The sequence below is a fragment of the Dermacentor silvarum genome, chromosome 1 (genome assembly GCF_013339745.2).
Source record: "Dermacentor silvarum isolate Dsil-2018 chromosome 1, BIME_Dsil_1.4, whole genome shotgun sequence".
NCBI lineage: Eukaryota > Metazoa > Arthropoda > Arachnida > Ixodida > Ixodidae > Dermacentor > Dermacentor silvarum.
This window is the reverse complement of record NC_051154.1, coordinates 98312461-98456639: the sequence shown is the minus strand read 5'-3', so window position 1 is coordinate 98456639 and position 144179 is coordinate 98312461. Positions and strand designations below refer to the sequence as shown.

At 46.9% G+C, this 144179-nt stretch overlaps 3 protein-coding genes across 4 annotated transcripts in view; 2 read left to right on the top strand and 1 right to left on the bottom strand.

Moving 5' to 3' along the window:
- Window positions 1–30314, top strand: part of LOC125944697 (xaa-Arg dipeptidase-like) — a 208911-nt gene extending 178597 nt beyond the window's left edge. The window contains exons 2-5 of the mRNA XM_049665568.1: window positions 12675–12957; window positions 20261–20561; window positions 25867–26106; window positions 29799–30314. Of these exons, the coding sequence (XP_049521525.1) occupies window positions 12842–12957; window positions 20261–20561; window positions 25867–26106; window positions 29799–30314 (1173 nt within the window). The 5' untranslated portion in view covers window positions 12675–12841. The remainder of the gene's footprint in view (window positions 1–12674; window positions 12958–20260; window positions 20562–25866; window positions 26107–29798) is intronic.
- Window positions 30315–39568: 9254 nt separating this feature from the next.
- On the top strand, window positions 39569–42743 carry LOC119451476 (frequenin-1). The gene is made up of 2 exons (XM_037714488.1): window positions 39569–39810; window positions 42368–42743. Exons 1-2 carry the CDS (start codon window positions 39569–39571, stop codon window positions 42741–42743), a joined length of 618 nt encoding a protein of 205 aa, XP_037570416.1.
- Window positions 42744–49617: 6874 nt separating this feature from the next.
- Window positions 49618–139238, bottom strand: LOC119433330 (diacylglycerol O-acyltransferase 1-like). 2 transcript variants are annotated; one of them, XM_049671528.1, is made up of 14 exons: window positions 138365–139238; window positions 109214–109254; window positions 107396–107481; window positions 106314–106366; window positions 93398–93500; window positions 76869–77012; window positions 76496–76585; window positions 72877–72980; window positions 70026–70106; window positions 67261–67305; window positions 62928–63040; window positions 57379–57532; window positions 53935–53997; window positions 49618–49779 (listed from the first exon to the last, which is right to left on the bottom strand). In XM_049671528.1, the coding sequence occupies exons 1-14, from the start codon at window positions 138584–138586 to the stop codon at window positions 49627–49629; spliced, it is 1452 nt and encodes a 483-aa protein (XP_049527485.1). In that variant the 5' UTR covers window positions 138587–139238; the 3' UTR covers window positions 49618–49626. The 2 variants fall into 2 exon arrangements, with proteins under 2 accessions (XP_049527485.1, XP_037556426.1); XM_037700498.2 differs by having other exon boundaries at window positions 76496–76582; window positions 138365–139235.
- Window positions 139239–144179: the final 4941 nt, after the last annotated feature.

Below are 144179 nucleotides of genomic sequence, written 5' to 3'. Positions count from 1 at the left end.
TAGCTTAATCAGCTCCGAAAGCGCTTTTGCATGTTCTCTGAAGCTGTGATCAAAGCTTCGTGTCGTCCACCGTGTACGATATTTCCGAAAACAGAGGTTTTCAGAAACAAGGAGGCAACGGAGGCAGTTGAAGCAAGCAATGGACGCCTCACCACGTGATCAAACATGGCATGCAGCGCCCACGGGATTGCCGCGAAAAGGGTCAATATATAAGGCTCTTTTCTGGGGCTCTATTCTGAGGCTCTATTCTGGACACGCATGGCGGCTGCACGGCCGCCATTATCCGCCATCTTGGCTGTCTCATTGGCTGTCCAGAGGTCACGTGTTTTGAAATTTGTGCCGGGAAACGGAAGTTTTGCAAAATGCAATTTTGCGTTTTCGTCAGAGTGACGAAACGTGACGTGAGGCTGCAAGTTTTATCGACTAATAATTTTTGTGGTCCTTGGCACCTATATTGCGACTTTATCGCTTTAAAAAGAAAGCGGACGGTAGCGTGCAGAAGCCCGTGCAATGCATCTGCAATTTCGCGAATATGAGGTGGCGTTCCAAGATAGCCGGTATGTCAGCTTGTTGATTGGCTGAAGGAATACGCCGTGAAGAGCGTCACAGAAAGGGCCGTTTCGTAAACGTCAATTTGACGTTGCGTGACGTTGCGCGGGGCCGCCATTGCAGAGATATTCCACCATAATTTGTGGTGCGACGAGCCGCGCGAATTATGGTAATGAGTGGCCATATGCAACGGCGGTCGAGAGGCATGCGTATCGCCGCATTTCCCCTGTCATTTGGGGCCATGAAAATATTTTGTGCACAACGCGTGCTCTTAGCATTTGCATCGCTCTCGGGTGGTGTTGGCATTTGTGATTTGAACCATCATTTTTATTACAAACACGTTTATTTGAAATAATATTGGTTGAAACTAGCAAACTTCTTGCGACTTTTTGCACTTTTCGCTATTGCGTTTGTATTGTAATGAATATTAATGTCTTTTCGCGTCATCAAAGGCTATGACAACGGCGACATTTTAATTTATAAAAATAAATGTACGCAAGGCTTGACGTTTTCTCTCGCGGTGCGAATAAGCAGCGAACTGCAGAAGAGATGGCAGTGCCGGCGCTTGCGTCGCGCAAGCGGATACCTGTGGCGCGCGCAACGCTATCGATGATATTCTTCCGCATCTCGGCCAGACGAGTCGGGCTTAGTCACTTGCGTCTCACGAGATAGCGATAACGCGGCCTAGAGCGTGCGCTCATCATCACTGGTAGGTCGTGTATGTTGCCTCAACGTAGAAAGCAAGCGCGTGGGCACCAATATACGATGGCTCATTCGGTTTACCGACGACACGCATCCTAGCTAATCAAGCAGACGACAGCTTGTGCCTATGCAGACGACGGAAGCGAGAAACGATTTTTATGGAATAATCGTACGCTTTAAGCTAGCTTCTTAATTTTTATTGGGGAGGAATACTGTTTTGCTTTATCAAGAATGCTAGGTTCAATGCCTACATTAAAGTTTCTTAGGCGAAACGTCAAATTTGCGTCACGTTACGAAAGCAAAACGGGGCCATCAGCGCCATTTTGTAAGCGTCGCGCCTACGTCACGCCTCGAAGAAAATGGCGGAATGTCCAGAATAGGGCCTATAGGGGCTTTATGAACCGCAGATGAACCGCCATGTTTTGAACGCATGGGCTTCTATATGGAAGCTTCGCTACCAGGTATATTTACCTTGGAGCGCACGTTTGCGACCGCGCGCGGCCAGATCTGTCGGTGACGATAGTTGGTATCGCAATTCCGGCTTCTTCACCGCTTGTTCACGCAAAGAGAAAGGACGGCACGGCTCTGATAAGGACGCTGAACGGACGCGCACGTGTGCGCCCGGCCGTTTTCTTTTTCTTTTTATTGCGATAGCAATTATATGGACACTTCAACCGGATTTCTGCCGTCGGCGTCGCCGTTGCCGTCGTCGTCGCCGTGAGGTTCCGTATAGATTTCAAGGGCGATAAAATCGTCGCCGCGCGCCGTATGCGCGAGAAAAAACGCGCGGGGGACGCGCGCTATCACGGAGGGCGAACACTCGGCGGAAAGCAAACGCGAAAGGCCGTGGGGGCATGGGAGGGAGGGAGGCAGGGCGGCGCTGTGCTCCGGCACCAAAGGCGTATCTTGCCACTCAATCTCCCACGCGAAAGCAAGAAACGGGAAGAGGGGGGGGAGGGGGGGGGGCAGCTTCTCCTCTGCCAACAACTTCTCTGCCCGGCGGTCGCCCGCACCGTCTCTTATCTCCACACGGCTCTGACCTTTGTATGCGCTGTGCATTCGCCGCTCAGTTTACGTTGAAGCGATATACCGCGCGAACCTGCGCTTGCTGCCAGCGTTTTGACAGTCGTTGGCTGCGGTCATTCAGTGTGATCTATTCATGTTTGCTTGTGCGCGCTGACACCACGATTGTTAATTCAGTTAGTAAAGCAATGTGTACAAGTTTATGCAGCCGATAAAACTACTATCCCTACTCCGAATAGCTCTCTACTAATTTGCTATCGCAATCGATGCTTCGCCTTTCGGGGCGAAACTGCGACATTTTTTTTTCTAAACTTTGACTGTCGTGACAGACTCACCCGTATCGTGCAGCGCACCGTGGCACGGGTTAGTTTTGCTGGCCGCGCGGCAAACACGTTGTCGACGCGTTGATCGAGTGATAAGGCCGTAAAGGAATCAAAGAAAATAACCCCTCAGGCTTTTTCTGCTTATTCACCCAAAGGGGGAAAAGCAGCGAAAGGCTATAGACCGTTTTTTCATGGGCGCTGCCATTGCGTAGGCAGTGGCGCCATCCATGGGCATTTGGAATGCTGGCTTGGGCGAACGCCCGTGTTGTATGCTGTGGTATACGCTCGTGCGGTCTATTTATAAATGATGAGTAACACGAGAACAAGGTGAGAGCAGGAACCAACGTTTCGACAAGTGGACTTAAAGGGCAACTCCTGCGATTTTTCGATGTCAACGGTTGTCGATGAAATTCGCTGGGTCTGTTCCTCTGAATACCTCCGTCATGTCCTAAAAAAGCAGGCTTGAGAGTTGCACAGATTTTTTTACAAATGAATTTAATTTATTGCCTCGAGCACCCTACCTTAGCCCCTCCTCAGTTATAGGCCACATTGTGTATGACGTCAGGAATGGTCCACGCAGAGCACGCCGGGATCATGCAGACGACAGCGACGAGAGCGTGCAGGAGTCGATGATCGTGAGCTAGCGCTTGGCGTGAGATGTTGCTGTCGCGAGAAGTTGTATTCTCTGTGGACGGGCAAGTGATGCGGGGTGGCAAGCGGTGTTGCGTTGTTGGCTGCACGAACTTCAGCCCTCGCCATCCGCAAACACAGTTTGAGCCGATGCCGATCGCGTTCAGCCGAGGTTAAGCCTATCACAGTGGCCGAGTTCGTGCGTCTGCTGCTGGCGGACCAGACCCACTGATATGAAGCTAATTAAGCTATTAGGATGAGGAAAGCTGCTTCTGTAGTTCAGTTTTGACCATACGGATTTGAAATAAACAATTCATCGTTTCGTACAGTGCACACGCAAAAAGCTATAAGCGACAACACGACGCGCTATCAACATCCGTATACGTTGCCGTTCTCGAATGCGGCCAGTCGCACTCGCCGGCGCTTCCCTAAATGAAATGTGACTACGCAAATCCATGGGTGCATTACTACCTATTGTTATGCTGACTCATTATTTCGCTTACGAGGTGCAATGTTTGCCTCGTATCCCAAATGGGCAGCAAGTGGAGGCCCCTTCGATACAGCATGTGTAAACAACCGTCTCGTTCAGCTGCCAACGATGTCATACTTCATGACATCGGCGTTTCCGCGAGAAAACTATACATTCTCTAAATGAACGATCATACGCGCAATGTCCCAATCTATGTCTACTTTACGGAACACTAATTTTGTGCATGAAGAGAATACGAAGAATGATAAGCAGGCTGCACAACGCTTCCCTACTACGGTCTCCCGCTCGCTGTTTCCGAAGGTGTGTGGTCGCACGTATCAGCGCGACCCAGAGTGATGTAACGGTGCTTACATACACAAAATCTACGTGTTTTGATATGTTCTGACATTAATTGATGTCACCGATGTGTGGCTATCTCAAGCGAACGACGTGCGAGTGGTCGCTGTACCTGCCGATGTAAACAAATGCACCGGTCGGTGCTTTGGACTGTCAGCGGCGTTCTTGTGGGATACAAATGCGGAAAGTCGTGCTCCACATCTTACAGTGAGCATGCGAAGCGGTTCCCTGAGAGGGGTAAAACACCTAAAATAGCAAGCAGCACGTATATCAGTGGTTAGGGCTACCCTTGGTCTTCATGTCGCAGCGCGATATGTTGCGCATGGGTGCTGGCTCTAGGGGTGGAGGACGGCGATTCGTGGCTGTTGAATTCTTATGAATCATAACTGTCACTGTTTGACAGATCCGAATAGGTGGTGCAGCTTACATGCAATGTCTCTCGAAGGTCCCCGAAGGTCCGGCGCGGTCGAATATGCTGAGCGTCTGCTCTTCGCCGGTTTCGTTCACCCCGCGGGCGAGACCAGCATGCGTTGCGCGCTTTCCCCGCCGGGGATACATTCGTGACGTCACACGCAGAGGTTCGCTCGCCTGCTTGCTCAGGTTTCGGTTTCGTTTTTGCGCTTTTTTGCCTATTTAAAATTATTTTCGAATTTGAGGAACAATTCTCCTATCAGGTGCGTCACAGGAAGGTCTCGGGAACCTAAATATTTTATTAGCTCGACATGGTAAAAAAATCGCCGGAGTTGCCCTTTAAGACAAGTCCACTTGTAGAAACGTTGGCTCCTGCTCTCACCTCGTTCTCGTGTTACTCATCGTCTTGAATCGCCATCTCGCGCATTCCCCTTGTTTTCCCTATTTATAAATGGCGTCTCCTACCTGGGGGATGGTCCTGTGAGGCGTAGTGAAGGAATTTGTCTGAAGTAATTAAGCGACTGGAGTAACCGCTGGTGTTAGGGCGGACGGAGCACCCAGCGCGAGGTGTGTGCGTTTAATTGAGCTTACAATCAGCCTCGGATATCAGTTAGGTATTTCTGAAAATTCGTTTCACGAATGTTACTGCAGCATTCTCAGCGCTTTAAATCTAAGCACTGGTTTAGCTGCAACGAGTAGTTACGAAACATTTGACGATCCTAACAGCATGGGTACCGTTCTGCTGGAGAATAAGTCGTGCTGTTTACTTTGACAAGCGTTCAAATTGTTATGTGTAGATACAGTGGGCAACTGCTTTGTTTGCTAAGTAAGGCTTCTTCCTACAAATAAAATAGTTTGGTTAATAATATCCGCATACCGTACAGTGTGAATCACGCTTTTCGAGTGGTCGAACGACCAGCTGCAGACTGTAGGCAGTACTAAATGCTGTGTTATAGATCTATTTGTTCTATATAGCGTATTGTCCAAGTGGTCCAAGCATGCGGCACGACCATGCGGAGTCTTATTGCGTCGTTATCCCATGCTCTGTTTTATTTTGCCGCAAAAGGAGGACATATGAGCTCTCTCTTTCTTTTTCAGTCTCCTAAGTTCAGTCATTTACGACGCATTCACCCACGTTACGGAAATTGTGTCCTTACAAATAGCTGTTGGATTCTCTTTATGCGATCCCCTTTGTTTATTGTGCCTTACAGGGCAAAAAAGGCAATACGCACCGATCTAAGCACGAAGCAATTGTGTGTATCATGTTGGTTTGCCAACCGCAGAGCTCGCTGTGTTGAGCAAAGCCTTCGGCCTCTTGCAGGAGGCTAACGTAGACATAGTGATTTGAAGTCTACTAGACTTAAAATGCGTGAGAACGATGCCGGTGGCTGATGCAAATGTTTTACAACAACTCTTCGTCGAGTGAAAACCGATACATCCACCATAGTTCACAACACATACACACACCGCGGTTGATAATGCTCGTCGCATTTTTGCACATCCAAGAGAACTTTCCAGACACTGTAGCTACTGCTGCACCTAAAAGATATACACAGTGGTTGTTCGACGACCTTGTAAGAATCCGCCTTTTTCACGGCCCGACGGCGCATGCGCCCTGCCCTGGCGGATTAGTCGCGAAACGTTTTGGAAGGGTCGCGCGCGCGGCCGCGCGGCCCCATCTCAGGCGAAAGTCCTCCGAAAAAAAAAAAAAAAAAACACTCGGAACGCGCGCTACTGCAAACAATCGTACTGTGTGTACCGCGTTAAAACTCCACTGATAGCTCGACGTCGGTACGGCACTGAAAACGTATGTAGCGTAAGACTGCAACTCCACTTTAAAACAGAAAGCGGCGAGGGCTTCGTCCGGACTGCACAGGGAACCACGTTGCCGCCTTGCATCGATGGCTATAATAGTAAATTTATCGATAAACCCCTGCGTCACACTTGGACGACACTTAAAAACATCACATTGCTGACGAAGACTTCTTGCAGCGTCGGTCCTCGCATGCTGGTAGTGGCAGCGTGTGCCTGACTTCACGCACTTGTGAAGTCTGGCGCGGTAACACTTGGACGATATACGAGACCGACAAGACGCTCACGCGAACGATTGGCCGACTATTCAGCACAGTGTGTCGCTCAGACGATTTTAACATACCAGGCCTACAAGACGCAACAGACGAGCGCGAGTTGTCGTACTGCGACGGGATTTCTTGTCGACGGCTCCGATAAAATAAGGGTTCTGACCATCGTTCGACCGAACCCCGCACGATTGGCCGTCGAATTGATACGATAACGCGATAGACGCAGCGCCTTCGTTTGTACATATAATTAATCGCGCTCAAAGTGAGTTATAACATGCCTATTAAATTGAAATGCACAACATTCAACTCTCGCAAGCCGTGCGCATAAGGTTTGAGCCAATGTTGATCCTGTTCAGCGAAGGTTAGGCTTGGCGCCGTCGAGTTAGTGCACCCGCTGCCGGCAGACCTGAACTGAAAATTAAGCAGCTAGGACGAAGGAAACTGCTTTTATAGTTCAGTTCTGGCCCTAGCAATTTGAAATAAACTACTCTTCGCTTCGTACGGCGCGTACACAATAAGTTGCAAGCGGGAACAGACCGCTCTGCCGAACGGCTGTGCCAACATCTGTATATACGTTACCGTTCCCGTATATAGGCTGCTGGCCGCATTCCCAACGTAGATGGGTGGGTCTTTACGTGTTGTCATGCTGACACATTTCTTAATTCCTGAGATGTACTGTTTACCTATGCGTCAAACGCGAAACAAGAGGCGGTACATTCAGTGCAGCAGCATAAACAACCGCCTCGCTTAGTCATATATCAACGGTGTCAGCGATGTCATCCGTGTTTTCGCGGGAGAACAACACGGCCTTTAAATGAGCGCTTATGCGAGCACAGTTTTCTCTAATAATGCTTTAGGACACGCGCAAACTATATGTATGATGAAGTTAAAGAAAAGCGAGAATCAGTAATAAATTACCAACCCGATATATGTAACTGGATCACACTCGCCGTTTAAGTGGCTCAGCCGCTCATACTGACTAGTCTCACGGTGAAACAACGCGGCTCATATACGCAGATATGTGTGTTTTATTCTACGTTTTTACATTATTTCATATCAGCGATGCACCTTTTCCCCAATATTTGACACTAACAACTATCTGTGGCTGTAGATGTCGATGTAAACAAGTGCACCACTTTGCTAAATCCGACACGGAAGGCTGCGCGCTCGAAGACTTTTTATTTATGCGAAATGTCTAAAGAATGTGTAAAATGAATTTAAAAAAAAAGCGAGGTGCAAGTGCAGAAGTCAGGGACAACAAACTCCAAAGCAGGCGCGGCGGCAGACGGAACTCAGCGTGCCTTTATCGGCCACAGTGTAAACGAAACAGCGCACTCAGGCCAGCTCACCCTATATATATATATATATATATATATATATATATATATATATATATATATAGTTGGTGAGAGCTACGTGGCTTCCAGGAACGACATGGTGCCCCGGCAAAGTCATTAATAATTATTCGCGATCCACGAAACGCACAACCGATGCGCTCAACATGGGCGCAGGTACACAAATCAACCAGCGAAAGCCCCGGCACCCTACCAAAACGTTTCCAGCGGCGTGCGGCAGAGGGCAGCACAGGAAAATGAAAAAGGCGGATTGACATCTCGTAAATTGCACTCAGAACTAGCTAAAAAAAACCTCCGAATCGTTCCGCAGCGCGCGACCGGCAACACATTCAAGCCGCGCTGGCTCGCACAAGCCAGAGAGGAGGGAAGTCTCGTCGCGAGCCCTTTCCTCCTCGCCCGATGAAAAGGTGCATATGATGCGACGTAAACGGATTGCATATTGCTTGTTAAAGTCGCATGGAATGTAACGCTGCGCGTCGGGCACGCGCATTTTAAATCTTTTTCACTTTCACGCGCACGCCCAAGCATGTCGCACATTTTCGGACAAAAACATCTAAAAAAGTTCTCGAGTTAGACGCTCTCAAGACGTTCACCAAAGTATACTCCGGTGACGCCAGAGGTGGGCTGTTACAACAGCTGAAACACAATAGTATATTTGATTAACCGTACTTCCTGCTACATAATGTTTCCAAGAACATCTGTTTAACGTCTTCGCATAGACCAAGACGTCTATAGCCGTTTGTAGCCGTTCCGAGAAGTTTTCAAGACGTTTCGTGGGGAGCCCTTACGAGTGCCGAGCGTCCCAAGGAGATGCCTCCGGGTGCCCATTTGACTACGATCGATTATTTCTCCGACACCGTCTCTTCCAACGCCGTCCCTTCAGAGTCTTACCCCTATCGAGGCCTACTCCAATGCCTACGCCTCTTAGGCCTACGTCTCCCATGCCTACGTCCGTGAATAATACTGTTCCGATGCCTGCTTCTCCGAAGAGTATTTCTTCAATTCCCCTACCATGCTCTCTCGAGGGGGGAGAAGAGGCGACGCAGTGAACTTAGCTGCCGGACTTGTCGGGTGACGGATCAACCGAGCCAGATGTGGCTCCTGTGGACTTAAACTGTGCCGTACTTATACGAGCGCCATGCGGTCATGCACAACGCAGCCTTCTAAGACGACGGGCCCATGCACTCATACCCCATGCTTCTGCCTATGGACATCGGTCCACAATGTCCAAACTACTACGTGAACCACGGGACGCTACTACTCGTTCATCACTTCCAGCGTCGGCTAGAAGTCCCCGTACCAGCGGGCCTGGGTGCTCCGACTTGCGAGTGCGTAAACCATCTGCGGCTTGTGCAGAGGACTTGGATGGACGGGCAATAAGACGCCGGAAGGCTTGGGATCTGTTTGTACACCACGTTACTTAACTTTATTGTGGTGTGCACTTTCTTTGCAGTGTGTACTTTGCAGTGTGTACTTTCTGTGCAGTGTGTGTTTTCTTGCAGTGTGTAAATTGTTGCCTTGAGTCTTGTTGCATGCAGCTGCCGTTTATACTTATGCATGTTCTTTTCCTTTCAAGGGGGGGATGATGTGATGTCGTGCATGCATCCGCCGACTGTCACGCTCCAGAGCGGGAGTGACCAAGCGCTGCTAGCGTCACCTGGTGGTATGCCTATTTATACCGGTGTCACCATGATTAAACGGGGATTGCACGAGGGGTTCTTCGACTGTTCACTTGTCCTTCATTCCGTGTCGTCGGCCGACGGCCTGCGGCGCTATCCCCTGTTGCATACGGACCCTTTCCCGGAATCACTCAAGTTTCCCCACCACCCCAAAAGGCCGTCGCATTCCAATTATGGTGCGCCGAGGCGCATCAATCGCGCTACTGGACCCGTCAGACAGGTTGGCGACACCCCCCCCCCCCCCCTCATGCGAATCACGTCAAGCTATTGCCTCTCATCCTGCTTGACTCTTCCCGAAAGTGCAACGATAGACGGGCACGGTTCCAGGTAGGAGGCCTTGGTCGAGAGCAAAGTGGTTTTGCAGCACTGGAGGGTCGTTCCGAGAACATCCCGTCTCCTTCAGCTGAGCGCTTCCAGGCGAGGAGGCAACGCCGGAGGCAAATCAACCACCGGACAATGGAGCCCTCGGCGCGTCCCCATTGGCCGAATATGACGGCACTTGCACGGACCAATACCAGGGGAGGAAAATGACGACACCTGAGCTGGCTCGACGATTGGCCAAAAATGACGGGACCCCGAGGAACCTCAATGGAATCCAAGGAATTCCGAGAGACTCCGAGAGACCAAAGGGGTTAAAAGAGTGACAACTCGAGGAGAGGGACATTCCTCTCCTTGCCACGGGCCGCAGCGTACGATTTGCTGCCGGCCGTCGCTCACTGTGTGACTGTTCATTACTTTGTATATTAGCACTGTAAATAATGTAAATAAACCTCCATTTCCCAAAGTCCGTCCTCGACGTCCCCTGGCTCCCGCACTCAACGGCAAGATCTAATACACCCTTGTTCTACGGCGGCGCCTCCGCCGCCGCCCGGGCCGCCGTCGACGACATAACACGCACCAGCTCGAAGGGGTCGTCACAATTGTCTTCACTGCTGGCATAGTAGTGCATGGTGTCGTCGCTGTCAGTGTCGCTCGCGGCACCGTTGCGCGTCTGGAGGCAGCCGCCGCGGGCACTGCCGAGTCCCGTGGACGCGCGTGAGACGCCATCTGAATAGCAGCTAAGCAGGAAGCAGCAATTCACTGGTAAAGTCAAATAAATTCACAAAAAGTGTAGAGCTGAAAGATTCGGCGTTTTGCTGTTGTTGTTCCTCTTCACAAGGTGGCATATACCCATCATGGGGGATCAGAGTTCTGCTTTCTTTATTTGTTTGTTTGTCCTGTATGACTGGCTCATACCCACTATGGTGGATTGAATTAGAACGCGATTAGTAATTCCGAGAAAGCAACGGAGATAAATGGGAAATAATTAAAAGAATAGAAAATAGCAAATAAATATAAATTTAGCTAAAAAATCTTCCTGAAAGGCAAATCGTCGCCCGCCACCCCCCGCCTTCAAGAAAAAGAAATAAAAAAAGCAGTAGTTCGAAAAAAGACTGGGCGAGCTCGATCCTTCTTGATGATTCCAGCCTCACTTGGAGGTGTGTCACTTTGGCGCTCTCTGGTGCGATCCCCTTTCTTCTTTATTTATTTAGCTTGCGTCAGATGGAGCTGCATATATTTATAGGATATACGAGGAAGCGCGTTGTAAGGACTCATGTATAAAAAAGAAGCAATGATGGACGGACGGTGGTGGGTGCAGGCAGTTGCTGATCGAGGGTAGCCTTGGGGTTGAGCTTAGAGACAATTCAGGGCTAGTCGGAACCATTAAGTTACACCTGTGAGACCAATTAGGGAACAGTGCTCTACGTTCTACTGTGACACTAGTGGATGCAGTGCAGCAGGTGATGATGATGACCTCAGAAACTGCGGCCCATACCTACTGTGGGTGATTGACAATATAATCGGGTAGCGTGAGCTAAGAGAATCGAAGGGTCTTCGATTTAAATAATTTTGTTTATGAAACTTAGAAACAAGGTGCAAAAAAAAAAAGATAAATTGAGAGCACTCTGTGCAGAATAATAACAATAAGAAAAAAGCAACAAAAGATATGACAAGCAACGAAAGAGAAAATAAAAAGCGATGAGACTGAGCAAGTAGACGGCGGGCTTCAGTGACGAACTTTACCGTCGCAGTGTGACGGCGACTGCGACCAAGAACTGAAAGAAACCAAAAAGAGGTTTATGACGTTGCTTTTCTACATAAATTATGTATATTTTTTACTTCTGACGATCTTGCATGTAACAATGGCGAGGCTTTACAAAAGACATGGCTACCATCTTACATTCGATTTATTCTAAAAAAAGATTTTTTTATTTAGTTGCTCCTTCCGAATGCACGATTCTTGATCTATCCCCCATTGTGAGTTGCACGATCCCACTTGGCACCGAACAACCAACATATCATCATCGCCATAAAGCCCCAACCGTTTTGAAGAGAGCCATGCTGAAGACGTAGGGCTGCGCTCCTCTGAGGCAAGTCTTTCACATCGAGCAGATGGGTTCGATCAGGTGGCATGGTTCTAAGTACATGTGGGGGGCGCTGGCAATATGCCTGAATCCGTCTGGAGCTACTACCAGACGACAGAGCTCTCGGTCAAGAATGACGGCTCGCGGGAGTCATCAGTGCCTAAATATCTCTCCGCCCGCGATATACTGATTAATCCTTCCAAGTGTGTCTTCCCCTCAATCTTTGTCGGGAGAAGAAAGTGTTTCTCCGGAGACTTGGGGCTGTGGCGGCCTTGTCACTTACCGTCATTTGGACCTGGAGTCTACCATCCGAAGATCATGTGAAATATCCAAAGTATTTTGGTCTTGTATCTGTAGCGGATGATCATCATCTTTGGACATGCGCCCTGGGACAAAGACGGGGCTCTTTGGGCGGTCGCGTTACAATGTAGCCAACCTGACATCAGCGATAGCTTATTACATTAAAGGAGAAATTTTACGAGGAGGATAAAAGGACAGATTTGATAAGTCACTCCTGTGTTTTTTTTTACCAAAATGGCAACTTTTTTATATGTTTTCTTCATTATGATTGAGAGAAACCTTGTAAAAAATTTTAAAAAATGAAGACAGAGGTTGAGTATGTTTTGTTACTGAAAGTTCACTGCGTGTCTGGGTTCTTACCTTTATTGATGCTTCCGTGTTTTGATGCAGGTTTCAATGCCTCTCCCGAGCTCGGGTGAGGACCGCGACGTCGAGCGCTACATTGGGGCGTACAAATTCGCCGCATCGCTCGCAGAGGCTCGCCCTTCGCGGTCTCGCAACGGTGCCTTTGACAATGGATCCCGTGGCGCGCTGCGTCGTTGAAGCGGTGGACGTGAATGCCAAATTGCTCAACGACGTGCAGGCAGCCATCTGGAGGGTGCCGGAAGTGCGTTTCGAGGAAAAAAAAGCGCATGACCTGCTTACGGAAGAGTTTTACAAGGCAGGATTCCGGGTAAGAGGCTCGGGCGCCAGCGTCTCACCTTTGTTATTCTACATTTCCTAGCGTGTATCCGCTACTCCGCGTAGCTATAGGTGAGCCGCCGGAGCAGCCAGCGACGAGTCTCAAGAGACTGAAACAGGCAAAGCACGCGTTTGTTCACTTCACGAATTTCGCAGTCGTCAAGCAACCGCCTTCGCGTGCACACTGTAAAAGATGACGATGCCGCTACAGCTTCACCTTCAGAAGTCTACGACATGTGGCAAATTAACTATGCCGAACCGCCTAGTTTCAAGTGAGTCGGCGTTCCCGCACGGCAGTTTCAAGTGAGTCTGCGTTCCCGCGGGGCTCGTCCACCCGTTCAACATGCCAAATTTCGGCAGTCTCGAGCCATTCGAGGGGGGAGGGAACGACTGGCCCTGCTATGTGGACCGACTCGAAGCATTTTTCGTGGCGAACGATATCGCCGAAGACAAGCAAACGTCCGTATTTATCAGTTGTTGCGGGCAGACGACGTATGCGTTACTTCGCAACTTGGTAAAACCCGACAAGCCGAGTGACAAAACCCTCGAACAGATTCTTTTGGTTCTTGGAAACTACTATTGCCCGAAGCCGTCTGCAGTCGTGCAGCGTTTCCGTTTCAACTCCTGAGTTCGCGCGGAAAGCGAATCTATGAGCGGGTTCACTGCAGTGCTGAAAAGCCTCTCTGAGCATTGCAACTTCGCTGCCGAACTAGAAAACATGATACGCGACCGTATTGTGTGTGGTGTGAACAACGCAGACATTCAAACACGATTGCTGGAAAATGCGGAGCTCACTTTGCAGGATGCCGTGCAGACAGCCCTAGCAATGAAAGCAGCAAAAAAGGATGCCGGGGAGATTGCACAAGCTAACCCTAACGGCACCTTTTCGACCCACCGCGTCTCGTCAGGCTCCGTGGCCGTCACCTGCTATCGCTGCGGGGGTGGACACCTTGCATCCGAATGCAAGCATGTGAAGACCGTCTGTAGTTACTGCCATAGACGGGGTCATCTGGCGAAAGTTTGCAACACGAAACGAAAGGACGGCCAAGCCCGAAGCAGCAGTCCTCATAAGCAGCGTTCGTCCACTGCACGAAGTTCGCAGTCGTCAAGCAACCGCTTTCGCGTGCACACTGTAAAAGATGCCGCTACAGCTTCGCCTTCAGAAGTCTACGACATATGGCAAATTAACTACGCCGAACCGCCTCCGCCGTTGACAGTCACCGTTGATGTGTGCGGCAAACCGCTCCGCATGGAAGTGGACGCGGGGGCAAGCGTCTCCGTCATTGCAATGTCGCGGCTTCTACAGTTTCTGCCTTCGGTTAATGTGCAGCCGTCGCAAGTGTTTCTGCGAAGCTATTCCGGGGAACTGAAAAAGTTCAAGGCAAGACTGATGTCCTTGTGAAGTTTCATGGCAAGGAGGCGGATCTACCCATTTTTCTGACTGGGGACAGTTCACCTACTCTGCTAGGACGCAACTGGATGCGCGAGCTGGGCATGGGCCTCTCCAATGTTGAAGTAAATATACATGCACTTTCTGACATCAAAACCTAGTCCAAGACTTTGCAGAGGTGTTCGAAGAAGGTCTTTGTATGTTCAAAGGTGCTAAAGCGTCATTACATGTTCCTTCTGATGCCCCACCTCGGTTCTTCAAGCCTCGCCTTCTGCCATATGCCTTGACAGATGGAGTCACACAAGAAATACAACGATTAAGGAGAGATACAATCCTCGTCGCCAGTTGATACGATTGGGTATGGTTCATTGAATGTGAGCCATGTTGGCTCTTGAAGTGCAGCCACCGAAGAAACAGACCAAGCACGCCTAGTAGTTGGCCCGCTAAGCGCAGCTACTGAAGAAACAGGCCAAGCACGCCTAGTCTTGATGAACTCACGTTTTATTGCGTCTGAACGCCGACTACCGCGGCCACTTATCACTTGCCCGCTAGGCATGGCGCAACAGCAACACAAAAAGGCAGCGCTGCTTGGGGGCGCTGCATTCCGGCAACTTAATCACTTTCATTTTCACTTCCGCACACCTGTCTCAAGCATGGAATTTGTCATTTTTGTGGGCGCATATAGGCACCGTATCAATCTTTTTTTTCGCCTCCAGAATCATGGAAGCTTTGGTGCTAAATTTCCGGGACACATGACACAAAACTGCAAGCCTGCTGTTTCCTAGTTAGGTGATAACACTGTAGCGGCCGTGAGAGGGCCACAACGTGCAGGCAAGGGCGAGCAGCGAGCGCACCTCCGAAACCTTTCTAGCCACCATACCGGTTACACCCCTGCCCCCGTCCTCCACTCTCCACCAATGGTGACGAGTGGAAAGGGCGAGAAGCCCTAAGGGTGGCTGAAGCAAAAGTAAAATAAAACCAGTCAGTTGACAGTTGTGATTCACGCCGTCGAGTCGTACGTCTCTCTATTCTCCGCGCGTACTCGCGTCACAACAGTGGTGACCCGGACGAGGCTTAACGACAACCACATATCGATGCTATGGAGACTTCAGCCGACGCACCAGCCATCTCCGCCGTCGACGTTAAGCTACCACCATTTTGGACAGCCGACCCAGAACTCTGGTTCCTGCAAGTGGAATCGCAATTCGCCGCCCGACGCATTACTACCGACCAGACAAAGTACCACCACGTGGTCGGCAGCCTTCCACCTACAACAGCGAGCGAAGTACGAGATTTACTGGTCGCTCCACCTGCAGTGAACGCATACACAACGCTCACGCAACTGCTCATCAGCCGCCTCACGCCATCAGAGCCTCAGCGACTGCAACAGCTGCTACACGGCGCTGAGCTCGGCGACCGGACCCCTAGCCAATTGTTGCGCCACATGCAAGAGTTGCTCGGCACGACGACCACCGACGTGGACAGCAGGCTGCTTCGGTAGCTCTTCCTGCAACGGCTCCCCACAAACGTTTGGATGGTCCTCGCCTCAGCTGCCGACAAACAGCTTTCTCAGCTGGCCGAACTCACCGACTTAGTAACGGCAGTGACTTCGCCATCGATCGCGGGGTGCAAACAGACATGGGACTCAGCACATCAGTGGCGCACCTACGGGGGGGGGGGGATTCGGGGGTTGTAACCCCCCCCCCCCCTGAGGCCGATTTGAGTACTGCAACTAAGATGTAAGACGCGCAATCGTCTGCACACTCGCAAAAACGCATTCTTTAACAATTTTCCGCGAAGAAATTGAAATTAGCGCTGTTTAGAGGGTATTGGCAAACTGTCAACCCCCCCCCCCCCCCCCCCCCCCCCTGGCAGAGATCCTGGGTGCGCTACTGCCGCACATCTACCAACGAGTTGCAGGACATAAGGGAGCAGATCTCTCACCTCGCCGACACCGTAGCAGCCATACGGGACGGCAGCGCGCGTGCGGAGCACCAGCGTGCCACAGCGCAACCCCAGCAACTGCGACAGAGAATCTGTTGGTACCACAGGAAGCACGGCAACGCGGCCCGCAAATGTATACCATCTTGCGATTACGCGAGAAACGACCGCAGTCGGCACTGAGGGCGACCAGTGTTCCGGATACCCCAGAGCGTCGTCCTTCAGTGTTCTTTCTCACCGACCGTGACAGTGGCCTGCGATTCCTCGTGGACACCGGTGCTGAGGTGAGCGTGGTGCCGGCTTTGTTAACAGAGCTCCGTGTCCCCAGTGCGTCTACCCTTCAGGCGGTCAACAATACCACCATTTCCACTTACGGATATCGCTCGCTGCCACTGGATTTAGGTTTGAAGAAAACATTCCGATGGATTTTCATTGTGGCAGAGGTGAAATTCGCTATCCTGGGAGCAGACTTCCTTCGGCACTTTGGTCTTCTCGTCGATGTGCGCAACAGACGACTCCACGATCCTGTGTCGCAAGCGACTGTGCAGTGCAACCCCTCAAAACACCCTCCGTTGAGTCCTACGCTGCTCGGGCCGGCCGGCGCCGAACATTTTGCTCGCATCCTGCACGAATTTACTCAACTGACGAGGCAGCCGGCTCTGCGGCGAAGCACGCGGTATGCCACTATATCTCCACCAGCGGCCCGCCCGCGCACGCGCGGCCTCGTCGTCTGTGCCCGGAGAAGTAGAAAGTCGCCCGGCAGGAATTCGACCACATGCTGGAACTGGGGATTATCAGGCCCTCATCGAGCCCTTGGGCATCTCCACTTCTAATGGTCCCAAAGTCGACACCGGGAGACTGGCGCCCATGCGGAGACTACCGTGCGCTAAACCGGGTTGCGACACCAGACATGTACCCGGTACCGCATGTCCATGACATCACGACGAGTCTGCATGGTGCTACCATCTTCTCAAAGATAGACCTAGTGCGGGCATACCATCAATTCCCGTTGCTCCGGAGGATGTCCCGAAGAGAGCCATCGCGACGCCCTTCGGACTATTCGAGTTCCTTCGGATGCCGTTCGTCCTCCGAAATGCAGGTCAGACTTTCCAGAGATTCATGGACGGCGCCTTACGCGGCCTCAACTTCTGCCACGCTTACCTTGATGACCTGTTCGTTGCAAGCGGCACACCAGAAGACCATATAAAGCACCTGCGCATCGTTTTCCAGCGCTTAGTCGAACACGGGGTAGTCGTGAACATGGCCAAATGCGAGCTTGGTGTACCCGAGCTGTCGTTCCTAGGACACATAATTTCTAGCTCAGGAGTTCGGCCTCATCCCAGCAAGGTTGAAGCAGTGCAAGGATTCCCGCAGCAAATAGAAAGCGCCAGCTGCGAGAATTTCTGGGTTTAGTGAATTTCTACCGCCGTTTCATCCCCCACTGCGCCCAAATCCTCCAACCTCTTCACAACCTGCTGGCCACTTCACGAAACTGCTCGGACACCCTTTCCTGGTATTAAGAGCCAAGCGAAGCGTTCCGCAAGATCAAGGACGCCCAGGCAAACGCCGCACTCCTTGCATAACCTAGGCCCGGCATTCCGCAGTGTGTGATGGTCGATGCCTCCGACACAGCCGTCGGTGCTGTCTTACAGCAGCTCGTCGATGGAATCTGGCGCCCGACATCGTTTTTCTTGAGGAAGCTAACCCCCCTGAGCGCCGCTACAGTACTTTCGGGAGAGAACAGCTGACCATGTACGCGGCCATCCGACATTTTCGCCACTTTATGGAAGGTTTAGAATTCTTCGTCCTTACTGACCACAAGCCGCTTACCTACGCTTTCCATTCACTAAGCTCCGACGGTGGCACGTACACAGCGAGGGAATTGCGCCACATGTCATATATATCTAAATTCACGACAGACATCCGCCACGTCAAGGGGGGCGACAACGAGGTGGCAGAAGCCCTTTCCCGGAACCCTATAAATGCCATTGTGTCCACACAGCAGGTTGATCTCTCCACTTTGGCAGCAGCTCAACGTGAAGACGGCGAGCTAAAGAGCCTGTTGACCGCAACCACTGCCCTGAAGCTGCAGTGGCTGCGGATTCCCGGATCCCAAGATAGAATTTGCTGTGACATAACTATTGGCAATGCTTGCCCGTTTGTGCCTTCCAACCTCCGTCGCCACGTGTTCCAATCGCTGCACAGACTCTCTCATCCAGGGATTAGAGCCACACAGAGACTGGTGACGGCAAAGTTTGTCTGGCCATGCATTAATTGTGACGTCGGGCGCTGGGCACGTGATTGTGTAGCCTGCCAGCGTTCCAAGATACAGCGACACACCTTGACAGCACTGGGAGCACTCACAACCATGCATGGACTCCCGATTCGATCATGTTCACCTGGAGATTGTTGGCCCACTACCACCCTGCCACGGACAGACTTATCTGTCCGTGGTGAATCTATCCACGCATCTGCTGACATGCGTGGATAGATTCACCCGTTGGGCGGAGGCCATCCCTATCGTGGACATCACCGCTGAAACGGTTGCCAGTGCCTTCCTGTACCATTGGGTTGCCGGCTTCGCGGTGCCTTCCACGATCACAACGGACCGTGGCCGGCAGTTTGAATCCGCCCTCTTCACTAACATCACTCAGCTCATCGGTGCCACTCGCATGCGTACAACGGCGTACCATCCCATGAGTGATGGCATGGTGGAGCGCTTTCACCGTCAGCTTACTCACAGCAACCGAAGAACACAGCTGGGTGGAGGCGCTCCCGCTCGTCCTTTTGGGCATACGGTCCACTCTAAAAGCAGACATTGGCTGCAGCGCGGCGGGGCTGGTCTATGGCTCGACACTCAGGCTGCCAGGGGAGTTATTTGTGCACGGCTCAGACGAGACACCTGCGGCTTCCATTGGTTACGCACTTCGTCTACGCGATATGATGAGCAAACTTCGTGCTGTGCCCCCGCGGTATCCAGGGACGCGAGCTGTACATGTCGACCCGCGGCTCACATTGTGCCCATACGTGTTTGTGCGACATGACGCTATTCGGCGGCCTCTTCAACCACCATATGATGGACCGTTTAAGGTCCTCCGCCGTGGGGACAAGCATGTCACCATCGATAAATGCGGCCACCAAGAGGTTGTGTCGCTTGACCGTTTCAAGCCCGCACACATGGACAGTGACGCCGCTGCGGTATACGCAACGTACGCAAAGTGGACGGTGCTCAAGAGCCCCTACTCGCCTGGACCTTTGATCACTCCGTTCGGCAACCCACTAAGGGGGGAGTGCTGGAGCGGCCGTGAGAGGGCCACAACGTGCAGGCAAGGGCGAGCAGCGACCGCACCTCCGAAACCTTTCTAGCCACCATACCGGTTGCACCCCGCGCTCCCGTCCTCCACTCTCCACCAATGGTGACGAGTGGAAAGGGCGAGCAGCCCCAAGGGCGGCTGAAGCAAAAGAAAAATAAAACCAGTTGACAGTTGGTATTCACGCCGTCGAGTCGTCTCTCTCTCTCTTCTCCGCGCGTACTCGCGTCCGAACAGCACTCTTCGGCGAAAATTACCATTGTCTGTGTATAGATTCCAGACAACGAAATTGAGATTGAGGCCGCATTCACAAAGCTTTTCGTTCGTAAGTGCAGTCTTCGTTAATATGCCCAGAATCGCGATTGGCCGTCGGGTGCTATATGAACTGTGGCCGAGCGGTATACTTTCAAAACTGCTGCCAAATGGGTGGCCGTTGCGTGTGCTGTTCACGCACCATTCAAGTGCGAAACGGGCTCGCCGGGAACAGGCTCCAGCTTCCTTTGGCCGCCATGGTTTTGGATGATGCGCCACATGTAAACGGCGTGACACAGTATTACCGTGTTACTCTGGGAAGCGCGATGTACTTCGATATATCATTGAAGCAATTATCGATGGCGTGCGTGCGCTTTGTTCCATAGCGTCCCTTTGCGCAGCGGCGCCGCTTCCGCATGCCGTGGAAGAGACAGTGCCTGCGTGCAGGTGACACCCAGCTACGTCCTGCCGACGGGCTTTCGGGCCGAGTACTCGCGGCCCGGCGTAAGCGGCCCGTGCATGTGCTTCCTGGCCGAGTACGACGCACTGTCCGAGGTAGGCCACACGTGCGGACACAACCTCATCGCCGAAGCTGCCCTGGGCGCTTCACTGGCGCTGAAAAAGGCGCTCGAAACGACACCAGATCTTCCAGGCCGCGTCGTCTGCCTTGGGACGCCAGCCGAGGAGGGCGGCTCCGGCAAGGTGCGTGGCCAAATTATGCAACAGTAAAGCGCCCAGTTACCCTGAAATGCACCTTTCATCTTTCCTTTACTGTGAATCAGTCCTTTACACAGTCAATGAAAGCCCCCACAATTGGTCGGTTTGGTCGTACGCGAAAGGAGGGCAGTGATAAGACTTAAAAGAAGTGCGCTGCACAATCATGAATGAATGTTCGAGTAATGACCCGATGTATTTTCACCGACAAGGGTGGACAGTGCGTCTTTGGCAAATGGTAACTGAATTAAGGATGTCAACGTCCCAAAGCAACTCAAGAGCTACGAGAGGCTCAGTAGTGGTGTACATCCGGATTAATTTCGACCACCTGGGATTCTTTTACTAACATCCAAAGCACGGCCCACGTGCGCTTTGGCATAACGCCCCACCGGAGGGCGGCCGCTGCGTTCGGACCGATCCCACCGGCCAGTTTCACGGCGCCACCGCTGCCGCGGTGCATACTGGTACTTGTAGTCATCAGGCAGCTCCAGTCGCCCGGAGTGCTTGTGCGTCCTGTTTCCGAACGATTTTTGGCAATTTTTATGGTTCGTGTAAGCCATCGTGAGATGGGAGGATTCACCTGCTGCGTTCCTGGGTGCTACAACAACCACACAAGGGACAAAGGCTTCGGATTCTGTGTTTCCTAAAGAGCGAAAGCTTCGAGAGACGTGGATCCAACGGATTAATAGGTGCTTCTGGCAATACACAGCGCGAGAAGAAACACGGGGACGAATAGCGGCCGCATTTCGATGGGGGGCGAAATGCAAAAACACCCGTGTACTTAGATTTAGGTGCATGTTAAACAACCCCACGGGGTACAAATTATTCCGGAGTCCCCCACTTCGTCGTGCCTCATAATCAGATCGTGGTTTTGGCACGTAAAACCCCATATTTAATTTTTATTTAACCTTTTTTTTTCATTTGTGAGTCTCTTATATTGAGAATAATCTGTATATTTACTGCTGTTTATGTTCATTTTTTTTTAAATCAAAACAAACTCCCCTCTGTAATGCCCTCGGGCCCTGAGGGTATTGTAAATAAATAAAAAAATTGAGTGTTATAAGACTGAAATACATGGCTTTCTTCTTTTATATTCACCTGCCAGCCTGAAGTTCCCGAGAGCTCAGATGTGCCACCCGAACATGAGCAAGAGGCCTCTGCCATCGCTAGCAGCGACAGCGATGATACTGTCTTAAATCGACCAGTACGAATCACTGATAAAAGTATATCGCGGCTGCTCATACTCCTGGAGAGCTGCGCGTATTCACGTGGGCTAAAGAAGGGACGCTCGCCTCACGCCACGCAGTCGGAGTTTTCGAAGCAGCAAGCGTACCATTCGCTCGAATGCGAACGAAAAGTTAGCGTAGCTTGCACTGGAGGCGCAATGCTCTTCAGCGGAGCTGGTGGGTACCTACGAGTCCTGGCTTTTGGGCTAGGTTAAGCACTTCCAAGTCATCCCCAGCATTTCCCGGCATTTATTGATTATTTGTTGATTTTAGATTAGCTATTGATTGGCTATCAATTGGTTATCGCAAGGTATTGGCCACGTATCTGGGCTAGGCTGAGCACTACCAAGTCATTCCCAGCATTTCCCGGAATTTATTGATTATTTTTCGATTATCAATTAGCTATCGATTGGCTATCGAGTGGCTATCGCAAGGTATTGGTCACGTATTTGGGCTAGGCTAAGCACTACCAAGTCATTCCCAGCATTTCCCGGAATTTATTGATTATTGATCGATTAGCTATTGATTGGCTATCGATGACTCGGCGATGATTGGTTATCGGCGCTTTTAGCTGTTAAAAACGCCGATAGCCAATCAAGCTTACCTAAGAACTAGATATCGCTGTTACCGAAGTCTGCAAGTCGTGCGCGAAACCCATGTTGGTAAGCACCATTAGGGCACGAAAGTTTCATGCGCCGCATTTCAAACCTGTCTCCAACAGGTATACAAATCCTATTATGTCCATCGCTAAGCAAACATAACGTTGCAGTCACTGAGATGCACGTGTGCAAAAATAGTAAAGCAAAACGACCGCGTACATCAGCATGTACACTGTAAACGAAAATACCCCCACATCGGAATTATAGCAAGGTGATGTGCCCTATATACTCCCATCCTTGAATATTTACTGCGACGTATGGGAGGAATACAACGGCATCTCCCTCGTTTCACTCCGCTCACTACCTGTGGGAGGATAAGGGCGGACATGACGTGATTCCACTCCGCCTTCAAAATTTAGTTCTCCGCGGGAACTCCGCACAGGGAATTTTAAAAAACTCCCCCGCCGGAACAGGTTGGTCACGTGGTGCTTCCCATAAGGCTATGCGCCGCGCGAGCGACCGGCCGCGTTCGGCGGGGTCGGCGGTGCTCATGGCTGACGGTTTGTTTACATCTGTGAAGTGTTGTTCCGTACCAGTGTTTCGCCGATTTTCTTTCCTATACTTCCTTCCAGAAAGTGTTATAGGCCTGTCTGAAGCTCACTGTATCTCATCTTTATGTACGTTAGCTGTGATCACTCTGCTGCCAGCGATGAATGCAAGACCAACGATTTCAAGTGCGGAAAAAGGCTTAGGGATATCATGAAGCTGCCAGTTGACCCGTGATGTCGGCTCAGGTTTCTGGCTGTGCTTTCGTGTTGCGTGACCTTGACTTGTGTTCTTCAGTGCGTGAAATACCACTTTTATGTCCTTTTGAGTATATGCTGACAACGTCCGGTGTAAAGTGCCGCGTAACAATGGCAACAGCAGCCGCTGTTCGAGGGACCACGTCCGTCATAGCCGCACATGAATGCCATATTCCGACTTCGTTACTGTGCTGTGCTGCCAGTAAGTATAGACCGTGGTGCAAGCAATTCTTTTTATGAACCTGTGTACGGATATCCTCGCCCAGGAAATACGGTAGGACGTAGGTACGCACTGTGAATAAAGCTTCTTACTGAGTGATGTCAATCGAATTGTTGTCGCGCAGTTCTGTTTTGATGACGTCGTTGCTTCGGATATTGCATTAACATCATGCTCCGTCAAAGATAATGCTTTAGGAGCATACCTGCTGGCTCCGAGCGTGATGATTCGTTTGCCAGATCAGTGACATATATATAGCTCCGTTTCACAACCGAGAGACATTGCTTGGACGCGGAGCAAGTAGTGCGGTAAAAAAAATGTATGCCTACGCAATTTTCGGTGTTACGTGGGCTGCTACGGGTCATGCTCACATGTAATAAATTGTTGTCCCGCCACAATTCTTTCGCACGAAGCTAATTTTGTTATGAAGCACGCGCACGTACGTTTTTCTTGCGTACTGTAACTAACGCACTACTTTTAGGCCGCGGACGCCGGCAGTGTGCGAAGTCGCTTCAGCACTCACAGAATGGCATTCTAATTTTGAAAATTTATGCCACTAAAGTCGTTTTTTCACTATTCTGAATTAACAGTTTCGTGTGCATTTAGGTTTCATGTTGCCTTCAGAGAGGCAGATCTCATATGTGCGAGCCTGTGAGTCGTAATTCTGAAAACAGTACAGCTGCTCGCTAGGCCGTTTCGAGGCACAGAAAATCGTGGCTATATATACTGGCAAGGTTAGTTGTTGCATGTAGTGTGTACGATGGATGTTTTTGCAAGTTGCTCATCCGATGTTTTTCTCAAATGTTTGTTTATCTATGTCATGGTTTGTTGGTCTCGTTCACTTGTTTCGCAGAATTTGACTTATTCTTGTGCGTATATTTCGGAATTTGAGCCACAGCCTCTACATATAAAATTATCCACGCAATTTGACGTGATAGTTTTTTTATACTCCCGGTGCAGCTCGAAAACCTCCGTCCAGCCCGAAATAAAAATGACAGGAAAGAAAACTCCCCTGGCACCACGCAAAAATTCCGTCCGCACGGAGTAAAAATTATACTCCGATCATTCGGAGCATAATAAACTCCCAACCGGGGGGTCGCTAGAGGACAAGCAGTATACTCCCACCTGAGAGTTATTTCCGTTTACAGTGTACATACAAAGCTCGAACAAATACGATACTTAACGCGTAATCAGCGGGTAACAACCGAAATGAAAGAGCAGCTGGTACTTTTCAACGTTCGCCTCGCATGCTGCAATGAACAGCCGATGTAATTTCTTAAAATACATGACGAATTTTTCTGGGTGGTGAAGTCGCAGAGATGTATGGGAAGCTCGTACGCAGTACTCGACGAGCGCGGACTGCGGTGGTGCGGTTGACCAGTTGACTACAACCAAGATGGTGGCAGTGCGACTTCCAGCAATCCGGTGCATGCGCAGATCGGTCGGTGGGTTCGGTCTAACCGGCTACCTCGTACTGAGCAGCTGAACGCCATAACCACTGAGTCAACGCGGTATAGATCATCGACAAAAGGTGTTTCGAATGATCTAGAAATTAAAAGGTGATTGGAATGCATGGTATATCTCTAAGTAAGAGCAGGCTCCAATCACGTGGGTGCCTGTCGCTAAACCGGAATGGCTCGCACGACAAAAGGCTGTTTTAGAATACGGTCCCCCAAAGATAGGGGGCCCCTAATGATTAGTATCTTGCCACAGCGCATGCGCCGAACCCAAACGGTATATATGTTTGGTTTTTGGTTTTTGTTAACCCATACGCTACATTTTTAAAATAGCGGGGGTGTTCCAAAAGCCCCAAACCTGCTTTACGTCGTCTCAACGTAGCCGCGAACATCTCAGAAACGCGTCAACGCCTTCTTATTAAAAATAAACTCAGGTATATTGTCATCCTGTAAAATATTACGGATTGCATTATTTAATTTTTTCTTTCTTTTGCTTTACGTTTTCGTTTTGCTTCAGCGTGCAGGAAGGGCGCTGCAATCGTGTGACGCTAACGCAAGCCGGGGAAGCGCATATTGGAAAACTAGAAGGCACAGCGCCTTCGTTGAACGCGATTGACTGAAACGCCGCCGTCGACGCCCTTTGCAACCGCTGTGAGAGTATACGCCGCACAACCTAACGCCTTTTACGCTAACCCAACCTAGTGTGGGCGACACGCAAAGGCAATAATCCTCACGGCGTGACATCAGTGTCGTCGGCGGCGTTTCAGCCACTCGCGTTCAAGCGCGGTTTCTAAGGCGCCTTCTAGATTTTCAATATACGCAGCTGGGAACCCTATTCTAATTAATGCACCTTCCTGGCCGGGCAGACCGCGAACGCAAAGCGGTCGCTTGTTGGGGCACCCTAAGCTCTAGACGCCTATTCTAAATCTCCCTATAATGCCGCTGTGCCGCACTATTCTCGCAAGCGCTAAATCGCCTGCTCTACGTGCAGCTGCTCATGGTCAAGGGTGGCGCACTGGCCGACGTGGATGCGGTGATAATGGTACACCCGAGCTCGGTGAACGACGTGGCGCCGCCCTACCTGGCCGTGGGCAAAGTGCATGTGCGCTACACGGGCAAAGCGCTGTACGTAGCGAGCGCTCCTTCCCACCCCGTGAATGCCCTGGACGCCGCGGTGACCGCCTACACCGCGGTGGCCGCCATGCGCCAGCACATGAGGCCCACTTGGAAGGTCGGCAACGTCAGCTCTCAGTCGAGAACTCCAAATGGTTTTAGACGGATGACGCGAGCGCGGAGTGACCGATATATGCATCACGACACCGTGATGACCATAAGCGTTATGGCCGCATGAGCTTTCGTCTCTGAGCTGCACTCGTCAGCTTCGCAGTGGCAGCTAGGTAGATATACCTGGTAGTGAAGCTTCCATAGAAGCCCATACGTTCAAAACATGGCGGTTCATCGGCGGTTCATGGGGCTTAGCGCCATCTGTGTGAGGAGGGAACACTTCCGGTGGAAGAAAAAATACTGTAACGTCATATCCGTTAAAAACAGAGGTGACGTCATTTTGTTCTCAAAGGCGCGAAATTTGTTTTCGGAAGCCTGCCATTACAGCTGTATATTCAAATTCCCCGCTATACGATTTGATGGGCGTTCCGAGCTTTCAGTGCGGAAAGCGATGCAGGAAAAGGTCAGCCGTACGGGTGACGAAATCGCATCCCTGCACAGAACATATATATACTTTCTTTGGAGGCCGACGAACGCTTTAGGCCCTAGAGTGCTCGTCCTATCGTTGGACGCCAAGCCCGTCGGCCAGCGCTGTCGCACGAAAACAACTAAATTAAACAATTATCTGGCGGTCGCAACTTAACTGCTTTTGACTGAACTGGTTAAGAAACGATGAAACTACCCGCTTTACAAAATTTAGACAAACGTTGGCAAGCAAAACAACACAACATGTGAGGGGGGCGTATTTTAACAGGTGAACTTTACGAGCGCGCCTTTCTGCACACCTCAAGAGCTGCATTGCATTACAAGTGATAGCGGCGTGAACGCCCGCCGCTATCGATGGGTGCTCTTACGGTTGGCGCTAAAAAAAGGTATCTATTGATAATGATCTAGTAAAACAGAATTGTCTCTTCTTTTCTCGCCATGCGTATATAAATCGATTAGGAACTTTATTTTCGTTGAATGAATCTAACTGTGTCTCTCTTTAAACGCTTTTTCTTTCCCACTGTTTGTTCCCTCCAAACATAGTGGCGCTTCAATCGCTGCTCCCATAACCACCCTTGCTGATGTCGGTGACAATTCGTTCTGAACCGCCTTTCGCCCGAAGCTTCGCGACCTATGTGAATCGACCTTGGTGGCAGCGTGCGTCGCCACGGGGTAAAAATGAACTGGCCTATCAACTGCTGCTCAGTCAGTGATACGTCAAGTACCTGTCTGCGCTTAGAAAAAAAAATAAAAATTAAGTAACGAGAACATTTGTACCGCCGACGCATCCTATTCGTCGGCGCTGGCTTTCCAGCTGGAAGCTTCTTCCGTCCGCCATGTTGTTCATAACTTGGTCCAACACTGTTTACAACGAAGTGCACGGTCAGCCTAACAACGTGTTTCAGCTACATAGTGCCTAAAATGATGCTGTGAAATCGCAAGCGAACCGTGCGCTTTGCTCACCACAGCTAACAAAGAAATATGGGTCCTCGGTCTAGCAGCGCGATGCTACGTTTCTGCCAATCCTTTTCTTTTTTTCTTTTTTGCTCTGTGCTATCTATCGTGATGTAGAAATGGCGTGGACGACCCGAAGTTGTGTACTCCGCCGCCCGCGGGAGGACGAAGATATCGCTACTCAGCCATGAAAGCAAGCATATCAAAGAAATTCAGTGTTCACGTGCTCACTCCAAGGAGGCTAGGAAACTATGGCGTTTTTGTTCGCGGTCGGACAAAGCGGGTGACAGGACGTGACTAGAATTGTGACTGCAGAAATGTCGTTTTGCATTGTTTGGTTTACTCTGCTCTCGTGGCTTTCAAACCGATAAGCAAGGAGGGCGTAGTCATCTGCTTTAGCATTATCGGTGCCCGCGCATTTTACAGCGAAGCTGGTGAGTTCCGCAATGGTTTTCATGTGGTGAAGGCCGAAGTGCGACAACGAAGTCAATACCAAATGTATTGACCCTTTCCGCGGAGCAGTTTGTTTTAGAGAAACGAGATGGCGCTCACGGCGGCGCGCCATACCTCTCCTCAGCGACCGCGCACGAATACGAAACCATTACCGCTTCTACCTTTCTTGTGTGCGACCAGCTGTCGGAAATGCAACTGAGTTTTCCCTAACACACTGTGCTTCAATCATGCTAGATTGAATCATGTGGATTAAAGACGTGTGCAGTAGTTGGCTGCAAAAATAGTGACTGGCATGTTAGGGAATAGAATGAATCTGTGTGGCCAAGTTCGCGGACCGCTGCTGCAATTGTCCGAACGTGTTACGGGCACTTCGTGATGTACGGCTTTCCTCGAGGCTACAGAAATTTGCTCATCCGCCAGCCTTGTATCGCTAACCTTCAAAGAAAGGGCTTCATCCCCAGAACGTCGGCAAGAGTGAGTACCACTCGTTAAACAATGACAAAGGGAGTAGCGCCGCTTCCTCTCATAGTAAGTTTCGCGCACGTTATCTATACACATCTGTCCCAAATGGCAGGAAAACTTACGCCCACTCTATCGCCAACGTATCAAGAATAAGTGAATGGGCGCACACTTGAATATATGCGCACAATAAACGACGGACTACACCTATGGCGCACGAATGGTCGAAGCTGAATGTTTCGTGACGGTCCACAAGAGTAAGCGAGTTACTAGCTGTAATATATATTTGCTACAAGGTACACAATGTACAAAACAGCTACGTTTCAAGCCTCGTGCGCAGCAGGAACAAATCTATCGGAACTGAGCACACCCGCGAGCGATTAGGCATAAAATAATCAGATAGTGGCCGCACCGAGGAACTTCACTGAGTCAGAAACTGACAAGCCACTGCTTCAAAATATTTGCCGAATAAAGAACAAAGAGCAAAACACACTAATCCTGACTGAATTCATAATCGGAAAGCTTGAATAGCTTGGAATACATATTTAGCCCCGCTTTTAAAACAAGCACCATATATGCTGCTTGTGCCGTTTGGACATAGCCTAATCAACTCCGACAGCGCTTTTGCTTGTTCTCTGAAGCTGTGATCAAAGCTTCGTGTCGTCCACCTAGTCACCGTCTACGTTATCTCCGAAAACAGAGGTTTTCAAAGCCGCGCCGGCGTCATACACTTCCATTGTAAACAAGGATGCAACGGAGGCAGTTTAGGCAACCAATGGACGCGTCACCACGTGATCAAACATGGCAGCGCCCACGGGATCGCCGCGAAAAGGGTCAATATGCACCGCGGCATGTGTCAGAGGCCCCCAGTTTGCTTTGAAACGTAATGATCGATGAATGTAAAATAAAAGTTACCTTGCGTATATGGCTCATTCGAATACGCACCAACTGATATGTAAGCTTTTTCTTTCGTTTTTTTTTTAACCAGTAACCCGTCATTTTTGTTTCTCACCGCGCGTTATACCGGCTCCACGTTGGAGGTCAACTTTCACCGCTGCAGCTGCACAGGCTCCTATAGAAGTCTGTGCAGCTGCGGCGGTGAAATCTGACGCCGTGATGCTGCAAAGCAGCCTATGTGGGAGCCGGGAATCGAAATCGTGACTCTCTGGTCTGCTGCAGTATGTCCCAATGCTGATGAAGTACTGCAAAGTAGGAACGATGTGTATAACGATTAAACCACACAAAACGCTACATTTTTTACAAAAGCACAGTCAGATTTGGTCGAAGAGATATCGAACGACCTGGAATAACCGGAGACAGCCTGAGAGGGCACGTGACATATTGCAGGTGCACGGCGTAATCACCCGCGCTGGCTTGGTGGCGAACGTGATCCCAGACGAGACGGAGCTCTTCTACTATTACCGGGCGCCCAATGCGTTGGAGCTGGAGCAGCTGCGGCGACTGCTTGAGAACTGCTTCCAGGGTGCTGCCGTATCCACTGGCTGCACCCTCGACCTGGACTGGCAGGGCGGCTACGAGGCGCTGCTCACTAACGGGCCGCTGGCCGACGCGTTCCGCAAGAGCGCTGCGTCGCTGGGCCTGCAGCTCGAACCCAAGAGCTTGTCTAAGTTCCACTTCATTGCTTCGTCAGACATGGGCCACATGTCCCAGCGCGTGCCCACCATCCAGCCCACGTTCGCCGTCTGCTCGGCTCCCAACCATAGCCGGGACTTTGCCGCGGCCGTGTGCCACAAAGAGGCGCAGGGCCCAACACTGCTCGTGGCCAAGGCCATGGCACTCACGGGCCTCGAGCTCTTCCGCGATCCCCGAGTTCTTGAAAGAGGTCCGAAAGAGATTCTCTGAAGGACTTGCGTTCTACAACCCTCTGCCATGATCATCACATACATGCCGCACCGAGAGGAAGAATCCCTGTACCAAAGATACACGTTTGTTCCGTTTTCGCTTCCCCCTTGGACTGCCGTCGCAGTTAGCGCGGGCTCTCGGAAACGGACGCGAGTTTTCGTGTGGCACCTTCCACCACTTGATATACAATCGGAAGCATCCATCGGAGGCACCGCGTAAGCTCTGTAATAGGCGAACAGCGCTATTCGTCGAGCAACTGTATAAAAAAATGTCTTGAAAGATAGGGGCCCCTAATTATTAGTGTCTCGCCACAGCGCATGCGCCGAACCCAAACGGTATGTTTGGGTTTGGGTTTTTGCTCACCCATACGCTAAATTAAAAAAAATGGCGTCACTCAGTCATGACACGTCTATATATTCTTCGAAGCCTGCGATGTTGTCATGTTTCAGGTCTACTTCAAGTTTCAAGTAGTCCTTACACTCGCGCAGGAAATCGTCTGACGTATGTGATTGCACAAGTGCTATAGCAGACAGTACTCGAGAGAAAAAAAAAGCCCCTTAGATATCCCGCCAATATATATGTATATATATATATATATATATATATATATATAGATGAAGATAAAGAAGTCGCCGTTACGCCCGAAATGCTTCTATTGCGATAGCAAATGAGCAGACAGTTACACGAAGTAAGGATGGTATAGTTTCATCGGCTGTATAAACTTGTAAACATTCGCTTACTAATAAAACTAACAAGCATGGTGTCACGCGCGCACAAGCTTCTTCTTTCTTTCTTTCTGGGGTTTTACGTACCAAAACCAGTTCTGATTATGAGGCACGCCGTAGTGGAGGGCTCCGGAATAATTCTGACCACCTGGGGTTCTTTAACGTGCACTACAACGCAAGCACACGGGCGTTTTTACACTTCGCCTCCATCGATATGCCGCTGGCGCGGCCGGGATTCGATCCCGCGATCTCGTGCTCAGCAATGCAACGCCTTAGCTGACTGAACCACCGCGGCGGGTACGCGCGCACAAGCAAACATGAACATATGTCACTCGATGACCGCGGAAGCTTGCTGTCAAAACGCCGGAGGGAGAAAGCGCGGCAGCAGCAGCGAGCGAATTGACCTTCGTGCGGCCTCTCGCTTCAACGCGAAGTAAGCGTCGAGAACATAGCATAGCACACAGGAAGCTTTCAGCCCTCTACGCGCCTAGACTCTGTACTCGTCGCAGTTCTCTTTCAAGATATAGGGCCCGCGCTGCCGCGCCATACGCAGCAGCCGCCGGTGTAGAATGCGCCCCCTCCCCCAGGCCCCGGAAACTCCGCTGGTTTTTTGTCGACGCGAATTGCAGCGCCATCCATGAGATGTATGCGGAACGAAAATCGCTTTTCTTTTTTTTTTCTTGTCAACCCTCTCTCAACTTTGTCGTTTCTCTCTCGCCTTCAACTATCGGCGGCGCGGCTGGCGCGGCCCGCGCTCGTCGTCGGCCATGCTGATAACGACCAAAACGGCAGAAATCTTTTTTCTGGCGTTATACCATAGAGAAAGGAATTCAACAAGAGGGGCCACTCCCATAGGGCCCAGCGGCCGAATTGACTGCAGCGTGCCAAGCGGTCGGTGTCGATCACTTGCATAACTTCCGGTTTCGGTTTTGGGCGCGCGTATTTTGAACGCAAGCTAGCACGCCGGCTGCGCCCCCCCCCCTCCCCTCCCTTTTCCTTTCATTTTCTTTTTTTTTGCTCTTCGTGCATAATCGGTTTATTATTTAGTAAAAATGATTGCGAACGATCTCGCAAAGTCCCATCGAATCTGTGCCACGTGCAATTTCATAAAGTAGAGGCAAGACGTTTTGTGCAATGAGGAAATATTTATTTTGCTCTATATAAAAGCTCGTTCCGCGCTTTTTGTGCGTTCATATAACGTTGTGACACCAGCAGGTAAGGCAGTAGTTCCTGTATGAAGCTCCACCGGACGGTACCAGCTGAAAAAAAAAGTAAATTACAAGCATGTTACATTTGCAAGCACGTAACAGCATGTTACAAGCATGAGTCATTTTGGTATTTAGACATAGGAATACTGCGAGGCGAAACGTGCGAAAGCGGTGAATGGGCGGCATTACAAACAAAAGCAATTCGCTTTTACATACATGGCGTAGAAAATACCCGACTGATCCCAAACATATATGAAAACATCTGATTTCCAAGCGTTCCCCAATTTCCGGGCATTATTTCCTGCACTTAGGCAGCACAAATACACGAGCGACTTCGCGTTTCCAAAAGTTGGCCTCGGGCGACGCGACGGTACGCGACATACACAGAGACGGACGCAACAGGCACTCAAGACAAATGCGTGGGTGCAATGCCTTTTTTCAATCCTTTAGAAGACGTAATTTTCGAATTACAAGTTTCTGATATGTTCGTCGTTCGCGCGTTCTGCCGGCGCCAGCAGCACACCCCATGTTATCACTCTTCGCAATCGCCCATCGCGTTTTCAACAGGCGTGAGTACCGAAAGAAAGTATATGTTGTTGCGGAGCCACAAAAAACGTCACAGACTTGTCCCTCTAAGATTCATTACACGCCAAACTATATCACCACGGCCGAGCTGCTTATCGCTAACTGCGACACGGCGCCCTGTGCGGCCAGTGTGGCTCAAAAACCGAAATAAGTTACAATAGTCCCCTAGGAAGCGTCGGAAACATGTCTCAGCACGATTCATTAACTCAAATTAACTGCGCCAGGATGGCCGAGCTGTTTTTCGCTAACTGCGTCTTAAGTCTCGGTCCCGTGCCGTAAGCCTAATTGCGTCGTAGACTGTGAAACAAGATTTCTCACCTTGCCGTAGTCCAATAGTGCAGTGGTGTCTTGTCCCAGTGCAGAATGAACGCAAGAATACGCCGAGAGCCCAATAAACCAGGTTACATTTAAAAAAGAAAAAAAAAAAAATGAGACAGACGAGTCGCCGCGCGCGCAGCCATCCTCGCTGGCTTCGGGGGAGTGTCTGGCGGATGACGCATGTACAGTCAACCACAAAAGTTTGCGGACCACGCGAGCGCGTGCCAGACTGCCTATCCGCGCCACCTAGCGGTACGCCACCTAGCGGCGACAGGGGCGCTCTCCCGGATATGATGAGCCCTCTTGGTACTCGCCTGCCTGTTAATTTTTTATTCCCGTGCATGACATTGTTAGTTCGTTGTGTTGACGCAGAGCGCTGTCTGCGATAAGACCGCCACATATCTGGCTTGATAGCAGTATCGGAGCAATCACTGCAACCTTTGTCGACTGGTGTGCCAGTGGGTAGATAAGTTTCACGAAGCGCTGCGACGATTTTTTTTACGCGACGTTTACTGGCGCACTTTGGTTGGCAGCATCTTGGTCCAATGAGTGTTGCTGCTTCTGCGTCTTGAGAGAAAGGGTAGGGAGGTGTTTCACTGTCATCAAAAATAAAGAAAAAGCGGATGCATAGAAAATTTTCTTTCACACATAGGCGCATCTTCGCATCAGTCGCTGAAAACGTAGTAGACTTGCTTCAGGCCACGTGGTGATTGCCTATTTGGAAAGATGCCGCTGCGTGTTCCACTTGACGAAAGAAGGCACATTGTGCGTTTATTTATAGAGGGAATACCTCAGCGCGAAATCTGCCGCCGAACCAACAGGAGCCGGACTGCCGTGAATAGGATTATTCAAGCTTTTCGCGACGATGACAGATTCACAGATATGGAGCGCAGTGGGCGTCCAAGGGCCACGACTGAGGAAGAGGACCGCCTGATTACGGCCGCCATCGTGGCTGATCCTTTTCAAAGTGCAGAGGATATCCGAGAAGCGCTCTCGCTCACGGTATCGTCTGAGACTGTAAGAAGAAGGCTGAGTGAGCTTGGCCTGCAGTCTTTCGTAGCAGCACAGAAGCCCTGCCTCTCAGACAGCCAGCTACAAGAACGACTCATGTTCGCTACAGCAATGAAAGATTGGACAACAGAGAAATGGGGCGATGTCATCTTTAGCGACGAGTCAACTTTTTCCACGCGCTGGGACCAACGGAAGCGGGTTTGGCGTCCACTAAACTGCAGGTGTGTTTACAGTGTATTGGCAGTTAATTCACGAAGCTAATTCTGCATCACAACATGTTTCACGTAAAATGAGCTTTTGGACATTACGAGATTTTTCTGTAGTGGTATTATGTTGAAAACATTAACGATTGTTTCGTAGTACTACTTACTCTGAAGCTAATTAAAAGCTGCCAGTGGGTCTTTCAGTACTATCTAATGATGTTTGCACGTTTTCTATTGCAACTCTATAACAGCATTTCTATAACAGCAACTCTATAACAGCATTGCAGTTCATACGCAAGAGGAATCACAACATTTTTAGACGCGCCGCTGGAACCCAATTGTATGCTATTTCTTGCAGATATCTGCCTAATTACACACAGAGTGTTCTATCCAGTGGACGGTGTTCCGTGAGCGTGTGGGGAGCAATCAGCAAAGATGGCCTTGGTCCCCTTGTGCGTCTGGAAGGGCTCTTCACTGCGTCACGGTACTGCGACGTCATCACTAGACACCTCGTTCCGTATGCGCTGGACGGTCCCTTCAGCGACGGCTGCTAGTTTTTTCAACACGACCGCAGCCCGATCCATAAAGCGCGTATCGTCCAGTCATTGCTAGAAGAACATGCTGTTTGCCAGCTTGAGTGCCCTCCATGTGGCGCCGACTTGAATCCCATAGAAAATGTCTGGGGCATGTTGAAGAAACGGCTGTCCACACGAGCCAACCGCGGCCGCACGGCCGATACGCTGTGGCAAGCGATCGCACAAGAATGGGAAAGCCTGCGTGGTCGACCGGAGATTACTGAATCTTTGTACGAGTCGATGCCCACACGCATCAATAAGGTGCTAGAAAACGGCGGACATTTCACTTCCTACTAGATCATTGAGAGACCTATGTTTCATGACACTTCTGTAAATGTCTTGTGAATAAATTCATCCCCTTCAGACACGAATTATGATGCACTGTCTGCAAATGCGTCAAATGCGCATGGCATCATTTCAAGACGCTCACTATTACATTCCAAGAAAGAAGACGAAGCAATGTGCTGTTTGTGCGAGTTTCAGTAAAAAAAATTAATTAGCGTATAACTCATTATCTAATTATTCTGAAATCCGTCAGCTTCAATGCTTGCATAAAAAGAATCAACTATTAGGCCCGAAACGCATGCACACTTGCTTTTTCGGTTGTATTCGTGTCGACCGGAGAAAAAAAATACTCTTGACGTTGGTCTTGGAACGCGGCACGTCGAACGATTGTCTAACATGGTAGTGTCTCCAGCAAAGTGATCATCTGCAGCAATACGCAGGACAATGAAGTTAAGTGACCGCTAGTTGTCCCATCAGGAAGCGGACACGAATGTGCACACTGAGTTTTAGGTCATTTGAAGAAACACGTGGCGTGGGACGCGCCTCCGAAGTTCGAGTCCCCAAACGAGGACGCCGTGTCGCAAAGGGTTATAAAAAGAGTCATCGCACCCGATTATTTCTTATTTTTCTAAATGTAACCACTATAGCAGCGCGGTGGTTCGGGCTTTGCGCAGCAAAACCTGGGCGCAGGCGATCAAATCCCGGCCGCTACTGTCACTTAGCGATGGGGGAGGAACGGAAAAATTCTGCCTACTGACTAAGCATCTGTGTCCCATGGCTGCCTGACCGCTCACTCACGCACTCACGAAAAAAAAAAAAAAAAAAACAGCGTGGCTACGCGAAAATAGAACTGATAACAGCCGAAGAATACGCTGTCTGATTACTTGTACTGATATTCTGCTCTCAAAATATAAGCAAGTAGCCCTGGCTAACAAAGAGCGCGTCACGTTGAAAGAGATAGGTAGAAAATATTTGCGCACAGTGCGAAAATAAACAGGCCATAGATTTAAGGAGGGATGCGTCTTCAACGTAGCGCTGCTGTCGATCGCTGGTGACGTAGCGGAAGTGTCGCGAAGAGGCTCTTGGCCACGCGCTCGCGTGGTCCGCAAACTTTTGTGGTTGACTGTACATTCACGAGACTACCCCTGTAGTGTTCTATCCCTAAGTCTTGTCAAGCACACATCTGGTCTGGTGCTCTCTTCGATATGTCATTTGTGCAATGAAACTCGATAGTTTAACAGCTTAGCTGTTTAAACCGACTGTTAGTCCGTGCAGAGCGAACAGAAATTGTGGGCCGATCCTGGCGGTAGTACAGAAAGGGTCCAAGCGCAATGGCACATACCCCTGTGAACTAGCGAAGGTGTTTAAGCCTAGCCCAAATACGTGGCTAATACCTCGCGATAGCCAATCGATAGCAAATTAATAGCTAATCGATAATCGATCAATAATCAATAAATTCGGGAAAATGCTGGGGATGACTTCGTAGTGCTTAGCCTAGCCCAAATACGTGGATAATACCTTGCGATAGCCAATCGATAGCCAATCAATGGCTAATCGATAATCGACAAATAAATTCCGCAAAATGCTGGGGATGACTTGGTAGTGCTAGGTGCCGATCAGCTCCGCTGTTTCTTTAGCCTTGCGCCACTAGTGAAAGCTATGCTATTTTTTTTAATTATTGCTTATCGTTATATCTCCTCTCGGAGGAGAAGGGCTTCCGCGGCGCCATCTTTGCCTGCCCTTGAGTGTTTGTCCTGCTTTCTTTCGGAGGATCCTTGCTAGAGCACACCCACAGTAATGTATGTATCGCCATGGAAAACTTCGTTTGTGGCTCCCGCCGACTAAACTGTTAAACAATATTGTTCTTTTACCTGTTTATTTTTCGATCTCCTTCTCGTAGTTTTCTTCATTTATTTCCATTCAGACACGCACGTTATTTGATTTTCCGTCTGACCGCTTGATCAGACTGTCTATTTTCTTTCCTATCTGGTTTCATCTTGTGAGCTTTGATGGATGGATGGAATAACTTTATTGAAATGTCCTGCGGGCTACGGGGCGCAAGGCCCCATAGAGCGGGCTACTCCCACGTTGGGACCGGGAGTTTTAACTCCCTGGCCGCATCGTGCGCTCGCTGGACGGCCCAGAGCTGTTCCGCCAGGTACGTACTGCGTAGTGCTTCTTGTAGCCTGGCGGAGTCTTGATTCTTGTTTGCGTGGGTCCGACCACACGGCCAGAGCAAGTGATGTACGTCTAGTGTACTAAGGCAATTTTCGCAATATGATGTGTATAGCTCAGGCATGTAGTGATGTACTCTGTTCTGCGTGGGGTACGTGTTAGTTTGAAGCATTCTGAAGGTGATGGCTTGAGGCCTGGTGAGCTTATTGTGAGGTGTGCTGTATATTCTGCGGTCTAGATAAAAGTGCTTTGTGATCTCGTTGTATGTGGAGGGAGGGTCCCGATTCTCGCGGGGATGGTCACGACCAGAATAGGTGGCGTCGTGGAGGGTTAGGTCTCGCGCACTCCTGTGAGCCATCTCATTGAGATTGGGAGGGGCGTCCTCGATATCTCCGAGGTGTGCCGGGAACCAGCAGATGGTGTGATGCTGCAGTGGTGCGGATGTATTGATTATTTGTAGTGCTTGTCTTGCTACGGCGCCTTTCTGAAAGGATTTGACGGCCGAGCGTGAATCGATGTAGACGTGGGTGGTGGTCGGGTCTGTGAGCGAGAGTGCGATGGCGACCTGTTCTGCTATTTCGGACTTGTGGGTCTTGATTGTGAGAGCGTTTGTGACTTGACCTTGCTTATTGACCGTGCTGGCAACGAAGGCCTGCCTGGATGGGTAGCGACTTCACAATTGCTAGTAGGTAGAGCGGGGGCGTGGCACTGCGGGTCCCACGACTTCCGCTTAACCCGTGTTGCCATGGCAATCGTAGAGATGCAGCGACACAAGCGACCTTGCCGAGCGCAGCTCCTAGGTGCCTAGGGACCGAATCGTTTAGGGACCTTTTACAAGACGAGTTGAATGTCTGGCGGTGTCTGGGCCACGCCGCCCGCGTTTTATTATTCTAGCGTTTGTTCTAACGGCGAAAAGCCGTGCAGTAGTTGTGGTGTGGCATGTAGGCTTTTGAACGAGACAGGTCTTTGGAGGGACCGTCAGTAGTTTGTGCGCAAGCGCGAGTACAAGCGGGTCCGAGATAGAAAATCTGGGGGCTTTTGCTCCTTGCATATCTGACTTTGCTTAGGTACTATGGCGGAGAGCTTCCTTTGCTTGTTTTGCATGCGTTTGTCCCTAGGCTAGCCGGCATGTGCGTATGCGTTGATGGCACCGCGCACAAATTTTGCTCTTGTGCTCCTACGATGTTTCTGGTGATTTTTTGCGTTTTTTGTTCGAACGGTAACATAGTGAAACGTGCGATAGTCGCGAGGGGATCATTGAAACTGTGAGATTGACGACGTATCGGATAACTTTAATTCCAAAGCACTCCGTGCTCATGTACTGGTTATCAGTGCATACTGCATCGTTCAGGAGATTCGCGTGAACGAAAGCACTTCTACGTGTTGAAACACATTTAGCACACTGTGGGTGGCTCTGTCTGCGCAAGCCGATACTGATCTCGTTTGTGCCCCGGTGCCGCGGCGGAAGCCGCGGTGCCGGACGCCGACGCGAAGCGGCGGTCGTTGGGGTGTTGCGGAGCCCAGCGTAGCAACACCACAAATAAAAAAATACTGTTCCAGTCAGGTAGACTGCTCCCTCCCTGATAGCGATATTATATTTGGATCACCAAAACAATGATGCGTTTATTTAGGAATAGCATCGATCCCTTAATAGCAGCCACAGTTGTACGAAAGGACCAAAGAAAGTTCTCCGCCGTAGTACCTAGGCAAAGTGAGAATTCAAGTAGCAAAAGCCCCCAGATTTTCTCTCTCGCACCCGCTTGTATACTCGCGCCTGCGCACGCTCCCTCCAAGCGGAAGTCACAGGACCCGCAGTGCCACGCCCCCGCTGTACCTACTAACAATTGTAAAGTCGCGGACGGGTACTGTGCCGCGTCCACGAAAGAGGCTTGGATCTTCTTATGACGTATTTCGCGTAGGATGAACGATCCGCGTGCCAGCCTTCTGGGTTGATGGTGCGCGGGGTTCATGTTGCGCGGGAGTGTCAGGTTTGAAAGCCCATTCCAATAAAGAATTTTGCCTGCGCCGCCCTATTCTTGACCAGTTCCCTTTAGTGGGTGTGCACCACAATGACTCTAATCATCATCATCATCATCACTACCATCATCACCATCATTCGTGGCGGCGGCCCGGCATCGTGCTCTGGTGGCACGCCGCCCCCGACGAGCCATGGGGCTCACAAAATCCCGTTCGTGGCGCCTCCACGGCGACGAACTGATCGAGCTGGTGGAGTGCACGGGACTAAATCCAAGCATCCTACGGCGATGGCACCGAGAATTCCTCAAGGACTTTCCCCGGGGTTTCTTTACGCGGGAAGAAATGAAGCAAGTATTCGGATCCATGTTTCCCGACGGCTACCCGAACGCATTCATGGACATAATATTTAACGCCATGGACAAGCGACGAATAGGGTAAGCCAGGGAGCACGACGCAACGGATATTGATGGGCGGGCACATTGTCCTGCTTAGCGGGGAGACTGTGCGACTCGTGTTCCGGCCAAGCGCGCATGAGATGCTGTGTGTTTATTTGCCGCCTTGTGTCGAGGTGAAATCTGCACTTTTTTGTAAACCTGGTGAGCGGTTATAAGTCTCCTTCTAGAGCGGTAGGCCACTCATGTAATGTGAAAGTGCAAGCCGCTTCTGTGTTGATTTATTACACGATTTGTATGGTTGATGAAGGAAGTACTAGTTACATTAAATCATTTATATAGAGCTTGCACCTCTAAGGTTAGCCAAGTGTGTCACACATATTTGCATTCCTCTACTCCATAACTGCTTCCTATTAACCCGTTTAAAGAGCAAGAACGGAGGATTACTCGCTTAATTCCTGTAATAATACAAGAAAGCGGCAATTCTTGTTGGTTTTTCTATCGTCCACGCGTTATTTTACTCACGCATTTGATGATTTCGTCGCTCTGTATATAGCTACAAACAAGCCAGTAAGTAACCTTAGCGCTTTGAACTTTCTTCAGAGCCCCTCCTTATTCTTTTTTTGAACGGACTTGAGAGTCTGCCAGACCTGTGTGCGGCGCAGATCTTTTTCCTTGCCTTATTTTTGTCTTTAATTGAAAGGAAAAATCAAGTATTAAGGGATATTCAGCATCGATCAACGACAACTACGTCATATGCAATGTCACTTAGACATCCAAACATGCACGGTTTGCTCTTGAATATTGCAGCAGTGCCGAAGTCTCGGAACATATGTGGAGAGCCAGTTGCAAGGTATCGAACTAACGACGATATGGCATTTTAAATTTGAACGCTGGCTGCTTTCAATGAACAGGCTAACGGGTGTGTTTACCTACTGTATGACAATAAAGAAGACGCGTAGAAGATCGACGTTGAAGGAAGTGGACGCACTAGCAAGAAATATAGTTCACAGGTTAATGCTAATATGTAATGGGCTACGAAATCATTACGATTGTATGCTGAGTGTGTTGACGGTGCCGTTTATCGTATACAGTCAACCTGCAGACTGTTTTACGTGAGCTAGACAGGCCGATGCATGAAAAATACGTTACGTGAGCAGTTAACTAACGCGAACAACAAAACGGGAGGGTGGCTTGTTACGGGCTGCAAAGCGAAAACCGGAATAACGCGTAACATATATCAGTAAGGTAATGGATGCACAAAGCATATCAAACTGGTAGCGGCATGCGCGGCAGCACTGCATCGATAAAGAATTATCATTTCTGATAGAGATAGGTGGCGTGGGGTAAGGTTGAAAATTCCGCGAATGTTTTGTTAATAGATTATTGCGTCCGAAATATTTCTTGAATTCAAGTTGTTTTGAATAACGCGGGTAAAACGAACAATGTTTTGTCGATTTTCGTTGCTGCTGTTGGTTCAGACATCGCCCTGAACTGGTATGAAAACGGTCACAAGCCATGTACGAGTTGTTCACCTGCCATGGTGGCGCAGTGGCCGTTGTGCTGCTGAGCCCGAGGTCGCGGGTTTGATGCTGGCTGAGGCGGCCGCATTATGGTTGGGGGAGAACTGCTAAAACGCTCATGTACTTAGATTTAGGTGCACCTTAAGGAACCCCGAGTGGCCAAAGTAATCATAAGTCGCCCACTACAGCATGCCTCATATTGTGGCTTTACGTCACGATTTTACGACTGTGGTTTTACAACGCTGAACCACAACACTGTGGTTCAGTGTTGTGTGTTATGGCAAATTGGGTACAGTGTACTCTTAGTTTGCCCGTGTCCAGAATGCGCTCCGTTTTCTGTTCGAATAGATCAAGAAAGCAAAATAGCAACTCTAACTAGAAAAAAGAAGGAAAAAAAAGGTATTTTTCGAGTTAACAATCACTGGTGTAGCAATATATGTTTTCGCACTTATGTAGGTCGTTGAATATTTGACGGATTGCACATTAGAGCGCAATGACGCATTTTTATACATATATAATAACGCCTGTATCAGTTACATCAGCTGCAATAATATGTACAGTATGGTCCACTTTTAAGGAGAACATCCATTTAGTATTTGGGTACCGATTACAAATGAAATATGGTATGAAGGTGGGCAGACAATTTTCTTAATGCACAGATTTCAGGCCAATGCCTCCTATCACCCATTTTCTTTCTCGATGAAGTTGAAGTTATATTGTCTACATTACCAGCTACGGCTAGATGATCCCTTTAAAAGATGTACCCTACTGCACATTCCTTTATGCCTTCTATTAAGGGAGCGTTTGTATCTGGTATTAGCAACTTGTTCAAAAACAAGTACGACAGCGATCTAAGGAGTGATCCGCATCTCCTACAAAGAAAAATAGCGTATACGTATCAGTCATCTTTCTACATCGTTCGCAGACATTCCTCTTTAGCTATCCGTATAACATATACGAACGCTTTTTGTGCCGAAAAAAAAGAAAAAAAAAAAGAACGAACGAGGACAGCGGTTGTTGAACAAGGACGAACACGGTTGAGCAAGGACGTGCGCCTCCACTATACTCCCCCGCAGATACGTGACGTTCCGCGACTTCGTGAAGACGATAGCCATTACGGTGAGCGGGACGGCGGACGACAAGCTCAACTGGGCGTTCGACGTGTTCGACCAGAAGGGCGACGGCTTTGTCACCCTAGACGAAATGATCAACGTGGTCGAGGCCCTGTGGCAGCTGCACGGCGAGTCGCCCGAGATGGAGGACTACAAGCTGCACTACATCCGGCGCCGCACGCGCCAAATATTCCGCCGCCTGGACGTCAAGAGCGACGGGCGCATCAGCCGCGACCAGTTCCGCGAGGTGCTCAAGCAGGACCACTGGATCGTCAAGAACGTGCTGCACGTCTACTCGTCCGCAGTGGGCGCCTTCTCCAGAGTCGTCCAGTCCAACTGACTGACTACGCGCTTGCCGCGCTCGCGCCACGAGCCCGGGCGGCGTTCGAGGGCGCGGCGACCTATACAGTCGCGGAGGACGAGCGCAGCTCGAGCGTCGACTCGGTGCCAGCGCTGTCGAGACATGTGCCCACGTGGGCTGGCGCGCGTACGGAAGATTCAGAGGGTTCGCGGCGCCCTGCCATTTATGAACGTGCACATTTACCAGCGGTGTTATTCGTAAATGCGAAATTGTTACTTATATACGTATAGCTTACATAAATAAGATAACGAGCTCGACGTGCTAAAGAGTTCCCGCCATTCACGTCTCCTTTCTATGACGAGACAAACGAATAAGGATTCTGCATGCATACGTTTATCCTCCAAAAAGAAGGCGCTGTCTTTATTCTGCAAAGTTATTTTGCGCAAGCTCTTCTTTGCCGCCGCTCTCACGTTGATCAGTTTAATTAGATGCTTTTATGCACTTGTAACGAATGGTTTGTCTCATTCAGTTTGGAGTACCTTGTTGTGATGGCCTGAAGTGCCACTCAGAGTTGCTACGCTTTCCCGCTGAGAATTTGAAACAATCCTTAAATTTTTAAAGGATAGTTATGCCATGAAGCGTAATTGGATGCACAGCGACCATTTTTTTTTCATCTGGTCATTTATTACCGCGTCTCCGCCGGGTGTCCCCAGATTATAAAGAAAAGTGAATCGAGATGACCATGATATTTTTGTCGACCAAATTTCATATCAGTGGCGGACATCAGAATTTGCGCGAGCCAGGCGCGGTGGCTCAGTCAGCTAAGGCGTTACGCTGATGAGCACGAGGTCGCGGGATCGAATCCCGGCCGCGGCGGCCGCATTTCGATGAAGGCGAAATGCAAAAACGCCCGTGTGCTTGCGTTGTAGTGCACGTTAAAGAACACCAGGTGGTCAAAATTAATCCGGAGCCCTCCACTACGGCGTGCCTCATAATCAGAACTGGTTCTTGCACGTAAAACCCCAGAAAGAAGAAGAAAGAATTTGCGCGATAATCGCGAACACAAGTATGAGATAACCCTATTTTGCTAAATAACCTTTATATAATTACTATAGGTGGCATGTTTTAATTTACAGAATTGATGGCAGCCAGTACTAAAACATAACTCCTTGCTAGACACTATGTGTCTATAGCACTAGTTTTAGAGAAATGTTGACTCGAAATGGTGTCGTGAAATGCATTGCTGTTTCAGTTATTTGTGTTCCGTGCTGCATATATCCGCAATGCGGAAACACGTTAACTGAAGCAGCGACGCATTTCGTTGCAAATTGAGTGCGTGTCTAAACTGGCGCCATAGGCATAGTTTCTAGCAAAACGTTATACAACAAGAAGGAAGTGTCATGTATACTGCAACAAGATGCAAAGCGCAAATGAAAGAATATATATATATATATATATATATATATATATATATATATTACATCAAAACGTGACTGAAGATATAACAAAAGAAATGTTTTATTTTGCTACTAATTTTATTTCTAAAAAAATTAAAAATGCGCACGCAAGAAAAAGAACAGACAAAGATTAAAGTACATTGAAGTTGAGATGTTCATCCGCAGCTTGTGAAACGTAAGAACCAGTTTGAATAAAGTACAGATTTCACAAGAAACGAAAGGCCATGTTAGGCATATCATGAAGTATAAATTTTTAAGTACGGTGGTTTTAGCCATCGGTATCTGATTACGCAGGTTAGGTAAAGCATAGCGCTTGGTGGTGTGTCCGGCTGCAGGTTGATATAACTTGTTTCTGTAAATGTAAATTAGAAACTTGTATTTGTAAACCTGTTTTCGCCTCAATAAACCACCTTTGTAAAATAAGGGAGGGGTGTACGCAGGTTCTATGGGCGGCCCACAGTAATTCTTTAAAATCCGTAGTACTTTTTTTTTTTTTTTTGGTGGCACTTCAAGCTGCTGATAATTTCTCGCAGTAGTTTCCCCCCAAACCGATGAACCATATACGCATATGTGCCGACTCTCCCGAATTTTTAGTTTATGATTTTGGGCTCGTTTTACGATTTTACGAATGCTGCGTCATGTTTTATACAAAATAAGTTATGTTCACGAAAAACGATTTAAAGGTGTTCAAAGATGCGATGGCGCCAGACGCCATGTACCAGAGGGACACTTGCTCAGAGCAAGTATATTCAGTGTAGTTTCCGAAGAAGGTGACATCAGCGACAGCAAAGTCGCTAAAAATGTCGGTATGATATGAACTAGCGTGGCTTATCTGTCTGTTGTTTCCTGCTGCATGTGTGCTGCGTCCAAAGTTATAGCATTGTTAATGAAGTCCGTATGTCTGCAACGAAAGTGCGTGGTACGGCCAATTCTTTTAAAAATGCGTGCCATCCCCCCTCCCCCGTACAAGTGATGTTCAAGAGTTTTAAAGTTCTCAGGTTGGCAGTAATCGGGAGCGAACAATCGCATTGTACATTGCTTTCTTAAGCCACAGTGGTATAAGAAGGCATAGCTTCTAAAGACAACCTATGCGGTATTGCTCAAGTTCGAGGCCAATGTGTCGACGTGAACGTTCCACGACATGTTCACCTTAACCCAGACACCGAGCAAATTGTGTTTTCGTTTACACTGTAAAACTGTGTTTTGATAGGTTAAAGCTATTTCGGCATCGTCTTGTGTATTAGTTCAAATACAATATTCGTTGTTTTATTTACAATAGGCGTTGATTTATTCTTACAGAACAATATGTTAAACTTGTGAACATCGTTTCCAATATCAGTAGGTTTCTTTCCTGAAAAAAAAAATATTTGTGTCATCTGTGTATATAAGTGTAGGCAAACTCGAAACGTCGCAAATGCATTTAATATAAGTTATTAATAGCAGAGGGCCGGAAACTGAGCCTTGCGACACGCCGTATTTAACATTTGCTGCTGCCTACTGTAATTTGCCAATGTTTGCATGCTGAGTTCTGTTTAGGAAGGTAATCTTCTATTACGTTAAGGGGTGTGCTGCGCACACCATACTCGGATACCTTAGCTATCGACACCTTATGGTTAGCAGTGTCAAAAACTTTTCTGAAGTCAACAAAAAAGTTATGCAGGTCCAACGCACTCCTTGAAAAATCTATGTGAAGCAAAGCTTTCGTGAAACGGTCAATCAAATCTGCCCATTTCATTCCTGCGTCGTTGGCATCAAGGAATGAGGCGCGCGCGCATGTGCTCTCTACACTCGTGGTATGCAATGTGACCCACGCTGCGATAATCTGTCGATGTTAATGCAATTAACATCCAAGGAATGTAGGGGCACTCCGTATTGCTGAATACACCTTTATTTACAATTTGTAGTGGTAATCCTGAGATTTACATTACTTCGGCTGAATGCGACATACGCTGTTTCCGGGATTGACCCACTTTGCTATGACGCTGTGGCATAAGGGGTATAGAATTCTTAAATTTAATTACGTAGGTGGCGTGCTGAATGCTACCGCGCGACCAGTCGTGTGACACATTTTTGTGTTTCGCGGGCTTTCTTTCCGGCTCGGAAAAGAAAAACTTCTATGTAGCACGCATTGAGCAACACAAAGCTGCATCGGGAATTTTTCAGGGTGGTCTACAATTTTCTCAATGGCACTTTTGTTCTGTATATAATATTCATTGAGGTTGGTTAACTAATAGCGAATTGTGTAATTTGGTGAAATCCAAAAATAGTCTGATTTGCTCCAAGCGACGGCAAATAAAAGTTGGAGGACGCTTTAGGAGTAGAACGCGATAGCATTCAAAGATCCCTGACTGCGTTTCACGCATCCCGGCAACTGCAGTTTATGTAACCGTAATGTTTACCGCGAAACGCTGGCGGCGAACGCTATGCACGACGACGGGGATCTTTCTGGTGGGAACGCGGCCTCTTGCGTGGGCTGATCTTCTGTTATTATTTCGCAATTTCAATATTTCCTTCTGAGAAGACTTAACATAAAAGGCATGCGCTGTCGGTGTTTTGTTTCATGACTTTTGTTCGTGGGCTGTCATTCTCAAAATTCTGAGGAATAACTTTGTAAAGAATGTAAAACAAAGTGTGAGCAATTTTAGTGGTAGAAGAAGTACTTTACTTGCGTATAAAATATTTTTCGCTCACAGGACGCCAACGCCGGCTACGGCATCGGACGCCGACATCAGTTTTTCTACCACACGGGGCCCTTAACGCTGTCGCGTTAATAGCAATTAGTTCTGCTAGCTACGTGGCGATTGCTAATTTTTAAATTTGCAACACCTTATTCATTGGAACACTTCAGACCCATCGTTGACTTGTGCCCGAGTTCGGCTTTAATTCGTGAACGTGCGGATGCAGAGAAAGAACCGCAGTGTGTTTAAACTTCCCGCGATACCGGCGCGCTATAGTCGCAAGAGCCTGCTTGAATTCTACGATTGTTGTTAATCTGAAAACAAGATTCTGATGTACATGCTGGTGGAGATAACTTCTATTATAAATTTCTGCTTAGCCTTCTCGCTGCGTTGATTCTAGTTTGAGGAAGGCATCTCCCGGTGATTTCAAAACCGCCTGCAACCGCGACCTCCTTGACTTCTACGCGTGGCCTTCTGTAAACAGCAGGCTTTCCTTCTCAAGGTTCGCGCCGCCAAACAACGCGTCCAAGTCTCGAAGTTCGAAGAATCCCATCGTAATGATCACAATCACGCCGCTCGTTGCCATAACGAGCGCTGCGCCAACGCTCGCAGCCATTTTCAAATTGCCACCAGAGGCGGCCGGAGCCGCCTCTTCGTCCCCAAGCCAACGCCACAGCGACCGCTTCGTGGCGCTGTCTGATAGCGGACAATTTCGAAAGCTAGACTGCAACAGATGTAGCAACAGCTGACTGGATTAAGCAGGCTAGGTGACTGTTTGTGCCAATAAAAATCATCATCATCATCATCATCATCATCATCATCATCATCATCATCAGTGGGACCCTGCCTTGCGAAACGCAGGGTACCTATAGGATCTAATTCACAAAGCTTTTCATTCTTAAGAGCGGTTTTCCTTTGGCCGAGCGCTTTCGCTAATAATGTCCAACATTACGACAGGCCAGCGCTTGCTCTTATACGAACAGTCGTAGCGTAAGAACGTTTTTTGTGAAAACTGTTCGAGGGGCCGAATTCACAAAACGTTTCATTCGTAACAACCGCTTGCCATTGACAGACCGCGTTCGCTAATACAATGTCCAACTCACTATTGGCTGCCCCTTATGAACATTTCTAGGTCAATAGCTTTTTTGTGAATACGGGTCCAGGGCCTGTATAGCTATCACAAACACTTCTAACGCTAGAACTGCTCGTAAGAGAAAATTTCGGCAATTCTGATGCGGGACGTAGTATAAGCGAAAGCGACGGGCCAATAGCAAACAGGTCTTATAAGAGCATAAAGCTTTGTCAATTCGACGCCTCGGGCCGTATCTTCTAACAATCTATTTGATTTCCCGTTGTTTTCGCCCTTCGTCATTAACACGGATGCCGACGCGCCGCCGTTATCGCTGGTACTGGTCACACGGGCGCAACACGTGATAAACAATGCAGAATGAGAAATAAAATGCTACAAAAACAGGAGGCTCGTTCGTAAAGAAATATCAGACCCCTCTGCGCTATACAGCGTGTCCCAATTATCATGCACCAAGATTTAAAGATATGCAAATGCTACGTAGCTGGGCAGAACCAAGGTAATGTTTTTTGCTGTCGCTTAGAGATACTCAGATTATTTTTTGCATTCCGCCTAAGTACATAATTAGTCCTAAGTAATTAATTAACTTCTCAAATATTATAGTTAGATGAAAAGTTTCAATGAGAAAATTGTAAAGCAACATAAAAAACTCCCGATAAAGCTTCTGTTGATCAATACGTGCTACGTAAAAGTGTTTTTCCGAGCGTGAAAGAAACCCGCGAATACACACAAAGTACCTCGAGCGGCCAGTCGTGCGACCCCTCTTGTGCCATTTAAATATTTTTAAATATTGGTGCATGATATCAGCTGAAGCTGCAAGAATGGTAAACTGTAAAACCAAACTCATATCATTTGATGAATCTTACGACAAGGAAATCATCTGGTTCCCAGCCCATAAAGAGTGCGAATCCACCTCCACCCCCAACCTTAACGAGTCTGCCCATCGTGTTGCGCGAGGACTGGTTAACCGCGCCCGATTAGGGGGGACTCTGGCCGAGAGGGAGATGGAACTGAAGTATAGGGCTAGACTTTTCTCATTCAGTTGGTTGGTTGGTTGAAAAACTCTATTGAGGTCCTCATTCAGTGACATTAACCAATTCTATAGAAAGTCGAGGTGTATATATCCACCTACATTTAAATTTACTTCTCTTGTAAGTATCCACTCCTGCATGGACCCGAGAAGGGCCTGCAGTATATGTAAATAAATAAATAGAAAATAAACGAAAGAAAATAGGACAGTCTCAGGTGGTTGACTGGAGGCGCCCGGTACATCTTAACCGCATGTTTCCATACTTATACCCTGAGGCCAAATGTAAATTATGTGACGATAGAGGAGCCACCCTAGCGCATATACTCTGGGATTGCGAAATAGTTCAGAGGAGAATTGCAGTCCCTCCGCATGAACAAGGGCGCGGTAGAGAGCCGCACTGACTAGCTCAGCTGGATCTCCAGGACTAACTTTTGGCCATACAGCAAGCCCGAGAAGCTACCGAGAGACAGGGTCTCTCTGTTGCCCCCGGCGCGGCCTAGACCGAGGCCATCAATTTGCAGGATATTCAATAAAGTTGTCTCACTCACATAGTTGGGGCACCCTGTATATGAGTTGTGCTTTCAGTGCTGGTCGAGCGGTGCACTTTCAAAACCGCCGCTACATCGGTGAAGTTTCGACACTGGCAAGCCACGTCCCCTTGTTGATTCTTTTATTGTTCCCCCATAATCAGGGTAAAACACTTGCAGTAATAGAGGGTAACAACAGCGGGCATCAGAAATATGAAGAGCAGCATAACAATTGCATTACCAAATTTCGGGAATCGCTCGAGGATGACATTGTCGTACAGATAGAAAAGCGGCAGCTGAAAGATAAAAAAAAATAACAATCAAAGACATGACTCAGGCTCGACAATCACATCCAGCGAATACAGCAAGACAATCATTGCTCACCGATGCATCAAGACAAGAAAGACACATTCTCATTTCAGGCAGAAACACCCGCTCCAAGATTTCGTTTTTTTTTTTCCTGAGAAATAATTGGCACATACAGAGATCTTTATTGTTGTTTAATAACTGCACACAGACGGGAGGGTGGGCTACGTTAGAGCCAGCTATATCAATACGCAGTTGAGAAATTGTAACTATACCCATTTATTCATAAATAATCACACGCATGCCACCAACAAACAAACATACTAAGTCTACAAAAATGACAAAAAAATAAATAAATGTAAACAAGCGAAAAACAAACCAAGCCAATTGAAGCGACTCATTTGCACCAGCGTTAAGTAAAAGTTGAGAGGTCATCATTAAATTACTCTTTTCAGCACGTTGGCGCTATACACACGTGCAAGGAGACGTATGTAATGTGTGTGTGTGTGTGTGTGTGCGTGTGCGTGTGCGTGTGCGTGTGCGTGTGCGTGTGCGTGTGCGTGTGCGTGCGTGTGCGTGTGTGTGTGTGTGTGTGTGTGTGTGTGTGTGTGTGTGTGTGTGTGTGTGTGTGTGTGTGTGTTTCTCTCCTTGTACATATCAGGGTGTTGAACCGAAATCAGAAGAAAAAAATGAAACATTCGCGTGCCTCCTCTTGAAAAAGGTGCCATGCTTTTAGAATAACGTAGTTTCCTTGGCTACTAGCTGCATGTGTAAGACCGCTTTCTTTTGCACGGGCATAAACTTGAAAAAGGTATCAGAAAAAAAAATGATTCGCGATACGCAGCTGAATCGCGGGGTCAGAATTTGTACATTCAGTGAGATAAATCACTGCATGGGCGCAGTGGTTTATCGGGATACCAACTCTCCGAAATGTTCTCCTGCATTAGATTCTCGAAGGTGCTCGCGCTCATTGTCCATACCGATAAAAATGAATATATAATATGCTGTTAACTACCCATGTATTACGTACTCATTCTATTTTAGTAAGTTCTAAGGGAACATGTAATATGTTCGTACATAGCTAAAGACCGAGCGCGAAAATGAGACATCACGAGTGAGGAGTCTGGACTCGACTCACAACTACAGGTGCGTTCCGCATGAGTTGTGCACCTGTGATGGTGAGTAGGAGCGTGCGTTGTATGGGGGCGAGGGTTTAGGTGAACTGAGAGGCTCATAATGTTGGCCGCCAAAGGGGTTGATGAATGACATATAAAAGGGTGATGTGAACTGGGGATACGGAATAGTGTATTATGAAAAATGCGAGTAACACGGTAGCAAAGAGAGAGAGAGAGGGATATAAGGAAGGCAGGGATGTTAACCAGTCAAGAGTCTGGTTGGCTACCCTATTTGTGATTTGGTTCAGAGGTAGTTTACGCGTTCAGTAAAGGTTAAGTTCGAACAAAGTATAGCTCCTTGGATTTTTATTTTTGCTGGCATACGAGGGTCACGCTATTTAAAGGAACAGCGGGGCTGCAAATTCAGATAGAAGTATGGGCATCGGCTATTGGGGGAAGTATAGGACGCATGATTTTTCTCTGCTACTTTTGCACGACGCGCCCAGCGGGAGATAACATGAGTGCCATCGCGTGCCCTTGCTTCGTGATCTGAGTGGTTGGTTGCGAAAATGACAACCCCCCGTCGTCGCATATGCCTGTGTTGGTACACGTACAGGAAGAGGAGATTTTAAGTCTATGAATAATACTATTCCATGGTAGAGGACTTATTGGGGAGCCCTCAGGACTTTTAATTGAATGTGTGGTTTACGCCTCGCTGGAGCTAGAGCGGTAAACCACAGTACGGTGTTTGAGAAAATCTTTCGTTAGCTTATGGCAAATGTATTTAGAGCAGTTATGATATCTAAAAGACTGTAATACTGCGGGATGCAAAACGCTCACCCTTGAAATCAAGAGAGATGAGTGAAACGTGTAGCTTTTTACCTTTAATGTCACCGAGTGTATTACAAAGCGCGTACAAGGCGAGGGACGAACTCTTCCCATGTGTAAAACCAAAGCGTGTTGGATGGAGTAAATCATTAAAGTGTAGGAAATATAATCTACGAGAATTTAGAAGTTCTAAAATTTTGCCAGAAATGGCATTAATTAGATTAGGCCGGTATGATGAGAGTGAATGGGGTGATCGGTTAGGTATTTCTACAAAAATAATGCTACCTTATCGCCGAAAAATAGGAGACTGCATTGCTTTTAAACAAGAAACAAACATGAAAAATGAAGAAATGTCGGCTGCTAATGGAAAAAGCATTTTCAACATGGGAAGAGTGAGCCCGTCCCGCACGCGCCCCTGAGCAGAACGGGCGTTACCCAATGTCGTTCGATTTCTCTAATGGTGAGAGGCACGCCGTCAGTAGGATTGTGGTAGGCCATTAATTGTCGGAGCCGAGTGTAATAATCACCATCTGTGTATCAACTCAACTTTGTGCGGGTAACAACTTAGCGGCATGTAAAACGCTTGTTGTGAACCATCGTCCGGAAGTGGAACGATGGAAGTTGTTACGTGGCGTGCTGTTTTCGAAATGAGATTTGTAATGGGAGGCCGAATATATTTCGCTATCTTAACGATGTGCTTGGAGGTCGATGTTTTAGCAAGTATAATGTTCACTTTATAAGTCGCAAAAACGTCCTCTAGTATTGAGATTTGTAAAAGTCCTTGAGTTGGGGTTCTGTTCTTTTTCGAAAACGCCAACGCACTGGCCTGATGTGTTTACGTTCAACTGCCAAATCTGGCGTTCACCAGGAATTGATCCTGCCAGGTCGCGGAACAATTGGTCCCAAATGAGTTTTACACAAGCGTTTGAGATTGTTATAGAATTTATTAATGAAAAATTATAGAGCTTTTGAAAGAAGGGGAGTATGTTTAATCAATTGGAAGCAATTAGAATTCTGGAGCGATTCCACAATCTCATGTGTTCCAAATTTTAAAGTGATTTTCGTTCAAGCTTGTATTGACAGAAAAGAGAGAATTGGACGTTTTGATGCTCATAATTTCTGAATCGCTGTTGAAGCCGTCGCAGCCATACGAGGCGAGAGCAAGATATGCTAATGTGCCATCCATCCAGCTGTGAGCAACGTGCGATTTAAATGTAGGTTGGGATCGAGAGTTATTGAGCATTACGAGATCACAGGCGGACACGAATTGGGATGACTATGCATCGCGCGTATTTACGTCAACCTGGCCCTGAAATTAGTTTGTCACGTTGAAGTCGCCGGCAATGATTACAAATGAGTACATGACGTGAGTGACGGAAACTTTAATTTCATTGAGCAGTGGCTCGAGTGGAGCATAAGGCGCTGCAGAAACTGCGATGATAAATGGAAAACCGGGAGCCGCGCACTTCGCCGCCACTACCAATTCTGAGGTATAAAATATAAATATGTGGTATCAACAGGTGCCAATAGATCTGGACAGTGCGCGCCGAAAATGCTTAACAGTTGAGTCAGCCAATGTGGCGAGCAAGATAACTGTTACAGAGATAACGCCCTGCGCGCTGCGATGCATTGACACACGAGACGTAGTCTACTCTCGTCAGCGCATCGGCCTGGCCGGTCGTAGAATTTCAGCAAAAATGACCCTGAGCTGAACCTGTGGTCGAACCGATTCGGAACGGTTCCTTCAAAAAGTTCTGCTTTGGGTTCGATTCCAGGATGGCAGAAAACATATCGATTCGATTCGGTTCCGGTTCGGTTGAAAATGACGGTTCAGCTCCAGTTTTCGGTTCAGTTCCGGTTTGGTTCGACTCCCTAATGCATATACGTATCTGATAGCAACGAGCTCTGGCGTTGGAAACATTTACGTGACTTGACTCACCGAAGGAATTCACTCAAACTATAAGTAGCAAATAAGTAGCAACTAGGTAGAGAGAGAGGAAGCGAGGAAATGAAATGCGGGTAGGTCACGGAAACGAGCGTCTGGTTAGCTAGCCTACACTGGGGATAAGAGAAAGGAGGAATACAAATAGGAAAAAAGAGAGAGAGCAACGAGGTACGGCATTGATAAAATCCAGGGTCTCAGAGGCTGGGTTTTAAGGCCTCATACCAAAACAATTTGACAATTTTATGCGCTGAACTAACCTGTATAGCCATGCCGGCAAATGCCACGCCGTAAATTGTCTTCAGGGGTAGACTTGAGATATACTGCGAAGAGAAGAGTTAACATCAATACACAAGCTTCTCTGTGGTCGGTTTGGCAACAGGAGTGTCATTTTGTAATATATGACGTGCAAAAAGGCCACTCAGACTTTATTTTAAGTTCCTAAACATCTTTGAAATCAATTCCTTTTTCTGAAGAAGCTAGGCAACTCTAAGAAGATCATGCTCTTGAGAAATTCTCCCGAAACAGAGAGAGATGGCGAAGAGCTAAAATCAGAGCCCGTATCCACAAAACATATCTTGTATAAGAAGGGCAGTGCTCGGGTGCACGCCATTCAGGATGGCGTGGTAACGAGAGTATCGCCGCGGCGATGGCCAATCACCGACGGTACTTATGCCAGAGAAGCTTTCTGAAGACGTGTACCCAGGCGCCAAAATCACAAGGGCTTTCTTTCGTAAGTACATTGTCACTGTCGGGCCACCTTCGTTAATAATATTTTCACTATCAAGAATGGCCGGCTTCTGGGATATAGCGCAAACACTGCGTTATGCATGTGGACCTAGTTTTATTGTATCGCATTTTTGCGCGCAATATGGCATTCCTTACTATATATATATATATATATATATATATATATATATATATATATATATATATATATATATATAAGTGCCGAACCCGCACTATTACGCTCATATTCTAACGATTTTTTTTAAATTGCTAGTACGTGCAGGCGGAGGTGATTCTATACACGAGTTAACAAATGGTAACAGTTCATAACAGTACGTTATTATTTTATTTATTATTATTCCACCGGCTACGAATACCGAATACGAAGGGGAGCATGAGGGCATGTATTCTCATAAATCTGTTGCGTTAGAACTGAATCCAACAAATCGACCATATCAAGCTGCCATCTGTGCTATCAAGACGATCAGTTCGTGGGCCCATCAGAGTGGACTTGCCCAGCTGCTGAAAGTATTAGACGTCGTCATGCCGCCCAAGCCAGTGAGCATGCTAGACGAAAACGACCTGCAGACACGGCTTAAATGTCACCTCGTGCCGCGCGCACCTCTCAGATCCACAGAGGCCAATCTGTATTCCCTGCTGTGAACAGATAACCGTGGCGATATTTTTACCCTCTCCTCTGACTGGCCTCGAAGCCATCCTCTCTATAAAGACGTCGTGCTGATATGCTGATCGTAAGAGCAGATGACGGCCGATCGTCATGTTGGACAAATTACCGAAGGCGGCCGGCCGAAGGACAAAAGAGCACCTACGAACGAAATGATTTGTGAATTCGGCGCCAAGTTTACGATCAACGCCCGTAATTTTTCTCGTTCTTGCGCTGAAAAAAAAAAGAAATCAAGGCCGCTTTCTTAAAGAAAGATGGTTGACCGCGAAGATTTCTCCCATGCAAACTGAATCAAAGTACAAAGCCAACGACCACGCAACGAACCCAAGAAATGCTGAGCGACCCGATGCGATGCATACATGATTTGATTGCTTGTTTAGGATTGTATTTCTTTAACGTTGAAGTGGAATAAAGACACATTTCGTTAAGTTGCATAGCCTTTATTTTAGATCATGGAGCCGTTGATTACACGCACACAAACACGTACACACTTTCACGGGCGACTCTACACTTGCACAGTGTTGCCTTGTGATCGCTGTGGTAGACGGTCAGAGGCTCTGCCGTTGCCGATACACGGGATTGGCCTTACGGGCACCATCGCGCTCGCGCTTACGTTCGCGTACGGCAGCTCCGTGAGCTGCACCCGCAGCCTACCCATGGTGACGGCCGGCAATGCATTGCGTGACGCGCGTAATGCAATGCAGATATATACAGTTCGTCTGGATAGCGTGGCGTTGTAGTTCCCATTGTTCTTATCGGTACAACTGCGGATGTAAACTGTAGTGTTCTGCGATACGTATGTCGTGCGCCGTTGTTCTATTTTGTGCGCAGATGCGCAGATGGTTCCATTGTGTAAGTTGGCTTTCCTGCAGAGCGTTTTTGGCGCTCATAGACGAATCAGTGAGACATAAAAAGCATACAAATGTCTTTGCTCAAAAGAAAATTTTTACGAAATTTCTGAAGCCTGTTGAGAGAAACGCAACTTGGTCCAGTTGGTTGTCATTCACTTATCACGTTTGATCGGGGTTTGCTCGTGTCTGCTGTGTTCCCAAGTCCGGGCCCTACCTCGAACACTGCGTACTGCGAGCACGAACAACCGCCAGTCATCGGACGCAATCGACCTTATCACACAGATCAGCTGACTAAAGAGAAAGGTGCACCTCGACTTACAAACGGAATTCTCATTTGTTTTTATCCGAAGACACACTGACCAGATAACTTTGCAATTTTTAGCGTCCTTTTATCAGTGCTGAATATGCGTATTTTATCTTTTGAAAGCATGACAGATGTTACTGCCAACACATATTGGGGGATGCTATGTGATATACTGCAACACGAGTCACAGTGCGGAGTTGCTCATATGAAGGTCGACAACATTCAAGTATCGTACCTGTATCTTCTTCTTTCTGGGGTTTTACGTGCCAAAACCAGTTCTGATTATGAGGCACGCCGTAGTGGATGGCTCCGGATTAATTTTGACCACCTGGGGTTCTTTAACGTGCACTACAACGCAAGCACACGGGCGTTCTTGCATTTCGCCTCCATCGAAATGCGGCCGCCGCGGCCGGGATTCGATCCCGCGATCTCAGCAGCGCAACGCCTCAGCTGACTGAGCCACCGCGGCGGGTGTCGTACCTGTATCAGTGGAGTAGCACCGCTAACAAGAGTTTGCACCTTTCGGAAGAGGCCCCGCTATTCTCACAAACACTTCCCTTCTTTAACCTCCTGCTCGCTTGAAAGGCTCTTTGTCCTTAAAAAATCTGATGCATCTCGCTAGGCAAGCTGGACGTTTGCACGCACAGCGCAGCCATTTCCGCATTTTCGTCGCTGAAATACTTGAGACCGATCAAAATAATGTGATTGACAGCAATGGTACTTTCGGCTTTGGCGAAAAACCTCGAAATTCGACGCCACAAACGAGAAACTTTAGCACAGCACCAAGCGAAAGAGCCGCAGTTACCCTGGATGTCGTAGCCATCCTTGTTTATTTGGACAGCGTTGCCAGCACAAATAACGGGTTCTGGAGTTGCCAATATACCACACATGCTCGCCACCCGGAAACCGAAATTCATATGACTATAGCAAACCGTGGGTTACATGTCCGTGCGGAAGAAATGGAAAGTGGAATCTTACCACTTTCCATTTCCAACTCGATACCAGACACTGAGAAAAGTTTAGTCAGAAGTATACCAAAGGAGGCAATGCTGATGACAGGACATGCGAGAATATTTCATGCTGGGGTATCATTAACCATGGCAGTGAAAAGCATTTCAAATAAATACTGCCTCACCTCATGAAAGACGGCTGACACGACAAACACTGCCATTTGCGCTTGGTTCTTGGTAAATCCTGCGCTGACGAGTGGACTGTAGATATGGCGCCAGCACCAGCGGTGCACGGGCAAGTTCCACCGGTTCCAGAAGGCCCTTACGGAATCGGCGTTCCTGCATGTAAAACGTACTCAGGGGTATTTCCTGCAGCGCTTATATTGCGGTAGACAACGTGAAATACTACGGTCAGAATGGCTCATATTCGCGCCGAAGGTGCTAACGCATATGTTTATTCGTCTTCACAAAGTTGTTAGGAGTAGTCACAAGTGGTCGAAACATAAACTAAGAGACTAAGCTGAACAGTGCTACCAGCAGCCGCAATATTGAGTAGCAGTGGAGGAGTAAACATCGCCAACAAACGAGAACCAGGCAGAGTAACGACCGCGCAGCGTTGGGATGTTCTTTCTGGTTCTCGTATGTTCGAGATGTACGTGCTACCAGTCATATATTAAGGGTGTTCGTTTTCTTGTTAAATGAGTTTTTAAAAATCGCCTGTGGCACGTATCACATTTCTACTTTTTGAGTTGGATCACTCTCAAACACGGGCACCATTTGCAAGATAAATTGAAATGCATAGTCGACTATTTACCAAAATGTCACTAATTATTTTTTAACTAATTACTCTATGGCATATGTTGCAATTTACGAATTGTAAACGGTGAATTCGCAAGTCATATCCACTTAGAACGAATTCCGATGGGGACACCAGTTTCCATATGTGCGCTCCCAAAGTGTGCGACGAAATGCGTTAGCATTGCATTTATTTATTATCATTTATTTTATACCTACTGCGAACCACTTCTGTGCTACAAACAGGATGAGCTTTCTATCGTTCAAAAGAGAACAAGAAAAAAAGACAGCCAAACGTTCAAAAGAATTGCAGAAAGTAAATAACATAAACTAGGACAATATATTTAGCAGCTGCAAAATTGACACTCCAGTTCGTGCACAAAACCGGCAAGCATCAAAGATACTTGCCGGCAATTCATTCCACTAAGATACAGTTTTAGAAAAGAAGCTGCACCTAAATGCGTTTGTCCTGGGGGAACTGAGTATGTCTAGTTTTTCTAGTTTTTCATTTTCATAAATTTCATTTTATTGCACTCAGGACCACAAATGAGTTACGGAAAGTAGTGCGCTAACATATGAAATGATAGTTTACATAAGCAGTTGTTACACAATACGATCCATTAAAGCAGACTAAAAGGTTCAAGGATCGGTGATGCAAACGATGGCAGCAGTCAAACGATTCCACTCATGGCTTGTTCTATAGTATAGGCAGAAAAACAGCGAATGGGTCCTGAAGTGTGATATTCCAACTTTTAAATGGTGATATGTATGTGAGGACACATGAGCTGCAAGCCGGATATGTTTTAAACTGTCGTTGGTGTAATAGATGCTATGATAGATGCACAAGGTGAGTGATACAGTGTCGAATGGAATGATCAGGAAGGTTTAGTGCCTTTTTCATGAGGGAAACACATGGCTATGCAGGAGTTGTTATAAAGTATGAAGCGCGCGAAGCGATTCTGAACCGATTCGAATGTTAGTGCAATGGAGTCACTGATAGTCAAACGGAAGAGGCGTATTCGTGTTTGGGGCAAACAAGAGTTTCATACAGCAGTAGTTTTAACTATGTGGGTGCGAGAGAAAAATTGCGACGAAAAAAAAAAAAGCATGCGCGTGGTTAGCATTATTAGTAACGAATTTCCACATGTGCATTCCAGGATAGATAACTTTATATATGAACACCGAGATACTTATGTGTGTAAACATATGCTTGTTGGGAGCAATTAAGGAGATAATTGTACACATTGGAGGGATTGGTTTTTCGTGTTATTCTCTTTGCTTTACGTTTATTGACATTAAGATTGATGAGCCACGCGCTACGCCAACCAACGGCTGTTCTCGAGATCAGATTGAAGGTCTTGACAGTCAGAAGCGTTACCTAATTCCCTGTATATGACGCAGCCGTCAGCTATAGAAGCTTCATTTGAAACGTTACTATGTTAGGAAGATCGTTAATATATATAAGAAAAAGAAGTGGTCCCAGGACCGATCTTGCGGTATACCAGATGTTATTTGGCAGTGATGTGAGTCGCGGTCGTTAGAAGTTGATGTATTGGGAGGGGTTGCTCAGATAGCACTATATCTATTTAAAACACATTATTGTCGACGTTAAGATTACTGAGTTTCAAGAGTACATGTGAAGTAGTGTCACAAGTTTTTTTTTTTTGCAATATCGGTAAAAATGCAGTCAACGATTGAAGAGCGATCCAATATAAATATAAATTAAGTCACTAGTAAATGTTATTTTTCCGGAAACCATGTTTACACTGTGTAAAAAACATGTTAGACTCCAAGTGATTAACAAGGCTGGTATATATTATGTGCTCAAGTAATTTATAACGAATAAATGTTAATGAAATAGGGCTGTAACTAAAAGTATTGAGAACGTCACTAGAAGTGTGAAACCACCTTGCCCACCTTAGAGTCGTCAGGAAGCGTGCTACACTGTATCGACTGCTTGAAAATATAAGTCAAAATGATGGATAGCAAGCTTCAATACTTTTCAAGAACTTTTAGTTAATTCCATCAACCTGCGCAAGAAAAAACTTTCGCAATTAGGATAAGTTTCAAGATACCATCGGAATCGATAAGAATTTCTTCCATCGGGAAAAAGAGACGGTGACTGGTGGTGTAGTGGCATTTCGTAATTCTACCAAACAGGTTTGGTAGAATTACGAAAATGTGATGCAAATTATTCATTAAGGACGACCCAGCACTCATCGCGTAGAACCAAGACGCCGTCATCTCACTTTAATCTTATATCATTTGATAGGTAGTGTCTTTATCATATTTCAGAATTTACGAAAGTTAGAAATAAGATATGCAGGAAGCCTGCGATGACAAAAAAAAAAAAAATATGCTTGGCAGCGCGAAGTGCGCGCTTGTATTCTGACGCAGCTGAGTTGAGCCACTAGTGACTTATTGTTAAAATGCTTGCAGCGACGAAATACACGCTTCTTTTTGTTAATCATGCGTTTTAAAGTTACATTGAAGCAAGGTGCACGATGTGAGCAGAATACACGGCGAAGAGGAATACGTTTTTATATAAGCGACACGCTCCCAAAACCGTGGCAGGTATGACTGGGCAAAAAGTGCTAAAGCGTATTTAAATGCGGGAATATCGGCCTTATTGTACTCGCGAATGAATTTATGTTGCTTCGATGGGCGAGCTGTGCGGAACGGCATAGTGAAGAGAATGAGAGAATGGTCACTTAATCCTGGTAGGTGTGTTAGCGAATAAACTGCCTCGGGGGACGTGGTGAGTACGACGTGGTGAATATGTTAGAAGATTGGGTAACACGGGGGTCAGCTCTTTTAATACTTGGCGAATGTTAAAGGTAGAGCAAAGATCAACAAAAGCTAAACACTCAGTAGACCGAAAAGTAGAGACTGGGCACATCTCTGGCCACGAAATTGTAAGAAAATTACATAATAGTAAAATAGGAGCCTTCGGGAACCGAACGATGACTCTATTGAGGCCGTTGTAGCTAGTTAGTCGCAAAATACTGATGTTGAAAAGGGTGGATGATAACAAACGCAAAATACTGTGTCAACATGATTTAGTCTAATACAGGTACAAAAGAACTCAATTGGTGAATTTGTGGGAATATCGTAAGAACAAATTAAATTGGAGACGTCACTCATAATACCACCACCAGAACACACGGTTCTGTCATGTCTGAAAATGGTGTAGTCGTTCGCACACGAGTTAAAAAGTTCGGAGTTATCAGTTTTGGCTGACAACCAAGTTTCTGTGAGGATGGTGACATCAGCGTGACAGGTGTCTATCAGGGACGATAAACTGGCGTGGTGTTTTAGTACACTTCTGATATTAGTGAACAGGAAATTATAATGGTGCTTCACTTGCGCCTGAGTGGCCGCGAATTCCTAAGATGATGGACGAGGCGGGGGCGTAACAGTTGAAATAGTAGAGCCATTATTATTAGCGGAGGCATGTGCGTTGGACTGCTTGGTTTCACGAGCTATGTAAGTTTGTGGACTGTATACGTAGCACATTTTGTTAATGTAAATTTTGCTACTTTGTGGTGTGGTGCAGCCAAACGGGGATATCCTCTGGTTGACCGCTCCCTGTTCTTCCTTTGCTTTTACCCCTCTCTCTCGTTATTCCACAGGATGATAAGTTCTTAAATCACCCTCCAAAAATCAAGAAGCTTTTCTCCCGAGTACCGAGTGCCCTTACAAAAGCCTTCTTGTAGCGAGATGCCTTAAATTTTCGCGAAGATATACTGTCCTTAGTCTTGAACGCAGCAAACCCAACCACATGTTTTAGCTTCGAATTTAATCCGGGGGTTTTAGGTGCCAAAACCACGATTTGATTATGAGGCACACCGTAATGGTGGACTCCGGATTAATTTTTACCGTCAGAGCATATTTAACTTGCCCTCAATGCATGGGACACGGGCGTTTTTGCATTTCGCCCCCATCGAAATGCGGCCGCCACGGCCGGGGTTCGATCCCGCGACCTTGTGTTTAGCGACGCAACACCATGCATAGCCGCTAAGCCACCGCGGCGGGTCTTTTTTTTTTGAGCTACAACGCATAAAAAGGCGTTTCGGTAAAGCAGCGCATTTTTATCGCAAGTTTGACAGCGCTAATCTCAAAACTGGTGCTAATTTCAAAATCTGGTCTATGTGGATATTCCTTTTGAATCACTGGCTTCGATTCGTAAATTGCAATATTTGTGCTAAGCAATGAGTCAAAAAGTTGATTAGTCAAATTTTGTTCAATAGACAATTATGCATTTCGATTTCTTGTGCAAGTAATGTCCGCCTCTTCGAGTAAAAATAGAACACCGTTAGCCTGCCATTAAACACGGGCAGGTTAACGAGATGTGAGTGCCATTGATATATCTGCTCCGAAGCACACAAGCCTTTAGCATCTTGCAAAAAACGTTATCGTTCTCTCTACTAATGCACTGTATATACCAGACCTCGTAAAGGGGTTAGATAAGCTTATAACTTGTCAAAACATAACTCTGGATGAGTTGTTGCATAGTTTACTAAAACGGGGGTAGCGCGAACGAAGACACGCAAGAGGTGACGAGTCAGGACAAGCGTTAACTTTTAAATGAGCTTATTCAGTAAAAATACACGACGCAAGAATGTTTCATTCGCATGCAGAGGAACCCGCAAGCATACAAATAACACAATCACAACCTAAGCAGTGATAAAGCAGAAAACATTTACAGGGTAGGGGCAGGATATGAGGTATCTACAGAGCCATACGTAGGAAAGCAAGATTCATTGTTGTATATTGAAATGAAAGGACATTGATAGAATGCGTTTTTTTATTCTTCGTGAAGAATGCTTCCATTAACTCTGCAGCTGATTTACTTTCGGCGGAAGCTTTAGTTTAGGACCTACTTTGACATAGCAGCTGCAGAATGCCATGCAAGTAATTAAATTCCCAGGCATCTTACCACCAGTCTCTGTAGAAGTCCCTGTCGGCAAACCCCAGCACCTCGCCGATCCAGTTCAGAGCCGAGTGGAAGAGCCAGAACGACATCATAAGCCAAAAGATGGTGTTCCAAACCTGCAACACGTTTAATACGTTATACCAGAGAGCCGACAGTCTACTGAACTTTAATACATCTTAGTAAAAGATAAAAATAAAGAAACAAAGAAAGAAAGGTAGGAAAGAAAGAAAATGCACCCTAAAACATCTTTACCCTCGTGATACGGTTCATTATTCCACTCTACGCCATGGCTCTTTGTAGTGTCGCTCGGTTCGCTATCACAATGACTGGCTTGCGAGCACTGAATGGTCAATCATGAAGCGACCTTTCGTGATGGAAGCTTCGTGAACCGGGCTCCTGGTCCGTCTATTAACGTGCTACATGTATTCGTAGCCAGCATTAAAGGTGTTTCCTCCCTTTCCTTGCTCATTTTGTACATTTTGTTAGAGTGATTGCGTCGGCTTGACTGTGTATAGGAAAATAACAGCACGTTCCACTTCAAGAAATGGCCTGAACACTGAATGTGAAAAGTGTGCTCCATAAAGCATGAAGTGTCTGACCTATTCGTTGACAGCATGTCTTTACAAACGCACAAACATTTGACCATGCACGATGTGAAAAGTGCACTGCTACGTTTAAATGGAACTAACACTTTTATGGTTGTGATGTTTTTACTTTTTTTTTTTGTCTAGAGGTAACGCGAGTGAAATCAACGTTACGGGCGCAATATAGCATAAGTAACTTTGGTGTGCACTAGTACAGTACATCAAGTGCACCGGTTTGAGAGACCGCTTTAAAGCTACCTTGTGCATTCTCCCACGTCTCACTCTCTTCCTCTTTTCCTCTTTCTATTTCCCATTTTCCTTTCCCCCAGTGTGGTAGCAAACCGGACGCTCGTCTGGTTGACCTTCCTATACCTTTCCTCTCCTTGCTTTCTCTTCTCTTGGCGCCCGAATCCAATGTTACTTTTACGCAATAACTTCTAATACGGCAAAACAGCATCGTGTTATACGCTTACGTGAAGAAGTAGAAACAGCCGTGTAACGTGTAGAACTCGAGCGAGATCGAGGCATGGTCGAGGTGCATGCCGGGAAGACTTACAGGTCGCACCCACAGTGCGTGGAGCGGCGTCACTGTGCGATGTTCACGCTTTACGCCATCTATTTTCTCGTGTATTACGCAATTTGTTTTGTGCACACACACGCAAGCAACAAAGGCATGTACGGTGATCTTGGTGACCACTAAACGGAGCCGTATTTAGACTTCGGCCATTACACAGCCGTGTGCCAGTGAAGCATGGTGGCGTGGAATAACTTTAGATCGTTCGCGAATGCTGCAGCCATCGCCCAAGTGTTCAAGGCTGGACATCCGACATATAGGTAAGTTACTCTCACTGGTGAAACTTCGATATTATTAGTACAGTAACAGTGTTTGCAGTTATGAGTTCTCGAACTGTTGACAAAGCAAATTCCAGCTTCCGTTTTGTGTGGCCGAATTGGTTACGCTCTAATGTGCTCCCAACGGCGGTGTACGCTGTTTGTTCTTGCCGCCAGTGAAACTTTGTGACTGGAGCTTATACAGTGCGCTAATAGTGGACATGCAGTTTGTGCGAACGTATTGTGGTGACCTTAGTGGCGCCGCATTGGGCTTGATTCATTCAGTCCACATTCCCACCGTCTCTTCACTGTCACGGTACTGGCGTCCGTAAGGAGCGAGTATTTCCTCGCAGTTTTCTCTTCAAAAACGGGACGCCCGCGACGTCTTAAGCCTAAATGTAACAACGAAGCTGCTCGTGTGAAATTAATTTGCAGGGCGTCTTGACATATATTGCTGTTGTTTGTTTATCGACAACTCAAGGACATTACATGAGGGTTGGGCACGTAAAAGACGGGAATGATGATGATCACATTACCAAGATGAGTCAAAACACTCGATGGCAGATCTCAAGCGCGCTGTATCGCAGATGAGTGCAGTCTGTCCATACATGTGATGTTAAATTATTCTGGAGATGGGCGATTACACACTTCATTACACTTTAAATTTAGTAGCATGCAGTGCTGCAAATGAACCGAATTTTAAGAATAATGGCTTTCTTAGCGAGTTACCGCAACTTTTCGGTATCGGGCATGTGGGTTTTAGTCTCTTTCAAGAGCCACTCCCGAAGGAAGTGCACTCGATCTGAAAATGTGCGTCAATCATTCCGAACATAGATCCGGTAGCGTTTGTACCGGTGCTCTCAGTGGTATATGGGGTACCGATGGTACCGGTGGTGCGCCGATCCAATAGATCTGGTACCGGTTGTATGATGCTCTCAGTAATATCGGTTAAAACATATGAAATATATTAGTATAATATAAATAAAATAAAACACACACATTAAAATATAAAGTTAAGTGGTGATTATAGCAGGCAGATCATGGATACAGAGAAATCCAAGAAACACGCAGTCATTATTGCATTACATAGTGAAAAAATGCCAGGACAACTGACGCGCACAACAAAAGTAGAAATCATCGGCAATCATTACACATTTTTAGGAAACAAATGCTGCTGCAGAATTTTCCGAAAGGACACTGGATCGGGTAATGAAACTATTTCACCAGGAAGGCTATTTCAAAGGCGACTAGCACGAAGAAGTGCAGATGAATTGAAAGCCAGCGTGCGACCCGATATGCGACTATAGCTGAAGTGATTGTGAATCCGGCTAGACATGCGCCATTGGGTTAGTAACGGGATACTAAATGACCATGAGTTAGAGATATACTTATGAATAAGACACAAAATGGCAAGAGAACGGCGCATTCCTAAAAACTCAAGAGAAATGTCGTGTTTAATTTTAGTGATGCTGGAGTGTCGATCGTAGTTGCGCCTTATGAACCGAGCTGCACGGATTTGCACTACTTCAATAGCGGAGATTAAATATTCCTGATGTGGTGACCAAATATGATGTGGTGAGCAAATATGTCCAATGAAAGCATTTGTTTCGGCCCCGAACGTCGTCCTTTGAGCCCACTTTCACTTATGGCGCCATGGTGCCACTAAACGTCAACGGAGTCGCCAACGAAAGTCTTGAATGAGCCCTGCTGATATTTTTTGGTAATCTACTGCATCAAAAACTTTGAGTATTGGGAATTTTGCTTGGAAATAAACAATACTTTTTATGCAACGACTTGTACATGTAATGTGAGTGTCCGTCTGTGTGCGTTTTTATATGGGTAAAACTGTGTCAACGTACTGACGCAGCCTAATTCACCGAAAATCTTAATACGTTGCTTAGAATTGTTGTTAAGTTCCACAAATACCATGCTTTACACAATATGTGCAGATTTTCTTGTAATATCGTTAGAAGTAGGTTCACTCCAAAATGAACTGTGTACTATTTGTGTTCCAATACATCCATCTTAAAGTATTTGTATTTAAATGTGATGTTTCCTTTTAGGTACAGTAAGTTTTCAACTGAACCCCGTGTTCAGTGAATGCCTTAGCGTGCATTAGTAAATTTTAAAATACAAGCCAGTGAAAGCTTATGGCACTTTGCAGGAGTGATTACGTTGTAGCACTGAATTTCGGTTTCACTATGTGTTTACCGTATCGGTCAATTACACAGCGTCAATAACTGCGGTACACTATAATTCACAAGCTCAGTGTATTTCAAATACCTTTCTTGGGCATGTAATTCAACTGGTGAGATTCTCATACATAATGGCTAATGAATGCATTTAGAATACTTAACAGCTCGAATTATGTAAACAAGCCTCCTGAACCACTGCATGTACGTGTAGAGGTAACACTTCACATGTTTGTTTCGTTCAATTTGCAGGCATGGTGAATAAGTATACTAAAGATAGCATTGTCAGAACTGAAACGCTACTTAAGATTTATAGCAGTTATGTGAGATAAATGTATACTTCTAATAAACGGCGCATTCCTTGGTATGTAACTTCCACTTTCTTGTGTACAAAATTGTGAGAATACGCAATTCTATTATAAGTTATCGTGTTAGAGTATACTTCTCAATTACTAGCGCTAAAAAGTATACTTCTATAAACGGCACATTACTTTAAGGATGTAACTTCTATTGATATGTATACAAAATTGTGAAAATGCTCACTTCTATTATAAGTTACCTTGTTTAGACTGTAGTCTGTCATTGGGATCATCATCACCATTCTTAAAGTAGCGTGGTGGCTTTAGCGGCCGAAGATTCGTGCGCTCTTATAAAATTACAGTCGTGATGACTTAGCTCCTACGCTGACGTTCGTTGTTACGGTGGAAGTAATATTTCATAGGCACTCACCATCAGGTCTATATATGCCTTGAAGAGCTCCCATGCGTCCATTTCCTGTCAGAACAGTAGAATACACATTACATGCAGTTATGACGTGTTTAAGATGAGAGAAAGTGATCGTGCTGCCACGGCAGCAATGCATGCACATGCGAATTGCAACAGTAAGGCGAATTCTCGTGACGTCACGCCACTGTTCATCATCATCAGCAGCAGCAGCCTATATTTATGTCCACTGCAGGACGAAGGCCTCTCCCAGCAATCTCCAATTACCCCTGCCTTGCGCTATCTGATTCCAACTTGCACCTGCAAATGCACTTGCACCCCACCTAGTTTTCTGCCGTCCTCGACTGTGCTTCCCTTCTCTTGGTATCAATTATGTAACTGTAACTTATATTTTACTGAAGGGCGGATGGCCACTTGAACCGGACGTAACGTCTGCTCATTCTGTGCCTCATTTCACCGATGGGCGCCTGTTTGCGCACGCGATAGCATTTGCGGCAGGGAAATAACACTGACGGGACTGGGCCCGTTGACAAGCTTCTCCCGTAACGTCCGCTATGCTTCCAGAAAGTGACATTAAAGCAATAAATAAACAACGCTAACCCCCGTATTCAGAAATGCAACTTCGCTTCAAGTCCGTGCTTGACTTGAGTTAAGTGACGCCTATTGTGAACATGTCGCGAAGCAAACGCAATGAACGTCCAGGGTATGTTCACAATAGGCGTCACTTAATTCAAGTCAAGCACGGACTTGAAGCGAAGTTTCATTTCTGAATACGGCGGGGGTAAGTGTAATCGCCCGTCCGACGACGACGCTTGATTCTTGAGCCTTAAGCCCGAAATGCAAGGAACAAATTTTCAGCGCACTTTCAGCATGGGTGCCGGCCGATGACGAGTAACAATGCGACGCCGGCCAACGCTCGCTCTGCACCAAAGTATGCCCATTCCAGATAGACGAACCGAGGCCGGAAGCAAGAGGTCAGCAAATGTGCGTATGACGTTACTATACTATTTACTGGACCGACTGCAGATACCCTGATAGTAGCATTTAATAATCTACTTTAACAGGCTTTTCTCCTGGTCTCTTATGGATTACAAATTAAAAACTAAAGCTGCGTTATTTTGTGCGAAAGACAAACATCCCAGCTCAAATAACGCTATCACATATGGTGGGCGAGAAATAGAATTAGTTGGCGCAAACAGAATACCCTTGGTGTCACATTAATAAGGTCTGCATTAAGCTTCCATCTGCAGCAGGACCTATATCACGCTATTGAACTCTTTTTCCGGTTCGCATTATTCTTCATACACATATACCGTGCCCTAGCTGTTTGAATTACATCTTAATCATTGCAATTTATTCTGGGAAGACTACTGCGACCAAGATGACAATGATTCTGACACTTCGAGAGGGAATTCTCTGTTACTTCCATACCTCTTGCATACAGAACATTCCTTCGGATCCGCACATACAGTATTGTTTCTGCAACATGCATGTACGAATTTTGCATATTACGTTCCTTCAGCTTCTCATCTAGTGCATTTCGGAGATTTCTAACCACACTCGCATCATTACAATTTCATAAAAAATGTGTTAACGCTCGGAGAAATTCTACATGTTTTCTCCAAGTTTGCACACGAACTAAAATTGCCCATGTTAAAACACATTTACCCTTTACATAAAATAAGTATACCGACAGTGATAATTACATGTTAAGTCAACTCAGACAAATTTTGTTCATGCGCCCGTTAATGATAATGACTGTGTCTACGTTAGTGATAAACGATATTTTTGTCATTATTGTGTACTTTACCAAAATCATCAAACATGTTTACTGTTGTGTAATGACCACAACACTTTGCGAAATAGTCAACTCTTTGTTATCTTTTATACTATGCATTTGTACTACATTCATTTGTATTTCTATGTTAACGACGATATGCTGTATCTACTGCCTCATCACGGTTTCTATAGGTCCTATAGTCAAGCTGCTTAAACCAGCATTCGTGTTCTGGCCGGCATCCACTTTCACACTGTACTTTGGAATAAATAAAGTGATTTCATAAAAATAGTATAAAGCACGGCCTCCAAGACGGGACAACGCACACGTAGCGGTGCGTGTGATTGGTGATCTCGGAGGTCATGTACAGCCGAAAGCTAAAGAATTCGCTGAACTCGGAAATTAATACGAAGCTTTCTTATACAGCAAGAGTTTTCGTTGCGCAAAAATGCGCACGCTGGATGTGCGACCTTTAATCTGACAGGATCTGGCTACGCTGCACCGCACTCAAAGTACGCCAAAACAGAGCATACATCTTATGGTTGAGAGAGAGAGAGTAGCAGTGAAATTCGTTGTGCGTCAACGCCGACCCACGCCAAAGGTGGTTCGTAAATTTGTTCCCTGTGGTTCGGTTTGAGTTACCAGGCCGCAGTAAGAAGCGAACGGGAAAAAAATATAGCAGAGTGCCCCGTACGCGCTATTGTTTGAAAATCCGGTGCAGCATCGCCGCGTAAATGGCACCGAAGGTGTTTAAGCCACAATGTTGGGCTTCTGTGAACGAAGGACATAATGGTGCACGAGTGTCTAACACCGGGTTGACTGCAGGAACTGAAGTGTGTGAACGCTAGTTCTATCTCCAACATGATCGTTCAAATCACGCTGCTACAAGGTGTACCTGAGTATTGTTTCGTGATCACGAATACATTTTATATTCGGCCGAAGGTAATTCCTTCTCAGCCGCTTGTTGTATATAGTTTTGAGAACGCGAACTTGCCTCGAACGCTTTCGCAGCCATGGCCAGAACGGGCAATGCCCATTGGTTTAGCAGCGTCACGCTGAGCACTGGTATAAGAATCTGTAACGAAACGAGCAAATCAATAAAAAAAGAGAGAATGTGTGCGGATACTTGGCTTGAAGAACATCAAACCAGTTTCACGCTTACATTGTTTACTTATCATTTCCTTGCTTGAACCAAATTTACGAAGTCTGGGTATCTTGGGCCGTGTAACGTGCTCGACAAGTGTGGTAATAGCGACCACCAAATTACTCTTTAGTCTGCCTAATTTTGGTTATTGTGTTGAGGCGTTCACGGCCGCCTTCGTACGGGGAGAGTTCCAAAAGAAACTGTCCACTTTTATACTTAGATTCAATCCATCCCGAAAAAAAAATTTTTTCGTTATGCTCAATCAACCATCCAATAATGCGTTCACCACTTTACGGGTTTAAATTAAACTGAAGTAAATTAAGCCGTCCCTACCGGGAATCGAACCCGTGACCTCATTATAAGCGGCAGAAAGCCACGTCAGGTCACTTTACGGTTTTGCTGTTGTCCATTGATGGAAGAAATGAAGTCCCAAGTAACATCAGCATACCGCACTAACTGCAAGCCATGAGGTGGTCGCGATTTCAGCGAAGTTTATTGGGCTCATAAAAACTTCAGAAAACTTTAGAAAGCTTCAGAAAGCTAGGTACTCATTTAGATAGTGAAGTGTCTGCTTTGATGACCATCCATAAGCAGTTTATACGGTTCCAGGTATACAGGGTGTTTCAGCTAACTTGGCGCAACTGTTAAGAACAAACGTAGGCGCTACGCATATCAAATTTTCACAGTATTGTTCTGAGCTGTATCGAGCACGTCATGATATTTTTCCAATCCGCCAAGCTCAGTAATTAATAAAGATTAATTGCTTAATTAACATTTTAAATACTAACTCTAGCGAAAAGTCTTCAATACAAAAGTTGTAGCGCTTGTTCAGAAACATCGAATTATATAATCTGAGCTAAGATAACTGCCCTCTTTAATGTTTTTCCAGCCTTTTTTAATGTTGCGCAAAATTTAAAAAATATATACTACGCGACTGCCGGCTAACGCACGGCGCTTTCAGTGCCTGCATGAAATGTAAGTTGAACGAATTAGCAAAAGCTGCTGCGCACACTGGGGTCGACTGAACAGGCTGTCATTGACTGCGATGGACGTTAAGTGACCAAAAGGGGCGTGCCGTTTTAAACAAAAAATTCCTCAACGAAAAAACGGCCGCCACGTGCGAATGCGATACGGGACCGAAGGCATCATTTGACGCAGCGCAGGCATTTTTTCTTTTCGGACCAATGAAGAAATACGATGGAGGGGGAGTGGGTGACAGTGTGATGACGGACGGAGATAAAAACCATGATCGCAGTCCCTGACAGCAAGGAGTAGACAAACAAAAATGAGCCGAGGCGAAGAAAGGTGTGGAAGAACAAAGCAAAAATCAGTCATGTTGATCGTGCTCTTTGGCTGCTATGTAATTGTGCACCACGAATTTGTATGTGAAGGTCAAGCTGTCAATGTAACTGTCTACGTGGAGGTCTTGAAGCGTCTCAGAAGTCGCAGCACGCGACTAACTTTTTAGAAAGAGGGGCGCTCGATTCTGCACCATGATGATGCCCCTGTGCATTTCGCATTTACCATGATGTGCGTGAGTGTTGGGCACGCGATTACATCACTGTACTGGAACAGCCTCCCTACTCGCGGCATTTGGCCCCCTGCCACTTTATTTCTTTCCCAAATGCAAAGTGGTGCTCCGGGGGTGGAAACTTCGAGGACGTGATGACATTTCAAAAGAAAATGACTTCGCTGCTGAAACGCTTAACAGAAGAGAACTTCCAAGGGTGCTTCCAGCAATGGAAGAAGAGGTGTAAGCAGTCTATTGTTTAAACGTACTGCACGAACTTTGGGACAGACCTCGTATATAGTATCACGCAAGAAATCTCTCTGCCCGCCGATCAAACACTTTGACGGGTGGGTGTGACCCCTATTGAATTCATGAACTCGGCGCTGTCATCCAGCCTGTACACTTTAGAAATAGAATGATGTTCTCCCCCTGGACTAGGTGCTCGACGTTCACAGGATAGACAGGGACACTACATGCTCTCGATAGAGTTCGCAGCATAGGGCGTCGACCAAAAAAAAAAACAAGGAGGTCTGCCGGTCTCATGCTGGCAGTTTCCCAACAGGTGTGTGTCCTTCCCAAGCTTTGAGGTCCCCATGAAGTAGCCGAACACCAGGCCAGGGAGCGCGCTTGTAGCTATTTTACAGGAAGGCATCCGTAAACTGTCGTCGATCTAACCAAATGCTTGAAAAATACCCTGTGCAACAACCTAGGCGGTGCAGTGGTGTCACAAGGTTCACACATATTAAAATTATTCATAACTCTTCTCGTATTAATTTTATGAACAATTTCGTGGTCACGTTAGCTTTATGAATAATTTCTTATTAGCTTTTGGAACAACTTCGGGCTGCTTGGCTACGTATGATTGTTACCAACAAAAACATCGACCTCCTCGGTTTCCCTGGAGCCGAATTCACAAAGGTTTTTGTTCTTAAGAACTTCTTCTGATTGGTCGCCGGCCTTCGCTAATGATATGTTTGCTGTCCCTATTGGACTTCTTGTTTTTACGAACTTTACTAGCGTAAAAACCTTTTGTGAATACGTCCTCTGATTCGTAACGCGCATTGCCTACTTCATGTACAAAAAGCGTCACATCAATTGTTTTGCGTTGTCAAACAAAGTAAACGTTTTGGCATGGAAAAGCGAAACACTTTGTATTAAGCTGATAAATATTAAATAATATTTCGGACGTACTACTTCGAAAGTTGTCCGAAGCAGAAACAATTTCCGTATCTTCGGCCTCTGAGGGAAGTTGATCTCGTAGCATAACGTGGGGGCAAACATGAAGTACCATATGTCTGAAAAGAAAATGAGGAGTTGGGGAGGGGTGAAGAGGGAGGCGAATACACAAGAGTTAGTCGGGTATCCCTATTTTGCCCTCTCTAATTAATCCGTTTATTAGTTTTCGCGCAACGCGCACCTACGGCATACGATCTGCCAGTAAAGGTGTGACAGGTAGCAAAGGATCGGACTCGTCGTATGCAGTTGCTTGGCACTGACGCTCGTCATGCCCTACGTGGCGCATGTGCGAATTCTTGCACGTTTTAAATAAGCCACTGTAATCAGAAGTGGCACCGGTTATCACTCTCAAGATCCAATGTGTATATGTATGCACACGCCTAAGGATGAAATTTCATCAGCGGTGAAATTCCCCATCTTGACGGAACCGGATGGGCTGAGAGGGGCGGTCACATATTTTTTCATTAGTTCAAACGAATTCCACAACATGGAGGAATTAAATGCCATACAGAACAGCACCCCAGCAGAAAAAAAGGTTGTAGGAGTTACAGACTGGGTGTCACATATGCTACTAACTTGTTAGTAACTGCAGTTAGTAACGGTAGCGTTAATGACAGTTACTAACTAGGAAAACTAGTAGCCATTACTAATGGTGATCTTGTTCCGGTACCAAAACCTAGTAACTGTTATGACCGCATCTGAATTTTCATTAACATAAGTTCACTGCTGTCTGTCTTGTGTATTAGCGGAATTTATGGGCCATAATTAGGTCTCTTCTATTTAAAAGGATATCCAAATAAAACGTAAGAATGTACTCAGCCTTCATTTTTTTATTAATGATATATAACGTCTCACCAGGAGCAGTTTAAGCTGTGAATGACTATACACCTACACTACACGGACATAGACATGCGAAGGGAGAACAACGCAACGCACAACACAACGAGCAGGTTGCTACGCTGATGTATCTGAAGTTGCCCCAAACGTTTATATAGTCATAACTTTGGGGACCGTACATTGTGCCAGCTAGCACCTATAAATTTAGATAAATAAATATACACCTGGTCACAAATTTGTGTAAACGAATGTTTGGACATATTTGTACAACCAAATAGCCCATAACCGTTAATATAAACTAATGAAAAATACTAGAGTTCATTTAACTGTTGCACCGAGACTACCCTCCCGCAGCACAATACGTCAACGGCAAGATGAGGTAGTAGCTATTACTTACCTTGACTGCACCAGTAAGACTCTAACGTTAGTAAATAGCTAGTAACAAGCTAGTAACTGTCTGTGAGAGGTTGTAACAGCTGCCATTACTAACTTTTTGCGTACACTACAAACGTTTTTACAACCGTTTTTTTTAGTGCAGGGCAGCAACATTTATAACCATTAGGTAGAGCGCCATGTGCATAACAAGTGTGGAGGTCACGTGTATTATACTCACCTGTGGCGTGTGCTTTTTTTTTCCTTCAATTAAGGTTGGTCGTATAGCGCATTGGGTCTCCAGACCACGAAACTTGTTTGACATTTGACTCTGTCTTCTCTTCATGAAGTCATGAGATTGACATAGTTTCGACGTACTTCAAACATAGAACTAGTTGTAGCACTAAAGGGCACATGGAGAGAATAAGAACAAGGGAGACACACACGCAGTGCTACTAGCAACAACAATGTTTGTTTCGATCGAAGTCTGAACTATATATGTACCCCCTACGCAATGGCGCACTGATCAAGTGAGGAAGCTCAGCACATGCGCACAAAAACACTATATACTACGAGAAAGATTACTAGCTAAAATTGCCAGCTAGGCGCGCATTCACGGCTTCCGTAAGAATTCTAACTCCTTTGGAGATAGCGCTATCGACGGTTTGCTTATGCGTGCACTGCCCAACGCATTGATTCTTTCCCCTCTACGATAAAATGAGGCATTTCATCCCCATCTCGTCCTAGGATGGCGGTCCTATCAAAACAGGGACGGCAGCCACACACATGAGTATGAAAGGCGAGAAATTCATCTGGCGGTAACTTAATAACCTTATTGCTATGTTCTCTTTACCTTTCGTTTATACATCCGCCGGACTGCCTGATATAGCATGTACCGCAGGAGAGAGGAATACGCTAAACAACAGACATCTTGCGCTGTATGAATTTATTCTTGTGCTTCTTAGCTAATCTTATTTCATCTGGTCTAGATGGATTAGTTTTCTAACACAAGCTCTTTAGCTTGTCGGGAACAGAGAAAGCCACCTTTATGTTACCGTGAACAGCGGCTTTCTTGAGCGGATGTGCAAGCTGATGGATATATGGAATTATATCCGTGCATTTCGTATCAGACACAACTCTATTTTAAGAGCCAGTTTGCCTCAAGCTTACGCGAATATTGCTTGAATAATAGCATGCACTTACGCGAATATTGCGGAAAGAATCAATGCATTGGGCAGTGCACGCATAAGCAAACCGTCGAAAGCACTAGCTCCAAAGGAGTTATAATTCTTGCGGAAGCGGCGAGTGTGTGCCCAGCTGGCAATGTTCAGCTAGTAATCTTTCATGTAGTGTTTTTGTGCGCATGTGCTGAGCTTCCTCACGTGTCAGTGTGTGCCACGGCGTAGGGGGGTATACAGTTCGGCCTGTGATCGAAATAAACATTGTTGTTGCTAGTAGTGCTGCGTGTGTGTCTCCCTTGCTCTTCTTCTGTCCCTGTGCAGCGCTACAACTAGTTCTGTCATGCAATACCAACAAGCCCACATTGCTGCTCTAGTAATTCAAACGTCATTTTCGTCTAACTTGATTATGCTATGCTGAACAACCAGTGTATTTCTTTTCGTGCATCATTATTTTTTTTCGGGAAGGATAAAGCATCTACACTTGTAGCTACTAACTTCGTAAGACCACGAAAATATTGTGGACATCGTAGCGTATTTAAATCACTGTCGGGCATTTACAGGCTCCTTGACAACTCGCGTAGATTGATTGTGTAGTGAGTAATTGTAGTATTCGTTTCTCACGTTGTACATATCAGTCTTCGCAGTTTTCAGCCAACTTGACTTCTCTTTTTTCTTAGAGGAGGAGGGGATGCAGTGAAAATGCTTCTGCGGGTAGTAGATACGAGCAACAAGGACTGCACATGCTGCCCTTGATGACACGCACCAACAGGAGATTAACTCAGTATTCATCACTTTGGGCGCTGGTTGAACTGCTTCTTTCTTTCTGGATTCTGTTGTTAGTTCACTCGCTCGTCAGATTTTATTATTGTTAGGGAGTATAATACATTATGTTGCCATTAAACATTATTCAATTTATTTTACTCATACATCGATACGCTGTAGATGCATACTGTGCGTAAAGCTGAAACACGTAACACATGCACACATCAAAACGAATACCGCTCCTGTTGTATATGGTGATAATGAAGGAGAGCGCAAGTCCCGACATGTTCGTAATGAATGCTCACATTTTGGCCTGTTGAAACAGTGTGCGCATTCATCTAATCTGTCCTCCTAAAAATGAGGTGAAGTCCCAGCCGCGGTGAAGACTCAGCCCCGGTGAAGTCTTAACCCTGACTTCTTACCTGCAGCGTAGAGGTTGTCGGGATAGACGACAAGCTTGGCAATATGACCGTTGGTAGCTGCACCGTTGACGTTCTGGCACACTGCACCTGCTAGGCGATTAATTTCTGGATTAGTTGAACACACCTACAGCATCTTATCCTCAAGTATACTACCGTTAACAATACGCAGGTTTAGAACGACCCTTGCGGGAAAGGATAAAGAAAGTACATATCATTGCGGAATATGCCTCCTGAAACTTAAATGCAAAACACGCTGAGTCACACTGCCTAAGTTATATGTTAATGAAATTAACTAAAACCTGCAGTTCCTCTCTCGCGACCTTGCAAGCAGATTGTAAATGAGGAAACGGCAAGCCCCAAAGTAACGGCTCACCGTCTTTTTCCACCAAGGAGACGTTCCCGTTCCCGGTTTTGGGCTCGGACGGGTCTTCCCACCGAAAAGAATAGTTCACCATGTGGTAAGACACCAGTTTCAGCCAGACGATTACCGTCAGCCAAATGCAGGCAATAGATGCCACTGCAAGAGATATGAAAATAAAGAATATGGATCAGCGCATGCAGTATTCTGGTTATTTATGTATAAGCAGTGTGCTCTAGTGTATACTCCAGCAGTGCTTAATGCAGCACAAGTTTTACCACCACCGTAAGCATGCTGTATTGTGTGCAAACCCTTTCCCAAAAGATCATGCATGTGGTATAACTCTGTAAATCATGTATTTATAACACTTGGGCTCCAGAGGAGCTGCTAGTCCTAAATCAAAATTCCCTCGAGTGCATGTGTAAACATGATGCGTACTTAGCCGGGAGGAGGAAGAGGAGGAACAAACTTTTATTTAAACCAGCAGTTTAGTTGGCTGAGATAAAATAAAAGATTCTATTCTGATGCTATCAGTGGTGCGAGCGGCGTTCCGGCCCTGTTATCAGCGGGATCGGCAGGCCACGAACGGTGGATGATAGAAAGCAACAGAATCGATCGAAATAAATCCTTGTGTAATGAGATTTAATTAAAGGAGATAATTAGTCTTGCAGCAGTCTAGCAGCAGCGACAGCCCGAGATCTCTTGCAATCACAGCATGGGTCATCGTCTTCTTTCTTCGAGCTGCTACCCAAAACACGAGGCGCGTCTGCTTCATTACATTGGCCCCGGGTGTGAAATGGAGCCATCCTGGCGACTCAGGGAGCAGACCAGATGAGGGGTCGTCATATGGCTTCAGGCGGCTAACATGCACCGTCTCGTGACCCCGACAACGAAGGTCGGACGATGGTGTGACGGGCTCAACGATGTAGTTCACAGGTGAGGAGGCGTCGATGATCCGGTACGGGCCGTGGTACCGCGTATGTAGTTTGGAAGAAAGGCCAGGAGTGTGAGGCGGTATCCATAGCCAAACAGCGGAAACGGCAGGGAAGGTGGGCGTGGCCTTGATCACTGTCACGTCTTCTCTTCTGATGCCCCTGATCCTCGCTGGTCAGCGAACGAGCAAGCTGGCGGCAATCTTCAGCATATCGGGCGACTTCTGAATTGTAGTGCACTCGGAGGCGTCAGGTCGGTAGGGCAGGATAGTATCCAGTGGACACGAACGCTCACGTCCGTACAGGGGAAAAAAGGGTGAAAACCGGTGGTCGTTTGCGTCGCGGTGTTATATGCGAACGTAACGAATGGGAGTACGGTGTCCCAATTGGTGTTGTTGGACGAGACGTACATCCTCAACATGTCGCCGAGTGTTCGGTTGAACCGCTGCGTGAGACCATTCGTTTGTGGGTGATACGCGGTCGACTTCCGGTGAATGGTCTTGCACTCGTGAAGGAGGGATTGCATTGCTTCTGACATGAAGACACGACCCCTATCGCTGAGTATTTCTCAAGGAGCACCGTGGCGAAGGACGAAGTTACGAGGAATGAACATCACAACGTCGCGCGCGTTCGCGGCGGGAAGGGCCAAGCAGGACACGGTAGCGGCTGTAGTGGGCCAGGAGAGCGCTGTGGAGGGGTCTTGCTTTGTTGGCAGGCGGTGCATGATCGCACATACTGCTGGACAAACTGATACATTCAATGCCAGTAATATTGTTGATGCAGCCTCGTGAAGGTTTTTAGGACGCCGTCGAGGGCGCTTTGAGGATCGGCATGGAAGTACGCGCAGATATCGGAACGCATGTGACGAGGGATAGCCAGAAGCCATTTCCTACAATCAGGCATATAGTTGCGGCGGTAGAAGGTGGTGTCTCGCACGGCAAAGTGGGCTGCTTGATGGCGTAGCGTCCGCGTTGAAGGAACGACCGATGGAGCGGCAGGGTAGTCGAGCAGCAGGGAAAGCGATGGGTCCTTGTGTTGCTCGGAGGGCATATCAATGGCAGTCAGTAGTGACGGGTCTGAGGTCGTAGAGGGAACTGAAAGAGAAGCCACATCAGGTGTCATCGGCGAGCGGGAGAGCGCGTCAGCGTCGGAATGCTTTCGACTGGAGCGGTATACGACAAGAATGTCATATTCCTGCTGGCGAAGCGCCCAACGGCCGAGGCGGCCCGACGGGTCTTTCAAGGAGGAGAGCCAACAAAGGGCGTGATGGTCAGTGATGATGCTGAAAGGACGACCGTAGAGGTAAGGACGAAACCTGACCAATTAATGCCCAAATTATGGCTAAGCATTACTTCTCTGTAACGGTGTAATTCAACTCAGCTTTCTGAAGGGTACGGCTCGCAAAAGCCACGACGTATTCTTCATTAGTGGCTTTCCGTTGGGCCAACACCGAACCAAGGTCGACACCACTGGCGTCGGTGTGAACCTCTGTTGGCGCAGTTGGGTAGAAATGGCGAAGAATCGGTGGTGACGTCAGCAACCCGCGTAACCTTTCAAAGGCTTCATCGCATGCTGATGACCACGCGGAAATGCCTTTGCTTGCGGTAAGCAGCTTCGTCAAGGGTGCGACGATAAAGGCGAAGTTCCAGACGAAGCGACGAAAATAAGAGCATAGGCCTATGAAACCTCGCAGAGACTTGTAGATGTGGGCTTTGGAAACTCGGCGACTGCACGAAGTTTGTCTTTCGAGACAACGTGACCCAAAACAGTTAAGTTTCGCGCAGCGAAACAGCAATTCTTGAGGTTGAGATGCAGGCCAGCTTGAGTGAGACAGGTCAGGATGTCATGCAGACGGACGAGATGCGTCGGAAAATCCTTTGAGAAAATAACTACGTCATCCAGGTAACATAAACAAGTATTCCACTTGTGTCCGCGAAGGATGGTATCAATCATGCGCTCGAAGGTAGCGGGAGCATTGCAGAGCCCGAAAGGTGTAACCTTAAACTCGTAAAGGCCATCGGGAGGGATGAAAGCTGTCTTTGGGCGGTCAGCCTCAGCCATGGGAACCTGCCAATAGCCAGAGCGGAGATCTAAAGACGAGAAGTATTCGGCACCTTGCATACAGTCAAGAGCATCGTCGAACCGAGGCAGAGGGTACACGTCTTTTCTCGTAATCCTGTTTAGGCGGCGATAATCGATACAAAACCGAATGGAGCCATCTTTTTTGCGCACTAGAACGACAGGTGATGACCAAGGGCTTTGAGAATGCTGAATGACTCCGCGCTGCAGCATGTCGTTCAGTTGTTCCGCGATAACTCGGCGCTCTTCTGCGGAAACGTGATACGCGCGCTGTCGCTAGGGGGTATGGGAACCGCGGTGTCGATAGTATGAGAGACACTTGTGCGACCCAAGGATGGTTGGTTGCAGTCGAACGAAGAAACGAACTCGTTCAGCAGACGAAGAAGCTGGGTGCGATGAGATGGTGGAAGGTCTGCGGCGATGGCGCTGTCGAAAACGGTTGCGATGTTGATGTTTGATCTTCTCGTCCTCCGTCATCTTTGGATTAACACGGCTGCAGAAAATTCTTTGAGAAAACAACTATGTGATCCAGGTAACATAAACAAGCTGGGAAAAGTCTCGCCCGGCTGCTGTGCTCGCTGGTGTAGACGCTGTTCATCGCGTAGCTTGCGGACAGCGGGGCGGCCAAACACTTGGCCGCCCCGCTGAATGCGAACCAACTCGAGATGTCAGATTCGTGATTCTTGAACCATAGGTTGGCGCCGTCAGCAAGGTAAAAGATGACGTTATTCAATTTTGTCTGGTCGTCCCACTTATTATTAGCGCTTACGCGTTCATAGCAGGACAGCCAGTCTTCGACGTCATGTTCGCCGGTCCCCGCTGAAGATGGCCGGGCCGCGCTGACGGAGAACGCCGGCGTAAGTGACAGGGGCAGCAGCCATGGGTTCAGTCGGTGCGTTGGTCGCGTCAGTAATGGTGTTGGTGGGCAACGTACGAGTGCGGAGCTCCAGGTTGACATGAGGGATCCCAGCAACCGTCACCAAATGTAATGAGATTTAATTAAAGGAGATAATTTATCTTGCAGCAGCCTAGCAGCAGAGAACAGCCCGAGCTCTCTTGTTAATGTTGTTGTTGCTGTTGTTGTTGACCTGAGTGGTTGTGGCGCATACCCACAGTGGGGGATTGGCCATGAATCGGGTGGTTATATTGGGTGTATAAAAACAAGGGTGTTAACGATTTCAACGCTGGAGCTTAGAAAGTAATATTTTGTGAGGGGGAAGAAAAAAAACTAATTATATGTAAAAAAGAAATAAATGAATAAAAGAAAACTATGGTGGGGAGGTGGATAATAAGTCTAGAATGGCAATCGATTAGATTCAATCACATAATTTTGGATTGCCACTCAAGCATTTCTGTGACTGAACCCAATAATAGAGGCTCCGAAAGATAGGATCACAGGCTCCGATAAATCTAGGTCAATACTGCGAAGCGGGATTTCCAGTATTCCTTTTATTATTGCAGGAAAACGCCTACAAGACAACAAGAAATGGTCTATTGTCTCCGCTTTGCCACAGAATGAGCATAATAGTGAGAGGACCAGACCAGATCTGTGTAAGTAGAAGTTTAACCTAGGTATACGGCAGCGCAACCTCGTGATGGCCACTTCAGTTTTCCGTGGTTGGCAAAAATCTCTGTACCAAGGGTAGAGAAGATGCCCGTAATCCATAGAGTTAGTTAGAGCAGAGCCTGGCACTGCCTGCATGATGAGACTACTGCGAAATCTAGCAGCAGTGACATGAACAGTCAAAGGACAATACGGAAAACTCGGTCGGGTTATCGATGCCTTAGCTAGAGAATCTGCAATTTCATTTATAATAAGTCCTTTATGGCCAAGAATCCAAATTAAACGCACACTTCTCAAGTAACCAGGTACCAATGAATGAAACGTCCTCAATACGTGAGAGTCACAAGAAGCACTGAGAAATGAGCACAATGATAATGAATCAGTGACTATCATGGCTGGCGTAATTGATGGACTTATTTGCGTAGAGCCAGTACCACCGCCATGAATTCGGCTAAACAGATGGGTATAAAATCGGGCAGCCGAAGAGAAAATGTCCAATCAACAATAGGGGAAAATATACCAACACCTGACTATTCTTCACATTGCGAAGCATCTGTTGCAATAACGATGTTTGTTTGTAGGCTCTGCAGATGAACTTGTAATAGGCCGTCTAGAATACTATGTGGAAGTAATTTTTAATTATTAGGAAATATGTCATCGAATTGAATATCAGTGGTAACAGATCTGTCGGGAATCGGAAGTACATCGCATATGCGCACGTCCAAAGGGTCAAGTAAATGTTGCGTGACGATAATTTGCGGAGTATGTGATCGCGGCCAGTTTACACCAAAAAACAACTCAGGCTGGGAAATGAATATTGTTTGAGAACGTCGCAGCGGTGATTCATAAATTCTCAAGAACGTCTGCACTGTCAAAAGATGGCACCTGCACGAAAGAGGAGGAACAATCACAGCACGGGTCGTCATCTTCTTTCTTCGAGCTGCTACCCAAAAAAAACGAGGCGCGTCTGCTTCATTACACTTGCAATATACCGGCCATTAATTCACCCTGCCGACCATTCATGATGTCGAACGATCAGGTAGTTTCCTCATTCGCTGGCGAAATGCCTACGCTATCACGTCTCCCAGCAGCAGCTTTACGCATACCTATTTACATGCAGAAATGCCTGATTATATACATACAGAAATGCCTATTTTCGCACACATTGGCAGAACATTGTTGTTTGTATTGCCAATATTTATGGTGCAAAATGCAAGTAGAAGTAAGAACAGATAGACAGAAAGAACGGCATATTGCTTTTTTTGTTTTTCTTTCGGTAGTTGTGTACTACCGCTACGATGTGTATGTGCACTTTCAGTCTTTCAAGCCTCTTAAGCTTATCTGAATTAAAGGCAAGTTTTATGAAATCGGGCAGATGGCCGATACCCCTATAGCTTCCGCGGTGACCACATGTGGGCCGTGCTTTGTAACGTTGTATTCATTTCCCAATTCTCGTTTTCTTATCATGCGTCTCACTGAGTGGTCGCTCGCAGCGAGTACGGTGGCGTCCGAGTCACTGACGAAGGGCGATAACAATGGAAAATGAATAAATTAATAAAACATTTATTCGGAGAAGGGTGGTTCTATGGCTTGGATAGCGTATATGGATTGTTGGGCAGGGTTATGGAGGATGTTGCACTAAAGGTGCTGGGACCCAGTCAGGTCAGTCCGATGAGGTCGGTCTCTGTGGTAAATTCCAATAATTCCATATTGGTTCTCTTCCGAACTGAAGTATGATGGGCGTCTTATGTTCTGGTTTGTATGGGGCCGAATATTTGTCTTCTCATAAGATTATGTCATTCTCGTGGGTGAAAGGAACGCTTCAATAGTGTTCGGCGTGTGTTGCAGGATTTCTTATAGCCGACTTAATTATTGTGAGATCATGCGAAGTTCATATGGTGGTATTGTAGGCGTAGGTTGTGACTACAGGCTTTCGATCTGTTCTAGCTGCCATGTAAGGTTGGCTAGCACCATGTTGAGTAAAAGCGGTGATACCACCGATCCCTGTGGAACTGTTGTCTGGTTCTTAAACAATTTTCATTCACCGTATTCATCACAGTGGGGACGCAAGTGTATTTCAAGTGTCCGATTGGACACGAAGCCCTTGATCAAATTAATTGCTTTGGTACCAATCCAGCAACTCTCCGCTGCTAGTAGGATGATTTCATGTTTGGCCGAGTCGAAGGCTTTGCAAAGATCTACCGCGACGAGTATGTCGGCGTTATGCCTGCATCCTCTTCTGGTTGTGTTGATTGCCTGTTGAAGTACGTAGAGACTGTCCTTCGTTCCAAGACCTGATCGGAAGCCGGTTTGAAATGAATGGAAGAAAGCTTTACTCTCGAGGTGGTGCGAGATTTGTGTCGCTACCATCCTTTCCATAAGTTTACAGAGTGTGGCCGTCAGAGAGACAGGTCCCACGTAGGTAAAGGATGTCACCTTTTTGCCTGGCTTAGAGGATAAGTACGATTCTTCAGTGATTCCACTGACATGCTATCGTTCCTGTTTTCCACTGCGCGTTTATGTCGTTGAGCTCTTCCTTGGCCTTTGTGTTGAGGTTCTTCATGGCTGTCCAGGTGATACCATCTGGTCTAGGTGCACTTTTTGTACGGGCGTTGCTCAGTGCCATTTCGAATTCAATCCTTGAGAAGGAACTGTGATTGCTTATCATATATTTTAGGGTCTGGTGGTTGTCTAGGTTGTGGGAAGAAATTATTAGCTGCTCCAGTTCCAAGGAGAAGGTGTGCAAAAGCACCAAAGTTCTTCATTTTCCAGACACACTTTTGAATGTGCGTCAAAGGCTACTACAGCCCTGTTCTTTCATTGATCGAGTTGCAATGGTCTAACCAATGCTCATGGAGAGCTACCTTGCGTACTACCTAGCGGCAGCAGTACGGGGCCTGACTTTGATAAGGTCTGGGTGCTGTCGGATACCGTGCAGGTATTTTATATGGGCTTCTACTCTGGCATTCTGTAGGCAGTGTTGCCAGGTCCGACGAGGCAGCGTAGCCAAAAGCTAGAGAAGTTGTAGCCCAAATGTAGCCAAACAGAAAAAAAGTGCAAAATATTTCGTAGCCAAATATAGCCATTGTTATTTGCAATTTTATTTGTGCATACATTTCCACATTCGAACACGGCAATCCTTTTTTGCACAACCCGTCGTAACAAAATGTCCGTGCCGCCGTGACGGTCGGCTCTTTACATCAGCAACAGCGACATCATGCATGCACAGATCACTGTTTGGTTGGCCCCGCTATCTCTTAAGTTCCAGTGAATCGCTGCAGAGGGCGAAATCAGTGTCTTTATTTTATGACAGATAGTACTAAGTTATTATTTTTACTTATTTACAGTAATATTAACTACGAACTCTGCTTTTTAGCTGTCGTGAACACAAAATAATGTTAAGCGTCATCGATCTCTCACGTTATCTCTGCCTACGGCGTGGAAGTTCAACTGTCCAGCGATCTGCGACGGCAACGTGCTCATGGCTTCTTTTTTGATTAGCTAAAACAAGTCTTTCGCGCTATGATATCTCGCGTTATTTGTCTCATCATCGTATTTTGTTTTCTCATTTTTTTGTTTTGTTTGTCAATTAGCTTGGCCCGGATTAGCTGGGACACACACTACTTATATAGTGTCAATTTACATCAACCTGGCTGCCACCTTAGGTCTCTAGAACGCCAAGAACATGCGTTAAGAAAAGGGACAGGCAACAGATGCCACTCACTGTCTGAATCGGTGTAAACGGAGCTTTAAAAGATTACTGCGCAAACCGCACATTAGTGTAAGAAGCGCGCAGTCGTTTTCGGAGACGAGCACGTCCCGAACTAACTCGCTCGAAATGGTAAAAGCCGCGCCGGTGTACAAAGAGCAATGGTAAACAACAAATTGATAACAGTGGTAATGCTGTGAAAACTGGTTACTGTAAAAAAAAAAAACCATGTTGATGGCTAATAAAGTTTTAGAATAGGGGCCCCTAAAGTTTGAGGCCCCCAAGAGCTTTGCCGGTGTTAGCGTTGGGGCATGCAGGAATGAAGAGTTTTGGAATAAGCGTTTTGCGTTTGCGGATAGCGTGTTGCGTTTGCAGCGTCACTACGGCGTCAAAAAAAATGTTATAAATATTAAAATAAAATATACAATTTTATGATAAGTAAAGTAATTTAGAATTTCGTGTCTTCGCCTTTAATTACAATTTAGATCTTCTATTAGCAGCATGCAACTTGTTGCGCGTAGTTTTGAGTAACCAACTTAACGCACCTTCACCCAGCCAATTGAATCCGTGATAGGATTACGAGCCATGAAATCGACAATTGAATTCGGAATCAGCGGCGTATAATGAATCAATCTTCATGACACATGTTAGTTGAGAGAAAGCGATAACCGCAATCACTTCTAGCTTACGAACTTCACACATTACCACGAATCGAGCCCAGTTTTGTGCTAAATTAGAGCCGTCGCTTCAATGGGCGCCGCCATGTTTGTTGACGAAAGCTTTTGGGGCTCCCGCTAACTCGATAAAATAGTGTGCCCGACGCAAACCTGCAACACAGTTTCCACCTTGCGCATGCGCAGTGGCTTCGAGGCTATTTCTTTGGGGCCCCAATACGTCTGAGGCCCCTATTCTAAAGCTCTAATAATTGGTGGGGTTTTACGTGCCAAAACCACGATATGATTGGGAGGTATGACGCAGTGGGGGACTCCGGATTATTTTTGGCCTCCTCAGGTTCTAAGTACACGGGTGTTCCTGCATTTTGCCTTGATCGAAATGGGGCCACCGTGGCCGGGAATCAAACCCGCGTCCTCAAGCCAGCAGCACGACACCTCAGAAGTTAAGCGAACACGCTGGGTGAAGTTCATGTGACGTGGTGCACTGATGTCATCGGGGCAAACATGTTTCGATATTAGCAGAATGAGTATCTGCATCCATGACGTTACGAGCAAACCATTTAGAAGTAAAAGCACCAGAACCCACCTTTGTCTCGGGGTCTTGCTCCCATCCTTTTTTATACGTTCTCGCGTACTTGGCCCACTTCCCAATGTTTGGATTCTCCTCTCTTAGGTGGGTCCGATCTTACGTCCAACCTATCGAAATGAATCTCGAATCTAAGCACCAAGATAAATTCCTCTAGCGGGAAAAGGAAAATGGCAGTAAAGCTTCGCGCCAGAAACGTGGAGTAGGTCGAAAGCTGTGCCCGGCGCGATACTTCATCCGGAAGACATAGCCATGCATCACACTGGAGCGTGTCATCCACCCGTGGTTCCTTTCTTTCATGTCGGCGCCACGATCACCGGACGGTCCCGACTCTATGTTACTGCTCTCCCTTCCTGAACATAGCCATGTTAGTACAGTATACTGTGAAAAACCCACTACTCCCAGGTTCATCCCGATGCCTGGGGATCGGGTGCCGAACGGTCAAGCAGGGTGTAAGTTTAAGTGCATCAAATATCCAAGCCACCGGCTCGGACAACGGCACAGAGAGGGAAGAAAAGGCGGGGGGGGGGGGGGGGGGGGGGGGTCAGCCACGCGGCCGGCTCAACCAGCTATAACACAGCCTTCGAGATTTGCTTCTACCCGATCAGAGCCACCTCTGGAGCGTGGATTAGGGTGCCACTTATAGCCCAAACACAGCCAAGTCGCAGATTTTCAGTAGCCCAAATAGCCAATTCGTCCAAGTCGACGCCAAAACATTTTTCCCGTAGCCCAATTTGGCTATATATAGCCAAACCTGGCAACACTGTCTGTAGGTTAAGATGGTGTTGATCTTATGTTGGGATGTCTTCCTTAACATTCAGTTGCCTGGTGGTCATCCTCAAGGCCCTCTTGAGCATTTCTTCGAGAGTTAGCTGTGTGAGATGGTCTTGTACGAATTCTCTATATTTGGTTCCGATCAACGACTCTCACCATTTTTTTCTTCCTTCCATGCCTCGTGTGAAGCCTTATGCAGATGTTATAGTGGTCACTGCCCATGGGACCAATGTTGTAACGCCTTTTCGCTACTAGGTTGTTGCTGCACCATCTGAGGTGAGGAATCGATTCACTCTGATTGCTACGAAGCATATGCTTTATTGTTGCGTAGTCCAGGTCATTTACAAGAATGAGCTTGCCGTGCTCTTCTGTGGCTTCCAGAAGGAATGCCCCTCTAGGTGTTCGAGTTTTGTAGCCCTACTGCCTGAGATGTGCATTGAAATTTTCGTATATGATGAGGGTGCATTTAGGGTAAGCTTGCTGTATTTTTTTAATCTACTCAAGATTTCCCCTGTTGTGTGTGCCTGTTTCAGGGCGAAGGTACGCTGATACTACGCTGATGTTCTGCTCTCCGATTTGGCATCAGACTGCGACGATTTCCTGGTGTGAATTGTAGAAACATTGGGTGCCTAGCTGCACATAGGGAATAACCTTGCGGACAAAGATTGCAGCTAGAACTTGAACATGGTGCGCTAACGATGACGCTTGGTGGTTCCGAGGTGCTTGTTGGATACTTAGGGAAGGCATATTTTGTAATCTCTGATGCTTGGTGTGATGCTTCCCGTCTAGTAGACCAGTGCGTTCAAAAAGAAGAGTCAGTTCAAGCGTACTGGCGTTCAGGCTTCTGCATTTCTACTGTAGAATGTGCGGCGTGTCTTGATGAGGCGGATTTCGGCTAGCCGTGGTGTTTTTTTTTTTTTATTCACAAATTCTCCAGTTTGCTCCAGTACATCTATTTCCGCTTTATCACTTAAAACGGGTGGAGTGTTCCGAGTAAAGTTGTAGGGTGATTGTCGCCGGAGTCTTGAAGAGAGAGAAATCTTGTTCTCCACACCCTCTAACCGGCCCCGCATGTCCACCAGCCCGCCTGTAACAGAAGTAAGACCCACTTGGAGGTCAGTGACCTGTGTTGTAATTCTTCTTTCAAAGCTTTTCAGTCGCTCGATCAGCATCTGTTGCAATGCATGTTGGGAACGTTCCAGTGTGTTGTTATTGCTTGAACCTACCATAAAGTTATTTGCTGGCAACGTCGGTCGATTGCCTTGGTCCTGTGACTGGGCCAAATTGCAGTTGTGTTCTGTTTCTGACTGCCTCTGTTCTTCTTTCGTGGCCTTTTGCTGTTCTGCGTCTGCAACCATCTTTCTCTTTTCTTCTTCCATTCGTATGAGTTTTCTTTCTGCCTCCTAAAGTTGGCGGTGCACAAGTTTTTCAACGCTTCGTAGCTCCTCTGATGAAGTTTCAATATCTTGGAGCGTTTGACGATGTTCCTCGTGGATGCATTGTTTAAGCGCCGTGGCGTAACTGTTCTTGTGGAAAACCATCTGCTCAATCGCTGTTGAAGAGGCGGTTGTTTACGTATAGAACTCGATGCTCGAGTTAGGACCAACCCCCTTGCCTTCACGTATTTTTGAAGGGGACCTTGACGTGGCACGCGAGCTACTACTGCGTCTTCGTTGTGATTGTTCCCCCGAGTTCGCACCTGTGCGCCTTATGCGGCTGCGAGCGTCGGATCGTTGTCATGTGGCCTTGCGTTGGCGCGCTCATAGCAATGCGTTTTTTTTTTTTTTTTTCCTGTGGCGGGACAGTTTGGATCGGGCGTTATGTGCTCATCTTCGTTGCATAACAAGCAATTCATTCCATGGTCTGGGCATGCAGTTCGGTCTTCAGGATGTGGTCCGCTGCACTCTGGGCAAACCGCTTGGTGGAGGGGGGGGGGGGGGGGGGGGGGGGGGAGTATTCTGCATGTGTTCCGTCTCGAGTCAGGACCTGTTCGAGTTAGGTCTCGGTCGGGCAGTTGTAATTAATCACCTTTCTAGGGATATATGGTGCCTATATTGTGATGAGGGAGGTGTACGATTTCGTGAGCATGCGCCTGGTTATTATAGTGCCATGCTGTGAGCAGGTATTCTCCTTCAGATCGCTCTCAGAGATTTGTGGTTGGACCGAGTGAATCACAAATCTAACAGTGTGTTTTGGCGAAACTGGGTAACAAATGACGTCCGTCTTATTCCAGTTGCTTTCTTCCATTGCCTTGAGGTTCGTCAAGATGTTCCGTGCTTTTGTTTCGTCCTTAATGGTGACTGTAATGCAGTTTTCTGCCATTGTCGGCTCTGCGCACCCTAAATTTTCCCAGCTGCGGGTCCGCTGCCATGCTTTTGAGGATCCCTGCAAAGGTAATCTCAGGAAAGCTTGAGACATTTATTTTGCCGGCTGGTTGAATGATGATCGTATGGTAGAGGTGCTTCCTGAGCATCCTGAAGTTTTCCGATTTTCTTTGTAGTATATATATAAATTATATATATATATATATATATATATATATATATATATATATATATATATATTGTGACGTATCGGTTGGGACGACGTTTATTAAGCCCGGGAGCTCGTCAGCGAACCAGGGCAGCACATAGGCGATGATGATGATCACACATACAGGAGGATAGGTGAAAGGGTGAGCATGATGATGAGAACATACAGATGAGGAAGGTGTGCGTAATAAACGCCCGCACTAATCCCCCCCCCCCCCTCCATCCACGTGAAAGCGGCCATCCTGGCCAGCCGTCAAGGTGTCGAGGCACGCCGCGTGAAGGGCTTCATGTGGGAGACGTGGACAACCTCGGTATTGCGGCAACGGTGGTCTGTGGGGAAGTCAAGAGGAGTTACGCGATAGTTGACAGGCGAAGTCTGTCCAAGGACTATGTACGGCCCGATGAACCGTGGCTGGAGTTTTTCACACAAACCAGGGGTGCGAACAGGAGTCAGGAGCAGGACCTCATCACCAGGTCGAAAAGATACAACGCGATGGCATTCGCTGTAAATATTTTTCCGGTCTTGTTGTCTGGCCTCTGTGTTCAGGCGAGCACGCTGACGACAGTGGTCGAGTCGGGAAACGTATTCTTCGCACGATGATAGAGATGAATTAGCCTTCGAGTCCAGAATGAAAGTAGGGGAGCGCCCATAAACGAGGTAAAATTGCGAGTAGCCAGTTGTGCGCTGCACGGCCGTGTTAAAGGCGAAAGTTACGAATGGTAAAAGGACATCCCAGTTTTTGTGGTCTGGTTGAATATAAGCGGCGATCATGTCGGCAAGTGTGTGATGAAACCACTCGGTCAGGCCGTTAGTTTAGTCTGGGGATGATAGCTAGAAGCTGTCTTGTGGGCAGTGCCGGATGCTCGAAGAACTTCGTTTAGCAGTTGTGAAAGGAACGCCTTTCCATGGTCACTGAGCAGTACACGAGGAGCACCATGGCGTAGAATATTGTCTTCAAGAACGAAGTGAGCAACTTCCGAAGCAGAGCCAGTAAGCACAGAAGCTGTCTCAGCGTAGCTAGAGTGTACTAGAACTCTAGCGTAGCGCGTCAGATGGTCGACGGCAGTCACTATCCATCGATTGGCAGCAGTAGTTACCAGAAGGGACCCGTAAAGGTCGATCCCAACAACCTCGAACGGGGCTGCGGGGCACGGAATCGGCTGTAATTGGCCGACAGGAGCAGATGTTGGGAGTTTGCGATGCTGGCAGGGAGAGCAGGAACAGGCGTATCTGGCGACGCTAGCAGAAAGGCCAGGCCAATAGAAACGACTTCGACTGCGGTCATAGGTTTTATGGAACCCAAGGTGGCCAGCTGTCAAATCATCGTGAAAGGCGTTGTGGACACGAAGTCGAAGAGAGCGTGGTAGAACTGGCACCCGGCGTTGCCCGTCAGGATGGTAAATACGGCGATGCAGCACGCCATCGTCCAGCTTAAATAAAGTGCGCGAGTTGGCGACGGAGGCGCGCGTTAGGTGGACGAGAAGCCCCAGAGAGGTGATCTATGAAGCGTTGACAGTACGGCTCAGCCAGCTGACGAGAGGCGAGTGGCTTATCATCGTCGAAACGCACTTCGTACATTGAGGCCAGGGAGGAAACCGTAGCAGTGTCGGTCGAACTGGTGACGTGCGAAGCGATTGCAGAGGCGTCGAGCGGGGCCGTAGGAAGCGGGCAGCGAGAAAGAGCGTCGGCGTCTTGGTGTTTCTCACCAGACTTATAAATTATTTCGAAATCATACTCTTGGAGGCGTAAAATCCTGCGACCCAGGCGTCCAGACAAGTTCTTGAGCGTGGAAAGCCAGCATAAGGCGTGGTGGTCCGTAACGATGGTGAAATGACGGCCGTGGAGATAAGGGCGAAACTTCTTTACCGACCAAACAACAGCCAGGCACTCTTGTTCAGTGATCGTATAGTTCTTTTCGGAAGCGCTGAGTACACGGCTGGCGTATGCAACGACTCTCTCTCGCGAAGAGTTGTCGCGTTGCCGAAGAACAGCACCTATACCGCGGCCGCTATCGTCTGTGTGTAGGAGAGTCGGTGCGGCCTCATCAAAATCTCAAAGCACAGGTGCAGACGTTAGGGCGTCCTTCAAGCGTGCAAACGCCAATTCGCATTCCTGGGACCACAGAAAGGGTACACCGAAAGCTAGTAGCTTGTGTAATGAAGCTGCGATGGAGGCAAAGTTCTGGATAAAGCGACGGAAATAAGAGGCGAGGCCAAGGAAACTGCGCAAGTCTTTGGGTCTGTCAGGACGAATAAAGCGAAGGACTGCAGCAGTCTTGTCAGGGTCCGGCTGAATGTCATCCCTGCTCACGACATGACCCAGGATCTTAACGGCTTTGCTGGCGAAATGGCATTTCTTGGTGTTCAGCTGAAGACCAGCGCGGGCGAGGCACGTCAGAACTTCATCCAAGCGTGGCAGATGCTGAGGAAATGTGGATGAAAAAATGACAATGTCGTCCAGATAACGAAGGCAGGTCTTCTATTTCAGGCCGCGCAGCACGGTGTCAATCATGCGCTCAAAAGTCACAGGCGCGTAGCAGAGCCCGAAACTCTTGCCTGAAACTGTTCGCCATTGTGGTGTCCCGTACTGCGTGTCGCAATCTGGTTCACGATCACTGATCGACCAGGACACTTGCCATTCTTGTTTTCTTCATCTTTAACAGAAAACGTCTTCCTTTAGCGAAACAGACGGAACGAGCGCAGGTCCCAACGCTCGTCCCGTCTATTGTGTCTATTACTTCGTGTGCATATCTTCAAGGTTACGCTGAAAATATTAATACAAGATCTAGCAGCCAACTATCCCTTTTCACCGCCTTAAGATCTATGTAGGAAAACCAACCTTCAAGTTTAAGCGCGGCAGAATTTTCTAACAAAGAAGCAGCAGTCAAAGTTCTATTTAAACCTCATGTGCATCTACCATGAATTTGCTAAATTGCGCTGTCGCTGTTTCTTTATTCCACTGCTTGGTGCATTTAGTTTAGAACTTTCGCTGAAGTTTGGTCTTTCAGATATACCACTTATAATGCTGCATTAAAAAATAATGCATTATTAATATTAATTTTATATTCTTTGAAATAACCGACATAGCTTACAGTAGAGAGAACTGATTGAGAAGTCGGCACAATAGGTGAAGCTCTGGCCTGCTATTGAGCCTTCTACGTGAAGACACAATAAAGTAACGAGAAACACAAATCTTGCCAAAGAAGTTTCATTGAGATCCCAATCGATGAACCTTAGCTATTAAGCATAGTAAGAATTTCATCATGACTTCTTTTCAAAACGGAACTCCATCATCGCGGTTTCTTGTGGGACAAATATGTGACGTTGTCTTAGAGCTTCTTGCCCTTTCTAAGCGATATACTGACAACAGCAGCCAAGAGATAAATCTCGAGCGCCAGGAGTCCATGTCTTGAAGCATTGTCTTAGAATTAAGAACCTGTCCTATTAAGCGCCAAAATCGCACATCACACATAGTAACATAGAAGCGTCAAAAATTATGTGCACGACTCGGAGCATGCAGGCTTTGATGAGAAATCTTTGTCCACCCCACGGGAACCGTTTGAATCGAAGCTTATTCCTGGGGATGAACGAATGCCGAAGCTAAAGACTAAGCAAGACTCGTTGGTTGGTCGCCAATCCCCCCGTATACAACGAGTCTTTGCAACAGCTCGTCGCGGCAGGAGAAGTGCACTCACCCAGGTTGGTCGGCACTTGAAGCAGGAACAGCGGAGGAGCGGCGAGCAGCACCGCCAGGTTCACCGCTATCAGGGCAGCAAACGTCTTTGTCCCAACCTTTTTCTGACCAGTTCAAGGGAAAGGTGAGCATAATATGGATGTCAGTACAACGTACATGTACACCAAACGAACACCACACCACCTTGTCCACTTTCCAGACAGTCGAGCATGAACCTTACAATTTTCTTCACATTAATATTTAAATGACTTTTCTTGTTCAAGTCATGAATCATATGTTGCAAGTAATATTAATGAAGTTATCATTCTTAGCCTACTTCAGCATCCATCCATTCATCCCGAGCAGACAACATGGTCCACTGGGTATGTACCCGAACAGACCACTTAAATTCCACGATTACATAACATAAAATAACCATTGAAATTTCTGCCAATAATGAATTTCACATTACCAAATTACATATGCACCACCATTTAAATGCTTATCGCATTACCGTAGATAATGATCCCCAAAGGCTGCGTTCTGCATGTTGTTCTAGTCAACAGGAAAATGTTATCTGCAAATGGCAGATTACAGAGATATTTCACGTTCTTTTTTATACGTAGACCTCGGCGGCGCTGTTGGTGTTTATTGAGGAAAACTTTGGAAAAGTAAACCATCCATCGTGGCTCTCTCACGTTACGGTGAATACCTGAACTGTCTAGCAGCCAAAAGAAAAAAAAAACGGGCCAAAAAAGAGAGCTAATCAAGGGATAGTAAGAATAAAGTGTAATGAATGAACTACATAATAATGCATTCTTACAAAAAGAACAACAGATATGATTAAATTCATTACAAAAACGCGGTCAAGACACGCGCATCTGATAAATGACAAGAGCAGAGGGAGGCAATATTCACGAGAGGTAAAAAAATAACAGTAACTAACTTTTCACGCACCGCCATTCACAACATTCAGCAATTCGGCTCTGAGTTAATTCTTAGTAGCATTCAGTAATTCACTGTCAGTTAAGAGGCGATCAGCCGCGCACAAAGGCGGCACGCGTCGCCAGTTGTGTCTCCTCCGCGAAAGTCGCTCGCGTGGGCCTAAATTCACGAGTCCACGCGGTGCCCCGACGGAAGAGCGTGATCTCGGATTGGCAGCGAGCCCCTGAAGAAAGGCACTCTAGCTGTACGGCGTGGTGCTGCATGTAGCGCAGCAGCATATGCCACGTTCGCGCAGTCGGGGCAAGCAGTATAGTATTGGGGGCGAGGACTTACGGAGTCGCCATCTGTCGGTAGCGCCTCGCTTGCGTAGTATATGACGGATAACGCGGCGCGCTCCTCGAAGGTTTGGCTGTCGGCGCGCAATAAAAAAAATGTCACAGTTTCGCCCTAAGGGCGAAGCAATGAATGCGATAGCAACACAGCAATGTCATACGAAGTAAGGTGAGCGGCTTTGGTAGCAATATGAATTGTAGTAAACATGAGCTGATTAAGTAAGCAGGTGTGCTGCGGCGTAAGTAGACCGACATGAAGAGAGACTCGATGACCACGAGAAGGCGCGTGTGAAACGGTGGTGTTGATGAGAAGCGCTTCCCGTGGGCAGCACGTGCGAAGGGACACACCTGTAGCGCTGCACTGCCGATCCGGGCAGCATTACATGTGTAGCGTGCGTTGGAAAATGTGGCCCGACTATTACTAACTGAATGAACAAGCGTGGTGTGAGCGCGCACAAACAAACATGAATAGATCACACTGAATGACTGCAGACAACGACTGTCGAAACGCTGGCAGCAAGCGCATGCGCCGCAGCGGGCGAAGGTACGTGCGGTCTATCGCTTCACGGCGAATGCACAGCGCATAAAGGTCAGAGCCGTGTGGAGATAAGAGATGGTGCGGGCGAGCGACGAGCGCGGTTGTTGGCAGAGTAGAAATGCGCCCCCCCCCCCCTCCCCGCTCCCTCCGGCGCTGGCTTCCCGCTTCCTTGCTTGCGCGTGGGAGAGATAAGAGAAGGTGCGGGCGAGCGACGAGCGCGGTTGTTGGCAGAGTAGAAGTGCCCCCCCCCCCCCCCGCTCCCTCCGGCGCTGGCTTCCCGCTTCCTTGCTTGCGCGTGGGAGATTGAGTGCGTTCGCTCTCCGTGATTGCGCGCGTCCCCGCACGCTTCCGCTCGGGCATACGGCGCGCGGCGAGGATTTTGTCTTTACGGAACCTCACGGAGACGGCGACGGCAGAAATCCGGTTGAAGTGTCCATATAATTGCTATCGCAATAAAAACCACGCGGGAGCCCTCCTGGCTATTTCTGTAAGCACTCTCCAAACGAGGGTGGTTTCTTACTGTCAAGATAATAATGTCACAGTTTCGCCCTAAGGGCGAAGCAATGAATGCGATAGCAACACAGCAATGTCATACGAAGTAAGGTGAGCGGCTTTGGTAGCAATATGAATTGTAGTAAACATGAGCTGATTAAGTAAGCAGGTGTGCTGCGGCGTAAGTAGACCGACATGAAGAGAGACTCGATGACCACGAGGAGGCGCGTGTGAAACGGTGGTGTTGATGAGAAGCGCTTCCCGTGGGCAGCGCGTGCGAAGGGACACACCTGTAGCGCTGCACTGCCGACCCGGGCAGCATTGCATGTGTAGCGTGCGTTGGAAAATGTGGCCCGACTATTACTAACTGATTGAACAGGCGTGGTGTGAGCGCGCACAAACAAACACGAATAGATCACACTGAATGACTGCAGACAACGACTGTCAAAACGCTGGCAGCAAGCGCGTATATACGCCGCAGCAGCGGGCGAAGGTACGTGCGGTCTATCGCTTCAACGGAAACTGAGCGGCGAATGCACGGCGCATAAAGGTCAGAGCCGTGTGGAGATAAGAGACGGTGCGGACGAGCGACGAGCGCGGTTGTTGGCAGCGTAGAAATGCGCCCCCCCCCTCCCCCCCGCGCTCCCTCCGGCGCTGGCTTCCCGCTTCCTTGCTTGCGCGTGGGTGATAGAATGCGTTCGCTCTCCGTGATAGCGCGCGTCCCCGCACGCTTCCGCTCGGGCATACGGCGCGCGGCGAAGATTTTATCTATAGGGAACCTCACGGCGACGACGACGGCGACGACGACGGCGACGACGACGGCGATGGCAGAAATCCGGTAGAAGTGTCCATATAATTGCTATCGCAATAATAATCTTGGGAAAACAGAAAGCGCAGAATAGATTACAGGCGCTATCTCTTTACCGAATACGTACAGCGAACGCCCATTGCGCGCGGTCGCCGTGATGGAGTCCCCCGAAACCAGCTTCTCGCGTGAAAGGTATAGGCACTCGCTGAGAGGAGACTATGTGAAATATGTCCTTATAGTTGACTGTCTGTATAACCAAGTGGAGCATAACAGAATGAAGCGTCAATGCAGCGATCGCACAGGTTCGCAGCGACCGACTGCGCGTCTGCATGCATGTCCGCGCACAATGTTTCGTTGCGAGCGCGTTTTCGCACCGTGCCCTGAGCTTTAGGCCGCAGCATATGAACATTTGACAGTACACAAGCAACCATTGTTGCGTTGACGCTATCAGAGCTGTTCAAAAATAATTTTGTTATTACTAAGGACTTCGACGCTATACTGCGACTCGTGATGTTCCATCGCGACGATTCATTTTTTTTTTCATTTCTTCTAAATTGTTGGATGACTTCTCAAGTTGCGTTGCACTGTATGTTTATCGGTCTTCTCAGCGAGGAATTTCCCGCTGCTTCTTTTTGTTAATCCACTACATTCATTGTTTGGTGCTAATACAAACATGACTATATGCCATGCTTTCTTTGAATGTGCTTCTTACCGTTCCCTTTCCATTCTGATGAACTTGCCATCATCTAGCATCAACAAGTTCATAGACCAAATCTTCATGACATTAACCGGGCAGTGCGCGCGAGCGAGCTTCTCAGTGCGCGCTTTCTGCTGCTCACCGAACATCGCAGCCTCAACGCCGTAGCAGAAATCTTACTCGCGGAAATGCTTGCTACACACCTGAGTTGTAGCCGATGGCTGCTTGCCGGTTCTAAGTTTCGCAATCCAAGCTACACGCAGCTTCTTGGCCTGCGGGTACGTGTGAAAGCTGAAACCGGGCTCCGTTGCCTACCCATACGGCACTGCGGTACCGAGCAATAGCCTAACATGTCGGACGCCTTCAAAGGCAGCCACTATCTATTATAGTGCTTTCGAGTGTTGTAAAGCAGACACCCGAAGCGGGAAAACATCCCCACTTAATCAGAACCGTAGCGCAGGGGGGGACTAAACTTTCGTTTTCAGCTCGCTTCGGCGCTTCCGAAGCAGACGAAGCAGCCGCTGTGTCCACGTGATCCCTCATACCACGTCACGCCGACGGTAGCGCCAGCTTTTCCAGTGGTGGAGATCGCCCCCAATAGCGCGAGTCCGTGCCACGCTTTGCCAATCTGGCGTTGTGAACGCTCTAGTGTAGACATGCAGGAAATTAAAACGGAGAAACTGCGCATCACTAGTTGACGCGCATCGTGATTGCTTTGAGAATATTGGGAAGTTAAAGCAGTACTGACACATATTTTCCAAGTTGAAGAAACACTTTACCAACCGCTTTTTCATGCTCGTGCGTGGCCGCCGCAGCGATCGCAGAAGCGGAGCGAGCGTCATGACGTCATGACGCATCCGCCTCATGAGTACTGTACATAAACAAGTAAGATGGTGAACTATTTAGCCGACGCTAGCCAGAATTATTTTCTGGGATTTAAAGGTTTTGGGCCTTGAGTTAAAAAAAAAATGACACGTCGAAACTGACACGGGAGTATACTTTAATCAGCAGCTGTGTAGAGTGACTGTTACTCGGAGACCAAACAAGTTATTTAATCGACGTTATGACGTAGAGTGCCGCCCTGGGTTCAAAGTCCAGGCCTTGACACTGATCGTGGCGCAGTAAACTCACATCACAAGGCGCTATGCCGGAAAGCATGCGAGTTTCTCGAAACTGGGAATCTCCCTCGCTCTCATCCCATTAGCAAAGAAGCTATTATACATCTAAGTAAAACCAGATTGCATACTTTAATGATTCTCCGGTACGCGCTACGCGTTGCTGGATGGAGGTGCGCGCCAGCAATAGGGGCTGCCACGTGGCAGTATTCTTTAGTTCCATCGCGAACTGAACACAATGCAGGCGTAGAAAAGAGAGCATAGTCAGCTTCCAGAATTGCTTTAGTTTGACGTTTGCTTGCACAGCTCGACTTGCATGTGTAGAAAGTTGCAATAGCAGTCACGTTATTACCGCAAAAATTACCTTACTTTCTTTACATATCAGCAAGAAAAGTATTTAACTATACCCCTGATATAGCTTGAGAGGGAAAGAGGGAGAGGAACATTAATGTAAGAAAGGCGGAGACGTATTTAGTGATTCCAGGCTGCTACTCCACGCTTGGGAAGGAGTTTGGGACAAATTAAGACAGAGCAGGAAGATGAAGATGGTTGGGATGGGACGAATATTCGGATAAATGAACAGTATACTGTATCTGAGCGGCGTATACACACAAGAGTGGCAAGATGGGCTTGTTGGTTCATCATGAAGGCAGTATTTCAGCGCTTAGTAAGGACGAGGACTAAGAAGGAGACGTACGAACACACTGGCGCTACTCACAGCAATGAAGTTTATTGGATTGACAACGCCGAACAATATAGTGCTATGGAAGCCCGTCACCGATCACGTGAGCCACATCGCTCGCGGGGAGCAAGGTAACAAGACAGGGCGTAGAAACAGCAAATTTAATTGTTCATGCGCAAAAAAAGTAAGTTCCTTGTCACTCAACGCTAGGGAAGTCTTACTGATACAAGAGTCACCGTGATAGTCTATCTGCTGACTCTCGATTATTAGACGGGTTAGTTCACACTTGCTACTTCCAACTATCTGCGTTTTATCAAAGAGCAATGCATAGCTAGAAAACCATTTGAAGGCGTTTTGTTAACCTTGTAGTTATGCTCCTTGAGCCGTTCATTCACGCATCGTCCCGTTTGCCCAACGTAACATCGGCCGCACTTCAACGGGATGCGATAAACGACGCCCGATTTGCACTCAGTGAACCCATTTTTACACACATACTTCACAAAATATGTACGTTCTAGCTGCGAGTGTTTTCGTGATTTTGACAACCGCTATAGTAAATGCAGTTGAAACCTAATTTAACGAAACCAGAATTTCAAAATTTCTTTATTTATCTAACAAATTTTGATTTCCCTTGCGTACGCCATAAACTTTGATGTATTAGCGAACCCAATTTCACGAAAAAAAGTTTTACCACCGAAACCGATTTTAAGAAGGACTTCCAGAGGTCACTGCCAATAATGTGTGAGAAAAAAAAAAAGACTTGTTAACACACGGGGGAAAAAACAGATTAGCTTCGCGTACATGACAACCATATCCGCTGTTCGATCACCAACCTTTCGCACATGCGGTCCCACACACTGCAGGCTTTCCTAGTCACACACTCGGGTAGGCGTGTGCGCATAACGCCGCTATTGACAAAAGTTATAGACAATGGAAGATAATGGACCCCCTTTTTAATCAATAAATATTTCATCTACGTGAATGGCTTCACACCCTTGAATGGCTTCACAAACTGGTAGAGTAGAACTCCGAGCAGCGTACACTACGGTGCACGCGAAACCCTAAGTATTGCAATGTGCCAAGATGAAATAGACGAATAGATTAGTACGGCAAACCTCTGATGCTTAATAGCTGCTCTGAAAGCGGACACATGCCCGTCATGAACCACTCTGGCAGGCCCCGTATGACACATGATGCGCAAGAAATAATTGCGATACTATTACAGTTCTTAAAATTTTCAAGAAATGAAAGGCAGCTTACAGCACATGTGATTCGGACACCATGAGAACACCGGCAGCGGAAACAGCTAATGCTCCCTGCCAAGGCTAGAATATTACCTGCAGTTTAGTGGTAAAGTGAGTACAAGCGTGTCTATTAAATCACTGGAAAATTATACAAAACCTGGATAACCGGGACAATCTGTCATTTTCCGGAACACCCGACGTAAGTTCGGAACATTTCGGAACAACAGCGTTGCTGAAAATCAGGTGCAAGCAGTTTGGTAGATGCATGTATACAGGGGCGTAGCCAGAAATTTTTTTTTGGGGGGGGGGGTTCACCAGCCAGACCGGGGGGGGGGGGGGGCAAGCCCCCCCCCCCCCCCCCCCTCGCGTGTGCTTGTGAAGAAATTAACTAAAAAGTAAAGTAAGCTCAGTAAAATACAGTAAGTACGACAGGTACAGTGGGCGTTAGGAGCAACGGTCTCGCATCGCGCCACTGAATGGACCAGTCTTCGAAAACGCATCATTGAGACGACCCGCCCGATCGGAAAAGACATCATTAATTGTTAATCTTCGTTAAGCGTAGGTGCATGGCGTCGTCCTCGTCGGGGAGAAGTGCGTTTCACAAGTCAAGGCCCGCTATACACGTCAAAATGCATGCGTGACCAGGCTATACCTACTCCCATAACAATAGCTTGTTCGCTGTGTCTTTGCGCTAAAAAACTTAAGTACGCGCAAAAACGCGAAAGGCTTTTTTTTTTTTTTTCGAAGCTTTCGTCGCCCTGCTCCCTCATACGAGAGGGTTGCATTTCCTGCGGCAAGAGCATGGGCCGCTGTGTCTTCCGCTGTGTGCAAGCGTGTAGCCGTCATTTGCCTTTACGTTAACAGATTCAGAATGTGTACATAATATTTCACCGCACAGCATAGACATGGCATGTGCACGCATTTTAAGTAGTGAGTGCTAGAGACACTGCACTGCACGGGCCGATTATTTAAGCCGATTATTTTACGTTGGCCTGCCCGCCCAAGCCCGACCAAAAAATTTATGGGGAACCCGGGCCCGGCCCGGGCCCGGAAGTTTTTTCTACGTTACCCGCCCGGCCCGGCCCGCCACCCCTTTACCTTTGGCCCGAACCCGGCCCGAGACCGAAAAAGACATATTTTTCAGAGTCGAGACGCGCGAGGATAACTCGCTGCACGTTACATGCACACCACCAGAAAGCCCGAGCCCGGTCCGAGCCTGGCCCGAGCCCGTGAAAAAACTGCTCTACCCGGCCCGGGCTTTCGGGTAAGCCCGAGCCCGTGCAGTGCTCTAGTGCGTGCATCTCATTTCTGCTTCACTTACGCCGGTGCAAACAGGAAGCGGCCTCGTACCTGACAGAATCTCGACTGTTTAGTGTACTAGCGATGCAGGAATGAACTCCAGTCTTGTTCAGTGCATAGTGCACATAATCAATTTCTCAGGAGGCGTGAACTCCGACGAGAACTGTCAGCGCCTGCAACAAGAGTTTCCTTACGCTGTACTGCGCACAACAGTAATCCATGCTTGGCGGCTGTCTGTTTCGTGCATTCTGTTTCGAGTCGGTGGAATTTCACTGCTGTCATCAACCTCTTCGTGTGTACATTGCTGGTTTGGGATTCCACAACACAACAGCAACTACCAGCCTTGCGTAATTGCTGGTTTGGGATTCAACACAACAGCTAGTAACTACCAGCCTTCCGTAGGGGCGCAATCGCAAACAAGAGACGTTTCGCGCGCAGACTAAGGCTACGCTCACACTTGGGAAGCGGCAAGCGGGCGGAAAGGCCAAAGCGGCTGGAAAATCTTTTCCGCGCATGTCCAAGTTGTTCACATTTGTTTTGCTACCGCCGCTGCCGCTTTCGTCCACATCCATCTAGTCTGCGTACGTTTGTCGGCGTGGTGGCGCTCATTATCGCATTATTTCGAGTGGTATGCTCATTCATTGACCCACCCGTCATCAAAAGTGATCATTTTGCGCAACTTCGCGTGTCATCTGCGACCTTCGGTAAAGTCCTCGTTGGCGTTCCGTGATTCTCCTCACACGGGCGCGGTAGCGCTGAGTCAGAGGTTAGTGCCTAGGCGTGATTATATTTCTTTAAATACCTTTTATTTACAAGTTGTAATAACATTTCATCATTTCGTATTATTGTCGGCGCCTCCAGGACACCAAACCCTGGCTGGCCCTTGTCTTGGGGCTCGCCAAAGCCTGCGCGTCCTACGTGAGACCTACGCTCCCAATCTATCGTCGCGACGAGAAAAGCACCCGGCGACTTCTGCAACATACCGTGCACGTGCGAGGAGAATTATAGAGCGCCAACGAGGAATCTGCCTAACTATTGTCTGCCATGGAAGTGGAAGAAGAAATGGCTTTTATACTTCTACCTACTTGTTTTCTAGAAATGGACAATGAATAAACGGAAGTCGCGAACACCTCGGAAACGGTGGTGGTGGGTTCGCCTGGCCTTGCAAAAGCGCGAGAAGTTGGGTCACGCCAAGGCTTCGTTCCCGCACCTCCGGTCGCGCGATATTGAATACTATCGCGAGTATTGGTGACAGTACGTTTTAGTACCACTCTTGTCGTAGAGCAAGGGCTGGTTCTTGATCGCGTCGATGAGCATTGCAGCCTGCACTTTTGGTGCCATGTTCAATTAAATTACGACCGGTTGTTTACATGCTAGTGTAGCTTCCGGTCGAGCAGAACGACTTCCCGCCGCGTTTCCGCTTCGCCATAGCGAAAAAATCGGTCCGAGACCGATTTGGCTCGCCGCTTGTTTTTCTGCCTGTTTTGCCGCCTAGGCGGGTGGATTTCTGCAAGATTTTGCCGCTTCCGACAGCTCCGAGACCTAGTGTGAACGTAGCCTAAGATCCTGCGCGAGCGCGGCCTCACCGGCACCTGAAGGGAAGCGGCGGAAATGTATACCGGAAATTTCGACCACCTGGGGTCTTTAACGTGCACCTAAATCTAAGTAAACGGGCCTCGAGCATTTTCGCCTTCGTCTAAAATGCGGCTGCCGCATTTTTTGCTTCAGAATGCGGCCGCCACATTCTCGTCCAAAACCCCAGAGAGTGTCAAAGCCTTGACAAACACCGTGACAGTTTTTTTCCATATGCAGAAATGATGCGCTGTAAATTACCAACCCAAACAGAAGCGCCGAGGAATGAAATTGTGATAGTAGCACCGGTTCCTTGAATTATGTCAGTGCGAAGCGACGAGAACAAAGGGTGGCTAAGTGGGGCGGGGGGGGGGGGGGGGTTTGCGGAAAAAATTTCGGGGGGGGGGGTTGAACCCCCCCAACCCCCCCCCCCCCCCCTGGCTACGCCCCTGCATGTATACGCAGCTGACACTAACATCAAGGCATTTGTCGGAATTGGGACCATGTCCCGGAAATACCACCTCTAATCATCTCTAACAACCCATAGTATATTTGTCCAAGGGCGGCTATGGACCCTAGCTCTGCTCTCCTGTCGCACTTCATCCGTTCTAAGCTTCTTTAAGAAGCACGTCAGTTCTGGTCGGCTCATGCGAAGCTAAGCGGCCACATACCGAAGCCAAAAGATCATTTAGCCAAGCATCATCGCTGACCAAGGAGTGTATATAGGCGAAAACATCTTTTTATTTTATTTTATATCACTAGCGTTACCTCCTTTACTTGCGACAAGACAGGTAAAGATCTAATTACATTTAAAATTACAATCACAGCCATCGACAGTAAACATGACAAACAAGACAGCCATCGACAGTAAACAATCAAATATACTGAGCGAGAACACGATTTTATTGCGATAGCAATTATATGGACACTTCAACGGGATTTCCGCCGTCGGCGTCGCCGTCGCCGTGAGGTTCCGTATACATTCCAAGGGCGATAAAATCGTCGCCGCGCGCCGTATGCGCGAGTAAAAGCGCGCGGGGGACGCGCGCTATCACGGAGAGCCAACGCACGGCGGAAAGCAAACGCGATTGTCGCCCAAAAGGCCGTGGGGGTATGGGGGGGAGGGAGGCGGGGCGACGCTGTGCTACGGCACCAAATGCTTATCTTGCAACCCAGCGCAAGGAGAACTGGCAACGCAATCTCCCACGCGAAAGCAAAAAAAAAAAAGTGGGGAGGCAGCGCGGGAGGGACGGCGGGAGCAGCTTCTACTCTGCCAACAAATACGCTTGCACTGGCTGTGGTGGCCGTCGCCCGCACCGTCTCTTTATCTCCACCACGGCCGGGCTCGACTGGCGCGCGCACTCGCTTCTGAAGAAGCGAGCGAGCGCGCGCGCCAGTCGAGCCCGGCCGTGTCAACACACGGCTCTGACCTTTATGCGCTGTCTAATCGCCGCTCAGTTTCCGTTGAAGCGATAGACCGCACAATTCTTCGCCCGCTGCAGCGGCCGCGCCAGCGTTTTGACAGTCGTTGTCTGCGGTCATTCAGTGTGATCTATTCATGTTTGCATGTGCGCGATGACACCACGCTTGTCAATTCAGTTAGAAAGCGAATGTGTCCAAGTTTATGCGGCCGATAAAACTACTCTACTATCCCTACTCCGAATAGCTCTCTACCAATTTGCTATCGCAATTGACGCTTCGCCTTTCGGGCGAAACTGCGACATTTTTTATTAATAACTCTGTTTTCTGCTACTTACATCGAATGCTCAAGACACGCTTCAAGCGGTCTCACACACCAGGTACGGGCTTCAAATGGAACAGAAGTTATCAGAAAGAATCTAAACAACGCTAACACACACGCGACACAAGTAGCGAATGCTGAAATAGGAGAAGAAAAAGAAAACGAATGCTTGAAGCATGCTTATGTCAAGTATGTGTGTAAAGCCGCTATAAGTCTTCAGCGAGCGCGTTCGTACATTGCCAAGATGGCGTTACAAAAAGAGAAAACTTTTCGGGACCTACGATGTCTCAGTTATCATGTCACAAAAGTATTTTCGGGGCACATTGCACGGCATTGCAGAGATCTGAGATGCACCCCGAGGTTCAGTGAGACGAATGTGCTGCGCTCATGTCGCGACAAGCTGATGTGAGAAATTATGTAGGCGCGAGAGCTGGCTAATATTGGTGCGAAGTAAGTCAGTGTGGCTTCTGTGCCATTGGTCAAAAGAAGGAACTACACTTTATTTCGTAGGATGGTGTCATGGTTTTAAGCTGGATGGCTCAAGGGCTCAAGATATCCTTAATGTTTGTTTTTTTTTTTCATTTTTGGTTGTCTTTTTAGGTGCAAGTATTTCGCAGAAGTAAAATAATTAAAAAATGTATTAAAAAATTGTGGACACTTTTCGCTAGCTACAGTCTGCTCTACTTGTTGGTCCCGTCTTTCGAGCGGAAAATAGTCCTATTCCATCTACAAATACCTGCTCTACATTAGCTACTTTATGTGAACCAAACAAAGTCGTTGGGTTTATTTAAATGCTAGCGGGCCGGACCGAGGAAAAAAAAAACTTTGAGGCGGGTTGAGTGAACCCGACTGCAAGAAGCAGGTTGACTTCCTCGACCCATTTGGTTAAATGCAATAAATCCTATCTGGCCGGTCTCGGTCAGCCCGACGTCTGACGTGAGCCGCTCGCTTCAAGTTCGTGTAAACGAAGCTACTATCGTTTAGCAACGGGAATACACACAGTCGTAAATTGTTGCTAAATTTAAACTCATCGTCTCTGTAAAGCCGCAGTTGAAGTAAGGCTGCTGTATTTAGGCATAATTTGTAATCGTTTCCGTTAACACACCCCGTCTTAAAGTACTTGCGTGCACACAATTTTGCACTCCCAAGATGGTGGTGGTGCCTCAGAGAAAAATTATATGCCCGCATGCTGCGGGAACACGACAACCTGTTTTACTGATTCGTCGGCAGTAGCCGTCTGTTAGCTATAGGTATCGCACTCAAAACTATTTGTGTTACATGACTCTTTCAGTGCTAGGCGCACGCTTGCAAAAGACGTTTCACTTGGCAGACACGCGCGCCGATAGGGAAAGGGCATCGAAATGTTCAAGCGTTCGTCGGACCGAGTCCTTGGCCGCCTGCGCCGCTCACGCAAGTGAAAACAGATACAAACGCATGGAAGAAGGCCGCGCATAAAGCCTGTCGCGTGCTTACCGTGGCCAGTAGCTTTTCCGCTTGGAGTGAGACGCACACGGCCACTGGGAAACCTGCGAGGTCAGCCGAGAGGGAACGCACGTGCGAACATTTTATCCTTCGAAATGTCATCGCAATGACATTCAATGCGAAGTGAAACGACACTAAATTTGCGAGCAGACGTCGAGACATTGCAGAGCCGTCATGGCAAAGTGAACTACATACTCTAGTTTGAACTGCAAGCCATTACTGCTGTCACATTTCAGTGCTCACTCTATACCAGTGAATGCTGAACCAGTGAGCATGACTCGACGCTTACAGCATGTTAGATTAAGGACAAATCCACCGTAATCATTTTATTACGTTTTCAGGAAGCCGAAAGGTGCGCTGCCACCCCGTAAATGACGTATTGCCGTGCCGAAGGCAAAATACGTGTGATCTAATAGATTCTTGTGACTAGTACTATCGCTAAATTGGCTAGTTTATTTGTCCGTGGTTCTTGCTTAAGCACTTTGCTCCTTTTAAGCGTTCTTTGTGCCACTGCATGTTCGGCGCACCCACAAAGCTTTTCGTCATAGGAATCGTTTGTTGTTGATGGACCCGTTTCCAGTATACTATAACGTATTCGCTATCAAGATATAGGCCGGCGCGTCTTCTTACGAACCGTTAGGCAGCGTACGAACTTTTTTTGTGTATACAGAGCTAGGGCGCGTACTTATAAATCAGCTCTTGCGTTAGAATTATACCCGCCGTGGTTGCTCAGTGGCTATGGTGTTTGGCTGCTGAGCACGAGTCGCGGGATCGAATCCCGGCCACGGCGGCCGCATTTCGATGGGGGCGAAATGCGAAAACACCCGTGTACTTAGATTTAGGTGCACGTTAAAGAACCCCAGGTGGTCCAAATTTCCGGAGTCCTTCCACCACGGGGTGCCTCATAATCAGAAAGTGGTTTTGGCACGTAAAACCCCATAATTAATTTTTTAAGAAGTGCGTTGGAAATATTCGTAAGAAGAGACGTCGGCCAATCATTAGCGAACAGATTTTGTCTTTAGAGGAAAAAGAGAACCGCGCTGGGTCTTTAGCATGCAAGGCTATATACTTACAGATTGCAGCCAACAGAGGCGGGATGCTTCCGGTGTCAGCCAAGACGTAAAGCAGCCATTTTGTGAGTTCACAGTAACTGAACGTCCTGGAATAAAATAGCAGTGTGAAATAAGAAGTGACACCTTCCCTCGTTTTTCTTTCTTTCTTTCTTTTTTGAGGCAGCAATGACCGAGACGACAGCTCATCCGTGATAAAGAGCATGAAGAAAAGAGCACCGCTCTCCTTTAGTACGAAACATTTCTTGTACAGGGGCCTATGTGTACAGTGCTCAGCGGTTTAAACATTATACCCGCATAGCGTGGCTGCCGGCGCCTTTGGGGCCATTGGTGGGTGCAGGGGACACCGAGAATATGCGCACTGTGGCATATATACTATGAAAGCGAGAGCCTCTGTGACGCGCTCTAACCGCATTCGGCCCCTCAGCGATAACCCAGCGCGCACCGGAGGTGCAAAAAGCTCCGGCCGCCATGCGGTCCGATTATCGCGTTTGAATCATGGAGCACTACATGGTTCCTCGAACATAAAATAGCATCTGTCAGTGTGCATCTACCAGGAAAACCAGGCTGCACTCGCAACAGGGTATACAACTGCGAGAAAAACGGTGGCAGTTAGATAAGATTTTTTTAGTTGTAACCGGTAGAGGCGAAGCTTGTGTTTCATATATCTGCCGTATTTGCTAATAATTTTATGTGAAAAACTGCCATGTCCCATACTCGGCCACTCTCCACGTAAAACCGCTCCAAAGGGTCATCTTGAGATATTGCAAAACAATCGATTAGTAATCGCCGAGTGCGCAGTGAAACTCATTGCCAGATCACTAAACAATCTTACAATCCAACAAGACAACCAGTTGGTGGAATGACGGTTTGATTTGTTTCTTGCGGCACAGTTTCTTTGTCCCGAATTTTTCATTCATTGTCCTGTACTATCCTTTGTGCGGTACTGCTCGTTTCTTGCCATTATATTCATTTTTAATAATTCCCAATAAGTCATTTTTAATAAGTCATAATAGTCTGAGTACTTTGCTTTATGTGAAATTTCATTTACCGGTATTATTTTCTTCTTTGCTTGAGTTCGCTTGCCTAAGTTAACTGCTTAGATAATTTGCTCGTGTTTGCCTTGTAGTTTGCTCATTTACTGTTCTCTACCTTTTCCCAGCTGGTCTCTGCCGACGTGAAGCTACCCTGATTTATCGAATATGGCTCGGAGTGGCCTTTACGAAGTCTTTTCCATTCCGAATCGGATGGACCGACGGCGCCTCGTGTGATGGCTGTGGTAGCGAGGAGACTCTTCAACCCCTCCTCTGTGACTGTCCTCGCTACAATTTACAGAGACGATCGCTCGCAATCGCGATAGCACGCTTGGACCAAAGACCGTTAACAGAAGAAACCATTTTAGAATGCCGACATCACGACCACGAGAGCTTTGTTGCAGTTTTTAAGGGCAACAGATTTGGACAAGCGGCTCTAGCCTGAATTGATGTTTACAGTGCTACAAGTGCTCCTGTGTTGTGGAGTGATTGTATGCGGTGACAGTGACCGACTGTGATTCTGCGTCTGTGCTCCCTTTCTTTCTCTATCTCCACTTTCCTTTCACTATACGTCCCCCTCCCCTCTGTCCTCAGCGTAGGGTAGCAAACCGGACCTTCCCCTCCGGTTAACCTCCCTGCCTTTCACCCTTCTTCTTTCTCTCTCTCTATCTTCCCACTTACGCTAAAGCCCTAATAGGGCAGCAGTTTGTATAAGTTGACTAATTAATTATTAATTTAAGTTGCACTGAATGACCCTCGCTCACTTATAACAGTAAAGGTCACTCACCTCGATAAGTTGTAAACAGCCAACTTCAAGTTGAACAGTATCTGAAACGACAAAATAACAACGCTTGATTGCACGCAAGGGAAACAGTGATAGTGGCAGCCGCTGAGGGACAAGCGGAACTGTATAGTTGAAACAAAGTCGGCAGTCCGTTACGGTAAGCGCTTATGATGCCGAGTCGATATATTGCGACGACTCTTTTGTGTCTACGGGAGCTGCAAGCGAGTAGGTTCATCCAGCATAGGAATCATGGGTAGTACATGGATTTGCATAAACTTCATCCTACTGCCTTCATGCGGCTTAGTGACTTTGCAAGCTCGTAGTTTTTAACAAAGTACTGTGTAATAAATAATTAAATAAACATGAATTAAATTGTCCAACGGCATGATTAGAACACACGACCTTTAATCACGGAAGCCCGATATTGAAACCATTGCGCCACGGACGCATACATCGACAAGCGGCATAGAACGCATTTATAAAATTCTCACGGGCTGGTCAGCGAGATGCTTGGCTCGTTTCGATTTGGCCACCTCGACCGGCTGAACCGTTGCAATTAGTAGCGGATGTGATGTTCACAGAGCCTTCTGTACTTAAAGAAAAGTATAGATTGCTTTGAAATTTATTTAGGACAATGGAGGCAAATAAAGCATAATAAGCAAAGCCGCAAGAACGTCTGAATCCACGAGCACGAAAATCATACAAATCCATGTACTACCAATCATTGGGCCATGGTGGCTGAACGATCGCATCGTCAGAGTTCCCTCTAGTAATTATTGCAGGAAGTTCTATGAGAAGGAGGGCTGGGGTGGTATTCTGTAAGAGTCCACCTAGTGGACTGTCCCTTTCGGCGACCGTTGATTCGCTGCTGCTTGACGTGCAGGAAGGAGACTGGCTGGCACCTTCTTGCACGTCAAGCAGCATCGAATCAACGGTCGCCGAAACGGCGAAATGGACAGTCCACTAAGTAGACTCTTACAGAATAGCGCCCCTGGTTTGCAGAAGGGCTGAAATCGAAGCGTCGTTTCGTCCTGGTCCTTTATTCTGTTAAAGCAAACTTACAGCGTTAAAATAAAACGTCAGCGCTGTGTTCTCCATTTCCGGCAAAGCGGCTACCATACCAACGCCGACTTCCGCAAAGACGGACACTGCGAAAACGAAGGGGCAAAACTCGCACCTCCTGAAGAGTGGCCTACACTTCCGCGAGCACAACCTGCCTCGGAGTCGCATCAAATCGCGCCGCCCTCGATGACCTCACAAACCGCTGATGCGACGACGACTGAGGATCGCCAAGTCACAGCGATGTTGAAGACACTTATGGACGCCATGCGCATTCTACTGAGCAGCATGAAAACCCCGTCGGAGCAGAGCGCACTGCAGGTGCTGGGCACCTTGAGTCCGGTGCTTGCGGCTCTAGGGTAAAACCATGGTCCGAAAGATGCCGTCGTTTCAAGAGGAGATCAAGAATGCATCTGTCTTTTCAGTGGAACGCAAGAAGGCTTAAGTCACGCATATCCGACTTCAGGCAGTTTGTCTTTACGCACCAATTCCCCATTATCATGATATGCGAGCCAAACTTGTCAGCTCCCATCAGACTTACCGGGTATACGAGTGCTTTATGTCCTCTAACCAGAGAGAGTGCAGCAAGGTTGTTGTGTTTATACGCCATGACTTGACTTATGTGCATCACCCAGTGCCTCCTGACGAAGTAAATCGATACGTTTGCTTGACAGTGAAGACGAGAAAGCTCACGTTCACAATTCCTGGAGCCTACTTATCTCCAACAAGTCGTCTAGATTGTGAGCGCTTACAGGGAATTTTGACATCGACTCCATAGTTGTGGGTGATCGCTGGCGACTTTAATGCCCACCATTACCTATGAGGAAGCTCCAAAGTGAACTCTAGAGGCAGAACATTGGTGTCCTTTGCCTCTGAACGCGAACTTTGCCTGTCAAATGATGGAAGCCCCACTTATCTGCGTGGATCTGTGTATAGTAGCTGCTTGGACTTTACCTTCGTTTCACGTTCGTTTTCGAGAAGAGTGCACTTGTTTTCGAATTTAGAAAGGCGAGGTAGCGACCACATCCCAACTTATTTGAAGATTGAAGGTCTGACTAGCTCGAAGTCTCCCAGAGCCGTCCACTGCACCGATTGGCCTAAATACAAAACAATAATGGAAGACTATTGTCGTGACGGTTCCTTCTACAACCTAGAGGGCGCGATAAAGGATGTCAAACAAACAACCACGCATTCGCTTTCGGAGAGTTCTGCCTGCACCAATTTCGACATCGAACTCGAGAAACTTCGAGCAATTCGCCATCGTGCGGAACGAAGATATAGATGCACTCATGATTTGAGATTGACTAGACGAACACAAAAGAAAATACAGCGTCACTTGAAGAAGCTGGCTTCGTGACAATGGCTATCCTTTTCCGAGTCCCTGGATCCGCGAAAACCTTTGTCGCTAATATGGAGGACTGTTCGTGGTCTTCGCACAACCTTTGGTCAGCGCCACCCGTTTAATTCTCTGGCACTACATCTACAATGTAGAGAGATTGACGTCGCTCAATCTTTCTGCAGAAAGATTGCTGGCGAGGCAAATTCCGATGGAACGGGAACGGGGACGCTCGACCACACACTGTTCTCACGCGATCCCCGCATAGAGTGCCCGTTTTCTATGGAAGAACTAGAAGCTACACTGGCTTTGTGCAGGCGTTCTTCAGCGCCAGGACCTGACGGCATTACGTACCGTGCCCTGTGTAATCTAGGAGACCAAGCTCGGAAAGCACTCCTCCTCCTATACAACGACTCCTGGCAGACGGGTTCGGTTCCGCAGGAATGGAAGTCAAGTCGCCTCATTCCACTTCTCAAAGCTGGCAAGTCGTCTTTGGACATTTCCTCATACCGTCCGATCGCACTTGCCAGCTGTGTCCGAAAAACAATGGAAAGAATGATTTTAACACGTCTGGAATGGTACTTAGAGTACTATGAAATCTACCCAGACGCTAGGGCCGGATTCAGGCGTGGCCGTTCGTCAACATACAACGTTGTTGACTTGTAGAAACGATGGAACCCAGCCTTCAGGACGCAAACACCAGGAGAGAAGTAGACGGACACACGCTGGGACTAGCAACAAGTTTAATGAAAAACAACCACACAGAAGTTCGCAGGGAAGCCAGAGCGCGCATGCGTCGTACATACCACGTGACAACTCAAAGAAAAAAAAAACACTAAATGACACCTAGTAGCCACATTTTTCTAAATAAGCTATCTCTTTCTTTGACAGCGATAACGAGGGCACACAACACATTGATTGTGTGTTTTCGGATATGGTACGCTTCAATCAGTTCTCGTTCGTAACGTGTAGTTCCCCTGCCTATAATTTGTGTGTCTTCCAAAACAGGCGAGCAGCCGCACACTCGGCAATGAGAAGGCAGGTTTGCTCCTCCTCCTGACGTGACAGACGTTTCGTGTTCTTTTAAGCGGGTATTAATACAACGCCCCGTCTGGCCTATATACACGCGACCACACTTCAACGGTATGCGATAAACGACACTTTTGATGCAAGTTGTGAAGTTATGGCTGGTACTGCAGACACTCCTGGGTTTACGATTTTCAATCCTAGCACATAGACTTGACATCTTGCATGGCGCCGAAAACACAACACGAACGCTGTGCCTTGTGGCAACTTTTTTCACATTGTGGGAAACCTTGTGGATATGCGGCATGACTTCTAAGCGAATGGAAGTCATGCATGAATGGAGCACACAAAACTGCCTCACAGGCAGTTTTGTGTGCTCTGCCTTGTGCTTTTTTTTTCGACTTTTTCAGTTTTGTCTCAGCTACTGCCTTGAGAACAGTGTCAGGAAAGCCGGCCAATCTGCTGATTAAAAATTTGCTCCATTGAATGATGGCAGCGTCTATTGAGGGCATTGTTGATGCAGAGGGTAGCTATGCCACGCTTCACTAGTTTAGAGTGCGACGACTCGAATGGTAGAAGCTGTTTCTGGGTACGAGGCGCATACATCCAGAAGACGTGACCATTGTCAGAGAAGGTTGGTTTTAAGTCTAAAAACCTAATAGCATTGTCTGATGCCAGTTCCATCGTAAAATTCAGAGCCTTCGTGCATGCTCTGAATGAGCTAAAAATATCACTTGAAACCGACTCTAGTTCCAAAGGATCCTTCAGGTTTAACAAGATCAAGAAATCATCAACATACCTGAAGACCTTGACTACCTTATCATCAATTAAAGAGGTGCTCAAAGCATTGTCAATTTTGAAAGAAAAATGTGATATAAGACGGGTGCCACACTGGACCCTATGTATATATACCATTCTTTTGCACAAACCATTCATCCTGAAATTCAACAATAGTCGACGATAGGTACATGGCTAGAAGTTCCAGGAAGGAATCAATAGGAACACCGCAGGCGTTCTGGAACACACGTAACGAACGAGAACTGATTGAAGCGTACCATATCCGAAAACATCACAATCAATGTGTTGTGTGCCCTCGTTATCGCTGTCAAAGAAAGAGATAGCTTATTTAGAAAAATGTGGCTACTAGGTGTCATTTAGTGTTTTTTTTCTTTGACTTGTCACGTGGTATGTACGACGCATGCGCGCTCTGGCTTCCCTGCGAACTTCTGTGTAGTTGTTTTTCATTAAACTTGTTGCTAGTCCCAGCGTGTGTCCGTCTACTTCTCTCCTGGTGTTTGCGTCCTGAAGGCTGGGTTCCATCGTTTCTACAAGTATGTATCAAGAGGCCCAGCAACAGACTCTTCTACGAGTTGTTGACTTGGTAACATTTGTTGAACACCAGAAGGCCTGTAAACGACTATCTGCTGCTCTGTTTCTAGACGTTAAAGGGGCTTACGATAATGTCACCCATGAAGCCTTCCTTAGCGCGTTAGAAGTAGTAGGACTTGGTGGTAAGATATATATGTGGGTGTGCAGCTACTTGCAGAGAAGATCATTCTACGTGCACACAGAAAATGGCCCGACATTCGAGCATTACAGTAGCCGAGGAGTGCCTCAAGGCGGAGTGCTTAGCCCGACGCTTTTCAATCTAACCCTAATTGGATTAGTTGACAACCTGCCAAGCAACGTACGACTTTCAAAATTATTCTTAGACTATTAACCCAGATGTAATTATACAGGTGTTTTACAATCCTGAATCTGGTGCTTTCCTGACAACTATAAATGATTTTCCGCTTCGCCTACATGCGTACCCTATAACTCCCCTCACTGACGCCCATCGCCTCATAAAGAAGCGTACTTCGTTCACGTTATAAATGCTCCGCAATGATTGCCTGCATCTTAACATATCACTCTTGCGTATATTGTTTTCACTAAAGAGGAAAATCGATGAAGCAGGCGGGCGAGGGTACTTCTGTCTCCGTGGGTGAAAGTAATATTGCTATATTGCCAACACAATAAATATGTCATCGGATAAGTTGAACTTTCCGCATCATTGGCATTACGCCACATAACCACTTAACCAATCACCACTTGCTGGTCCAGCCTTCACTGCAAGGATAATGTCAGGAACTTCTGTACTCGCAATTACGTCGCTTCTTTGTTGTATGCACGTAGCTACCAACCCTCTGTGGCCGGCGCTGTATGAGACTGTATGATGCAACGCACATGTGATGATCTGACAATACTGTACATGTCCTTAACTCGTGTGGAGGGCGTTAAGGCCGTGCGTTAACGAGATTGTAGGCGACGGCAGATCCTACCCCGTCACCACGTCCTTGAGAGAAACGGACGGCATGTGGCTCGGCGGCGTCCGGTAACGGCTGGCCATTTTCTCCAGCTCCGAGATGTGCATCGCCCAATGCGACTTTGCGTGTCCTTTCCTCAGCGCTATTTCCAAGTTCCTTGTATTATCTATCTGAGCGGCATAGACGGTCTCGCGCTGAAGAAATTCCACGTACCTGCGGAAAGGCTGCTATCATTCGGACAGGCATCAGACGAGGAAAGTATTTTTTTTTTTTTTTTTGCCTTCGGAAAGAAAGCGAAACCGCGAGCCACGCATGCATTTCCTGATGGCGGTATGCCTACTGTCGGTACCCTCCTCGTCCTGGGACTCGGCCATTGTAATGCGTGTACAGCCGCTCTTTTTGACAAGCGAGAATGTTGCAAGGGAGGTAATTAAAAGCTGCCAGGCGATACCAGCGTGAATATGGTATCGACAGGTGACTCCTGGAATTCGAATTGCTTTGAAATTTGTGTTAGCTTGACATTTTAAAAAATGAAAAACTATCGGTGCGTGCGGCCCGCCTCGGTTTGAAAGAGTCGAGCCTCAAGACTTTTGTAAATAAAACGTTTTCACACACACACACACACAAATTGCTGACTAAATGGCTTCGCTGTTAGCAATGACTATTTGCCTATCTTCCCGCTCCTCACCAACGAAACCGTACCGGATGCAAACGTTTTACTGGATGCAAAGTTTACTTTTTTTCACGGTAGCCCCCGCCAAATAGACTATATTCACACAAAAAAAGAACAATATTCAGTAAACACGAGTCAAACAAAAAGTTGCTTGAAATAACTCTAGCTCTCTATCTCCATATGGTTTTCAATTTCAAGGAAACGTGCGGACGTGCATGATCATGTGCTTCGCAGCATCCGCCATTCCTCGAGCGCTTTTCTCTACATGGACGTAAAAAACTTAAAAAAAAACATAGGTTGCCCAGTGTTTCTATTCAAATATTGTCATCTAATTGGGCAGTCTGATTCCGAAAACTCTGACTAAATGTACCTATATGCATAGGCACAGATTTTAATCTTCTACTTGAGAATACGCATCCTCAACTACACCTGATGGGTGACGGCGATTGCTACGAATTTATTCCTCTTCCGTCTTGCTTCTAAGTAGTTGATTGAACTTTTTTAAATATATTTTTTCACTCATTCGGGTTCTGTCTTGTAGGACTAAATTACACGGACAATGATCTCTTCAACTTATTGTTTTAAGTGTTACTTCATAACGTATGCAGTCCGTTCAAAATTCATTTTCAACTCAGGAATCCAGTTGCTTTGTCTGCTTTCATTCTTTCGATTACTAGATACACTAGTAAAAAAGGGGTGAAAGAATCCTTTCGTTGCGCCACAGCATGCGACGAGTCAACGACCTGTTGCCTGACGACATTGACAAAGCCATCAAAACGAAAGGAATGCATAATTAATTGTTCCGGTAAATTTGATGCAGCAACCCAAGCAATGAAGAAATATCTCCACAATCAGCGTCAATAAAAGCTGAGTCTACCAATGCTTTCGAGAAATTTCGGAAGCTTCACATAGAGGCTAGGTTCCGCCGATTAGGAGATATCTCTGTCATTGCGCCTACGCAGCCGCGGCTGCTGTCGGGGTTCGATTCGTCAATGTACAGTTACCGACGCAGTGCCTGCATGTTCTACGCTCGCGGAACGTTGAAAGGTTGCTAGCTGGGCATGCTACCGACTGTACATGTTGCGGAGAGCCTGCAGAGAGCTAATACATGCCTACTATGCCCCCTATTGAGTCCTTGTCGTTCGACACTTGTATAATTGCATACCGTAGTACTGGTTTCGGCGAATTGGAAACTTTTCATTAAGCAGTTTTAGATTACACAGATCGAGCCGAATGAAGCACTGCCGAGAACATGACAGGGAGTACTATATTCCAGGCGAATGAGGCATCATATTAAAGGGGGGGGGGGGGGGGGGGGGGTCGAGAGGGCTTCCGTACGCTGAAATATTTTCGGTGCGCTCTAAGGAATAATTGAGTACACGGAATCATTGTAGCAGCGAGAGGCGCTTATCGAGTGTATACCTGAGGGACGGCACTGCTCTCGGTTCTTCGAAGGAGACCACACGACACACAGCACTCGTGTTGTGTGGTCACCTTTCCGTCAATTTCGCACTTAAACTCAACATCTTCGAAGAAGTAGGGTGACAAAAATTTGAAAAGGATCTGCACGTGCAATCAATTATTAGTGTTCTCAATCCGGTGGGCCTAGCTTTCCTAGAAAACCGGAACTAAGAAAATATACGGTTGGGACATTTGAAAAACGACCAATGAAATTATGGGGAAAATAAACAGAGTGGTATGAAGAGATGTTCAGTTTGCAAAATCCCAACTCACAATTAAGTAGTATGTTTCAGAGCCGTGTATAATACATGAATTTTGTCCTCTTTAGATGTATTATTAAGTGCAGTTTGCAGAATTTTGACACCTTTTTTGAATTAATGAGTTACTGAGTAGTGAACTTGATAGTTGAGTTTCTTTAAGTTGTGAAACTTTCAAGAATTTTTTCTAAAAAAATGGACATCGTAAAAAATGGAATGAATTCGATCGCTCTCTTTGAAGCATTTATACCTGTCCGTTGCAGTGTATTGAAAAGTGATAATACGTGACTCTGCTTTTTTTATGATGATGAGGAGGATGTCGTCGTATCTGTGAGGACGAAAGTGTGACTATAGTTTTTTTTTTTTTTTTCCAAATCGTGACCTTCTAGTCCTCATAGAGCAGGTGAGAGTGAGTTGCGCGTACATAAACGCGGCAAAGGAAAACAGTTGCTTAACTGACAATGAATTGATTAAATCTTTATGAATAATAAAGTCCTCTTGTCGAAATGCTGGCTCCAGCGACATTTCTTCTCCCCCCACCGCTGTTCACAGCACAGCTATTCATATTAAGACGCCGGTATTTTATGTAGAGAAATCTTATATAAGCACCTACATGGGTGAGCTTGTAACCACTTGGCAAAGCTACAGCACGACTGACACGAAGAAAATGTAAGCACGCATCCACGTACAAACAGACGTGCGCGAAGAAACCACAGGCTAATTGCGTTGGTAAGGGCTTCAAACTCCGCAGCCATATTTTTTTTATATTTACAACGATTCGCTACTGCTAACCGTCCTTATGAAAATATTTCACAAAGAACGGTATTCTCCACGCTGTGCTGTTGGCGCGAATAAAGAGGAAGCTTTCATTAGCTCGGAGGCTCCTATACATGGGAATGTATAAATAGTTTTTCTCGGCAACCGCTGCACCAATTTTTATCAAGTTTGTCGCATTTAACAGGAAAAGAAATTACAATATAGTGAGTGTATCAAGCAGATACTTTACTTACGATGTCCATTTTTTTAGAAAAAATTCTTGAAAGTTTCAAAACTTCAAGAAACTCAACTATCAAGTTCACTACTCAGTAACTCATTAATTCAAAAAAGGTGTCAAAATTCTGCAAACTGCACTTAATAATACATCTAAAGAGGACAAAATTCATGTATTATACACCTCTCTGAAACATACTACTTAATTGTGAGTTGGGATTTTGCAAAACCCTTGTAAACACTGTAACAACTTCACGTATAAGCTCTAAATTGACGTATTAAATGTGTCCGCTTCCAATGCTCTAACGTATGCAGTGTACAGAACTGCAATATCTGTTTTCGGTGCACAGTTACGTATTTGTAAACTTTGTGCTCCAATTTTTTTCGTAACTAACCAATTTCCAGGATTGTTAAAATATTCCGCGCTCAAAGTAAAAATTGTGCTCCTAAAGTCATTAAATTTACCTTTTTCTCTCAAATGCAACAAATTTTATTCAAATCGGTCGAGCGGTTGTCTCACAAAAGGATTTCAGCGTTTTACGTGTATTTGAATGGGAAAATTGAAGTTGCCCCTAGATGAAGCCTCCTCTTAGGACTGATTAAAGCTCTAATGACTGATGACATAATAATAATAATAATAATAATAATAATAATAATAATAATAATAATAATAATAATAATAATAATAATAATAATAATAATAACAGCCACTCACTGCCATCGAGGTTTTTTTTTTTTCATATACACATTCACACCGCGATGTAGCCACGTAATCGCTCTATCTGCCCAATGACAGTAAAATAAGTGCGCAAAAGAATGCTGACACAAGAGCAGCGCGAACGTAAACTCGATGCTTGGCTTCACTGGCCTATTTGAGAGAGCGCTGTCTGCGCGGCGTTGGAGAACGACGAGTCCCAACTGCCAAAACCTCAAATTTTTGCAAGATACAGCGCACGTCGGAAAGATTTGTCGCTTCGGGGACGCTAGCCACACAGTGTGACCAAGAGCGCGAGGAGGGATGACGGTCACAGTTTTTTTTTTTTTTTTTTTCGAGTGATAACCTTCGAGCTAAAAAAGCATGTACCTATTGCTTGCCATGCCGAGTGAATATCGCGCAAGTTCCTCATGGCCGCGGGTATCCGTTAGTCGTGTACTAATGGGGAGAAAAACGGTTTCACGGAGAAAAGGAAGAAAAGCTCGAGTGGTGCGAGTACAACACTTGAATGACTGACGGTCGCTTGTTGGAATGAACTATAGCATAGTGCGGGGGTGGGAAAACAGAGAAAGCATGGAGGAAAGTTTCATCGAAAGTGACGGATATTTCATGACTCCGCTACGAGGAAAGAAATGCAAGCGGGAAACAAGGACATTCGGCTGAACGCGTGTCCGCAGAGTTCGACGCATGCGAGATGGGAAAACCCTTCGACACTCCCTTCACTAAATCTGTGCAGTCTGGCAAATCCTTCTGCAGGCATCAACAAATCCTGGCCAGAATAACGCCGCACGAATATATTCTATTTCCAAGGGCACATTTATAATGACTTAAGTGACAGCCTGCTTATATTATGTTATCACCAACACGGGCCTCACGGGAGCCGTGGATGATAAGAGTGAAATGGAATTGAGAGTAGTAGATAGCGTTTGACATTCTCACTTGTTGAAATCACTAGTCCGGGACCGTATATATACCTTGTGTCCTAGCTGACGTTAGCCAAGCTATTTAAAGAAAAAAAAATGATAAAGAAATACCGTGCAAGATACGGTTATAAGACCTACGGTGGCTCCTTCGTCAAAGGTCTGACGACCAAACACCCTAGTTCCTATAATCGTATATCTTGCACCACGTATGTATATTTTTTCCTTCAACATAAGGTTAGCTGGGACACCCTATATACTATGGCGTGACAATTCATTTCCCTCCCATTCTATTGAAATATTTTAACACCCACCGCCCCTGACTGCCCGTTACTGGTGCAGCCTATAGTTGAGTTGTCACTTGGGCCATGCAGAAGGATAGAGTTAGATTATGGAATTGTGGCGGCCGTTCTTGCCCCGTTCGCAAGTGTATAGAAACTGAATCTCATCGGACGTAGCCCACAAGGTGGCCAATCACGACAATAAAAGAAGCTATAGCCGGCATACAATCAATAAGCGTTCCTATGTTCGCGCGGATAGCTTTGAGATCTCGACGCCCGATTCGCCGACGCTCGCTACAGCTTCAACCGCGCTGCACGGTTTTACGGGAACCGACGGCGTATAAGCGTCTCTCCAACCGGCAGCTTGGATCGCCACGCACGTGTGCCGCGCGTCGTTGAGAGTCGCCCGACGCGGGCGGCTCTCGCAGTTCGAACCATGACGCGGGTTTCGCGCTAAGCGCCGACGTCTGCAGTCGTCGTACGCCACATCAGAAGTGGTCGCCCTGCGGTTCCACAGAATACCCATTAGGGTTTCGCAAAGATCGAGCATCTTCTGCCCAAGTTGCGTCAGATTGGGGACGATTAGTCACATGTACACGCAAAGGTTGCATTTTCCTAGCCAACTCGAAGTCATTGGAATAGCCTATCCTCCACTACCGATCCGCAGTTACTTAGAATATAGAAATAAAGCATTTCTGTAATCTACTCAAAAGCGACAAGAAATACAGGTGTGCCGCAGGGTTCGATATTAGGCCCACTCTTTTTACTAATTGATATCTATAGTTGCCTTTCGTCATCTAAATGCATTCTGTACGCTGACGACATAACTATATTGAACTCTAGCAAGTTGTCACGTCGCCAACAGGCAAGTTGAACGAAGACCTTGTGAAAAGCTCTACATGGTGGGAACAAAATAAGCTGCAAATTAATCATAACAAGACCAAGCTTGCCATCTTTACTTTGCATCAGCGATCGCCCAGAACACAATCACTCCATTTCCTTCAACCGCCACTCCATTACAGCAATTGATCATTGTACCTATTTAGGTGCGGATTTTGATCGTCACCTAAAATTTCACATATTTACCACAAAAAAGGACATGACATAGTGAATACGCGTTCTAATTAAAGCTCGTTACGCTTCTCTTTTTTTAACTCTCATGTCGCTTCATGATGATTTTGTTCATTCTCATTTAACTACAGCACCATATCATGAGAAAACACTTATAACATTCACCTAATGTCACTGCAAACCATTCAAAATCTAGCTATTCGTATAATAACATTTTCTTCACATGAAATTAAGCTGCTCAGTTATTACGAGAAAATAATACTGTGAGCGTAACCGATCTTGTCAAACATATAACCTTGCCTTTTTTATTTTTAGGATATTAAACGATAGTGTTCCAGTAACCACCATCCCAAATACATATCTCTTTATTACTAACAATACAAGGTTTGCAGAAAGTATGAACTTTATTTTACCCAACGTTCGCACCAACTATGGCACACACTCAATACATTTTTCAGCCTTATCACTCTAAAACCCACTATTCGTTCCCCTATAATTGCAGAAACCTCGCCGATTTCAAACAGAACCAATATGTTTTGTTTGAACTACACCATAATAATTAAATTTATTCACCATTGTAGTATCTATTATTGTGCGATCTCTTAAATTGTTGCATCTTTATCATTTTCTTCCTGCTTTTAATTTGTTGATGTTTCTTTTTTTGAAAGTGGTACTTTCGTAGCTTCTCATTTGAAATAATTTATTCACAGCTTTACGTTGTATTTTGATCATTTGTATGTCATCGCATATTTCAGAATTTTATAGTGGCAAGTTTTATATGTTGTCATTGCTGTTATGTTTAAACAATTCTTGTCGACCTGCACAGGAGGTCGCAATTTAGTTTCCTACTACGGGATTTCCTTCTGTATATACATCTCTTGTAATATTTACCTCATTACTCACACGAATAAACTGACTCGGATTAGCTGTGTGCGGGGGAAGTTTAATCATATAGTGGTAGTGGTAACGGGGATGCGAAGTTCTCGGTCAGGCTCTATTCACGTACATGTCGAAAGTATCAGTGTCCCCATTATGCATCCACTATATTGAACTCAATTATTTCCTTTGAATCAATGAATGAACAGTGCGGATTTATATAGGTATGGAGGTTAATTTCTCCGTCTTTGGCGGCTTGGTAATTCATACTGTGTGGTCTGCGCAAGAAGACGAATGCTTGAGTGAGGCCGTGTGTCATTGTGTGCCTCACTCATCACTTGTCTTCTATAGCGCGGTTTTAACACACACACACACACACCAATTCGAGTGAGTGGTGGAAGAATCGTTTGGATTCATGTTCTCATATAATGTACGAAAATTGCCAAATATCACATTAACTTCAACACACAATACAGTAAAGTTAGTCTGCAATGCCAGCAAGTAATGCAAATCCGGACACTGCGTTTGATAGAACCTCTTCCCACACTTAAAGTGAACAAAATCATCATCTCAATTTCAATATTAGATTAAAACTTTCTCTAGATTGTCCAAATTTCGCAAAGGGTCTATTGATAGTCTTACGCATATTGGAGGGCACAGGGACGCCTTATCAGAGTGGCCTAACATCCCAGCAGCGCCCAACCCTCGGCGTCTTAACCTCTTAGCTCATCTAACAGCTAAGAGTCTTAGCTCATCTCAGTCTTAGCTCAATTTAACAACTTCGTGCAGTGTAGTGAAAGCGACGGGTCGCGGCAGCCAACCAGAGCAGCGAGGAAGGCTTCCTTCATTGTAAGTCGCCTTAGATCGCCCTCCGCGCTAGACCGACTGAATGGAAGCTTCACAGAAGGGTCAGTAATAGCGCACACTAATAGCGCATTCTATGGAACACGCAACCGGCTGTCGTTGCTGATTGGCTGACGCTAGCCCTAGTATTCGCTACAATGCACAGGGTCGGTGAGAGGGAGTATATATAATTCCAAACGTACATCGTTTCTCAAATGAAGCCCTTTAAATACATTTAATCAGAAATGGAAGAGTCAGAAACGTGCGCTCGTTTTTCGCCGCACCAATTACATTATCAACGTAAATTCCAATGTTCCGAATCACGTGGAACCATAGAACTCACAGTCACCTGTGAATTCTATAGGGGTGACAAGACGCTACGAAGGCAAATCCTGCAGCAGTATGCAGTCGTACAGAGCTCAGATGTGTTAGCAAGAACGCGCGAGCGCTTGACCGTCGACATCTGCAGCACCGTCTCGCGACATCCACGTACTTGTGTTATAGACCAGGGTGCGCGCCTCACCTCTGGCCGGCTGGCACTGCGCATGCGTGTGCCTTCGTCGGCTACGCGGGTGGTTATCACGAGACGGTGCTGCAGCTGTCGACGGCCACGCGCTCACGCGTTCCTGCTACACAACTGAGCACTGTACGTAAAGAGGTGGTTTCATTCCTTCTCTTTAAGATTACGATGAGCAGCACACCTTGCGGTAAGGATCATGCCTCGTGAGTTATACAAGGTGGTCCGCGCTTGCATAACTGAAGAGGCATGTTCAACAGGACCCGTTCGAGAATACTTCGGCACGACCCGTTAGATCCAAATTGTTGCTGATAGCAATATGCTTCTCCTGAGCTTGCTGCTGCAAAAACACTGTGACGTATCGGAAGGCCCCGTGACATCACCTTGCGACATCTTTGAACCGTTTTGCAGAATGCCATATTATATACAGTTCGCATCAGCGCAAATGGCAATGTTTTGCGGCAATGGCAATGTGCTTCGTGCTTCGGCGGGCCGTGCAGAGCACCAGTCAGTGCGTCCTGGCACTGCCATAAAAATAACAAAAAATGCGTTCCTATTTGATAGACTGCTTCTTGCAGCCCCATTAACTCTCATTCGGCGACCAGTCTCGCGCCAGGCGACGCGACTATGCGGCGGACAAGGGCCGCTGTCATGTTACAGTCTAGGAGCGTCATCATTGCTGCTTCACTGACTACCACGCAGGCTAACGAGGAATGAGCTTTCATTGCACTGGAATAATTTTGATAAGCTCTTAAGATGCTTTAAACGACGTGCTGCTTCTATTAAGTTCGTAATCGGCCTGAAGTTCTTAATGGAGAACCACACTCTTGAGCATTATCATCTTCAGTCTATTTTATGCCTACTGCAGGACGATACTCTCCCAGCGATCTCTAACTACCCCTGTCTTGCGCCAGCCGGCTCTATCCTATGCTTGCAAACTTCTTGATCTCAGCACTCTACGTCATTCTTTGCTGTCAGCGTCGGCATGTGCCATTCGTTGGCATCCGCTCTCTTTCTCTATCTGCTCTCTCTCTCTATCTCTGTCTCCCTCTCTATTTACTTACCATTTTTCCTCTCCACTATGTAGAGCAGGAGGCTAAATACAAAACTACACCGGCCGACCACATTGCTTTTGCTACATTAAACATGTTCTTTTCTCTCTTTCCTCGGCACCCTTTCTGCTACTCTAGAAGACAACTGCTTAATAGACTATACCACATGTCCTGTGCAACTCTCCTTCTTTCTCTTAACCTTAACTCAGTTACGTAATTGGGAAGAGGGCGGGGGGGGGGGGATCTCACCCCCACCCCCTCCCCCATCCCTCCTTTGGAGATGAACCTTTTCGCCCATTTGCGTAGACGAAAGAGAAGAACAAGTACAAGCAGTGATGCACCCATTTCTTCGCCGCAAGAGAGAGAGATGCAAGCTTTAATGATAAGCTAGAAATGTTAGCATGCGAGTGCAGCGGGTGGTTGATAATCATGGTGTACACAGTGATCAGATAAACACATAAACAGCACAAACTCTCACCCCACCACACGCATACACGATAAAGCCATTCACAAAGTTTCGTTAAGGCCTGCGGATCTCAGAAACACAAGCAGCGCTTTCGCAGCGCGCAACACCGACAGGTACGCACTTGCTCGCATGCGAAGAAACTGATTTCACCAACATACTGTCAGAGGTGGGCAAATAAACAACATTATCGCTAAAGTATTCGCTCTGACTTGGGCAAGAGCCTTTAGTGTCGGTTTTGCGATTTCATTTTGCCCTCGAGACAAGCAGGGAAAATTCATTTTGAATCCTCGCAGAGCGACTGAGTTCGGAGTGAACTGTGAAGTGCCACGGGTGCCCGGTCGGTAAACAGAGATATCGGGCCAATTATTCTTCTATTTCTGCATAAGAGTACAGGCGAGCCACGTTCATTCCCGATATCGAAAATCTGAGAACCTCTCTGGGGTGCCGTCTTACAAGCCACCTGACAACACTGCAGAGCTTGCAGTTTGGCCTATCAAGTCAAGCCGCAGGGTAACACTAAGTCTGTGCAGCCAGCCTTTGAATTTTACGTCAAATATATGAGGAACGCCATATGTCCCTGCTAAAAGGGGAGTGGGAGAAGGAAAAAAATGGCAAGCCATGCATGGATAAGAGCTGGCGCGCTATGCGATGGACACCCTAGTTGAATGTGACAGACAACTGTTCCCAGAAGTTCATTCACATACTCCTCAATATAGTGGCGACGCTCCCAGTGACTACAGCTGCTGCGGAACGCATTATCTCGATACAGAAGAGAGTACAGACACATTTGCTGAACAGGACGGCTGAAGAGCCGCCTAATGGGCTGGCATCTCATGTCCATTCACCGGGTACCAGTACCAGTTATCTCCGCCTTTATTGAGAAGTCACCGCATACGAAAACGGGGATGTGAAGAAATTATTTAAACCCGGGCCAAAACCACATCTCGTCAAAGAAAAAAGAACGGCATTAACGGTATTGCCGTTATGATGGTCATACCGTCAAAAGCACGTAGGTGTAGAAAGCGGCTTATCATCATAGAATCATCATGCCGTCGTCTTAATAATTTTATGCTTCCTGAATATGCAAGTGCATACGTTGTATGTATCGATGAATCAAATTCTAGTTGAACTTCAAAACTCGTCTGTGACTGTCGTTGCGTCCTGTTGTTTGTCCCAGTGTTAACTGCATCATTCACCAACCTGTTGGGCCTTTCGCATTTGTCTGGTGCATTAAAGACGAAGTTATTAACAGACAGGCGGACCACAGCTGCACATTATTATTTCATTGACGTTTGAAGCTTCATCACAAATTCAATTGTTTATTAACTAGTCAGACGTTCATTTATGTCATATTATATCAATCGCATTTAAATTAGCATTCCACTGATACGTGCCACTCAGAACATCTAGCTTGAATTATGTGGGTGTTTTATATGCATACGGATGAACTTGAATTTCAATCAGCTGGTTTTTGTTCTGTGTTTGGAGTGTTCTAGTATGTCTTTGTATTTATATTACTATTATTACTATTTGATTTGAAAACATATATACATTTGACAGGAAAGGGTAAAGTGAGGAGCAGGCTGGCAACTGCCACCGGAAGGGGCACGACGCCTGCCTACCCTTCAGAAAGGAGGAGACAGAAACATAGAAATGGAAGATTGGAAGGTGGGGAGGAAAGAGGAAAGAAAGAGCGATATGACAAATCTCAAAGAATAAAGTAGTACATGTCACCCTCAGTAAGGCCCGCACACTAGCAATCCCGCCTTCACGCCTGCTACACGGAACATTTATGGCAAGCGGAGCAGACGCGTTGCGCGCAGTGTCTAGGCGCAGAGTCTTGCGAAGCTATCGCACAGCTGGTATGGCGTTGCTAGGCAACGCAGTGACGTCATAGCTCGGTGAGGTTTTGCGGCTCGCGGCACCCGTTACGGCCGGCTTAAACAGCTCCGCTGTTAAAAAATCATGAACCATTCCACTCTGTGAAGGTGTATGACCAGCGAAGCTGTTTAGCACACGACACAGATTTGACACAGAATGGGAGGCCGCGTACAGTCCGGACTCCCGAGGAGCAACGCGGCTGCGAAGAGCGACGGCAGGAACAGAGACGAGAATGCAATCGTCGCCGGGAGTGCGCACTACTCGCAGCCTTCCCATTACGACGAGAGAAGAGCACCTGAAAGCCAACCAGTTGGGACACGCTTGTACTTACCGGCTAAAATTCAAGCAATGAATATCATTTGCGTACCGCCTGGCTTCAATTTTGTAATTGCGATGTCGCCTATCATTGCTAATATAAAGGCTAAATTATTTCTTTTTTTCATCAGTCCATTCATTGGAGACTATCACGTAGATTCTCCAAGCCTCGCCTGAAACTCCTGGTGTGTCCCATCGCAATGTCCCGGGCAAGTGAAAGACACAAATGTACGGCACTACAGTTCAAAGAAAGCCAACCCTTTCTTCGTTGAGAAACGACTCTTGTGAACGTGTGAACGAATCCTGCATCTAGGGCTTGCAAGCCGGTCAAAGCCAAGATTTCGGGAGCGCTTGTCCTGATGGCACGTCTCTGTGCTGAGCCGATTCAGTCTTGGTGATCAGGTCGGTCAATTACGGTCACGCAAAGTGGGCGGTCGAAGCCATGGCCACAAAGAGCTGCAGTTTCCTTCCGCCGGTGACATACAACAAGTGTCGCCGAAGAATGAGGAAAAATCTCGCTGGATCCGATCAAAACATACGCGTTTCTCAACCCACAACAAAATGCAGTCTGCAGGAAAACGGAGGGCGACGGGGTGTTTGAGGAAAAAGAAGCGGTAGATAATTGAGACTGCTTCGCGAATAACGAACGGCGGTCAGGTGGGCGCCAGAGACCAGTCGGTCAAAAGGCATGATCGGTACTCCATGCAGGAAGAAGCTCTACCCGTCGCCCCTCTCCGATTCTATTTCATGTCGGCACACTTGATCGCGTGTTATGTGACGACGCTTGCGTACGCTTCTTTTGTTTTCCGTACAACGTGCGCTAAATCGCTTCACGGGAGTACGGCGCAGTTTAAGAGACGATTTCTTTAGGGACTCTTGAGCCCACCGTTTGTGGCGTGCGGAAGCTTCTTTCTCATTATAGAGCAGTGTGAAACGTATGCCCCTGCACAAGTTACCGGGATTACATACAGACACCCCTATTTCGCTGGACAGGAACAGGTGTTTGCCCATGAAGGGCTGCAGGGGACCAGAAACCGCAAAAAATAAATGAAATCAATAAAAAATGAAAAAAAAAAAGCCGCGCGAAGCTTATCTCGCATGTTTTACACTCTTTCCATGGGGTAATTGATTTCTTTGCTTACAATTTACAGAAGCGGCGCAAATGCAACGTCCGTGTCTTGCTGATTGGCCGGACAGGCACGTAATCACTAGACTGCAAAACGCTGTGCAGAAGATGAACAGTTATATGCGCGTTATACAACCAAGCCCAATGGCTCAGAACTTCCGCGCTGTGAGAAGAAGGTGAACAGTTCCTTTCGCATGCTTGAAAGTTAAGTAAAATTGCAAGCATCATGTTTATCTTTGCATGAGATTTAACTGAAACGCTCATGGAAAGATTCGCTTAACTTCGATTCCAACAAGTGCGTTGGGTCTCCTATACTTTTTAATGTAAAGCATTCTTTGGCTCACTCCAGTCACTTCGATCCCGATGCTATAACCATTACACCACGGTTACGCGCATACTTCTCTCCTGCCAACGCCAAATAGCGCGTTGAGATGACTGGCGCCTGCGTCAGGTCACCTACGCGCGCAACAGTTTTCACTAGGCCACGCGATTACCACTGCCTTTCCCGTGCGTCATGAACGGGAGCATGCCTGTTTCTCCCATTATTGCCTCATGGTAGCTAGTGCTTTGAGACGCTGTGTATAGACTGTACCGCCTTCGGAATAGGCCCACATTCCTTAGTCCTTTTCTCGTATAGCAGATACTGCTACGAAGATGCGCAGGTTTAACGTGCGCAATGGCCTTGCGTCCGCAAGCCAGTTGCGTATCAACAGTGTGCATGCCTAGGACACAAACCCAAACCACGTCGTAACGGAACAGGTTGCAACGTACTTCGCCGCAGTAAAAAAAAAAAAAAAAAAAAAAAAAAGAAAGAAAATGTGGTCATGACGTCGCCGTCATACTATCGTCGTCGTCTTGTTGCTGTCGTCACAGACAGAATTGATTGATTTAAACGAACACGTTGATCCATCTGGTAACCCTTCGAAGGACCCCAAACGATGCTGGATAGACAGCTACCCGCAAAATGCTTAGCATAACATCGATTCCCACGGTGAGTGGTATCTGCATAATTCTTTAAATTAATGCAACCATTTAAAATCATTCTTTAACATAAAATGAAGCTGCTACGCGCATAGCTGGTTTAGAACTTGATGGTTTTTACAAATCCACTGCCGCCTGTTTTCTCCGTGATCCCAGCTTCGTGGTTGCGTTTTTGCGCACAAATCGAGGACGAAAACACATCAAGTGACGAACACAAGCGCAAACGTCCAACTTGATTGTATTAGCGGGGCAGGGTGAAGTTTACGTACAGACGAGACATGACGTACTTAGGGTTGGGTTTCTGCAGAGTGTATGCATGGAAACAAAACCACAAAACAAATAAGTCATGAGCACGTGATGCTGACACGTTAGGCTGCGTATACTATACTAATGAGAACCTGTGCAGTAATTGCGACATGCTTTGCCGGCCGTTCATTAAACACTTTCTCTGAAAAAAATATAGAGAAACAGTGGCTTAACCCTTTCGCACAACAGAGAAATTGGAAAAGCCGCCTCAGTTACCGCGTTCTTAGATTTAATCGCAAACGCGTGCGCGCCTACCGACAGTGAAGCAAAATGCAAGCGAGCCTGTGCAACACTTCGACGAGAACTGGATCTACGAAGCGTAGATCCAAATTAACATGAGATTAAATAACACGAGATGGCAGTGCTACAAGTCCGTGGAACTCACGAAAGAACCGTGGGCGAAACACTGTGGGCGAAACACATGAAACCACAAAATTTTCACTGCGTCAAAAGGCAAATTCTATGCACCGAGCTAGCCCAGTGGCTAAGGCGTTGCGCTGCTGAGCTTGAAATCGCCGGTTTGATCTTGGCCGCGGCGGCCGTTCTTCGGTGGAGGCGAAATGCAAAAAAAAAAAAGGAAAAAAAAGAAAAAAAAATCTCGTGCACTTATATTTAGGAGTAGGTTAAAGAACTCTAGGTGGTCAAAATTATTCCGAAGTCCCCCAGTCCCGCGTGCCTCATAATCAGATCGTGGTTTTGGCATGTAAAACCCAAGAATTTAATTTTTTGTAAACACAACCTTAGGGGCTTCGGATTAATTTTGATCACCTGGGTTTCTTTAGCGCACACCCAATGCCCGGTACACGACCGTTTTTTGCATTTATGCTTTTCACTTTCATTTCATTATTATTATTATTATTATTATTATTATTATTATTATTATTATTATTATTATTATTATTATTATTATTATTATTATTATTATTATTGTTGTTGTTGTTGTTGTTGTTGTTGTTGTTGTTGTTGTTGGTGGTGGTGGTGGTGGTGGTGGTGGTGGTGGTGGTGGTGGTGGTGGTGTTGTCTCGTTTTATCAGCAGTCAGTATCGAATAGCCGTCTCCAAAAAGGGCGTACCTTGCTATATTACACAGAATAAGTTATAATGCCGATAGGCAGAAATTTCGGACGTTTCGGATTTACTTTGCTGCTCCAGCATGTCGCACACCGCACCGGGACCTCCACTATGAATCCTGAGACTCAGAAGTTCTAAATTTCCGCGATGATGCGAACAGTGACGCCGACCACTGTCGGAATCGAAACAGCAAACTTCCTTTCGCGTTGTCTGGAAACTATACATTTGTAGTTGTCAAAAGTGCTGCAGTCTCCACTCGCGCAGCGGGTTTCCGGTGTGGACATGCTTTATTTCGGCGCTTTCTCTATAGGTGATATGCGTCTAAACTTGGAAATCGCGATGGGGTAAGTGCAATAAGATTGGGCTCGAGAACATACGGTGGCGCCCTCTTCCGGAAGCGCCCCATTGACATGATGTGAGGGATAACGCGGTACGCTCCTTATAGTTTGGCTGACGGCGCTCTATTCAAACACCGCGTGGGTGGCAATTTGGATATTTAGGGAAGTGCTTTCAAAGCGAAGAAAATTGTTCACTGCCAAATGAATGGTCCTGGGGACCTATCTCGTAAAACTATTCGAATCTTTTATTCTAATCTCCTGACGTCAAACTTATGTAACCACCGACGCAAGCATCGGGCGGTGACCCGCATAGTTGTTTAAACAGCCCAATCAAACGTTCACCGGGTTTATAGGAGGTTACTTTTCTTTGATTTCGAAACGAATAGCGTTGCCTACCTTGACAGTTCTTTCTTATTGCATGGCTGATAAAAGACGAGGAGCATGCAGAAGTGGATAGAGAGGGTTTCGGCGGGGCCGTCAAAGCGCAGTCAAAGTAGATAAGCGGATAAGGAGGGTGGTGGCGGCGAATACGAAGCGGTGGCTGGTCGAAAATGGCGGCGGCGGGAAACGGAGGGTTAAAAGTGCCGCTAAAACGGATCCTCATCGGAGAACAGTTGGCAGAACGATACCGCATACGCGCCGAAAGGGCTCGATAACGCTCCACTGCCACGCAAAAGTTTTTATTACAAGCAAACAAATCCATTCTTCTCGGCAGCTCCGAGTAGCCAGTGCCAGAGCGATTGGTGGCAGACATCTATTCCTTTAGGAACGGGGAAGACTCTAGCTATTACGAAAAAAAAGCCGGCAGATCCCACGCCCTGTGGGAATCGATGTTATGCGAAGCAGTGTCGGGGGAGCCTACCAAGTTAACGAAACGACCATGAGAGCACCAAGAAGTAGGCGGCTCTTTCATGACCTACATGACATGCATGTCATGAGTCCTCAGGAGTCCATTTAGCTACACCAACGAGACCTTATGGCGAAAGCCTTAGTCATACTCGTGACTAAGACTTCTGCCACCATCAGTTAGTGATTCCTTCACTTGGTACCCACGTCCGAACCCATTTCAGTGTTTTTGAGTGTCAACGTTTTTTCGCTGAGTCATTGTCATTTTTGTTCAGTCACGGTCATGACTATGACTTCGACCAACAACCTTAGCTTTTCCTTCACCTAGTACCCCATCCAAACCCATTCCAGTGGTTTTTGAGTGCTAATCGTTTTTAGCTGAGTTATTGTCATTTTTGCTGAGTCATGCTCATGGCTATGATTTCTACCCCCATCATTGAGTGTTTACTTCACTTAGTGCCTACGTCCGAACCCATTCCAGTGGTTTTTGAGTGTTGATGTTTTTTAGCTGAGTCATTCTAATTTTGCGGAGTAATGCTCATGACTATCACTTCTACCAGCGTCCTGTAGTGTTTCCTTCACTTAGTACCCACGTCCGAACCCATTACAGTGGTTTTGAGTGTTAATCTTCTTCGCCGGGTCATTGTCATGACCTACATGACGCGCATGTCATGACATTTATTTCATGACCTATCACTTATGTTCGTCATACACTCCTGTCATACTATACTAATTTTGGTAGCTACCAAGTTAACAAAACGACCACGACAGCACCAAGACGTACGCGGCTGTTTCATGACCTACATGGCACGCATGTCATGACATTCATGTCATGACATATAATTTATGTTTGTAATATACTCTTGTCATAGTATGCCAATTTTGGTACATACCAAGTTAACAAAACGACCATGAGAGCACAAAGTCATAGGCGGCTAGATAGATAGATCGATACTGTCAAAGTAGCAAATGTTCGCCAAGAAATGCTTCGCAATTAAAAAATCAGGGGCCGGATTCACAAAAACGTTCTTACGCTAAAAATGTTCGTAGAAGCAGGTGTCAGCCAATCCTGGTGCTGGACATATCATTAGCGAAGGCGGCTGGCCAATGGCAAGCAGGACTTACGAACGACTTACGAAAGCTAGGGAAACGATGGAACATGTTTTATTGGAACCCAGCCGCCAGTTTAGGCTCCTCTGGCCTCCTTGAAGCCCTTGGGTTCAGAGATAGCAAGGGGAAACTAAACATGTCCGCAATAGAGATTAGTAAGAGGCGATTGGAAGTGCGGTGGTAGAAAAGTAGGGAGACCACAAACAACGGGGGTGTACAAAAACAGACTTCCCAGTAACGGTTAAAAAGTGTGATGCTGCGAATTTTTTGGATCTGTGTGTTTCCTCAAAAATATAGATAGGACATTAGCAATACAATAAGAAGAGCTTGGTTGCGCAACCCACCACCTCGTTTCAAAGGGGACGCTCATAGCATCCATCCATCCATCCAACGATGGCCATCTACAAGTACGTTGCCACTACATCCTTTCTTTATCGTTTTTTTTTTTTCCCTTTCATTCTGTCGAATTGTGTCAACTGTCGAATCAAAGTAAATATTTCTGAACATTCAAAGCCATGCATTCGGAAAAAGGGCCTCGTCCTCCAATGACACGCATGGTCTCCATTCCTTTGCACGCGACGTCACGGCTTGAAAAGCGCAGGCCTTCTGCCATCGAAAAGGTTATGCGAATCCTAAAAAAGTCCAGTTACGAGCATGCAACTCGCACTGCTTCCCGATCATTGCAAATATTGCTGGCTAGCTTTCACTGTCGAGATGTGCAGTTAGACTCTTCTTTGACAAAGTTTACGGACGTCTTACGCAAATGTTATCCGTCAGTGGGCTACAGGAAATGAATGAAAGTCTAGAAAAAACTGCCTCACTGGTTGAACCGGGAATGAAAATTTCGGCCTTATACCTAGGGGGAGGAGGAGAGCCGGTCACGACGCGATTGAGGACATCTTCCAGACTGCAACCGATAAAGAGCTCCTGCTTACTGCACGCTTATACAAATAACGGCATCCACTGTACACCGCACGGACGTATTTTCACCGATTATTGTAAAAGGAAATCAAGAAGATCCGGCCAACACGATACTTATCTATTATGCCAAATGTATTTATTCTATGGTTGTTGTTTACTCACCTATTCAAACACCCCTATCACTTGCATAAGCATTCGAGCCATCATTTCCCCATTAAAGGTTCGTCATCATAATTAATATATTGATGTTTTTATGTGTGTTTTTTTTCTAATCAGGATGTCGCAAGCGTGAAATATGGGGGGGGGGGGGGGTGGAATGGGAAATTTTGTACGTCTTTCGGGAAGGGTAAAGTGCCTCCACCTGAAGAGTGTTCCAAAATGTGAATTTGTATAACCTACATGGTCATGCTATATATTATATATATATATATATATATATATATATATAACAAGCCTATCACCGACGACAAAGTGATTCTCATAATAAACGAATATTAAGCGCCCCGCCTGTGTGTAAATAGCATCTGACTGCGACGTTGGTCCGAAATGCGCACATAGACGTTGATGCACGCCTATATATATATATATATATATATATATATATATATATATATATATATATATACCTTTGCCGGTGCCATAGCATATCTGTTTTGTGCGGATAGTACTGCTTAAGATTATCGTGAAGGGCAGCAAGGAAATGGAGGACGCCCAGTGTGTGTGTATATATCATCATCAGCAGCAGCAGCCTATTTTATGTCCACTGCAGAGGACATAAATGTCTATAGATATACATACAACCGTCTGCTGTCGCAACCAAGACGTGTCTGCCCTTTGCCCGAAATAGGACGCTTTAGCTTCACTAGGGCTTTTTCTATTGATTCCATTCGTTCTCAGTTGTATCTCTTTTGGTTTGAAACACCTCTGCAGAAACGCAGAAGAGCAAAAAAAAAAAAACTGGGCGTCCTTCATTTCCTTGCTGCCTTCACGATAATATTAAGCATTAATATCCGCACAAAACAGATATGCTAAGGCACCGGCAATTGTGTAGGCACTTCGTACGATTGCTTTGCTCGTCAGCAGGTCGCAACGCTGGCACGTGGGCAGGTCTGAACGCAGAGAAAATTGACATTGCAGGCTCACAATCACAATGGTTCTGGTGTATAAACGCGTTCTTACACTGGCAGTAAGGAAGCTCCAACGGCTATACTTTATGTCGTAGCACCTCAGACAACGCTTAAGTTGTACGTACAGAAGAACATACTGGCTATATGATTGTAGCTGCGACTCCAGCCCACAAACGGAACCATACGTTGTTCAAAGCATTGTTAAGATTTACGACGTGAGCCGCCTAGCGAGAAGAGCGCTCTCGTTTTCTTCTTTACAGCGACGCTGTCAATAGAATTAGAAGCCCTGAAAAACGTTTTCTGCTTGTCCTCAGTTCTCTGTAAAAAAAAAAAAAACTAAATTATTGACGAAGTGTATATATGGAGAAACTTTTGAAACTGTTCGTGGTGGTATACTGGTACAATTGGAAGTGTGTCGGTCAATTAGGGGGCTAAATCAAAATTGCTAAACCTTAGTTTTCGGCCTCTTTTAAGGCGGTATATGAAACGCCTACAAAGTTTTTCCGCTGCTCTGGATGTGCGAACAATGGCAGCACTTTCATATTCAGAGAAGATGGGGGACATGCTATGTATAACCCTGTAGCGAAAGTTTGAAACGTCTAGGTTTGCTATGGTGATTTGCGAATAATTACTAAGTACACGTTTTCTTGCAACTTTCATGAGTTATACGTGGCGTGTAGTTGGTTTTCCCGGCATCCTCATTTAACTGTGTGAGTCACGTTGTTTATATTTTGTTGAGTAGGAATCAAGTTGTCGGTGACGTATGATGAATGTTTAATCCGTGTAGGTTAATTACAGCTTTAGGCGTTCCATGGTGTCTGTCATACTGCCATTATCCGCAATGTTTCCCAGAGACCTAAAACAACTGTACATCATATCGAGTTAAAATCCGGGGAAATGGGGAGTGAGGAGGGGGGGGGGGGATGCCTAAATTTAATTTGTTGTGAAACATCAACTTTTCTGGCCTAAGTAGAAACGTTGCAAATAATTACTCAACCATCGTTTGCTTTCCCCCCCCCCCCCTTTTTTTTTTTTTTTTCATGCGTTATACGAGGTTCACAGTTGATTTCCCTGGTGTCCTCGGTGAACTAAAATAGGCACCTTGAAAATAAGGGGCACGTTATCGGGAAATGCGCAATAAACCTGAAAGTGTGTGGATCAATTGCGGCGTTTGCAATAAATTACGTATGCAAGTGCTTCGGAGCTTAACGAGTGCGTTTTACGAGCGGCGCAAAATTTAGCCCGCTGTCCTGGCATAACTACAAATGCCAAGATTAAACTCGTCAAAAATGCAGGGACAACTATGGCAAATCAGTCGAAGAAGTTAAATGCGTGTGGATCAAATGCAGCCTTTGCAAAAAAAATTTAAAGAGAGTGTTCTAAAGTGTCATAGAGTCGTTATCAGCTATGTTTTCCAATGTCCCGAAAGAACTTCACGTTACACCAGGTTTACATAGTATGATGGCAATACGAGGGGGGGGGGGGGGTAAGTGTAATGTGTACTGAAATGTTAACGTTTCTGGCTTAATTATGGGCATTACAGCTAATCATTGAATCCTCGTTTTTTTTTTCAGTGTTTTCATGCGTTATACGAGGTTTGTTCTAGATTTCCCTGGTGTCCTCGGTGAACTAAGCGATGCCCTTTGTTTATATTTCTTTCTAATTAAGGCTAGGTTACGGGCAAAGTGTAGGCGCAGTTCTAAATGTAGTAATTACGGCCTTATCACTCCATTACGTATGCAAGCGATCTGGAGCGTTATAAGTGTGTTTTACGAACAACGCAGAAATTAATCCGCTGCCCTGGGAGAACTATGAATGCCACCGCAATAAAATTTAGCGAGAATGTGAAGAACATCATGGCCAACGCTTTCGCGAAGTAAAATGTGTGTGGCTGACTTATTATTTTTGCAAAGAATCCCTTGACAAGTGCTCAAAAGCGTTAAATACAGGGAAGGTTTCAAACAGGCTGGTCATATGCGGGGAACGTTTTAAAGTATATGGTTTAATTTCAGGCAAATGAAATTCTTCATTTAACTGCTTGAAAAAAATCTTCGCTAGAAATTGTGTTGTAATTGTGCAATGTCGCATAAGTCTGCTGTCTTTTTTTTTTTTTTTTTCACGATCGAACGCCACATTTCGCACTACAGTGGCTGCGGTTTCAGGAATGGTTGAGAGGATGCCCGCGGACGACTTCAACATGTTGAAAATCACTGCACTGTGAGCCTAACTGACCTTTGCTGAGGACCAGAATATACTCGGTCTGCCGTAGCGCCGAGACCAGAAGCCCCAGTGACTGAGCCCGTGTACAAATGCTCACAAATGTGTTCACGACTTGGAGTCTATGCGAAAAAAAAAAGCTTTCTCGATTTCCTTCCTTCCCGGTCTCGCAGCCTTGCACAGGGATGCTCATTTAGAAGGTCGATATGTGCAGAATGTTCCTCACGATTCGTGGACGCAACTTTAGGCTGAGAGGGAGTTCAGCATATCCGTGATTTGTTTGTTCAGGTAACTACTGTGGGTACCTTGGCAGTGTTCTACGTCAAAATTACTGGCCCCAAATCGCTATTCATGAACAGTGCAACGCTTCTCGACAGAACGATGTCTCACACTAATCTTTCAGGACGACTAACGCTTGCTCAAAGGCCTATGCAGTGGATATTTTTGTGCTTAGACGAAAGGTATAGAAGGCGTTAGTGGGTGACAAGTTGAAAAAGTGACAATTTCATCCACGAAAATAAAATGTGCGTGTTAATTTTCCGTTGCCCTAATGAAGGAGATGCTAAATGCGAGGACAATGCAGGCCGAGTACTATCCTGACAGGCAGCAAGAAATCTCCCTACGCTCCCCTTGAAGCATGCTTCAACTGTTTCACTTGAAGCATACTTCATAGAAATGGTATTTTTTAATATACTAGTATTGAAGTTCAGCTAACGAATTAACTTGAGAAAAGTGCGGTAGACCACAGTAACGCTGCTTGAAAACGCAAAATGTGTGAGAACACAGAGCAAGAAACTATATATATATATATATATATATATATATATATATATAACTATGATAGATTAGGCACTTAGTCTGAGTGAACTGATATTTCTGCAGCGTTTGCACTGTCTGGCAGTCAAGGCGGCCCGCCCCGAACTTTCTATGTAAGTGTGAAGCCTGCCTAGCCCCCCCCCCCCCTCACCCTTTCCTTGCCCGCTCAACTGCTTGCCCCCCCCCCCCCCCCCCCTATTTGAAAAGAATTCAGACGAAACGGTAAAAGACAACCACTGAATATCACTCACCAGCAACACCACAGTGAAGTTTGTGAATCCTTTGAGGCGAATGAACGCTCCAGGTTGGCTGAGCAATGATTCCCGAGGCTTGTGAAATTGCCTGCAGAGAAATTGGAAGGGAGACGCAGACTTTGACAAGCTCCGGGTTATGGTCGCCTTTGGGAAACACGCCGTGACCTCTTCTGTTGAAACGGTTTTCTGCACTGTTCCCCGATTACGGATGGTTGCCATGGCTCCAGCTGTGACCAACTGATGCTGCTCGCACACTGAATTTCCGAGCGGTCCCTAGAAGGACGAAAGCACGAGTGCAGTGGACCTACACACACACAAAGGCTAGTGTGAAGAGACCACAGTCAGCCCACAGCCCAGTATGCGTCACTTCAAGCAGAAAGTTCTCTGACACGAATTTTGGCTGTGCGGGCAGTCCCTGGGAGGTAGTCGCTGTCAGGAAATGATGACGAGGGAATGCGGATCTTCACCTGCGGCCACTACGTCTGTGCGATTTTTCATCTGATTCACGTGTGCGTGCAGGATGCCACCGACGCCCGTTTGAACGACAGGCGCAAAGGAGACCTTCGTTAGATGCCACTTAGGTGCCCCAACTGCAAGCTTCACGGCCAGTGATCAGAGCTCGAAGATGAAGCGAGGGGGCGAAAGCTTGATGAAAAGCCGGCGCTGGTCTGTCGTGGGTGTCAGCGAGACGCGCCAGCCGCTTCGGTCCGCGTGTTGGCGCCGACTGTCCTGCTTGCGGGTCCGGCGCCCTCGCTGGGCTCATCTGCTGCGGTGGGAAACAATGACGGCTCGCTTTTGTTGTTTATGCAAGCCTAATTGCGTCAGGACAGACGGCGTTTTCCTTTCCTTTTGGCCAAACGATCGGTTCGATGCGGCAGCCTTGACTTTGAATTGCGCTAAGAACTTCCTTAGTGCGCCTTATGGGGCGGCGCGATGCTGGCCTCTTCAGGAGAGAGTATAGCGCGGCCGTGTGTCCACTCCATGGCCACGCGCCGTTGCTGTGAACGCCGCGTTTCCTCGTTAGCGGCGCTAGTCTTCATGAAAGTCCGATGCGGTCCTTTCGCCGCGTGCGCGGTCATCCGCCGGTTTGTGTACTAGAGACGGGAAGAGGGCGTCAAGAAAACATTGCCCCGTGCCCACGAGCTGACGGCGCGAACGTATAAGTTACGGAAACGCGGCCAAGAAGCGCTTCGATGAGTGTCTCAGTGCGCGTTTCTTTCTACGTTAGCTTTTTGCCAAAGCGACTTTCGCGCGTATAGCCAATCAAGCGCAAGGGCGTCACTTTGACAAAAGTCTTGGCGCAATCCGCGCACTCAACCGTCTCAATGGTGGTCATTCTACAGCCGCATGAGACAGGAGCCCATCAGCATGCTGTGCTCGACATTGCAGATCGCGAAAACCTTCCTACTTAAGCAGGGTCATTATACTTCAACGCCAACTCAGGATGCTTGGTGCAGAAAAGGCGAAGCTTCATGTATCATTTTTGATGTCTCAGGGGCTGTCTTCTTGAGCTGGAAAAATTAAGCACGCTAATTGTATCTTGCCGAAAACCTCTCAGTTCGGTATTTCTGATAACTCCCTATAACGCTTTAATTGATGTTTGTCAAATAAAGCAGCCGTTAACGAGTCAAGTAAAATATTGTAATTATCAATTGAATGTCATCGATAAAAAATTACTGGCGGCTTCTCAAATGAATTGTGAATAACATCTACTTAGTTTTGTTCACTTAAATTAGAACCATCGTTTCTTAATATGATGGGTCCGTGTTAGCTGGGATAACCTTATACGGCATTAAGGGAGCACAACGAGAATGCTGACGTGTGCATATAAACAGTCAGTGCAGTGCCAGAGGAAGACAGCCAAATGAATACAAAAATTATCTATTTATAGAGAACCCGCTGCGGTAACTAAGTGACAATGGAGTCATTCCATGTCAAATGTACCAGAGGTGGCACTTTACCACCACCGATTTCCATGAAAAAAAAAAATCATGGTTATTAACAGTATTTACAGAACGGCATATCGAAGACATTTCTGCCGCAAAAAAAAAAAATTCATGCATGAGTGACATTTTTATTTCCCACTGAATGGCAGAATTTTCGTAAGAGAAAAATTTTTAAAAATGATTTTTTCGCCAATTGATCATAAAACGGTTACAGTGTCTTCTAGAAGGATGGGGCTTGGAAATGGGTCACTAAACAGAAAAAAATTATTTCTTCTGTATTAGTAAATCACCCTTCCACAATGCCAAAAACACCACTCTTACCGCGAGAAAACGCTTGGTAGACGCTTGGTAAAAACGAAAGACTGGTGGTGACGCACCAGCTCGCCGTGACGTCATGGATTTTGACGGCATCTGCTAGGTCCTAAGTAATTATTTAGCCGTTGAAAGATCGACTCCCTTGTGTTCTAAAGGAGCCTAAGACTGAATATGGCAAGTTTCGGGAATTTTTGCTCAGTCAGCGCCGCCAAAATGCGAAAAATTACTTTGAAATCCGTGACGTCACACTGACGTGCCACCATTCAAGTTTCGGCGCGAAGTTAAAAAAAATGAAACGTTGACCTTTATTTTATCTTCTAAAAATCAACCTATCATAGCGAAATTAACGACAGCAAAGTTTTCAAAGAATACTTTATCAGTCTAAACTGATTTATTGTCTCGCTTTGGTGTCCCTTCAACTAATTTTAAAGGGCGTTTATGTTGTGAGTGCTTGAAGTCGGAGGAAAAAGTACAATATGAGTAATATTGGATATTTTTCAAAAAATTGGTTATTTTATAAAATCCACGCACAGTGGTTATATTATAAAATCCAAACCGCGGCGGTGATGAAATCTTAGAAAGTCTGCCTAGTATGCGGGGAGGTACTGCGTTAGCATACCGATGCCGCCGCTTTTGTTTTTTAATGGGTAGATATGCACCACGACCCTACACTCGGTCGTTTATATGGGTTCTCATCTCGCAAAGGGGCCCTGTAGAGATTTGCAAATGTCTCTGCGAGCCCCTTCTCCCGCCACAGCTTCGGTGAATTAGTCGAGCACCCGCCGCTGCTGTTGGAGGCAGACGAGCGTTGGCCGCCGGGTCACCATAATCATCATCAGCCTATGTTCACTGCAGGACGAAGGCCTCTCCCTGCGATCTCCAATTACCCCTGTCTCGTGTTGAACGCTGCCAGGTGCAGTTTCCAGTGGCGGCCTGTCCGAACCCAGAGATTCTTAGCACCCTCTGCCGCGTCGCACGTCTGACCGCCGCCTTCGTCAGGTGCTCCGTTGCCGTTGGGGACTGAGGTTAATTGTATGAGTCATGAGGGAGGTAGTGGCCGAATACTGCACCAGGGAGGCCAATTCCTGTTCTGGTGAGGGAGTGACTTTGTTGAAGCTTAGTGGGCCTTCCTAATTTGGTTGCACCTGGACTAGTATAGCCCCTCTAGCTCTCGCAATATATATATATATATATATATATATATATATATATATATATATATTGCCGGTGTCAGGCGCCACTCCATGCCTTCATGCTGCCGCCGGGTACCTACCGGTAAAATAGGTACAAGCACGCTTCCAGCCCGGTGCTCGGCAACTACGGGAGTTCCAGACGCTTAGAAGGACACCCACTTGATGGGAAGTTGGCGGTATGCGACCGCCAATGCAGGCCGATTACTGAAAGGGTTAAATACCGCAGCGATGGCCTAGTGATACAGCATCTGCCTCGTGTGCGGGAGGTATTGGGTTCAAATACCGGTTCCGCCGGAAACCATCCGGTTTTTCTAATGGGCAGAGGTGTCCCCCGGCCTGGAGCTCGGCTACTTGTGAGGGTTCGAATCTCAAGAGGGGGCCCTTTAGAGATTATGTGCGTGGTCTCTCGGCGCCACTTGTCCAACCACAGACGGCCATGTTGAAGAGCACCCGCCGTGGCTGTGGGAGGTCGACTAGAGCTGCCGCCGGGTGCCTATACAAATAAAATAGGTACAAGCGTGCTCTCAGCCAGGTGCTCGGCCATTATGGGACCTCGATGCTTGGAAAGGAATACTGTGTGTGTGCGCGCGTGTGTGTGCAGAGGGGGGTTGCAATCATAGAGTTTCCCACAAAAATTACTCGAGGGAACTATAGCCCTAGTGTTTTCGGCAGCTGCAAGTATAGCGGTTCAGCAAGCATAGAAATGATGTGTAGTACATGAATTTGGCCTAAACTTCGTCCTTCTGGCTTCTAATGGCTCTGTGACATTGCAAATTGATCATTCTGAACAGCATACTTGCGTTATAAATGCCATAATTTGCAATGATTATGCATGTGCTCAGATACTAATCGCATTACTATGTTTATGAAACTAAGAGTGTTTGGAAATATTTAGAAAAATAGAGCGTACTTAATAACGTTGCAAGAACGTTTGAAGCCGCACGCACGAAGATCAGACAAATCCACGTCATTCCCGTAGTAGCTGAGCGATCGCAGAGCGGGAGTTCCCTCTAGTAATTTTTGTAGGAGCGAGATTTTATTTGCAGGAAAGGCAGAGAGGTCGGCCTGAGTAGATGCGCTCTACTCGGCTACTCTGCACTGGGGAAGAGGAGAGAAAACACAGGGATGAATGGTGATGAGGAGAAGAAAAGGAGTGAATGCTTATGTACATCAGACAGCGGCCCTACTAAATCCGCTCGTCCAGTCCCGTGGCATGCAAGAACTTCAAGAGCGCTTGTATTGTCTGCCTTGCAGTATCAGGCCACGGTGGCAGGTCCTAGAGGATGCAACGTGGAGCCCGATGTGGTGCCGACAGCGCAAACAGCGGCCGCGTTGTGCTGTGTTCGGTCTATTCTTTTCTCTCTCTCTCTTTCTCTCTCCAGACACTCGTGCGACTAACAGTGCGCCCGCTTGCGGAAAAATGTTTCTCGCGTTGCTGTCGTCGCCGTCATTTTAGCGTTGGTTTCATGACAATAATACAACGGAAAAAAGCCATGACATGGTGATAAGAACAAGTGAAGAGGCTTTTTCCTTATGATGTGCACTTTACGAATAGGCTGCGCAGGTAGAGGGGAAAATGTTAAGTATGTGTTAAGCAGAGTTAACGAAAGAGGATCTCTGTGTCTGAGTGGGGTGGGCGTGGCCTCCCCGCCTCGTCACCTTGACAGCGATCAGAATAATATCATGGGAAGAGGGAAGTGCGACGGCAGCTTCATTTTACGCCACGCTTTTACGTCACACAGGGGTTCGACAGAGAGCCGCATTTTGCGGTTCCGCATGCGTAATCAGGTAAGTTGAGCGAACAAGTTGACGCCAGCTGTTTCGGTCTACATGGCCATGTTGAAATGTAGGAACACATAACTATACTTTTATGACTGATTCTCATCAACTTTTCAATATAATCATGTGCCGTAAAGTTGGTAACTAGGAAGTAAATTAATCCAATTATTTGAATTAGTAAATCAATTGTATTGGTCTTTCTTGCAAATGAAGTCCGCCTGGGCAGCTTATTCATCAGTAGTAATTTAATCTGAATAACATTTGCAGGCTTTTTTTCTAAAAAAAAAAGAAGTGCTCAAAATAAAAAATTCAGGAGTCATTGCACTCTGTGAACGTGGATGACCAGCGAAACTGTAGCACATCACACAGGGTTAGACAAGGGTACATGTATTTATTTTCATAATTTGGTAATGGTAGTGACGATAGCTTTGTTATTAATGTGATATACACTGCTTTGTTCCGTTACAACCTTAAGACAGATTCTTGGCCAAAGTTAAACCTATACACGGCCGTTGTAGAGTAGTTGAGTGACTTGGATTGGTGCGGCACTATAAACCAAACTCTTCTGGCACAAACTGA

Bases quoted from the DNA above. Each gene is read 5' to 3' on its own strand.
- LOC119451476 (XM_037714488.1), top strand. From the start codon at position 39,569: ATGGGGCTCACAAAATCCCGTTCGTGGCGCCTCCACGGCGACGAACTG. The intron at 39,811-42,367 runs GTAAGCCAGGGA...ACTCCCCCGCAG, and splicing joins ATGGACAAGCGACGAATAGG to ATACGTGACGTTCCGCGACT.
- LOC119433330 (XM_049671528.1), bottom strand. From the start codon at position 138,586: ATGGCAACCATCCGTAATCGGGGAACAGTGCAGAAAACCGTTTCAACA. The intron at 76,586-76,868 runs GTGAGCCGTTAC...TTAATCGCCTAG, and splicing joins CTCCTTGGTGGAAAAAGACG to CAGGTGCAGTGTGCCAGAAC. The intron at 63,041-67,260 runs GTGAGTGCCTAT...AACGTGTTGCAG, and splicing joins AGGCATATATAGACCTGATG to GTTTGGAACACCATCTTTTG.